Here is a 144179-nt window from a genome sequence, read left to right on the forward strand (position 1 = left end):
TACACTTAGTTACTCATTGTAAAGAATGATAGTTTGTATTTGTCAAAACAAATAAGATTTTCTAAGATTTACTTCATGGGGATCAAGTCCAAACTTAAGTGGAGGGGGTCTGTAGAGAAATGTAAAGGGATCTGGGCTGATACACAAACCTTTTTAGAAGTACTTAATATGTACAACAATAAAAACATAGATACTGTAACTTCATTCATCTGAGATGGACACAAACTCGCCTCCAGAACTATTAGGAAGTTTGCTTAGCATTCTTAGTCTTCTCTAGATTTTTCCTTAAACTAAACCTAAAGCAAAACAGTAAAGGTCTCTAATGTATTAAAAATTAACCTACTTAACATTTGAACAATCAAACGACTCCGTTATCAGGTGAACATAACTCAAAAAGAGAATTTGTAAGTGAACAACCTTTCTCTGTACAAAAAACAAAACAATCCTTGATGTAACATTTAACAAGGCTGGGAAAAATTAGCAATTACAGAATATCTTATTAATTATTTTATTAATTCATCCTTGACCCACCTCACCAACATTCATAGCAATTTTCCTACAGCACATGATATCACAATAAATGAGGAAATATTTAAAATCACAAAGGATATAACTCAATTTAGAAGTGCTAACATTAGATGCATAACGAAAAAAGCAAAATAAACGGTGGCTTATCATCACCTAGATTGTTGCTATCGACTGCCAGAGCGCTTGATGAATGCTAGAAGTGGAGGCATTTTGAAAGGAAAGAAAAAAGGATATCTTTATTTTGTGGGAGGCATCGAAATCTAAACAGCTTCATCAGAGAAGCAATACAGTATGAACATCTGGGGAGTTTTGTAGAAATAAAATGCTGTGCATTGTATACGTAGCTTACATCACTGGCAATAATCTAGAACATACCTACACACCACAAAATTGCAGCAAGGATAATTTTAGTGACGCATTGTAACTTAACTTAATCTAATATGTCAGCCCGTTTGCTGACCTAGCAGGCATGAAATCACAAGAGAATATATCGATGCACTTCAACCCAACCTAGTAAATCAGATCATATGACCATGGGTCTTTGCTCCAACAGGACTTCCCCCAAGTAACCTAACCAAGGATGCTATACCATACACTAAAGATAAATTCCCTCGTAAACTCACCTTGCCTATTATGCTTTACCTGGAATAAGGGACAGTCCCTCTTTCCCCTTTACCATTGCAAATTAATATATTCCTTAGAGTACACTTGAGAAATACTGATCGAAGGTACAGATGAGTTTGTTGACAAGGATATCTGCATATTTATTATTCAACAAATGTATTGTTTGGGCAGAGGAACCACCTGCCAATGGAATGAATATCTTCTTAGTGGTCACTGAATACCTTGTCAATTTATTTCAATCACGAAGCTATTGCAATGATTGTAGCTACCATAGGCACCTTTACCCTCATGACAGCCAATGAGTAACTAAAGACAGTGCTGTAAAATAATTGCTGTGCAGTAGTATGAAAACATCTGGGAACTTTTGACATGAAAATTTAGGAAGCTTTAATAATAGTTTCTGAACTAAAAGGCATCGATTACTATACATAATGTAAAGGAAAACCATAAAAAAAAGCTCCCACAAGAGCTTGAGAATACCTCATGAGCAACAAACTACCATCACCTTTCCAGACGTCAAAAATGAGCTTGGAATAGGAGTAGGCCTACTCATCTCGTCTTTATTTGTAGACTAATATGTGCAACTCATCCAAAATGACGGCTAAATATTTTGATAGATATGCACACGCAGAGATTCAACCCTTCCTAGGCCCAATCCTATTCCTAATTACAACCCCTCTCCCCAGGGTATGACTACTTTCCATCCCCTACAAGAGGGACAGGGAGAGACTAAGTAGTTATACGTCTGACAATACCGCTGAGAACTATATATCCACAAACTTGCTCTTTCTTATATAGGGGAGATAACTCCAATTATTATTCAGTTCCCCATTATATTCACTCAGAAAAAAATGGCAACTTTCCAGGTGAGCTCCATGTGATGAATTTACAAAATAATGGAATAAAAATTAATTTTAAATTACTAAATAATGAAATAAGCATTGATATACAGAAAACAGTATGTAAACTCATACAACTAACCACCAAAATAAGGTTAAATAACATACCACTATGTTGTTCGACAATAGGGAACATCAATGGGAGACCAGAGTTTCAAGGTACAGCACCAGTTAGAAATGACCAATTTCCATAAATTATACCATCACTATTAGATTAATTACATCATTCATGTTTGTCATTGGTAAAACTCTAGTACAAATAAGTATGAAACAGGAAAATATGGCAAGCACAGTTAAAATAATACATCTTAACTTGACCTTGCCTAACCTAGAACATTTAGTCATTACCTAGCCAGAATGGCTTTGGCACTCTTGGACCAAACTAACTAACCTAACACTGTCAATTAAATCAAATTACAGGGTTTAAGGTGTATGTAGTTGGTTGGAACAGGCGCAAACTTTCTTATTAATTGTTAAACAGATTTTCTTTAAAGGGGAAAATGTTGTTGATCTTTGTCTAGAAATACGATATTATAAAGCTAGTTTTATGACTTATGAAATATTAAGATTTACTGTGACCTTGCCAGAGTAAAGCCGGTTGGGAAGCCAACACAGAGTTAAGTTTTAATCTTAGGGTACGCTAAGGATACAGCGGTCTAAGGGACTAATACGCTCCCCTGGTAGCTAACAATAACCTCCCACTAGATATTCTAAAGACTTTAGATATTAAGGCTTTCAAGAGGAAACTTAAGACTTTCTTGCTCTCTAAGTGCTTCGATAGTGTGGATTTGACAATAAACGAGCAATATGTAGAGTGAAAGGCTGAATGCTTTTGAACGAACATGTTAAAATGACAATAGATATCCTGTAGAGAGTGGGGTTCCCCTGCTATATAGGACCAGAAAAGCCCTTAAAATGATATGAAATATGTAGGAAAGGATATGGCTCCTAGGTTAGGTTAGGTGGGAAACCTTGGGTTAGGTGGTGGTTTTATGTTTGTTTCCCTTTTCAAATGTGGTTGCTCTATTTTAACATTTGAAATTTTACACCTGGTCTGTAGGCCTACCAACCAGTTTCAAAGGCTCCCACGGTTCTCCCTAGCAGTACCTGACGACGCAGAAGCTTTGCCCAACCTGAGCCATGACACATAACCTGACCTACAATGTACACATTATTTATTGATATTGCTGGTTAACTACGGGGTGATATTGAAATTTATTTACTGGATGAAATGGATGATATTCCCTCCGTATGAATAATAAGAACTATTCAAAATCAAGGTGTAAACCTATCCAAAGGCAGAACTCAGTAATATTTACCAGTACCAAACAATAGGCCTACACTACCTTACCTTCAAGTGTTTAGACTTAAATAATCATAAATATGTAACTTATTACCTAAACTATTACGGAGACGCTCCAACGCGCGACAGAAGATGCAATTAATGCAAAATTGCCAAAAACAATACACTAATACAAATTACAATGCACTAATCGCAAGATAACACTCGGTGCAAGACCCACAACTAGACCTATTGACAATTTGCCGTTTGCCCTTTGTGGCAAGAATTTTAGGAACGTTCTACACACCAAACAATCGTCAAAATGTAATCTTAAGTCTCTAGAATTATAGATTTACTTAAAAGAACCATGAAAAAAATAATTCATAAGTGAACTGCGTGTGTTGAAAACTTAGGTATTTTATTAGAATATAATTTTGAAATAATTGTGCAACTCATTCAATTACCATAACAGCAACCTGAACGAACGAACGAACGAATAATCAACATATATCACACAGTGATTAATACAAAACCCCTTGAGAAAAAACTATTACTGTCTTTCTGAGAAAACAGAGAGCTAAAATAATAAAGAAATTTGCCAGTAACCTCCTTTTGGATATGTAAGGTCATTATTAGAGTGATACCAAATAGCGGCCTATTAAAAGAATTGGTTCCTAAATTATATCGTCCCCAACCCAGAAGCCTAAACAAGTCACCAGTTATAGACTAATTGTGGAAAACACACAAAATTCAATCGAATGAAGTTGCTTATTATGCAATGCTGTGTTTTCAAAGGAAAGCATCATTCTTGCAAAGGAAGACTACATTAATGCATTACAACAAGAATCTGGTAGTCAAAACGTTGAAAACCCAAGGGAGAGGGGATCAATATTCTGTAAATAAACTTGTGATTAATTTAGCTATAACCAGGATCGGGTACTGTAACTATATCTGTTACAATCTACCCAAAGTGCAACCAAAGAAATTACAAAAAAAAAAAAAAAAAAAAAAAAAAAACTGAGGAGCAAGATTGGTAGGCCTATAAGGTGTCCCACCCCAAGAAATGATTACTCTTATGCTAAATGGATTATACTAGGTGTATCAATTTACTAATTTATCTCTCAGTACTCAAATAAATACTGTAGTAAGAATCACTGGATGTCACATTAGAAACATTACTTTTGTAAAGAAGTAACTGGATGAATATACTGTAAAGAAACTTATGATTAGCCGTGTTAATTCCAAGATTGACTAATGTACTCCATCGGTTACAATCTACACAAAATACAATTTAAGAAATTACAAAACATTATACACAGTGGAGCAAGACATAAAAGGTGTCCCGGCACGAGAAAGTTTTACCCCTATTAACTGAATTATACTGGACATCAATTTTAGTTATAATAGAGTATAAGATGTGTGCAATACCTCATCAAGTTATCAGAACCTGATGTCCAAAATGTTTAAGAGGATTGCAACGCATCGTGACTTGAAATGATAATACCAATCCCCTAATATCGCAAGAGGGTCTGCCCCTCTCTTTAATTCTTCTCCTGTACTTCTCTTTCTCCCTATTTCCTTAATCTTTCCCATCCCGAGTACCAGCCTTTGACCTATAAACTGGATTGTATCCAGGGGTACTCTTCCTTTCCCCATATTCCCCACTTCCCTATTCTTATTATTATAATTAATAACGCATCGTGCAGCCATCAAATCGTGTCGACACGAGAATAGCCCAGATGGTTTCAAATTATGAGAGACAACGTGTAAGCCTATGTCTACTGTAGGCTATAAAACTTTCAAATATGCAACCCCAAGGCTATATATCAAGCACCGACTAGACATCCAAAAGGCTAAAGATATTATTGTTTTTAAGATGAAACTGGAGTATTTCATGTTTTCTAAGTGCTTTGATAATGTGGATTTGACAATTACCGTAGAATATGCTGCGGGATACTTTAAATATGGAAGAATGGATACGACAAATTACATATCTTGTAGGATTTGTAGTCCATAGAGTTTCCCTGTGTGATATGATCTGGGAAAACAGGACCTAAAGCAAGGGCATTTTTTTCTGGCCCTGTCACACAGGGAACGTAGTTAGGAATTTAGTAAGGCACATGAAATGTATAATCTAACATGCCCAATCACCAATATTAAGTGTTTCATCTGATGGAATGAAGAACTTAAATAATAATAATAATAATAATAATAATAATAATAATAATAATAATAATAATAATAATAATAATAATAATAATAACCTTGCATTTCGTCTCCTAACACTGGTGATAATCCAGAACTATTTATAACTGAGTAGTTAATAACATGAAGTTCGTTTTAATTAATTCTTTTAATTTCTTTAATGACACTAATGGCTTCATTTAGAATCTGTTTTGGTTTATCTGTGAAGAAAATTAATCCTGATTAATTTCTTTTGTTATTATTATTATTATTATTATTATTATTATTATTATTATTATTATTATCTGCAAGCGTTAGCTATAACCTTAATTGGAAAAGCAAGGTGCTGTAAGCCCAAGATGCTGTAAGCCCAAGGGCTTCAACAGGAAAAAATAGCCCAGCGAGGAAAGAAAAGAAGGAAATGAATAACTAAAAGTAAAGTAAACAATCAAAACGAAATGTTTTTTTTTTTTAGAAGGAAATGAATAACCACAAGTAAAGTAAACAATCAAAACGAAATGTTTAAAAGAAAAGAAGGAAATGAATAACTACAAGCAAAGTAATAAACAATCAAAATAGAATGTTTTAATAACATTAACAACATTAAACATTAAATATCTCGTATATAAACAATTAAAACTTAAAAAAAAACCCTCACACACAAGAGGAAGAAAAATACGATGGAGCAACGTGTCCGAGTGTAGGCTACTCTCAAGCGAGGGAACTCTACCCCAAGACAGTGGAAGGACATGGTACTGTACAGAGGCTATGACACTACCCAAGACTAGAGAATAATGGTATGATTTGGAGTGTACATCTCCTAGAAGAGGTGCTTACCATGGTTAAAGAGTCTCTTCTACCACTCCGTACTTAGAGTATCAAATGAAGTAATTAACGTTGATTGTTAAAGCGACATTATCGAAGCACTTACAAAAACAGGAAATTCTTCAACTTCTTGAAGACCTTAATATCTTCAGTCCTTCAGACAACTAGTGGGAGCTTTTATTATACTGTATAGTCTTGGGACCGCATATTTGAAAGCTCTAGATCCTACGGTAGAAGTAAATCTTGGCTGCACTTGAATAGTTGTCCAACATAACTTTAAAATTGCAATATCAAGAATAACAAATGCTTGTGTACTCTTTGGCTTTGACTTATAAAACCCAGATGGAAAACATGAATTAAATCATAATTTGGTTATTGTAATTTCATTCCAGAGAGATGGGGAGAAATTGACAGATTTCTTATTACTTATATTTCATTTACTTATAGATGATATTGATAATAGGTCGGACTTTATGAAACATTAATGAAAACAATCATAACAGAAGTGATGAGTGAGCGGATTTAAAGAAAATTCCAAGTACTACTACTATTACTAAATTCTGGAAACTAAGCAGATGGTGATTTCGGTAATGTTTATTAATTATTTTTCTGTTTTATCTGAAAGATGTTTGCATCAATAAAGAGAGTTTAGTTTGATATTTTGCCAGGATGATGCAGAACAAGTATTTTAAGTAGCTGTGGTAAAGATAGTAAGATCATTCGAGAATTCTAAGCTATGGCAGGCTAGACTTGTCTTAACCCGTTTGGTATTATTGTACTTTATTACAGGGTAATGTAACCTAGGGAAAAAACTACTTTTCTTCGAAAATGACACTCGTTCTTGTTGGAAATGAAGAGTTTCAGAATTATATATATATCTATCTATATCCACTGAAAATGGGGGACCCCCAGTGGGAATTTGGGGTATTGGGTGGGGAAAACATACTGGGGAAACAGTTTAAAATGGTAAAACAACCCTTTTCTTCTCTATACATTCTTGGATGTATAATAAACCGATGAAAAAATACACTACTTATCTATATCCTATACTAACTATATTTTTCATTTATTTGTTGACATTCTACGGGTCGGTTGTTGTCGCTCTCGTTAAACTTTACCGATTTGTCTTAACTCGTCTTGTACTTAAGGTTAGACTGGTCAATCTTATGCTCTAGGGGCATTACAATACATATTGATAATTTTACAAATAAACTGTTCAATTTTTGCTGTTTTTGCTATGGAAGATCTGTATTTAGTCATTCTTGTTTCCTTTATCCTGTCCATATTTCAGCATTGACGTATTTTTCTGATTTCATGATCAATAACTGTCTGCATTCTGAAGCTATTGATTTTAAATGGTGAATTTTAGCAGTTTTTGGGGTGTATGTATGTTAGCGGCCACCTGTATGTATTAGTATGTCTAACTTAGAATACGGCATTGTAAGGGGGGTCGCAGGGGGCGTTAGTCCCCCCCCTTCCCGTTAGTTAAGTAGGTAAGGACACGGCTTGTAGGTTGGGTTAGGGGGGAAAGGTTAAGTTTGTTGATGTCCATTTTTAAAGAACACGCGAGGAACTGGCCGCTGATATACAAAGGCTCCCGGTTTAACAGAATAACAGTTTTATCATTATGGAAACATTTGTTTTGTTATGTTTAATGGTTCAATTATAAAATGATGCAATATTAGTTAGAGCATTGAAACTTGCATAATTGAATATATCTTTACAAATACACTATTTTGAATCGCATATACTACTGGCGCAAACATTTATTAAGGAAGTTACAGATTTTATAAAAAAAATACCCGTTTTGCTGTCATAGCACTTACCATAGGAGCCTCCTTCCACCCGGTAGTTCAGAAAAACACTGCTAGGTGGTGCTTCTGTCGTAAGTTACTGTTCGAACAGAGTAAAGGGTCCAACGTTTTATTTTCTATACCTCTTAGTTATTTGTTTTCAACATTGGAATATACATTATAATCATAGCTCTTTTTTTCTATTGATTATTTTGATAACAAAAGGTTAGGGTAGAAATGTGTGTTTGATGTATTTACTCTGATCATTGGAAATGAAAGCCAGTTCCATGTTTGAACAGAAGCTGGAGGGTGAAGCTACAACTCACACCTTTGTTAAGTGTGCATTAGCCTGTTTGAATTTTTATAATTAATGCTGAAATAATATCCCATGGGGTTAACGAGCCTAGCGAAACATGTTCCGCTTGCCAGAAAATAGGAGCAGTGATATGATGTTTAATCGCGAGCTTAACGAGCATATGGCAGAGCAAAATCTTATAAGTGATGAGCTCAATGAAGTAAGGAAGTATTTATAATACGATAAACACTGCTACGAAGGACTCTATAGAAAATGGGATGGAAACCTCATTTTTTATGCGTCCAGAAATTCTGGAAAACAAAAGCTCCATTGTTTTGACAGTATTTCATTACTGTTACTTGGTTTTTATTATGGTAACTGTTTATTTTTATTACGATAACTGGTTTTTTATGACTGACTATTGGAAACAAAGTTTGAAAAAGGTAATTTGAATAACTATTCTAAGGTGTTTCAAAATTAATTGATGATGATACCTAGCGCAAAGTCATTGCTTTTCAGTTACGGTAGTCGATCTAATAAATAAAAAACTACGGATTTTTTATAGGGATCATGATAAAAAATTTTCAAAACACTAAAAACAAGTGTTATTTTCTACACACTGTTTATTGTACCATTCTGTAATTTTACCTGTTTAATTTGGCGACCAAAATATTGAATTTAAAGAATTGAAGCAGAAAAGCAAATAGCTTGGCTTGATAAGTGAGAGTTGTACAGAGAATACACTCAAGTCTGAGTTACAAATTGATCTGCCGTCAACAATTTCTAACCATTTGTGTGTTTGGTTCGTCCCCATCATAGTAAACTAACAGTGAGTATTTATAGGAGGATTTGTCAAAACTTAAAGATGTAATGGGTAAATGTAGGATAAATTAATTTGTAGTCATTTACATAAACCATATATTTTTCATACTCGTTATTATGTGTTTTATCCATTTCTGACCTTGAATTTTTCAATATTAATCTTACCCGATAATCATGTAGCTGTCAACTCTGTTGCCGACAGAAATCTACGGTCGGGATACGCCAGCGATCGCTATACAGGTGGGGGTGAACACCACAGCGCCATCTGTGGTCAGGTACTCTTAGTACTTCTTGTCAACACCACCTCAATTTTTCCTCTGTCGTGCCTCCGGCTAGACCTACATGGATACGCTGTTGATTCTGGAGTTATTGCTCACGATTTGGTGATGTATTTGCTCTAGAGTTTAGCCTTCGCTATTCAGGAAGCTATTTCATTAGCTTAGCAAGTTTTTGGAATTAATTTGATTTAATTGTTGATTTAATTTTGGTTCGAAGAGAGTATGAACTCTCTTTCACTTTTAAATGGCCGACCCTTCCCTTAGACGGAAGTGTTGGTGTCGAAGAGAGTATAGACTCTCTTAATTTTGCTTAACAAAGTTATAGAATTATTTTATATCTCTCCGCCTTTTATAGGCCTCTTTGATTAACTTCCTTTTATTATAAACTTATTTAAATTAATTTTTATATTTGTTTATATTCGACCTTTCCTAATAGTAGGCGGTCTTTTCTTGGAACCAAAGTTAATTAACTTTGAGCCCGTCATTTCGTTTTTACCTGTTAACATATTATGCTATTATAATGTTTTTGAAAGAATTTCTTTGATAGTCTCGTACTGTTTTCAAAGTTGAACTAACGTTTTGTTTTGTCTCTGCAGTTGTTGACGTTCAGAACGTTCAACTTGCGCTCTATCGTTACAATAGAGAGAGAGTCTATCACGGTGTCACGTTGCAGTAAGAGTAAACCGATTCTAGCGTTTTGTTCATTCTTTCTTAGCTTAAATGGTTCTATTCTAATAAAGGAACTTTTTATTTGGGAAACCTTTCAGTTTTTTTCCTTTAACAATAATATGTTTTAACGATATATATAATTGGGCTCTTCTCTCAGGTGCTAAGTCGAGAGAGAGAGAGAGAGAGTTAGAGACGGAGGGAGAGAGAGGAGGATAAACGTTTCGTTCAAGCGGGTAACGTTGTTATCGTTTTTGTTCTTCTCCCTAGTCTCTTTAGGAGAAGAAGGTAAACGTTTCTAGAGTTTTATTCTTGTTCTCAGACTTTATGCGGTGAGAGATTTTAAACGTAGTTTATTTGATCTAGTGTTTAATCTCTTTTCCAGCCACTGAATTATTTATCTTTCATTATGTTTTTCTGTTACATTGTAATACTGTTTTCGCAATTACTAACTTTTAATGAAGGATAGAATTGCGTGTTTCAGGTACAAACCACTTAAAGTTTCGAGTTCAGTGAAATAAGTGCAAACAGAAAATCAAAAGTGATAAAGTGATAAGCGCAAAGTGTTACAGTGTTGCGTTCGAGGGTTCGTCTGTTCGTGCCAGTTGTTCGCCTAGTCTGGGACCTCTTACAAGCTCCCAAGCCCAGGGGAGAAGTAATGTCGAAGGACTTATGGGTTCAGCAGGCCTTGATCGACGAACAGACGTTTCCCTCCGTGGTTTCGGGTGTATCCTACTCACGTAGCCGACGTGATCACCCCACCCACACTAAGACGAGAGAGCCCATTTATTCCTCGTCTGCGGAAGAGGTTTCTCGCAGAAACCATGGACCAAATCTTGCAGCTTTTAAGTGCAAGTCGGTCCCTTCCGCGCAAGTCCAACTCCTAGGTGGTGCCATTAGCACTGGGTCAGTTCGGACTTGCTGCAGTACGACAACTGCACACCTCCCAGAGAGGCAAGGTGGTATCGCAACAGACAGTAACTCCGTCTGTTGCCGCACCAGCTGTTTTAGACCCTCAGTCTCAACGGACAGTAGCTCCGTTTGTTGTTGTCTTTCTTAAACTCTAGTGGTCTTTGCTGCTGACATGCAGTCTCAGCTTGCGGTGTTGATGCAGGAGTTTCAGGCAGAGAAGGTTAACACACCTCCTCCTGCGAGCGCTCCTCCTCCTCTACGCAGTCCAGTCTGCCAGACGTACGAAGTTGAGGTTCCTCAAGCTACCTCCATGCGTGAGCTACCGCGTTGGGAGTTGCCAGATACCAGCGTTGTGCAGCAACCTCCACCTTCCTTGAGGCAGGAACCTCTTACCTCGCGGCAACCTCCTCAACAATGGGGACAGGAGTCTTTTGCCTTACAACCTCCTCTACCTTTGAGGCAAGAGTTTCTTGCAGTAAGACCATCCTCGAGGCAGCAACCTCTTGAGGTACGACAACCTCTGCCATCCTTGAGGCAGCCACCTCAGCTCTCGCAGCTGATACCTCCACTTTCCTCGAGGCGAGAACCTCAACTCTCGAGGCAAGCACCTCAAGAACCTCAACTCGTGAGACAGGAGCCTCTTTCTGCGCAGCCGCCACCTCAACTCTTGAGGCAGGAGCCTTATGCTTTGCAGCAACCTCCTCTACCCTTGAGGTAGGAGCCTAATGCATTGCGACTACCTCCTCCATCCTCGAGGCAGCTACCTCTTGCGGTGCGACAACCTCCACCATCCTCGAGGCAGCAACCTCAACTCCACCTCTGCGCAGTCCACCCTGCCAGACGTATGAAGTTGAGGTTCCTCAACCTACCTCCACGCGTGAGCTGCCGCATTGGGAGTTGCCAGATACCAGCGCTATGCAGCAACCTCTCGCGTTGCGGCAACCTCCACCATCCTTGAGGCAGCAACCTCAACTCTTGCGGCAGCCACCTCCACTCTTGAGGCAAGAACCTCAACTCTTGAATGGGCTCTCGTGGCATGGTTGGTTTCGACCTGGCCTTTCATTAGAAGGGGCTAGCGTTCGATCCCAAGTATGAGGTAGAAATTTATTTCTATTTTTGAACACGATGTTGTGTTGATATTTATCCATATTGACTCATTAGGGGTAATTTGAATGAATTACTACCAATTGTGTCACGTGGTGGCCCGGGGAAATCTGGTAAAACTCGCTGGTAAAGAGACTGATGTATCACCAGGTAAATCCTCGGACAGCTAGATTAGTGTCAGGTTCAGATTTCTTTAAAAAATCCTCATCCCATGCAGCATAAGCCGCACGCCATGCAACATGCTCTGCTTACCTTACAGCATGCTCTACATACAGCATGCTCTGCATACCTTACCGCATGCTTCTCAGTCACACATCTTTGGTTGTTGCCAACTCACTAGACTGTCAAGCAGTTTCATACGTTGCCTTCTAGTCTGGTGCTTTTGCACCAGTGAAACCCTCACTGAGAGAACTTAGCTTTTCTCGGATATGGTTCCTGTAGATGAGAAAGTGCTATTCTCCCTCCTTCTGATTTTCCCTTGAGGACTCTGTCATTTGGAGAGGAGCCTTTAGCTGCTTAGCCTCCTATGGACTTTTATTTAAGCATAGCATGCTTCCAGGGAGGGTAATGGTTCCACTTCAGTTGCTAACCCCGTCTGTTACCACACCTGCTCCCATAGACCTTGAGCTGTGTTGCAAGACATGCAGTCCAAGCTTAGTCCTTGTTAGAGGATTTTTTGTTTACGGAGTCAGTGTGTCACTGGGAAGACGTTCAACAACCAGCAGAAGTGTCTTGTTGTGACGCAGTGCGGCAACCTCAGCAACCCGATAAGGAGTTGTCTGTACGACCCAGACAGTCTAGACAGCTTCGGGTTGTCACTGTACTTCCTCGCTTGCCCATGGTTGACAGTTCACAGACTGTGCAGCAGTACCATGATCTTGTGTCCGGCTCCGTCAGACGACTAGCTTTTAAGAGCTCCCACAAGTCGTCGCTGTCTGGAGATTCTCAGATGGACTATGGATCTGACCAAGGAACTGGGCCTCCTGGTCAATTTTGAGGAGTCCCAGCTCGTCCCATCCCAGACCATTGTCTACCTGGGTATGGATCTTCAGAGTCGAGCTTTTCGGGCTTTTCCGTTGGCCCCAAAGATATACTAAGCCCTAGATTGCATCCAGAGCATGCTGAGAAGGAACCGATGCTCAGTCAGGTAGTGGATGAGTCTAACAGGGACACTTTCATCGCTGGCACTGTTCATCGAGTTAGGGAGACCCCACCTCCCCCCCTTCAGTATCATCTAGCGGCTCACTGGATAAAGGACATGACGCTAGAGACGATCTCAGTTCCTGTTTCCGAAGAGAGGAGGTCTACTCTCACGTGGTGAAAGAACAGCTTTCTTCTCAAGGAAGTCTACCTTTGGCTGTTCAGAAACCCGACCGCCGTCTCTTCTCTGACGCATCAGACACGGGCTGGGGTGCGACTTTGGACGGACAGGAATGCTCGGGAACATGGAATCAGGAGCTAAGGACACTTCACATCTATTGCAAGGAGCTGTTGGCGGTTCATCTGACCTTGATAAACTTCAAGTCCCTCCAGCTTAACAAGGTGGTGGAGGTGGACTCTGACAACACCACAGCCTTGGCTTACATCTCCAAGCAGGGAGGGACTCATTCGTGGAAGTTGTTCTAGATCGCAAGGGACCTCCTCATCTGGTTAAAAGATCGAAAGCTCACGCTGGTAACGAGGTTCATTCAGGGCGATATGAATGTCATGGCAGATCGCCTCAGCCGGAAGGGTCAGGTCATCCCCACAGAGTGGACCCTTCACAAGAATGTTTGCAGCAGACTTTGGGCCCTGTGGGGTCAGCCAACCATAGATCTGTTCGCTACCTCGATAACCTAGAGGCTCCCGTTGTATTGTTCTCCGATTCCAGACCCAGCAGCAGTTCACGTGGATGCTTTTCTGCTGGATTGGTCCCTTCTCGACCTGTATGCATTCCCGCCGTTCAAGATTGTCAACAGGGTACTTCAGAAGTTCGCCTCTCGCAAAGGGACACGGCTGACGTTGGTTGGCTCCGCTCTGGCCCGCGAGAGAATGGTTCATAGAGGTACTGCAATGGCTGGTCGACATTCCCAGGACTCTTCCTCTAGGAGTGGACCTTCTACGTCTACCTCACGTAAAGAAGGTACATCCAAACCTCCACGCTCTTCGTCTGACTGCCTTCAGACTTTCGAAAGACTCTCAAGAGCTAGGGGCTTTTCGAAGGAGGCAGCCAGAGCGATTGCCAGAGCAAGGAGGACATCCACTCTCAGAGTCTATCAGTCTAAAGGGGAAGTCTTCTGAAGCTGGTACAAGGCCAATGCAGTTTCCTCATCCAGTACCACTGTAACCCAGATTGCTGACTTCCTGTTACATCTAAGGAACGTAAGATCCCTTTCAGCTCCTACGATTAAGGGTTACAGAAGTATGTTGGCAGCGGTTTTCCGCCACAGAGGCTTGGATCTTTCCACCAACAAAGATCTACAGGACCTCCTTAGGTCTTTTAAGACCTCAAAGGAACGTCGGTTGTCCACTCCAGGCTGGAATCTAGACGTGGTCCTAAGGTTCCTTATGTCATCAAGATTTGAACCTCTCCAATCAGCCTCTTTTAAGGACCTCACATTAAAAACTCTTTTCCTCGTGTGCTTGACAACAGCTAAAAGAGTAAGTGAGATCCACGCCTTCAGCAGGAACATAGTTTTCACATCTGAAACGGCTACATGTTCCTTGCAGCTCGGTTTTTTGCTAAAACGAGCTTCCTTCACGTCCTTGGCCTAAGTCGTTCGAGATCCCAAGCCTGTCCAACTTGGTGGGGGACGAACTGGAGAGAGTACTTTGCCCAGTTAGAGCTCTTAGGTACTATCTAAAAAGGTCATAACCTTTACGAGGACAATCAGAAGCCTTATGGTGGGCTATCAAGAAGCCTTCTCTTCCAAGGTCTAAGAACTCAGTTTCTTACCTATTCAGGCTCCTGATTAGGGAAGCACATTCTCATCTGAAGGAAGAAGACCTTGCTTTGCTGAAGGTAAGGACACATGAAGTGAGAGCTGTGGCTACTTCAGTGGCCCTCAAACAAAACCGTTCTCTGCAGAGTGTTATGGATGCAACCTATTGGAGAAGCAAGTCAGTGTTCGCATCATTCTATCTCAAAGATGTCCAGTCTCTTTACGAGAACTGCTACACCCTGGGACCATTCGTAGCAACGAATGCAGTAGTAAGCGGGGGCTCAGCCACTACATTCCCATAATCCCATAACCTTTTTAACCTTTCTCTTGAATACTTTTTATGGATTGTACGGTCGGCTAAGAAGCCTTCCACATCCTTGTTGATTTGGCGGGTGGTCAATTCTTTCTTGAGAAGCGCCGAGGTTAAAGGTTGTGTTGAGGTCCTTTAGTATGGGTTGCAGCCCTTTATACTTCAGCACCTAAGAGTCGTTCAGCATCCTAAGAGGACCGCTACGCTCAGTAAGAAAGACGTACTTAATAAAGGCAGAGTAATGGTTCAAGTCGTCTTCCTTACCAGGTACTTATTTATTTTATGTTATTTTTGAATAACTAATAAAATAAAATACGGGATACTTAGCTTCTGTGTTAACATGTATGCTGGTCTCCACCCACCACCCTGGGTGTGAATCAGCTACATGATTATCGGGTAAGATTAATATTGAAAAATGTTATTTTCATTAGTAAAATAAATTTTTGAATATACTTACCCGATAATCATGATTTAATTGACCCACCCTTCCTCCCCATAGAGAACCAGTGGACCGAGGAAAAAATTGAGGTGGTGTTGACAAGAAGTACTAGAGTACCTGACCACAGATGGCGCTGTGGTGTTCACCCCCACCTGTATAGCGATCGCTGGCGTATCCCGACCGTAGATTTCTGTCGGCAACAGAGTTGACAGCTACATGATTATCGGGTAAGTATATTCAAAAATTTATTTTACTAATGAAAATAACATAATTGGACAAACCACCCCTTCATGAGTTTTCACCCCCCCCCCCCCCCCCCCCCCCGATATAATAATGATTATGATCGGACCTCAATGGGAAACTGGGATTTTTGGTGGGGAAACACCATAACCAAGTGATTTGCACCTATATTAATGGTCAGAAATGTATAATAAACACAAGATAACCTATTGGAAAAGTAGGTTATATGGTTTGTGCAAGTGGGAAGAAATCAAAATTATCTATGATTTACATAACGTCTCTCAGATGGTTTTTGCTTCACCTTGACTTGCTTCATTCACAAATAAACATCTCGCTGCTCCTCTGCTCGGGTGAGATGTATCGTACATGGATGAGCTGCACACGCCAATAGTGTTGGACATTGTTTCCGAGACATTTTTTACATTTGCACTCGCAACAATTGCTATATAGTGAACAAAGTGTGTTTTAAACATAATCAGTGACTGAAATAAAAGAAATTAGTCTAAATTTCAAAACACTGAATTCCCTTGTGGAAAGCATCTTTCGACAGTAATCACGGCGAAACTGAAGCGAATGGGAAAAAATGGCTCTTTTAAAACAACGTCTAGGAATTTTTGGATAAATATTTAGAAGTGCTTCATTGGTTGAAACAGCAGCTAATGATTACATCATACAAAAGACAAAAAGCTGCCAAAAGATAATGCGAGCAATGCATGCGCAGTAACCCACAATTATTCTCCCAAAAGTAAATAAAGGACAGAAAATGAAATGATGTTCATATTTTAGTCTATCAATACATAAATTATTATTCCCCAGCTGCTATTAGTCATACAGAGAAAAAAATCCCAAAATAGCCAGCAGTCGTACATTTTTTGTAGGAAATTCCAGTTTCACTAAAAATTAAGTATCATACTTTCTTTGCATAGAGGAAGGAAATCAGTGCTAGCTGACATACAGCTATAAAACTTTTAACACGATGTCAGCAACTGTCCCGGTTGTTACCAGTGGTAGTGGGGAGAAGCACCATCCTCCTGCTCACTCATACCTTCTTCACTTTGATTTCAACCGTGGTTGAAGACATGACGTCTCCTTCCATGTTCACCGGCTGCGTCAAATGAAACTTTTATTCAAGGTATGATGTATTAGCATCTCGGGGATATTGCCCTTGAGTTGGAGACTTGATTAATATCATGACTCCTTTAACTCTTTAGGTTGGCTAAAGGTGAACACTTACCTTTACCTCCTTGGAGGTAGATTTCCTTGAAGTCTTAGGATCAGAGAATCTATAAGCAAAAGTCTGCTCCGTTTGTGTACCCTGATTCGTCGTTGGACACACATGAGCAACAAATGTCCTAGGGAGTGCTGTTGATTCGGTTTTCAGCCTCACTTATTGGAAGTGGTTGCTTTGTGTTTCAATCGCCAGACTTGGTTAGCGATTTGGAAGGTTTGCTGTACAAGCTACCTCTTGGTGCCCTCAGTGCACTCAAGTAGAAGCTAGCCTTTCACTTGAGAGATTTGCTTTGCCATTTTCTCCTTCTGAGCTTGCTAACTCTTCAGGGTTTTCTGGCAGACACAGTTGGTATTGTGAGCTGCTGTCCTAACCTGGCAGTTTATTTTCCAGATGGGTCAGAAGCGTTATTGCGTTCCGAAACGAGACTGCTGTAGCTCTCTAAAGCACTGAGGAGATGTTAGTAAGCTGTTTCAGTGGATGATTGTAACAAAGGTGAAGGCTTTCCTTTCACCTGAGAGCTTCGCTTGTACATTTACAAGCGATTTCTCAACTCCTTGCAACCCAAGCTCACAGAAAGCCTGGATTGCACGGCACCAAAGGTGTAAACTATCCTTTTACCAGAGAGTTATGCTTGAAACAATTGATATCTTAACATCTTGGCCCCTGAGCTCACAGTGAGCTTAGATTGGGGTGCTAAGGTGAAAGCTATCCTTTCACCTGAGAGTTTTGTTGGGAATAAGCAATCTCTCAGTGCCAGGTGATCCAGACTTGCGATGCAATTCAGGATTTCAACACGATCCAGGCTCACAGCAAGCCTGGATCACACAGCTGTGTCTTTTCATGCTCTTCAGCCTATTCTACCTGTTGAGGTAGAGTGCATAACTCAGGCTTGCACACCTGTGGTAGATTGTGGTCCTATGTGGACTCGCGATTGTTTCATTTCACACTCTCAGCATTCACTTAGGTGATCGTAGCGCTTCATTTAACACTCAAGGTGGTTGCTTGGCTCTCCCGAGCGCTAGCTCTCTCTTGAATGCTCTTTGAGTTAGTGACCGTCTTACTAGGTCCCTAACATGCATTAGGCAGTTAGGAATCTAGAGAACTGTCAGCGGTTTATTTATCGGTTCGGCTCTGACATCACTCTAGCCTTAGAGCTCAAGTGTATACTGTATTTTCTTATTGAGCAACCTGTGTACCAGCGATAGCTAATTGTATGCATTGGTACTTGCGCTATGCAGTGTTCACATTTTAAGAGAGTGTTTATGGAAACAAATGCCTTTGAGAGCCTGAATTTCTATCGCAAGGCAGGAGGTAAAGTTTTCAGAGGATTTGACATTTTCATACTAAATTTTTTCTCTTTCTCACTTAAGATTACACTAAAAATCCCATGTTGGCCAATAAAGGTTCCCAAAATTTTTCAGAAGGCTTGACTCATGGATTCAGAGTTCAGTTTTTTCTTTTTGGTGGAAAATACAAATTGCTCTAGATTTGTAACATTTCTCTTTTCTGTGAATGCACAATTACGATCATGTATTCAATTCTCCTAGAGAAAGCAACAAGAATTCAGATGTGCTTGTGTGAAGTGCTAGCTTTCCCAGGTTAAAGAATCTCTAGTACAGTGGTATCGTGGTTGCCTAGCATTAGGCATGGATGAAGATCGATCCCACATGGGGATCGTGTTTCTTTTTTATTTTTTTCTTCTCTTGCATTCAGTTTTCTTGGAAAGCTTCAAGCAAAGAGGCTTTTGTGTGAGTTTTTGTTCCTGCATTAATATTATCTGCTTAAGGGAGGTAGTTAGTCAGCTGAAGATCAAACAAAAGAAAATGGGACTGTTTTCTTTTGTTCAAACGAAGTCTTTAAGACCGTTTGGTAGGAGTTTTAATGGATACTTTTGTTTTCCATTGGAAGAAATGGGATTAGCCAACCCTCCATCGAAAATGAAGAAGCTGCAATAACTAAGCACTGTTGTGTTTTCTCCTTCAACAATCCATGACTGCAATCATTTGGGTTTCTACTCTTACTTTTGGTTGGCAAATGTTGGAACAACACCTCGTTACAAGCAACTTTGGAATGTTTCCACACAACTGATGTTGAAACATTTACAGAAAGTTTCCTCCAGTGCTTGTCATTGCTGATTTATTTAGCGATATTTCGCTGGTCAGTAGCTCCTGTCCTCTAGTTTGCTTCCCCAGAGAGCTATCCTAGATGGACTTGTAGGGATTCACACCTTAAGAGAATAGCATGACATAGCAAACGTTTGCAAGTCGTAGCTCTTTGCGTGAGTGGTTGTCTGTGACCGATCACTCTTCTGATCGCTATCGGTCATATTCCTGTCAACTACTTTTGATTGGTCATATTCCCTTGCCTGTTTGCCCAAGGAGCAACACTTCTAAGCCCTTTTTTCTTCCGGCAAGTACAGGCCTAAGTAAAAAACTGTTTAGTTACTGAGTAAAAAGTGGATGAATTCTACACAATACAGACTTGAGCAGGGGCTCAGGTTTGTACTGCATAATCATAAGGAATGCATTTATCTCCCAAGGTCTCCAATAGGCAAGGCACCAATGTAGTAGTTGCACTTGGACATACTCTGAACAGTCACTTTGGGTGCCCTCCTAGCCTTTGGCATGTCGGTCTTTGCTGGTTGACCTGGAGGCCCCAACCTTGTTGCCTTCCCTTATCTGCTCAGTTTAAGGACAGGGGCTAACTCTGAACCAAAGGGAGTTGGACTAATGCTCTTGTCAGCAGCAGATCCTCTTCCATCCAAGGATCCGCAAGGATCTCTTTGATTGTGATTCCCCAGCACTCTCTTCTCTCAGAGCCAATGTGCTTGCTGTGTGGCTTTAACATGAGGATAGACAGCCTTATCCTCACCCCATTGAGCTTGCCATTCCTCAGGGTACCTTTGAGTATGTTCAGTTTTGTCCCTGAGTTTGTTGCTGAGACTCAAAATCAGGCACTTTCCAATCCTAGGCTCAGTTCCCTCCAGATTTTGAGTCTTCAGGAGGTAACTAATGATCCTGAGCAACTGCTTTTATGTCTTGTAAGGGTGTTACGGCGCTATGTCAAAGAACTCTAAGAGATCGCCCGCAGATCAGGCATCTGTTTGTCAGCTCAGGCAGGGCCAAGAGAAGAGTTACAAGGAACTCCATCTAATTGTGGATCAGGCAGGTCATTGACCGAGCCATCGATCATTCCCCTCAGCGTCAGCAAAGCTTACGACCCAGAGCTCATGGTGTCAGGGGTGTAAGTTCGTCCCTGGCATTGAAGAAGATCCTCTTTGTGTTGCAGGTACTTCATTCATGGGTGTGGAGGAGTCAGTCCACCTTCGCCAGCCACTACCTGTAAAATGTAACCCACAGGTCCTTAGATACTTTTTCAATAGGACTTGTGGCGGCTGCCCTAGCTCCTCACAATACTATAGCAGTCATTCGAGGTCGGTAGTTACGGTGTTAGCCTAGGAGGAATGAATAAGGAATGACTGGCCTTCTCTTTTCTTCATCATTCCCTCTCTTGGGGCATAGTATCCGGAGAGACTGTCAGCTAGAACTCCTATGACTGCTGGTAGCCCCATTTTAGCTCGTAGCTAGAATATATTTCGAGCATATTCAAGTCATGTTCCCAATCTCCTTAGCAAGGGGAGTTAGGACGTCAGCTCTCAATGTGAATAATCATAAACCAGTGGTTATACATAGCCTTGACAATCACAATTGTGTTTAAATGCTCATATTCACTTTTGCTTGGGCTACCAACCTGCTGGTATTGACAAGCCACTGGTTTACGAGGTGTAAGGATCCACATCATCCGCAGTATTATACTAGGATGCTGCAGTCAAGAAGTTATAAGTGAGGGGAGGCCATGGTGCTCATCCCCATACCACTGATAACAGCCGGGATGGCTGTTAATACCTCGTTAAAAGTATGCCAGCTATCGCTAATATCTACTCCCTATGTAGAGTACTTCAGGGCTATATTGCTAGGAAAAAAATAAATTACTTCCAAAATTGTAATTTTCAATATTAACCTTACCCGATAATTTTGTAGCTGTCAACTCCGTTGCCCGACAGAATTCTACGGAAGGGATACGCCAGCGATCACTATACAAGAAGGGGGTGTACTCACCAGCGCCACCTGTGGCCAGGTACTATAGTACTTCTTGTTGACACCACTTCAATTTTTCCTCTGTCGTGCTTCCGGCAAGACATTCATGGATACGCTCTTAATTTTGGAGTTCTTTTCACGGTTTTTGGTGAAGTATTTTCTCTAAGATTTCAGCTTTCGCTATACAGGATACTTTTCTTTTAGCTTAGATAGCTTTTAGATTAGTTTTGATTAATGGTTTAACGATTTTTTGCCTTATTTTGGAATCCCCCCCTGACTGTTCTTTGATTCAAGATGTCCGACCTTGCTCAAGCTCCTTCCCATAGGCGATGTAGGACTTGTATTAGGCGTATTCCGAAGGCCTCGGTTGATCCTCACTCCGTTTGTTCCGACTGTCGGGGAAAATCCTGTCAGTTGGAAGATCGATGTGAGGAATGCGCCGGACTTTCGGAACTTGAATTTGTTCGATTCCTCAAGTACACTACTAAGTTAGAGAGAGAGAGAGTTAGGAGGAGTTCGGCTCGCTCTTCACTTTATTCCTCACCCCATGATCCTCAACCTTTTCCTCCCCCTGTAGTGGCTACCCCCGATCCTGCTATTTGTGCTCAGCCTGATATGTCTGATGTTTTGCGTGCAATTCAGGCTTTAGGTGACAAAGTGGAATCGGTAGTGAGTGACCACAAGTTCCTTTTGGCCGATGTCAAGGAACTTAAGGTGAAAAGTGCGGTGGGAAGTGGTAGTGCCAGTGCTGTGCCGAGTGCTAGTATCAGTGTCAGTGTTGTGCGTGAGGGTACTTCTGTGCGTGCCAGTCGTCCTCCCAGTCCGGGACCTCTTGCAAGCTCCCAAGCCCAGGGGAGAAGCAATGTCGAAGGGCAAAAGGGTTCGGCAGGCCTTGATCGGCGCACAGCAGTATCCTCGGTGGTTGCGGGCGTATCTTATAGAGATCGTCACTTCCACCCTCAGACGATTGAGCCCTTATTTTCCTCGTCTGCAGAAGAACTTTCGGGGAGAAAACGCTGGTCTCAGGTCTCTAGACCTCTTAAGCGCAAAGTCCAGACCGCGCAACCCGGATGTAGTCATTGGGCTAGCTCTGACTCGCCGCAGTCATCAGGCGACTGCACGCCTCCTAAGAGAAGTAAGGCGAGACCTCAACAGACCTCAACTTCTGTTAAGGCTCTGCCTCAGCAGACCTCAACGTCTGTTGATCCCAAGATGGCTGTGCTACAGTCTATGCAGTCGCAGCTTGCGGTATTGATGCGTGAGTTTCAGGCAGAGAAGGTTACACCTCCTCCTACGAGCGCTCCTCCTCCTCTACGCAGTCCAGTCTGCCAGACGTACGAAGTTGAGGTTCCTCAAGCTACCTCCATGCATGAGCTACCGCGTTGGGAGTTGCCAGCTACCAGTGTTGTACTGCAACCTCCTCCTCCCTTAAGGCAACCTCAACAATGGGGACAGGAGTCTTATGCCTTACAATCTCCTCTTCCTGTGAGGCAAGAGTTTCTTACAGTTAGACCTTCCTCTCGGCAGCAACCTCTTGAGGTACGACAACCTCTACCATCCTTGAGGCAGTCTCCTCAGCTCTCGCAGCTGATACCTCCACCTTCCTCAAGGCGAGAGCCTCAACTCTTGAGGCAAGCACCTCAAGAACCTCAACTCGTGAGACAGGAGCCGCTTTCTGCGCAGCCGCCACCTCAACTCTCGCTACACCCACCTCAAGAACCTCAACTCGGGACTCAGGAACTGCTTACTGCGCAGCCACCTCTACCCTTGAAGCAAGCGCAACTCTTGAGACAGGAACCTCATGCATTGAGTCAGCCACCTCAACGCATGCATCTACCGCTTTCTCCTCAGCTTGAGCAGTCTTTGCAGCCTGATCCTCAGGTTTTACTACAGTCGCCTCTCGCCACACTTGCTCCCCAGACTCCCGCAGAGCCTCCTTCTTCCCATCCTCATGACTTTGTCATTACTAGCCCTCATCCTCTTCAACAGAGACTTGAGGATGAATCCGCAAGTGTTTATGCACCCGCTTGTCAGGATTCTGCCGTTCAGCATACCGCTGTAACTTTACCTCTCGCTTCTCAACACTCAGGTGATGAGGTTTCTGAAGAGGAAGCTGCGCACCTGGATGATCCCTCTTCTGATGTGGTGGAACCCAAGTCATTGCCACCCTCCATTGACTTTCGCAAGGTCCTGGCTCTTTTTAGAGAAGTCTACCCGGATCACTTTGTTTCTGCTACCCCTCGCTCTCCTCCTTCAGAGTTTTCTCTAGGCATGCAAACTGTTAAGTCTGCCTACACTAAGCTCGTCTTCGCTAGATCTTCTAAGAGAGCTTTGAGAATATTAGGGGAGTGGTTACATTCCAAGCAACAACTAGGGAAGACGTCATTCATGTTTCCTCCTACTAAGCTGACATCTAAGGCGGGCGTATGGTATGCCACAGGAGAGGAACCAGGTTTGGGAATCCCTGCCTCTGCCCAGGCTGACTTCTCAAGTTTGGTTGACTCTCCACGTAGGTCGGCTATGAGGCGCTCTAAGGTCTGCTGGACCTTTTCTGACTTGGACCACTTCTTAAAAGGAGTCTTTCGCGCCTTTGAGATTTTTAATTTTCTCGACTGGTGCCTGGGGGCCTTGAGCAAGAAGACTGCCCCATCCGACAAGGACTCGGCCATGCTTATAATGTCCTGTATGGATAAGGCAATTCGCGATGGTTCCGGCGAGCTTGCCTCCATGTTTGTTTCGGGAGTACTCAAGAAAAGGGAACAACTCTGCACCTTTCTTTCCACGGGTATTACCTCTTGCCAAAGGTCTCAGTTACTTTTTGCTCCGCTTTCTAAGTTCCTGTTTCCTGAGGACCTTATCAAGGAATTGTCTGCGGCCCTTATTCAGAAGGACACTCATGACCTTGTGGCCTCTTCAGCTCGTAAGGCTAAGGTTGCTCCTTCGGTTCCTAGAACTTACCGCACCCCAGTGATCGATACTCCTTCTTCAAGATTTATTCCGCCCTTTCGTGGCAGAGCCCCCAGCCGAGGAAGTACCCGTTCAGACGGTTTCAGGGGCAGGTCCAGAAAAGGTCCCAAGCCCTCGAAAGGCAAACATTGACTCTCCTCCTCTCCAGACAGCAGTAGGAGCCAGACTCAAGATCTTCTGGCAAGCTTGGGAAAGAAGAGGTGCAGACGCCCAGTCTGTCAAGTGGCTAAGGGAGGGTTACAGGATACCATTCTGCCGCAATCCCCCTCTGACCACTTCTCCCATCAACCTCTCTCCCAACTACAAGGAAAAGGAAAAGAGGCTAGCGTTGCACCAGGAGGTGTCGCTCCTGTTACAGAAGGAGGCAGTGGTGATAGTCCGGGACCATCAATCCCCGGGCTTCTACAACCGTCTCTTTCTGGTGGCCAAGAAGACAGGAGGTTGGAGACCGGTGCTGGACATCAGCGCGCTCAATGCTTATGTCACCAAGCAGACATTCACTATGGAGACGACGAAGTCGGTCCTAGCAGCGGTCAGGCAGGAGGACTGGATGGTCTCATTGGACCTGAAAGACGCCTACTTTCACGTGCCTATTCATCCAGACTCTCAACCTTTCCTGAGATTCGTTTTTGGAAAGGTTGTGTACCAATTCAGAGCCCTGTGTTTTGGCCTAAGCACGGCTCCTATGGTGTTTACGCGTCTGATGAGGAATGTGGCGAAATTCCTCCATTTGGCAGACATCAGAGCCTCCCTTTATTTAGACGACTGGCTGTTAAGAGCCCCCACAGGTCGTCGCTGTCTGGAGAGTCTCAACTGGACTTTGGACTTGATCAAGGAGCTGGGTCTTTTAGTCAACTTAGAAAAGTCCCAACTTATTCCTTCCCAAACTATCGTTTACCTGGGAATGGAGATTCGGAGTCAAGCTTTTCGGGCTTTTCCGTCGGCCCCAAGAATCAGCCAAGCCCTAGAGTGCATTCTGAGCATGCTGAAGAGGAACAGATGCTCGGTGAGACAGTGGATGAGTCTAACAGGGACCCTGTCATCGTTAGCCCTGTTCATCGAGTTAGGAAGACTCAACCTCCGCCCCCTTCAATTCCATCTAGCAGCTCACTGGGACAAGAGTATGACGCTCGAAGCGGTCTCTATTCCTGTTACCAAAGAGATGAAGGCTACTCTCATGTGGTGGAAGAGCAACATCCTTCTCAAGGAGGGTCTATCGTTAGCGGTACAGACCCCCAACCTTCATCTCTATTCGGACGCATCAGACTCAGGCTGGGGCGCGACCTTGGACGGACAGGAATGCTCGGGAACATGGAACAAGGAACAGGTAACGCTTCACATCAACTGCAAGGAGTTGCTGGCAGTTCATCTAGCCCTAATGAACTTCAAGTCCCTCCTGCTAAACAAGGTGGTGGAGGTGAACTCCGACAACACCACAGCCTTGGCTTACATCTCCAAGCAGGGAGGGACCCATTCGAGGAAGCTGTACGAGATAGCAAGGGACCTCCTCATTTGGTCAAGAAGTCTAAACCTCTCTCTGCTAACGAGGTTCATTCAGGGCAACATGAACGTCTCGGCAGATCTCCTCAGCAGGAAAGATCAAGTCATCCCCACGGAATGGACCCTTCACAAGAGCGTGTGCAACAGACTTTGGACCTTGTGGGGTCAGCCAACGATAGATCTGTTCGCCACCTCCATGACCAAGAGGCTCCCCTTATACTGTTCCCCAGTTCCAGACCCAGCAGCAGTTCACGTGGATGCTTTTCTGCTGGATTGGTCCCATCTCGAGCTATATGCATTCCCGCCGTTCAAGATCATCAACAGAGTCATTCAGAAGTTCGTCTCTCACGAAGGGACACGGCTGACGCTGGTTGCTCCCCTTTGGCCCGCAAGAGAATGGTTCACAGAGGTACTTCAATGGCTGGTCGACGTTCCCAGGACTCTCCCTCTAAGAGTGGACCTTCTACGTCAACCTCACGTAAGGAAGGTACACCCAAACCTCCACGCTCTTCGTCTGACTGCCTTCAGACTGTCGAAAGACTCGCTAGAGCTAGAGGCTTTTCGAAGGAGGCAGCCAGAGCGATTGCCAGAGCAAGGAGGATATCCACTCGTAGAGTCTATCAATCCAAGTGGGAAGTCTTCCGAAGCTGGTGCAGAGCCAATGCAGTTTCCTCTACCAATACCTCTGTAACCCAAGTTGCTGACTTCCTGTTACATCTTAGGAATGTGAGATCTCTTTCGGCTCCTACGATCAAAGGGTACAGAAGTATGTTGGCTTCAGTTCTCCGCCACAGAGGTTTAGATCTTTCCTCCAACAAGGATCTACAGGACATCCTTAAATCTTTCGAGACTACTAAAGAACGTCGATTGTCCACTCCAGGCTGGAATCTAGACGTAGTCTTAAGGTTCCTTATGTCTCCTAGGTTTGAACCTCTCCAGTCAGCTTCGTTCAAAGACCTTACCCTCAAGACTCTTTTCCTCGTCTGCCTTGCAACAGCCAAAAGAGTTAGTGAGGTTCACGCCTTCAGCAGGAACATAGGATTCACATCCGAATCAGCAACATGTTCCTTACAGCTCGGATTTTTAGCCAAAAATGAACTTCCTTCACGTCCTTGGCCTAGATCGTTCGATATTCCTAGCCTTTCCAACATGGTGGGTAACGAACTAGAGAGAGTTCTTTGCCCTGTCAGAGCTCTTAAATACTACCTTAAAAGGTCTAAACCTTTAAGAGAACAATCAGAGGCCTTATGGTGTGCCATCAAGAAACCTTCGATGCCTATGTCCAAAAACGCAGTTTCGTATTATATAAGGCTACTGATTAGAGAAGCTCATTCTCACATGAAGGATGAAGACCTTGCTTTGCTGAAGGTAAGGACCCACGAAGTGAGAGCTGTGGCTACTTCGATGGCCTTTAAACAGAACCGTTCTCTGCAAAGTATTATGGATGCAACCTTTTGGAGGAGCAAGTCAGTGTTTGCATCATTTTATCTCAAAGATGTCCAGTCTCTTTATGAGAACTGCTACACCCTGGGACCATTCGTAGCAGCGAGTGCAGTAGTAGGTGAGGGCTCAGCCACTACATTCCCTTAATCCCATAACCTTTTTTAACCTTTCTCTTGAATGCTTTTATTGTTGTTTTTTGGGTTGTTACGGTGGGCTAGAAGCCTTCCGCATCCTAGTTGATTTGGCGGGTGGTCAATTCGTTCTTGAGAAGCGCCTAGGTTAGAGGTTGTGTAGAGGTCCTTTAGTATGGGTTGCAGCCCTTTATACTTCAGCACCTTAGGGTTGTTCAGCCTCCTAAGAGGAACGCTGCGCTCAGTAAGGAAGACGAACTTATTAAAGGCAGAGTAATGGTTCAAGTCGACTTCCTTACCAGGTACTTATAATTTCATTGTTATTTTGAATAACTGATAATATGAAATACGGGATACTTAGCTTCATGATATACTTGCTCACTGGTTTCACCCACCTCCCTGGGTGTGAATCAGCTACATGATTATCGGGTAAGGTTAATATTGAAAAATGTTATTTTCATTAGTAAAATAAATTTTTGAATATACTTACCCGATAATCATGATCTAATTGACCCACCCTTCCTCCCCATAGAGAACCAGTGGATCAAGGAAAAATTGAAGTGGTGTCAACAAGAAGTACTATAGTACCTGGCCACAGGTGGCGCTGGTGAGTACACCCCCTTCTTGTATAGTGATCGCTGGCGTATCCCTTCCGTAGAATTCTGTCGGGCAACGGAGTTGACAGCTACATGATTATCGGGTAAGTATATTCAAAAATTTATTTTACTAATGAAAATAACATTTTTTCAACTTTGACAAACCTTCCCTTACCAACTCAATTTCGTTTTGAGGTCTGCTATGGGTAAGTGGTGTGACTACACAAACGGCGATGACTTGGTAAGGGTAACAAGTCATCTTGTAATCAAAATTTAATTGCAGTAAGAGTGACGAGTCATCGTGTTATCAAAACTTAATTGTAATCAAAACTTAAGCGCAACCTTCTCACAACTACTGCTTATCAAGCCAAGTGTTTTGGTGTTGTGGCAAATCATTCATTCATCCTTGAACTTTTGGATTCAACAATTTGTTAACCAATTTAAACACAATAATACAAGCATTTTTCATAACGATTAACTTGTAGCATTCTTTTTTTTGAAGTTTGTGGCCTCAAGATTTATTTTATTAGTGTCATGATAGTGAGGATCAAATAATTAGGTAGGTTATATACATGGTACAGTATATAATTTCCCGAGTATCTCTTCCTACGCATAAGCATATACTGTACTGTACTGCACTGTAATGTACTGTATGTAGATTTGATTGGTAATTGCATTGGTCCTGCAGAGAACCTTCAGTGGAGTTAGACCAGATAAAGAATCTTTCAGGTAGTGGGTAACATGAAATGTAAGGTTTGTGAAACATGTCAACACTAAAGTTGACTCTGCAGTATCCATGACTCATGTTCTGAAATTGGGGGTCAAATGGAAATGGTAGACACTTGCAAATTTTTTCAGCAAAAATTTGATGTGGTGTGTTTGAAGTGCTTTATTATCAAGAAAACAACCTTTTATTTGGCCCCTAGCATATTGTATCTATATTGATTGGGATTAAAAAATTGTCATAATAACAAGAGAAGCATTTCCAAAAATCAGATCATACCATTTTTAAAATCTTAATTATGTATTTGATATTTATTCTATAGTAATTTTCTGTAGTTTATAAATCTTATAAACCTATATTGAACTTTTTTAGGCAAGATGATGTGGACAGTGGCACTGGAGGGGGGTCCACAGCGTGTTAATCATGCAGCAGTTGCAGTTGGTGATAAAATTTATTCGTTTGGCGGCTATTGCACTGGAGAAAACTACAGTACTCTAAGAGACATGGACGTCCATGTTTTAGAAACAGGTAATATTTGTTCCTATTCATAATACAAACCTTCGACCTCTAAATAGGTATATGACTTCAGTGAAGCTTGAATGGCTGTTCGGCTTTTAACGAGGTTAAAGCAGTTGGCCGCCAATCAGCACAGACATACTTCTTGGTGCCCTATTTTAAAGATTTTATTGCAGTGTCTTACCGAACAATTATACAGCTTTAGGTTCCCTACGAATAGCAGACAACACACTCTGCCCCTACACGACGAACACAGGGAGTGGGGATCGACTTCGGGCTTAGAAAGAAAAGCACCACAAGATTTACCGGCCATAGGCCCAGGCCAACGGCGGGGATGCTCCATCGCGCAACACTAAGACACCAAGAGACACAGGAACACAGAGGGAAGGATAGGGAATGAACACGTGTGGGTATCGCGTGGGGACCGCGTGGTAGACACAAAGGGACGGGGACACAAAGGGTCGCACTGGGTGAAGAGAGCGCGGCGAGATGATAATCACGTCGCGACCAGAAACTTACTGAGGAGTGCGACCTGAGCCAGCATGCTCTCCGACCCCGGGTCGCCTCAGGGCGAGTATCACTCCGCCTGAGATTAGCCCTCATAGAAAACGGGAATAGGGTAAACTACTCAAAATTCTGGTCGGTTGGGAAGAGTTCCCAGATACCCCTAAGAAAGTAGTTCGAGGTAAGTACTGTTAGGAAAAATACAAATTACTTAAAATTTGTGATTTTTCCTAAAAATCAGGGCACCAGGCACCCATTGAGATACTACCACTAGTGTGTTATTGGGTCCTTTGACTGGCCAGACAGTACTACATTGGATCCCTCTCTCTGGTTACGGCTTATTTTTTCTTTGCCTAAGTATAAGCCGAATATTGTGGGGTATTCTTTCCACATTTTACTCTGTCCTTTTACTCCTAACAACACTGCAATTACTAAGCAATTCTTCTTTGCTCAAGGGGTTAACTACTGCACTGTAGTTGGTTCAGTGGCTATTTTCCTCTTGGTAAGGGTAGATGAGGTTCTTTAGTTATGTAAGCAACTCTTCTAGAAAAAGGAAACAAAAAATAAAACCATTGTTCTGTAGTCTTGGCTAGTGCCATATCCTCTGTACCATGGTCTTCCACTGTCTTAGGGTAGAGCTCTCTTTAAAGTTGCTACTGTTCTTAAGATATTTTATTTTAATTGTTCATTGCTTCTCTTGGTGTTTATTGATTTTCTTATTTCCTCACCTCACTAGGCTATTTTTCCTGAACAAGCCCTTGGGCTTATAACATCGAGCTTTTCCAACTAGAGTTGTAGCTTAGCAAGTAATAGTAATAATAATAATAATACAAGCCCGAGACCTTTAAGTTGTACTATGTGTCTCAAGTCCTAAGTCAAAGGTCAAATTGAAGGTGAGCGCTACCTGTTGGGTGGGCGGGGCTTCCTCGCCACTCGGCAACCAATTATGTTTACCTCATTAAAAGCTAAATTGCTGTTTAAGGTACGCTGAAGTCATACTCCTATTTAAAGGTCTAGTTTTTATGGTTAGAAAAAATACAAATTGATTAAAAAACTTGTAATTTTGTTATGCTTATCCTTTTGGTTTTAATTTTGCCATATACTATACAGTCATACAGAGGACATTGTTTCAAAATTTAATTAATTTTTCTCATAAGAAATCATGTAAATAGGATTATTGCACTGTACTTTAGTGTGGTCCAGACACGAGATTTCAGAAATTCTAAAATAAAAAAGAATATAGGGAAAATATATTTGTTCTAATACAAATACAAACCTTTTTCCTTTACTTAGGAGGGATAAGAGTGAAGTTTGAGTACATGGCCATTAAGATTTATAACAAGGTGTAGACAACTGACTGGTAGTTACCAGTTGATAGTGGGGAAAGCAACCCCCCCTGCTGGCTCACTGACAAATCACTTTGATTTCAGCCGTTGGTGTGAATGGATGTACTCACCTTTGAAGTACAATACTGGCTTACTTAATTTTCTTTCTCTTTTAGGAGGGTTTGGGTTTAATTGCCTTCTGGTGAGGATGCCCAAAAGTCAGACTTGCTCTGGGTTATCAGGCTGTAAGTACAGCACCTTCATGTCAAAAAGGGAGACAGATCCTCACCTTTTATGCCCGGCTTGCAGAGGACGCTCATGCAGCTTGGCCTCACCCTGCAACAAGTGCTGGGAGTGGCTATCCTCCCAGTGGGAGGTGTACAGCAGGAAGAAGTCGAAAAGGGATTCTTTGCCCTCGGGGTCTTTTTCGATATGGAAGAAATCATGACTTCTCTCCCAGCACCCCAGTATGCTCTCTTCTTACTTTTACCCATCGGTCTCCTCTGAAGGCTGCTCGGGCAAGAGTGATGATCCTTTAACTTTAGGGTAAACCTCAAAGCAGGTAGACCCTCCCGTCTCCCCTAGAGAAATGCAAGGGCCTGGCTTTCGAGGAGACCCTACATATCAGGTTAGTGATGCCTTATGACTGTTGTGACCTTCCTAGTGTCTTAAGGGTTCTCCCTCCAAGGACAGGTTGATGGAGGCGCTGGCTCATGGGCAAGGCAGGAGTGACTTTCTGCTCCTACCAGAGATGCCATCGGCTCATCTTCCTCCAGAGCTGAGAAGAGAATCCCTCTTACCGTCAGAGCCCACTGCCTCCTCTTCCTCAGGTGCTCTTTCAGTTGAGCCCCCTGCTGGAGACTCTCTTAGCTAAGAGTGCTCCTCCTGTACACTCCTCCTCTGGGAGACGCGTGTGTGTTGACAAGCAATGCATCTCTCAACAGGCAAGCCGATCCCCTAAGCTCGTTGGCCCGTCAGACAAAGATTGTTGGTGCTATATCAATGTGTTAGAGTTCAAGGCAGCACTTTCATCCTCTTATGACAGGCCACCCGGTGGTGTTGATAAGCGACAACACCACTGTGGTGGCTTACATAAACAGACCAGGAGGTACTGTTTCACTGGAGCTATTCCTACTGGCAGTGGAAAACATGGAATGGGCGGAGGCCAGCACGATCACCTTGTCGACCCGCTTCATTCCAGGCAAAAAGAACATTCTGGCAAAAAAGTTGAGCAAGAGGATGCAAATAGTTGGATGTGAGTGGTCTTTCCATCCTCAGATAGCAAACAAGATCATGACTTTTTGGGGTTTGTTAACACTAGACCTGTTTGCGACCTCACTCAACTGGAAACTTCTGGTATACTACTCCCAGATGCGGAAGCAGCATTTGAGGTGACCTTTCAACATCCTTGGGATGGCCTCAAGGAGTACACTTTTCCATCATTTTGCCTAATGAGAAACATACTCAAAAGGATACAAATACAGTACATTAACTCTCAACCTCAACGTGACGCTCATTGCTTCAAAGTGGCGGCAAGTAGAATGGTATCTGGACCTTCTACTGCTGCAGACTGACACACTGAGAGAATTGCCTCCCCTTCCCGACCTCCTATGCCAAGCACATTATTTCAAAACTCCGGGGAATCTCTACAGCTTCACACCCGGAGATTATCTAGCATGTCTTCTCAGTGCGATGATTTTGTAGAAGGTTGCAAAGCAGATGTCTGGATACCTCAGGAAGTCATCTCCCTCAGCATACCAAGCTAAGTGGGTCATCTTCTGTGATTGGTGTTGTGGAAGGGGTATCTCTTCTCGGAGCCTCTATACCTTTGATAGCTGAACCGTTTTTTTTTTTTACCTCCAGAAAGAAAAACTGCTCAATATCAGTGGTAAAATGCTATTGCTCAGCCTTGAGTCAGGTCTTAAGGCAGAAAGGAATTGATATTTCCTCCTTGGTGGAATTTTCCATACATATTCGAAACTTCAAACAGTCCTGCCTTCCGTTGGAAGGGAGACCACCACCTGAGAACATGACCGAGGTTCTTCGTTCCTTAAAAGAGGCCCAGAAGCCTCGCTCTCAAAACTGTTATGCTGATTGCCCTTGCCTAAGCCAAGAGGGTAGGCAAGCTACAAGGTCTCTCCTTGGTATCCAATTCTTTTCAGAAATAATTTAAAGAAGTAACATGATCCTAATGAGTTGCTTTTGTTCCCCTTGAGAGTGCTAAGGGGCTATCTCAAGCGAACATGCACAGCTCATCCGTAGATACAGCATCTCTTCGTAAGTACTGGGAGAGTGGAGAAGGAGGTGACCAGGAATACAATTTCTAATTGGGTCAGAGATGTTATTACCTTAGTTAGACCTCGTCACTTTGCTCTTCAAGTGGGACACAAGTTAAAGTGTGTGACATTAGGAGAATCAGTACGACCCTTGCATTCAGAAAAAATATCTGTTGCACAGGTTCTTTTAGTGGAAGTTTGTAGACGTCAAATGACTTTTAACAGCCTGCAAGACTTGACGCACAGGTCCCTAGATACATTGTTTCTAGGACCTGTTGTAGCTGCATAGCAAGTGGTATACCTACCTTAGCTCCTCTCACAGGACCGTTAGCTGCAGATTGAGGACAAAGTTGACGTGTTAGTCTGATGAAAGACACTTCCAGCTGGAACCATTATGTTATAGAAGTGTCATCCCCACAATCCTTATAAAGAGATATGTGATGTAACTAGGCAAACCCATCAATATATGAGTGCCAAAAGTATGTCAAACCCATTACATAATGATGCCGGAACTTACAATGCAGTGTAATTCTGCTCATTACCCTTTGTTGTAAGGGGGATGGACCCACTAGTATTGCTAGACCACTAGTACACGAGATGTGAGGATCCTTCACTCTGTAAGCTATGTAGCACACCAGTATGGGCATCCTGAGATAAGTTTCCAGCCAGTTGAATGGGGACTTATTTTTGCCTTATGATAAGTTTCCTATGTAAAGGACAAAGGTTATATATATATTGGAGCAAATGACAAATTTTAAAGTAATTTGTATTTTTCCTAACTACACAAGCACAAACCTGAGTCCTTTACTTGCCCGCCATTACCATGCTCCTAGAAAGTCCCAGCTGCAGTCAGAGTGGTTTGTCAGTGAGCCAGCAGGGATGGGGTTGCTTCCCCCACTGCTGACCAATAACTGCTGGTTGGTTGTTTACACCTCATTATAAATTTTAACAGCCATATATATCTTTACTGTTATCTAGCCTTTGTAAAAGACTCGGGTTTTTATAGTTAGGAAAAATACAACTTAGTCTGAGAGGGATGCCCTTTTAAGACATGAGAGAATCTACAGAAGATGTTTGATTTAAATGCAGTACATTTATGAACATTTTGACAGAAGTATATAAGACTTTTGAATCATACACCGGAAAACTAGCACAATTACTCTCAATAATCACTAACATCCTCTGGGAACCCCTGAATCATCTTTAAAGCAAACTAATAACAAAGTTTTCAATATTAAACTTACCCGATAATCATGTAGCTGTCAACTCCGTTGCCCGACAGAATTCTATGGAGGGATACGCCAGCTATCACAATACTAGAAGGGGGTGTATTTACCAGCGCCACCTGTGGCCAGGTACTCAAGTACTTCTTGTTGACACCTCCTCAATTATTCCTCTGTCGTGCTTCCGGCAAGACGTTCTGGGATACGCTTATGTTCTTGGAGTATTTTCACGACTTTGGTGAAGTATTTCTCTTTGATTTCGGCTGTCGCTTTACTGGAAACTTCTATATTAGCTTAGTTAGCTTTTGGAATTAATTTGATTAATTATGGTGACGAGAGAGTATGAACTCTCGTTCACCTTTCAATGGCCGACCCTTCCCTTAGACGGAAGTGTTGGTGTCTAAGAGAGTATAGACTCTCTTTCTTAATTTTGCTTAACAAAAGTTATAGATTTATTTTATATCTCTCCGCCTCTTATAGGCCTCTTCGATTAACTTCCTTTTATTATAAACTCATTAAAATTAATTTTTATATTTGTTTATATTCGACCTTCCTAATAGTAGGCGGTCTTTTACCGAAGTTAATAAACTTTGAGCCCGTCATTTCGGTTTTACCTGTTAACATATTATGCTATTTCCGCCACAGAGTTTGAAAGATTTTCTTTGACAGTCTCGTACTGTTTTCAAAGTTGAACTAACGTTTTGTTTTGTCTCTGCAGTTGTTGACGTTCAGAACGTTCAACTTGCACTCTATCGTTACGATAGAGAAAGAATGTTCACGGTTTCACGTTGCAGTAAGAGTAACCGTGTCTAGCGTTTTGTTCATTCTTTCTTAACTTAATGGTTTTGATCCTAATAAAGGAACTTTTCAGTTTTTTTCCTTTAACAATAATATGTTTTAACGATATATATGATTGGGCTCTTCTCTCAGGTTCTAAGTCAAGAGAGAGAGAGAGAGAGAGAGAGATAGAGACGGAGGGAGAAAGAGGATAAACGTTTCATTCAAGCCTGCCAGGCGTACGAGTAACGTCGTTATCGTTTTTTGCTCTTCTCCCTAGTCTCTTTAGGGGAAGAAACTAAACGTTCTAGAGTGATCTAGTGTTTAGTCTCTTTCCAACCACTGAATTATCTTTCATTAGATTTTTCTGTTACATTGTAATTCTGTTTTCGCAATTACTAACTTTGAGAAAGGATAGAATTGCGTATTTCAGGTACAAACCACTTAAAGTTTCGAGTTCAGTGAAATAAGTGCAAACAGAAATCAAAGTGATAAGTGATTAGTGCGTGAGGGTACTTTTGTGCGCGCCAGTCGTCCTCCCAGTCCGGGACCTCTTGCAAGCTCCCAAGCCCAGGGGAGAAGCAATGTCGAAGGGCATAAGGGTTCAGCAGGCCTTGATCGGCGCACAGAAGTATTCTCGGTGGTTGTGGGCGTGTCTTACCGAGACCGTCACTCCCACCCGCAGACGATTGAGCCCTTATTTTGCTCGTCTGCAGAAGAGATTAGGGGAGAAAATAAAGGCAGAGTAACGCTGGTCTCAGGTCTCAAGACTTCTTAAACGTTAAGTCCAGACCTATGCCAGACGTACGAAGTTAAAGTTCACAACCCGAATGCAGTCATTGGGTTAGCTCTGACTCTCCTCAGTCATCAGTTGATTACACTCCGCCTAAGAGGAGTAAGGTTCTGCCACAACAGATCTCTGCTGTTAAGGCTTTACCTCAGCAGAACTTAGTGTCTGCCGACCCCAAGTTAACTCTACTGCAGTCCATACAGTCACAACTTTCGGTCTTGATGCGTGAGTGTCGGGCTGAGAGTGTTGCGCCTCCGCCTCCGCCTACACTCCCCCCCCGCCTATGATCGCTCCGCCTGATCACAGTACCTCCTGCCAGGCGTACGATGTTGTGAACTCTACTACAGTCCATGCAAGCACAGCTTTCGGACTTGATGAGTGAGTGTCGGGCTGAGAGTGTTGCTCCTCCGCCTCCGCCTACACTCCCTCCTCCTACACTCGCTCCGCCTGATCACAGTACCATCTGCCAGGCGTACGATGTTGTGGACTCTACTACAGTCCATGCAAGCACAGCTTTCGGACTTGATGAGTGAGTGTCGGGCTGAGAGTGTTGCTCCTCCGCCTCCGCCTACACTCCCTCCTCCTACACTCGCTCCGCCTGATCACAGTACCATCTGCCAGGCGTACGATGTTGTGGACTCTACTACAGTCCATGCAAGCACAGCTTTCGGACTTGATGCGTGAGTGTCGGGCTGAGAGTGTTGCTCCTCCGCCTCCGCCTACACTCCCTCCACCTACACTCGCTCCGCCTGATCGCAGTACCACCTGCCAGCAGTTCCACCTGCCAGGCGTACGATGTTGAGACACGTGCTGAGTTTGCTGTTCCCTGTGGTGTTCAGCCTCCGCCTTTCTTAAGGCAACCTTTACATTGGGATCAGGAGGATTATACCTCTCTTCCTCCGCCTCCACTTGCTGCTCCACCAGTGATGCAACACTCGGTTGAGGTACAACAACCTCTCCCGTCCTTGAGTCAGTTTCCTCAGCTCTTGCTGCAGCGAGCTCAACCCTCCATAAGGCAAGCACCACAACACCTTAGCCTTGCGCCTCAGGAGCCTCAGCTTGCGAGACATTTACCTTGTTCTGCGCAGCCTCTTCCTCATCGCGCTCCGCTCACACCACAGGAACTGGAACTTGCTACTCCGCTTCCGCCAACCGCTCAGCAAGCGCAACCCTTGGGTTCAACCACTCATGCTAGGAGTCAGCCTCCTCCACCCATGCGCCTTCCTTCTGCTTGTCTTTTATTCAGCCTTTGCAGACTGAGCCTCAGGTGTTCCCTCATCGGAGTCTTGAAGAGGAAACCACACTATTGTTGTTCCAGCTCGTTCTGACTCTGCTGTTCAGCATACCATGGTTTAAACCCCATGCAAGCATGCATAAAGCACTCTAGCACTGGTCATGGAATTTCTGAGAAATGTTAAACGCCATGCACACGCTCTGCTTTCCTTTCAGCAGGCTCTGCTTACAGCAGGCTCTGCTTACTACATGCTCAGCATTCAGCATGCTCTGCATTCAGCATGCTCTGCATACAACATGCTCTGCATACAGCATGCTCTGCATTCAGCATGCTCTGCATACAACATGCTCTACATACAGCATGCTCTGCATACAGCATACTCTGCATACATCATGCTCTGCATACCTTACCGCATGCTTCTCAACACATCTTGGGTTGTTGCCAACTCACTAGACTGTCAAGCAGTTTCATAACGTTGCCTTCTAGTCTGCTGCTTTGCACCAGTGAACCCTCACTCAGAGAACTTAGCTTTTCTAGGATAAGGTCCCTGTAGATGAGAAAGTTCTTTTCTCCCTCCTTCTGATATTCCCTTGAGGACTCTGTCATTTGGAGGGAGCCTTTAGCTGCATAACCTCTTATGGACTTTTATTTAAGCATAACATGCTTACAGGGAAGGTAATGGTTACACTTCAGCCGCTAATCCCGTCTGTTACCACACCTTCTCCCATAGACCTTGAGCTGTGTTGCATGACATGCAGTCCAAGCTTAGTCCTTGTTAGAGGATTTTTTGTTTACGGAGTCAATGTGTCACGGGGAAGACGTTCAACAACCAACAGAAGGGACTTGTTGTGACGCAGTGCGGCAACCTCAGCAACCCGTTAAGGAGTTGTCTGTACGACCCAGACAGTCTAGACAGATTCGGGTTGTCACTGTACTTCCTCGCTTGCCCATGATTGACAGTTTACAGACTGTGCAGCAGTATCATGATCTTGTGTCCGGCTCCGTCAGACGACTGGCTTTTAAGAGCTCCCTCAAGTCGTCGCTGTCTGGAGATTTTCAAATGGACTATGGATCTGACCAAGGAACTGGGCCTCCTGGTCAATTTTGAGGAGTCTCAGCTCGTTCCATCCCAGACCATTGTCTCCTTGGGTATGGATCTTCAGAGTCGAGCTTTTCGGACTTGTCCGTCGGCCCCAAGGATCTTCCAAGCCCTAGAATGCATCCAGAGCATGCTGAGAAGGAACCGATGCTTAGTCAGGCAGTGGATGAGTCTAACAGGGACACTTTCATCGCTGGCCCTGTTCATCGAGTTAGGGAGACTCCACCTCCGCCCCCTTCAGTATCATCTAGCTGCTCACTGGATAAAGGACATGACGCTAGAGACGGGCTCAGTTCCTGTTTCCGAAGAGATGAGGTCTACTCTAACGTGGTGGAAGAACAGCATTCTTCTCAAGGAAGGTCTACCATTGGCTGTTCAGACCTCCGACCACCGTCTCTTCTCGGACGCATCGGACACGGGCTGGGGTGCGACACTGGACGGACAGGAATGCTCGGGAACATGGAATCAGGAGCAAAGGACACTTCACATCTATAGCAAGGAGTTGTTGGCAGTTCAATTGGCCTTGATAAACTTCAAGTCCCTCCAGCTTAACAAGGTGGTGGAGGTGAACTCCGACTACACCACAGCCTTGGCTTACATCTCCAAGCAGGGAGGGACTCATTCGAGGAAGTTGTTCGAGATCGCAAGGGACCTCCTCATTTGGTCAAAAGATCGAAAGCTCACGCTGGTAACGAGGCTCATTCAGGGCGATATGAATGTCATGGCAGATCGCCTCAGCCGGAAGGGTCAGGTCTTCCCCACAGAGTGGACCCTTCACAAGAATGTTTGCAGCAGACTTTGGGCCCTGTGGGGTCAGCCAACCATAGATCTATTCGCTACCTCGATGACCAAGAGGCTCCTCTTGTATTGTTCTCCGATTCCAGACCCAGCAGCAGTTCGCGTGGATGCCTTTCTGCTGGATTGGTCCCATCTCAACCTGTATGCATTCCCGCCGTTCAAGATTGTCAACAGGGTACTTCAGAAGTTCGCCTCTCACAAAGGGACACGGCTGACGTTGGTTGCTCCCCTCTGGCCCGCGAGAGAATGGTTCACTGAGGTACTGCAATGGCTGGTCGACGTTCCCAGGACTCTTCCTCCTAGAGTGGACCTTCTGCGTCAACCTCACGTAAAGAAGGTACACCCAACCTCCACGCTCTTCGTCTGACTGCCTTCAGACTATCGAAAGACTCTCAAGAGCTAGAGGCTTTTCGAAGGAGGCAGCCAGAGCGATTGCCAGAGCAAGGACGACATCCACTCTCAGAGTCTATCAGTCTTAATGGGAAGTCTTCCGAAGCTGGTGCAAGGCCAATGCAGTTTTCCTCAACCAGTACCAATGTAACCCAGATTGCTGACTTCCTGTTACATCTAAGGAACGTAAGATCCCTATCAGCTCCTACGATCAAGGGTTACAGAAGTTTGTTGGCAGCGGTTTTCCGCCACAGAGGCTTGGATCTTTCCTCCAACAAAGATCTACAGGACCTCCTTAGGTCTTTTGAGACCTCAAAGGAACGTCGGTTGTCCACTCCAGGCTGGAATCTAGACGTGGTCCTAAGGTTCCTAATGTCATCAGGATTTGAACCGCTCCAATCAGCCTCTTTTAAGGACCTCACATTAAAAACTCTTTTCCTCGTGTGCTTAGCAACAGGTAAAAGAGTAAGTGAGATCCACGCCTTCAGCAGGAACATAGGTTTCACATCTGAAACGGCTACATGTTCCTTGCAGCTCGGTTTTTTGGCTAAAAACGAGCTTCCTTCCCGTCCTTGGCCTAAGTCGTTCGAGATCCCAAGCCTGTCCAACATGGTGGGGAACGAACTGGAGAGAGTACTTTGCCCAGTTAGAGCTCTTAAGTACTATCTAAGAAGGTCAAAACCATTACGAGGACAATCAGAAGCCTTATGGTGTGCTATCAAGAAGCCTTCTCTACCAATGTCTAAGAACTCAGTTTCTTACTACATCAGGCTTCTGATTAGAGAAGCAAATTCTCATCTGAAGGAAGAAGACCTTGCTTTGCTGAAGGTAAGGACACATGAAGTGAGAGCTGTGGCTACTTCAGTGGCCTTCAAACAGAACCGTTCTCTGCAGAGTGTTATGGATGCAACCTATTGGAGAAACAAGTCAGTGTTCGCATCATTCTATCTCAAAGATGTCCAGTCTCTTTACGAGTACTGCTACACCCTGGGTCCATTCGTAGCAACGAATGCAGTAGTAGGCGAGGGCTCAGCCACTACATTCCCATAATCCCATAACTTTTTAACCTTTCTCTTGAATACTTTTTATGGGTTGTACGGTCGGCTAAGAAGCCTTCCACATCCTTGTTGATTTGGCGGGTGGTCAATTCTTTCTTGAGAAGCGCCAAGGTTAAAGGTTGTGATGAGGTCCTTTAGTATGGGTTGCAGCCCTGTATACTTTAGCACCTTTGAGTTGATTCAGCCTCCCAAGAGGAACGCTGCGCTCAGTAAGGAAGACGATCTTATTAAAGGCAGAGTAACGGTTCAAGTCGACTTCCTTACCAGGTACTTATTATTTCATTGTTATTGTGGATAACTGATTATATGAAATATGGGATACTTAGCTATCCTTTAATCTTGTACACTGGTTTTCACCCACCCCCCTGGGTGTGAATCAGCTACATGATTATCGGGTAAGTTTAATATTGAAAAATGTTATTTTTATTAATAAAATAAATTTTTGAATATACTTACCCGATAATCATGATTTAATCGACCCTTCCTTCCTCCCCATAGAGAACCAGTGGACCGAGGAATAATTGAGGAGGTGTCAACAAGAAGTACTTGAGTACCTGGCCACAGGTGGCGCTGGTAAATACACCCCCTTCTAGTATTGTGATAGCTGGCGTATCCCTCCATAGAATTCTGTCGGGCAACGGAGTTGACAGCTACATGATTATCGGGTAAGTATATTCAAAAATTTATTTTATTAATAAAAATAACATTTTTCTAATAATTCTGTAGATTGCCAGGCACTAAATAAATTATTTTAAGTGATGTTTGCATCTTCTTAATACATGCTATACTGTAGTAAATTTTCTCATCTTAAGCTACTTGTAGTTCTGTGGTACAGTGCATTAATAGAGATCCTGCTACTTGTAGTTCCGTGGTACTGTACATTAATAGAGATATCCTTGCAATATATTCTAACTTCAACTTTAACATCAGGGGAACATGACCAAAAGCCTGCATAGCCGTTTTCAGGGTCAGAGCCGTATTTACACTCTACTGGATGTTGGGCATTGTACAAGACTGAAATAAAAAAGTATTGATAAGACAATTAATTGGTTGATGAGTTAAACAAATATAAGTAATTAAAGTAAAAAAAGGTATTAGAAATAGAATGAATTTTTAAGGTAATGTGTTTATTCCTAGTCGTAAACCTTATAGTTATTTTACAGCGTGGATTGTTTGGTTACAGTTAGAACGTTTTTCAAAAGTAATGCAAGATACTGTATCTTTTAATTCCTTGGCAGTGACATATCGATGGAAACCTTTGAACATCAGACAGAATATGTCATATGTACCCTTCCAAAGGTATGGACATACTGCAGTAGCATTTGGCACCAAAGTCTATATTTGGGGTGGACGTAATGACGATACTGCTTGCAACACACTATACTGCTTTGACACAGGTAAGATGTTTTTGTACCATGTCTTGTAAATCCAAACCCCCCTTAAAAGGATAGTGCCATCAGCACACCTCTTGTGGTGCGTTGTAGGCATTATTCAACGGTGTTTGCAGAGGTCCTTTGATTATACTGTACTGTAAATCTGTTCTTACCTTAATGTAAAATCTTAATGTAAAGTATGTAAATCACTTTATTTTCAGTGGAGCACTTATGGTCTGTTCCTGAAGTTTATGGCCCAACTCCTGAAGCCAGAGATGGGCACTCTGCCTGTATAATTAATGATCACATGTACATCTTCTCTGGTTACCTTGAATTGATGGAGTCCTACACACAAGATGTCCATGCTCTTAATCTAAGAACAATGACATGGTCCTTTATCAGTACTGCGGTGAGATGTTTGCTTTTTGTTATTTGAGGTTTTGTATATAGTCATTCATACCTAACAACCCCTTCAATTGAAGTCGTCAAATCTCTTGATCTTACTGCAGTTGCACTGAGCCTTGCATAATGTACTGTAGACTTCATACTAGTAGGGATTTTTCCTGCAAGTTAGAATTTTCTTTTAAGATCAATCTCTTATTACCCCATTCTTACTTTGGTTACTTTACTTCTTGATGGGTTGCTGTTATTTTATGCAATGTGTACAACTTTACACATTTATTTTTTATACATTTGTAAATTTAATAAGATATTCAAATCTTCTTTTTAGGGTCACCCACCAATATACAGAGATTTTCACACAGCAACTGGCATAGATGGAATCATGTATGTCTGGGGTGGGAGAGAAGTACCAAGTGGTCTATATGATTCTCCTGAAAATGAGACCTATGGAGCAGAATTGTATGCATTAGACACTGCAACAAATTGTTGGAATATCGTCCCGTGTTCAGGCTGTATTCCAATTGGCAGGAGATCACATTCAGCATGTAAGTAGCATGTGTTTTTTTTTAAATTCTACACAGATAAGATAATATTGCTGCTGAAGAAGCACTCCATTATAATATTGTATTAGTGACTTTAGTTGAGTCATTGCATTATTTCAATTAGTATACATTAATATAAACTTTTGGATGTTTGTCAAGTATCTACAGTATATTGAAATAATAGGTAAATTTTAACATTAACCAAATTGTCCATTATCAGTTTTCTATTTTATATCAAATTCTGTAGTGTAGATATAAAATGTATTTATTCTGTTTAGGTACATAGATAATACATGTAAAGGAAAGGCTGGAAAGTACCCCTACAAGACCTGTGTGCCCTAGATGCCTGTTCACTGCCACCTATTCCCAATGCCCCTAACTGGTTTATCAATGAAAAGCACCATGCTGGATTCACCTCAGCATTTTGGAGGGTCGGATGTTATTGGTCTTATATTTTTATGAACCTCCCCTGATGTTCATATTGCTTTGTCCCTTTGTCCCCGAAGGTGACTTGATATCAGTGTTACTCCAAAAAACTTTAAATTTTCATCTGATGATTAAAGCCAACCAAATTCAGTTTTCTGCATCACTTGCTGCACAAGGGATAGGTTTTTATTTTCTTACCCCAAATGGAACTCCTACTAGGAGTATCCTAGAAATATTTTGGAAACCATAAATGTTTTGTTATACAAGTGTTCACCTAAGTAACATACCCCTCTCCTTGTCTGGCTTCTTTAATACTGTATAGGTAGCCAAGAAATGAATCACAAAGTTCAACTATGTGTTTCCAAGGCCCTCCTTATCAACCATTTGATAGTGGTTTTCTTCCGACAAAACATACATACCTGTGTCCTTTAATTAGGGAGATTGAATCAGTAGAACTTCAAAAGTTCAAAGTTGGAGCAAATGTTTTTATGTTGCCCAGGCTGACATGAGTCTTTTTATAGTTTATATGACATATCTGGTTTTGACGTTGTTAATAGTTTATATAGGACATATCTGTTTTGACGCTGTTACTGTTTTTATAATGATATATTGTTAATTTTTTTTTATTTCCTTATTTCCTTTCCTCACTGGACTATTTTTCCCTGTTGGAGCCCTTGGGCTTATAGCATCTTGCTCTTCCAACTAGGGTTGTAGCTTGGCTAGTAATAATAATAATAATAATAATAATAATAATAATTGATTCAATGTGTGCTGGAGACAGTCATTAAAATTTGGTTAACGAGGGGTTAACCAGCTGATGAAGGGTGGGACCGAGACATAAGTAGATGACAAGATAAGGTGAAGGATGATATGGAGAGAGGAGGTTTTGGTGGGAGAGGATGCATGTAATAGATGGCATTGGAGAGGGCACATCAGGCAACCAACCCCTTAACGTAGGAATAATGGTGGAAAAAAAAGAATTACTGTAGACAGAGTCTTAAAATAATCTATTCATAGACCACATACAGTAATCTGTTTTCTCTGAAGTTCCTGAAATTTATAATTGTTTGCAACTGTCTCTTCTTTTTTAAGAGAGTTTTTTGTTTCAATCTTTCCAGTTGTTTATAGAGGTAGAATTTACTGCTTTGGAGGTTTCAACAGTAGAGAAAGACAACACTTCAATGATCTCCATTGTTATGATCCAGGTAAGCAACTATTATTAGAGATTAAATGCCTAATTAGATGTCCACATGATGATTGTTGCTGAAAGTGTCTTAATTTGTAAGATTTTCTAATAAGTGAATTATACTTGTAAAGATTCTTTATTTTGCTGCCAAGGTAAATAGTCTTGATTTAGTGATAAATGGGATTCACCTCTCAAATTATAGATTTATGTTATGGTTCAAAAAAGTAATTCCAGGTATTAGTCTGTCCTTATAGACAGAAATTAAAAAGTCTTGAAACTAGAGTTACATATTAATTCAGAAATTCATTTCTTATGATGTACAAAAGTAGCTGTAGTTTGCTCTTACATGAATATAAATCCTCATCCTGTAATAGGAGTATTATTTTAGCATAGCTAGAACTCGGCCGTAAAATTTTATAATGAGGTGTCGGTAATTACTGGCTGGTGGCAGGGAAATCACGCCCCTCATCAATAAAACGAGTATCCACTTTGACTCCAGCCACCAAGTCATACAGACATACACTCGGTGTAACCTTGTTTTTCTCTTTTCTCTTTTTCTCATTGCAGGCTGCATGTGTTTATTTCAAAAGGAGAAGCTTTGAGCAGTCATAGTCATGTTGTCTTGCCTAAGTGTCCCAGGAAGTAAGTGCGGAAACTATGAATAGGAGCCCCGTGGATCCTCATTTTTTTGTGCACCTCTTTCAAGGGGCACAAATGTTTGTAGTCATTCACTTGTAATATGTATAAGGAATGATCATCTGCACAGTGGGTGGAGTACGTCAAGAGGAAGAAAGAAATAAAAGGATGAAACGGGATCATTCGTTATGGGGGTCGTCCTCGAAGCCAAAGAAGTCTAAGGTTGCTCTTTATCTCTTACCCTGGTACTCGAGCCATAGCCACTTTCCCAAGAAGGGCATCTATTCCGTCCTTTGCTTCATAAATGAGCTTCAAAGTAATGTTTATGGCAAGGCTAAGAACATGACCATAATGGCTCTCTGGTTTTCCATAGGTTTGGAGGGCATACCATCCACTTTGGAAGGGTAACAGATCAGATTTGACCTGGAACAACTATACTCAGCTTCGAGCTTTTGCTCAGAGAGTTTATGCCTCAACTGAAAAGGAGTACAATTTAACCATAAAAGAAACACTTTCTGGTACAACTCAGGAACATAAATGGTGGTCTACCCTTAAATCTGCACTCTTTGGTGTAGATGCAACAGTTCCTCCTTTACTTAAACCAGATGGCTCAGTCACTCACTGTCCAAAGGAAAAGGCAACCCTTTTGGCTGATGTTTTTGACAGTAAACAGAGTAATGAAAAACTTGAACTTCCTCATTCCTGTTTTCCTGAGGCTAAACTAACTAGTTTAGCTTTTCGATCTCGTGAGATTAAAGCTCTGTTGATGGACCTTGATGCTTATGGAGGTGTAGACCCAAATGGTATTTTTCCTTTGTTTTTTATAAAGACAGCAGATTTCTTAGCTCCAAAGTTATCTGTTATTTTGCGCAAGTTAGCAAGAAGAGGAGCTTTTAGCACTAGTTGGAGAATTGGTAATGTTACTCCTCTATGTAAATGTGTTTGTGGTAGCTCAAGTCCCACTGATTACCGCCCAATTTCCATAACTCCCATATTATCTAAAGTTTTTGAACGTCTTCTGGCAAAACGTCTTAATAGGTTTGCTGAAGGTAATCATCTACTCCCTAGTTTGCAATTTGGTTTTCGTAAAGGCCTTGGAGCATGTGATGCCCTTCTTACAATCTCCAATGCTGTACAGAAATCCCTTGATTGTGGTCGGGAAGTTCGTATGATTGGCCTTGATTTTAGTGCTGCCTTTGACCGTGTTAATCATGAGGCCCTTGTTTTCAAACTTAAACAGTTGGGAGTGGGTGGGTCGTTTCTTAGCATTATTACTGATTTTTTAAGTAATAGATCTCAAAGAGTTGTTGTTGATGGGCACCATAGTGATTATAGGAATGTGATATCCGGTGTTCCACAGGGTAGTGTTCTTGGCCCATTACTTTTCATACTATATACACATGACATGTGGTTTGGCCTAGAAAACAAGCTTGTTGCATATGCAGATGATGCTACTCTCTTTGCATCAATTCCATCCCCTGAATGTAGATCTAGGGTTGGTGAATCCCTTAATAGAGATTTAGCTAGAATTAGTGCATGGTGCAAATTATGGGGTATGAAGTTGAATCCTAACAAAACTCAAAGTATGATTGTAAGCAGGTCAAGGACGGTGGTTCCTCAACATCCGGATCTCAGTATTGATAATGTTTCTTTAGATATGTATGACTCTTTCAAAATTTTAGGTGTGATTCTCGACAGTAAATTTACTTTTGAGAAACATATAAGGTCTGTGTCTTCTTCAATTTCACAAAAAATAGGCTTATTGAGAAAGTCTTTCAAGATTTTCAGTGATCAATCTATTCTGAAGAAGTGTTTTAATTCTTTCATTCTACCTTGTTTTGAGTATTGTTCTCCTGTCTGGTCTTCAGCTGCTGATTCTCATCTTAATTTGTTGTACAGAAACTTACGGTCTATTAAATTTCTTATTCCTGATCTAGATATTAATCTCTGGCACCGTCGTTCAATTAGTTCATTATGTATGTTGCATAAGATTTTTCACAACTCTGACCATCCTTTAAATTCAGATCTCCCTGGACAATTCTATCCTGTTCGTAATACTAGGCAGGCAGTTAATTCTAATAGCCAGGCCTTCTCCATCACGAGGCTCAATACTACGCAGTACTCTAGAAGTTTTATTCCAGCTGTGACCAAGTTGTGGAATGATCTTCCTAATCGGGTGGTTGAATCAGTAGAACTTCAAAAGTTCAAAGTTGGAGCAAATGCTTTTTTGTTGACCAGGCGGACATAGTCTTTTTATAGTTTATTTGACATATTTGTATTTGATGTTTTTGATAGTTTATTATATGACATGTCTGTTTTGACGTTGTTTCTTATTTTAGAATGATTTATTGTTAATTTGTTCTCTTCATTTATTTATTTCCTTATTTCCTTTCCTCACTGGGCTATTTTTCCCTGTTGGAGCCCCTGGGCTTATAGCATCTTGCTTTTCCAACTAGGGTTGTAGCTTGGATAGTAATAATAATAATAATAATAAGAGATTTCTGCAAGCCTTAGCCACATAAAGGATAACTTACTTGCAGAGGAAGGGAGAAATACAGACCCCTCCAAACAGACTTCGATTACAAACTATGCAGTCAATCTCTGATCCTAATTGTCTGTAGCTCAGGAGTCCCACATACAGTAATGGAAAACCCGACAACGAATTGAAGCAAGGAGAGGAAATGCCCTCATTCTCCCTTTTCTACCAGCCTGATATATTCAACTTTGCCCTCTGATGTAGAATCTCCAAATAGCTGCTTGACCTGCAGAACTGAAAAGTTGACAGCACCTAGTAAGGGTACCTACTTTTTCTGAGAAAAGGCATACCCTTGTTTCATGTGATTCATAGTCTTTTGGGACTTCCTGATGAAGAGTACAAGATAGATCTTCAGAGGCCTCTTTGCTCACCTTTTCCAGTTAGCACAAACTCTTTGGATAGAACGTGCTCATCTGTTTGCGTACACCCATCACTTCACCTATTAATCCCCATTCATTACTTATCCAACACACTCCTGATCGTGATCACTATGTTTGCACACCCTCCTCGCGCTCACCCCTTCACGTGCTTTCACCAGTTGGGACAAGCTCGCCTGTTCTTACGCTTACATCCCGCTCACCACTTTGCACCTTTACTAATCAGTGCAGGCTTTCTTGCTAGAGTGCACTCATCTCACTCACCACTTTGTGTGCAGTCTCCAATTACTGTGTTATCTCTTGCTAGAGCGCGCACCTTCTCCAGTTATTGTGCGTTTATTGCGCTCATCTGTTCAGGCGCACTCATTGCTCTCACTGTTCGCTCATATTCATCAAGCTCACCTGTAAGTGCACCCTCACTTATCTACTACTGTAGTAAGCACTCTTTACTTACGTCCCCTCCCCATTTCATGCATGACCTCCTGTACGCATTTGCTGTCCTGTGGGGATGGACTCTTCAGTTTGTGAACACTTCCCCTGTTTGCGCATGCTCTAATGTACGTGCACCATCATCAACAGATAGGACCCCACCGATTCAGGCGCTTGCTCTTCTGCTGATACACGCTTTATGGATTGTAAGCTGTGAGCGCTTGAATGCTCATGAACCATCTTCAACTGAGAATCACTCACATGTTCAAACACACTCCTCTAGTCACCGGAATGCATTGTGGTCACCTGTTTGCAAGTACTCGGCTTCCCCTGCGCCTTCATTAATAGGTGAACTCAAGCTCTTCTTCTCGCACTCATTCACCAGTTAACGATTGCTCATCTGGCACTGGTTGTGCTACAAGATGTGAGAGTCCAGCTCCTGTTAGAGCCCATTCTCTATTTCGCCCTTGCTCATCTAGTTACATTAACTCATGACTAAGCTAGATCAACTGTTTGGAATCAATCTGTGTATGATACCCCACCTGATTGCTGCTTGCTTGCCGGGTTGCAAGAGCTCACGATTTTCAGAGGCAGAGAATTTGCACAAGAAGTCATTTCAAGTTAAATTGTTGTTGCAAGTACATGAAGAACGTTATTTGTATTATGAATCTCCTCGCATCACCTCCTCGCACTCGTATTCTTTGTATCCCAGGGAAATGTTGGTCCAAGGATTATCTTGATGTGAAGGTGCACATCCTTCAGTGGTACAAAGTCCCACCAGACGATTGGGCTGGATACAGGGAATCTGGAGCTCAGAGATCTAACCCCTCCAGAACAACCTGAAACCCTTTCCCCTCAATGGGAAGAAGAGTCAAGAGATATAGTACTATCAATCCTGCTCCTACAGAAGCATAAAACCCAGAGATAGAATCCACATCTGTCAAGGTCTTGGTTCTAATCAGGTAGTTTAGCGACTTGGACAAAGTGTCCAAGGATCTTATAAATGGCAGCATGACACTGATAGACCGGTGCTTTGCTGCCCCGAAAGACAGTAGGCAAATTTCACTGAATTTCATATTTATTAAGCCATTCTGAGGGATGGAGAGTGCTCTATTTCTCCTTTAAGGATGTGACTGACAATCCAGATGATTTGCTGCTTTGTTCTGTGCCTAGAACATATTCATAGTCTCTTTGTAAGTGCTGATAGGATTAAAAAGATGGTCTCCAGGAACACTATCAGATTTGGGCTTCAGGAAACCATCAAGTGAGCATATCCCTAAGCAGCAGAAAACCCCAAGGGAGTAGTACCAGTAAGAGATCACGAAGTCTGGGAATAAGTTCAACGTTAGCCTTTAGGAAGAACCTGTCAATAGTGCAAGTGCTAAAGGCCGGAGTTAGGGAGTGCCTGACAACCTCTACAGCCCCTCAATAACCCACTATCTGCGGGAGGATATCCCCAAGTCATTAAATACATTTTCATTGGGACCTGTGGCAGCTGCTCAGGAGGTTGTGTAGCGTACCTAGTTCCTTACAAGACAAAAAGTATATCTTCTAAAAGTAGCAGACACAATGTTAGTCCATGTTGAAAGGTAGTGTATGGCACTTTTTCTCTTTTCTTTCCCATCCCTTGGGAGAACAGTGGCGTGCCGTTATTTGATGCGGGTAAGCTTCCATACCTAACAACTATTCTACTGTATATGAGTAAGATATAGAAGTATCTCCTCCCATAATTGTACGATAGGGGTTATGTAGAATCAATTACTATACTTTCAATTGGCTATAGAGTGTGACATTATACCCTTCTGAAGATAGATGTTCTTCCTCAAACATGTTTCCATGGACAGAAACCCAGCTTAACCAAAGAGAATTTATTCTCCGGTGTTGGGAGGTGGCAGGGGTCAACACCTAGCACCTCTAATAGGTCTGCTTGTCTTGACATCCCAGGATTTTAAACCAGCCTGTATGGTTACAGAAGCTTCCTCTCACCTTAGGAGAAGTCTCCTATTAAAGGACAAAGGATTTTATTCGTGTAGAAACAAATCACAAATAGTTTAATCAATTTGTATTTTTCCTAACTATATACAGTAGATCTGAGTCCTTTAAGTTACGCTAACTGTCACACCACCCTGCAACCACTAGGTGAAGGTCAAAATGGCTATGCAGTGTGCTGTCGAGATGTGGGTTTCCCTGGTCCCTACAAGTAACTACTGACACCTCATTATAAATTTTAACAGCAGACTTCCAGCTATGTTAAAACCATACTCCTATTAAGGGACTCGTTAGTAAAAATACAAATTACTTTTTTAAAAATTATTTTTTAATGAAGAATTATCATCCCTTAAGATTTATGGGAAAATTTACTAAATTAATGGAAATGTTTTTAAAGGGTGTTTATAAATACTGTGAGGTGTTTACTTGTTTGTGATTATGCAAAGTAGATAAGCGAAAACAGATAAGCCGGGAAATACAGATATTCTTATGAGATTATTGTTAAGGAATATTAGGTTGTGCTATTTTTATACCATTTTTTGTATTATGTTATAGTGGTCACTGTCTCCCATCTTGAATGAAGTCAGCATTCAGTCTCCCATCTTCACTAAAGTCGGTATTCACAGCAATGAAAGTATTGATTATATGTATGCCTAAAACACCAAAGATATTGGCATTTTCCTTTTGATATTGGGAAGAATCATAGTTCTCATACATACCAGTTGGAAATATTTTTATGGTTTTGACTTTATATGTAGCATTTAGATAAACTTTGAATAAATTCAAGCAGATTTTTATGACATTTTCTATCTGAAAATTACTCTTTATTGACAGAGTCACGCCAATGGAGTGAAGTTAAACCCCTCGGTGAAGGTCCATGCCCAAGGAGAAGACAATCCTGTTGTGTTGTTGGCAGCAAAATGTTCTTGTTTGGAGGAACTAGGTAAGTGTTGTAGTAGTAATAGTTTTGGAAATGTTTCACCTATTTCTATAGATAGACAAAATCTGTTCCTAGTGTTTAATATTTTAATGTTTGATTATTTTCTCTGTAAAAGTCCTGAGAGTAGTGTTTACTCTGAAATGCTGTATGAAGAATAATGTACGTGATGTAGAGTAATTCCTATCATATAATATTGAATGTCTTGAAATTTTAAATTTTATTTATTTTGAAATATACATAACTTTTTATATTGAATAGCAATAAATTTTAAGTAATATAATTATTTTGATTACTATATATATATATATGTATATATATATATATATATATATATATATATATATATATATATATATATATATATATATATATACTGTATATATATATTTATATATATATATATATATATATATATATAGATAGATAGATAGATAGATATACATACATACATACATACATACATACATATATATATATATATATATATATATATATATATATATATATATATATATATATATATATATATATATATATATATAATATTGTGTATTTACATTCAAGATATATCATTGAAACTTTAGAATAAGAAATTTATTAGCTGAACTTTTATGTTCTTAGTATTTTATTTCATCATTGAGTAAAACTCTAGTTTCTGTTTCCAGTCCAAATGAAAATTATAATGAAGCAGAAGATCCAACTCTTGGCTTGGGAGACCACTCGGATAGAAGCCTAAAGGACCACAATGATTTACATGTCTTAGATTTTGGTAAGACTTTCCAATCCTTTTAATTGATTTTTCATAATTCTGATCATCCTTACATTCAGATCTTCCTGGACAGTTCCATCCTGTTCGTAATATCAGGCATGCAGTTAATTCTAATAGTCAGACCTTCACCATGAGGCTCAATACTGCACAGTATTCTAGAAGTTTTATTCCAGCTGTGACCAATATGTGGAATGATCTTCCTAATCGGGTAGCTGAATTGGTAGAACTTCAAAAGTTCAAGTTGCAGCAAAGGTTTTCATGTTGAAGAGGCTGACATAAGTCTTTTTATTGTTTATATATGACATATCTGTTTTGATGTTGTTACTGTTTTTGAAATTGTTCATTGTTAATTTTTTCTCATATTTATTTATTTCCTTATTTCCTTTCCTCACTGGGGTATATTTCCCTATTGGAGCCCTTGGGCTTATAGCATCTTGCTTTTCCAACCAGGGTTGTAGCTTAGCTAATAATAATAATAATAATAATAATAATAATAATGAAACATAGATTCTATATCAATTCTGTACCTAATCTACCATTTGTAATAGAGACTGAAAGATCAAAATGATTCAAATGGTTAACGTTTGGTACTTTTTTATGTATTAGATTTAGTTGCTGGATTGTTCTTTTTCTACCTTGAGCCCATCTCTCATTTATAGCCAACATTTATATTCTTCAAGTATCCCAGATACCATAGTCTTTTTTCCAATAGACCGAAAAAAAGTTGCACTGAATAGTAAATTACTCTAATGGCCAGATGTTTTTAGGCACAGTACTGCGTAAATACAGCTAATTTAAAATCTTGAGTGTCATTCTTAATTAAAAATTTACTTTTGAGAAATTGAAAAAAAAATTATACATTTAGAAGATATTTATAGATTTTTGGGGCTTATCCGTCTCGAGGAAAGACTGATAATTTTATTCTTCAATGAATTTGAACATAATAGTGTGTATTCTTCAGCAGCTGAGTCTTTATTTTGAATTGTTTAGAAAAATTTAAGGCTTATTAAAATCCTTATCCCAGATGTGAGTGCTAGTCTCTGGCTCATTGTGCATGCTGTTCATGATTTTTCATAATACTCTACTGACCGTCCTTTACATTCAGTTCTTTATATATGTAACTTTTAAAAATCTTTTATTTTCTTAGTAAACCTCAACTTGCACTGTACTCACGAAGTTTTGTTCTGGTGGTAACCAAATACAGTATCTTCCAAATCATCTTTCATCTTGCTGTCCATCTTCTAACCTTTACTTCATAGTGTAAACTGCAGAGTTTTACCACAGTTGTATTTAGGTGCTGAATAACCTCCCAGTCCCCTGTACTGGGCTTTATAGCCCAAATTCCTAATTATTCCTACACGAATACAAACCTTTATCCTTTAAGGTTAGGTTAGGTGGGTTTGTTAGGTTCTGTACCATTTTAAAAACCTCAAAAGTGTTGAATAATCAAGTTTTATAACCTGGGAAGGGGGATTAGGCGATTGATTTAAGCACAGCTGGAACTTGGCAGTGTCAGTACACTGAATAATCAATTTGACTCCCGCCACTGGCTTCTCTTCATATTTGAGGTTAGGACAATACTAAGGAAGCTACCCATCACATTCATGATAAGGGAGTGAGCAGAGTCTACACACTTTGCAGTAGTACAGAGCTGTGTTGCCAGATTAGCTGGCTGGTCACTGTTTCAAGCTGTGATACTGTGGCATCACTTTTTGGAATTGGGAATGGCCTAGCACTGAAAAGTTCTGAGGTCTGCAACATACAGACTAGACTTATTGGGCAACACTGGTGACCAAGTACAGCTGTCAAACAGTTTAAGAAAAGCAACACAATTTATGCTAACTTTCTATGGACAGTTCAGCTGTAAATCAATGACAGAGGCATGGGAAATAAAGTGGTCATTCAAAGTTGGCAGAAGCAATGCCAGTGCACTGAAACTCTGTTCCCTACCTCCTACTACTGAGGCCTTCTCAGAAAATATTGCTTGAACTCCGCTTCTGTTGGCAGTCTAGAAGATTGCTTTAGAACCCACACCACCAGCACTGGACCCAACAGCACATGGTTGGTCTTTGAAAGAAGGATCTACTACTCGGCCCAACCCCATTGGCTCCTCTTGATCTTCTTTAACTCATATGATGTTATTGTTAAAGCTAAGCCCCATGCAAAACTCAAAGATGCATCTGTAGCAGTGCCATCACTTCATGTACATTATTCTGTGTATGTCAGGCAAACACGAGTGCCAGAATGAACAAAATAAAGACATTGAGAATGCAGAAGACGATAATTGAATTATAAACAAAAATGACTTTCATAAATATACTGTAGTATTGATGAACTTTGAGTTATCATGAATGTCACTTCAACTGTCAAAATACATTTGTTCCGTAACCGAAATACAAACCACGCTATTTACAATGGGTTTACCTTTTAGCGCAGCTGAAATGGCGAGCCATTAGAATTTAACGAGGGTGTATTACCCCCGCGCTAGTTAGCGGGGGGGTAGGGGAATGGTAGCTAGCTACCCCTCCCCCCGCTCAGACACACAGATGAATGCTCACTTTCACTTTTGGCTCGGACTGTGACAGACGTCTCTGTCTTGGTCCTCTCTTGGCAGCCATTGTTTGTTTTGTCTTTACTTAATCGCTTACTTTTCATTTACTCAATATATATGTAAACATGTTTTCATGTTTGCATATATATTTGAGTATAGAAATCAGTAAGTTTCCTTTTCAGAGTTGTGTGTGTAGTGTACGATATCTACGTGGAGTCCTCGGCAGTTAGGCCACCACGGCGTAATTTTATGGGTGGCGATCGAGTTTGACTTATGTCTTTCTCTCTCTCTCTCTCATTGAGGTCGTTCACCCTTTTACTACATGTTACTACGCCCTTGTAGCTTCCTTTCCGTGTGGGGGGGTTGCTACGCCGTACGTTTGTCTCAATTAGATTATGAATCTAATTGTAGTTTTTTTTTTTTTTTTTTTTTTTTTTTTTTTTTTTTTTTTCACCGATCTAGTTCGTTTCAGTAATATGGCAACGGTGTGAGCTGTCTTGTTGAGGCCTGGGGATTCGGCTGTTGCTGCCTCCCCCCTTGTAGTTTCGTCAGGGGCGTGTCTCCTTCTACTGGAAGTACTCCCGTGACGACGGACAGCTCTCCAGTTCATTTTAGAACTCTCAGGAGGCTTGCCTCCTTGGGCGGGTAACTTTCCTTCCGAGGGAAGTTTTTTCCTGTCCAGGCTTGAGTTTTTCCCCTTTTGGGGGTTCTTCTCTTGCCTTTTTTTCGTGCGACTATGCTCTTGGTGCTGAGCGATCACACCTGCAGTTTCGCTCAAGGGGCTGGGCAACTGCAGGAGCTCCTCTTCGGAGGATTGCTCCTTTTAGGTCACTGGCTGACCAGTCTCTTCTACGAAGTGTTTCTCTTTCGTTCGCGAGAGAGTACACTCATAGAGACTCCTCTTCGGAGGATTCTTCTGTTGCTGTTGCTGTTGGCCTCCCTCGCCTTAAGGCCCACCGTCCGCCTCGTCGTAAGGGCCTCTCATCTCCCTATAAGGGTGCTAAGAGGCGCCTTTTTGAATCTCCGTTTGCAGCCTACAACTCCTTTTTCTTGATCTTCCGCCTTGGTGCAGATGGACAGCAGTCTGATCTCGTCTTCCGACGGGCAACGGTCTTCCCGACGGACAACGGTCTTCCGACGGACGTCAGTCTCCCGGCGGACAGACAACGGTCTTCCGACGGACATCAGTCTCCCGACGGACAACGATCCCTTTGGGGCAAAGGGTTGCCTCCCACGGGGGTTCTTCCCTTGCGTGTCAGGTTTCCCCTGCGCACCCTTCTGCTGTGTTCTCTCCTGCTCCTGCTCAGTGTTAGCGCACAGGCGCTCTCCTGCTCATCAGCGCTCTCCTGTTCGTCAGCGCTCTCATGATGATCATCCCTGCTGTTCCTGTTGGTTCCTGTTACGCGCCCTGTGCGCCCACGTTCGCCCTCGCGATCTAGAACTTCGGTTCAGGTCGGGGTCAAGGACTCTTCTTCTATGCGCAGGCTTCCACGCGTTGCCTTCTGCTCGTCAGCGATCATCAGCTCGCCAGCGATCACCTGTCTCTCGGCGATCTCCGGATCGCCCGCGTGTGTTACAGCCGGCACGCCAACGTTCTCCAACACTTCTGAAGGAACATGGTTCGCCAGCTACTAGCTCACCTGCGGATGCTGTTCGCCATCGCGCGATCGCCTACCTGCGGATGCTGCTCGCGATCGCCCGATCGCCCACCTGCGGATGCTGCTCGCCATCGCGCGACCGCCCACCTGCGGATGCTGCTCGCCATCGCGCGACCGCCCACCTGCGGATGCTGCTCGCCATCGCGCGACCGCCCACCTGCGGATGCTGCTCGCCATCGCGCGACCGCCCACCTGCGGATGCTGCTCGCCATCGCGCGACCGCCCACCTGCGGATGCTGCTCGCCATCGCGCGACCGCCCACCTGCCCACCTGCGGATGCTGCTCGCCATCGCGCGACCGCCCACCTGCCCACCTGCCCACCTGCGGATGCTGATCGCCATCGCGCGACCGCCCACCTGCGCATGCTGATCACCATCGCGCGATCGCCCCCCTGCGCATGCTGCTCGCGATCGCTCACCTTCGCATGCGGCTCGCCATCGCGCGATCGCTCACCTGCGCATGCTGCTCGCCATCGCGTCGGCATGCCACAACGCGCCATCGCCAACCTGCGCGTTAGCGCTCACCAGCTCACCACCGATCGCCTGTTGATCCATATCGCCTGCGGTCTTCCTCGCCCACGCGGCAGGGCGTTTCCTCGCCATCGCGCTAACGCTTGCGTTCGCCGCCTCGGACTCGCGCTCATTCACCTGCCCACCCTCGCGACCGCTCACCCTCGCGACCGCTCGCCCGCGCGACCGTTCGCCTGCGCGCCCGCGCGACCGTTCGCCTGCGCGCCCGCGCGACCGTTCGCCTGCGCGCCCGCGCGACCGTTCGCCTGCGCGCCCGCGCGACCGTTCGCCTGCGCGCCCGCGCGACCGTTCGCCTGCGCGCCCGCGCGACCGTTCGCCTGCGCGCCCGCGCGACCGTTCGCCTGCGCGCCCGCGCGCCTGCGCGACCGCTCACCTCCGCGCCCGCGTGACCGCTCGCCTGCGCGCCCGCGCAATCATTCGCCTGCGCGCCCACACGCCCACGTGCCTGCACGTCTACGCTCATTCGCGTCCGCGCCCATGCTCTCCAATGTTCGCCCGCGCGCGAACCAACAGTTTTCCATCGCGCGGACGGACGGTGTTCCGTCGCGCGAACCGACGGTGTTCCGTCGCACGCCGTCGCGTGAACCGACGGTGTTCCGTCGCACGCCGTCGCGTGAACCGACGGTGTTCCGTCGCACGCCGTCGCGTGAACCGACGGTGTTCCGTCGCTCGAACCTACAGTGTTTCTTCGCATAAACGTCGGCTTATTTCTTGCAGTATCCATTGCTCGTCTATGGGTTATCGCTCGCCGACCACCAGCTCTCGCCCTTCCTACCACGCTCGCCCTCCTTCTGCGCTCCTTCGCTCACCTTCGTTTGCGTTCCTGCGTTACCGCGCATGGGCGCTTTCACGTTCGCCCACGCGCAAATCTTTGAATTACCATCGCGCGAGCTCCAGGGCGATTGCGACCACGATTCCCATTGGGGTTTTCGCAGCGTGGCCAGCCTGGCGAGTTCTTCTGGAGCGTATTTCCAGAACACGGCCTCACCCCGTAAACGCAGAGCATGGCACTTGCAAGAATAGGAGAAACTTCAGGGAGATCTGAGCAACACTCCTCTTTCCAGAACCTGGGTTAGCCCTTCCCCGTCATTCCCTGGAAGGATTTTTGGCGGGGGGGCTTTCCGTTCGAGATTTCTCCATCGGACAAGGGGTGACTGCTTACCCCTTCCTCTGGGGGCTTACCAGGTCCTTTCCCTCCTCGGTTACGGCCCGAGGTTTGGTTCAAGGAAGCTACAGGAAGATCATGGGTACTTTCCTCCTCTCGAGCTCAGGCACCTTGGCCTTTTGTCGTTAAGTATCTAACTTGCGGACAAGCTCGATGTTGTACCATCTGGACGCGCTGACTGAGGGCTTCCTTCAGGTGTCTCATCTGTGGAGGTCGACGACCTCAGACACCCTTCCATCCTTGAGAAGAGTTTGTTTGTGCCCAAGGACAGAGACTTAGACAGCTGCTGTGCGGAGGAAATCGACTTCCGTTTTCACTCCTCCAAGGCGCTTTCTTCCAGACTCTGCAGGGCTCCAGCGCCCTTTTCTTTCAACCACGTCGGCCTAAGTTATCGGCTACGACAACTGGGACAAGGTGTCCAATTGCAGTTTCCTCCTGTCAGGAACAGATGGCACGGGAGGCTTCCCGGGGGGGCATAGTCCTAAAAGGAGCGGCAGAGTTCACGAACTCTAGGATTGCAGGTTTTTCGCTGGGAGGATGCTTAAGGTTACTCATCCGAATGACAGCTTCCTGATGCCCATTCCCGCACAATCTCTGTGATCAGCCAAGGATATCGCGCTTGCCGTCTCTGTCAGCGAATTCAGTGTCTCTGAACCTCTATGCCATAGCGTCAGCAAGAGTTGCCCGGTTGGGCAGAATGATCCATACCTTAGGTGAAGGTCTTCCATAGGATTATCGACGGCTTCACCCCCGGCCTCTTCAGTCGATCCTTTCTTGTAAGGAAGGATCTGAGAGGGGAGTTCCGTAGTCGACCTCTCAGCCCTGATCAAGTTTGTCGAACAAACTTCGGCCAGCGTAGAACAGCAGAATCGATCAGACTGGTAACGAGGCGACAGGACTCCTTAAACCCTGGGTCGGAAGGACGGGTACTTTCAGTTTCCATTCCATCCATCTTCCAGGGAGCTCGTCGAATTCAGCCTAGACTGCAAGTATTCCTGCTTATGATGCAGTGTGGCTATCCCGCCGTGGCATAGCAGGTTTTTTTCCCCAGAGAACTCTCCCTGCCTTCCTCATGGCCGCTCAGGCTTCTCGTCCGTCCAGCGAGGTTAAGCAACGTCGGTTCTGGTCGGTACTTGGATGGGTGACCACCTGGGGACGCCAGATTCTGTTACCACATCCTCCGAGCCTTCCTTTCAGTTGACTGTGGCAAGACTGAGGAGAGTCGCAGTACCTATTCTCAGTCAAGCAGAGCTTTCAGCCCTACCTTGGAACGTCTCCTAGTTCTCCTTTCCTCATTGACCCGTCTATAGTCCGAACGGTCGCCTCAGGATAAGTTCCATGTGGGGCGGTCCAAGTTCCGGTGGCTTCAGGCAACGTTTAACCGGACTTCCTGGCCCCTATGGGACCAGCGGAACTATTAGACCTGCAATGGGTGTTGACCTATGGAGCCTCTTGATGGTAGTGGATATTCTCGTCCTTTCCCCACATTCTTGATGCTGTTCTCGGACTCGTCAAAGGAAAGGGGGGGGGGGGGGGGCATGTTCCGGTCCAGGCCTATGGTCAAGACCTGAAGGATACCTCTCCATCATTCAGGCAGGCTTAGGGGCCTTAGTCTGGCCCCTCTACAGATCCTACAGCTCCTGCCGAGTCGCCCCGTGCGCGTCGACTTCATGATTCTGTCGTATTCTAACCAGCAGGGGACGCATTTTCACACCTTCACATCTTGCAGTAGAGATACCGGGATGATTGAGATTCTCTCAATACCACCATCGGCTCTCTCATTCCAGCCAGGGGAATGTTCTCTCCAACTATCCGAGCAGAGCCTCGTAGAGAGAGTGTACCTGGGGGTCTTTGACCTTGGGTAACCAGCAAGTCCTGGTCTGGGGGACCTGATCGCGACAGCTTGGAACCTCAAGCTTCCGCTGTTCTTCCCCCCAGTCTCAGACCCCGAGACTCTGGCAAGATGCATTCCGGTGATGGTGGGACAACTTCGACGCCTGCGTCTTCCCTCCTTTTTGTCTGTGGACAATGGGTCTCAACAAGACCAGGTTGTCTGTCGACCTTTCAATGGGAGAGCTCCACTGGGACTATGCGCAGAACGGTTTCTGGACCCTCTGCTTCCCCTGACGGAACTCCCGGGAGAGCATCTCCCACGGCGCAGATTACTCAAACAACCACACTGCGACATCTCTCCGGAACCGGGGCGTCGCTTCGGCTTCATGCCTGGAGACACTACGCCTCCTCCTCAAGAAGAGACAACCAGCTACAATCGCGGTACGGAGGTCGCGTCATCTGCGATAGTCATCCGCAGGGGTCTTCCAGGCAAAGCGAAGAGTCTAAGGTGGTTGGTGCCGTGGGAGATATACCTCTTCCCTTGAGGCCTCTTCTCCAGCAATAACGGTCTTATTGCCTTTCGGCGGGAGGAAATTCCTTTCCGCTCTCGGCAATGAAGCCTGTCGCTCAGCCTTTCCCTGACATTCAGGCTTAAAGGAATAACTTTTTCCTGCCCGCTGGATCTTTCCTCCCTCATGCGAAGCTACGATCGTCCCTGCCCTAGTCGGAGGAAGACCTCCAACTTGGAGCATGGCTCGGACTTTTAGTCCTTTAAGAGATCTTCTCAAGACCCTTTACGACAGGCCTCGGATTGTATTCCGCCTTGGGTCTCCTGCTCACTCTGGCCACGGCCAGTGTGTAAGCAATCTTCTTGGTCTCGTACGACTCCCCCTTTCTAAGGAAGAGGGGAAGGCAACATTCAGGTTCGCTCCTGAGTTGTTGGCTAGACTCAGAATCTGGCGGTCCCGGCCCTTCGGTCCAATTCCTTCAAGATTTCGAGTCTCCATTCTGTATCTGATGTCCCAAGACCTTCTCTTTCTTGCCAGTAAAGAAATCGAGAGGTTAGCTTTGGGAACAGCTGCAGTTTGTCCTCAGTTGCAGCCGATTTGGGAGCACAAGGAGGACACGGGGGAGAGTCACCAGTATACCTCTTCAGCCCGGACTCGAGGACATTCATCTCGACCTGTCTCCAAACCCTCCCCCGTCACGTCGCCCTACAGCACGATGTTGGATACATCGCAACGTCCCTCGCCTTCGAGTAATACTACTCTGTGACGCAGGTGCTACAAGCTGGAGTCTGGAAGCGTCTAATGACCTTCGCAGCCCGCTTCCTGCAGGGCGTGACCCACAGGAGTCTCGATACGTTTTCTATCGCTCTGTGGTGGCTACACAACAGCTGGTCTAACCTCAGGCTCCTTTTTGGACAGGTAGCAGAAGGTTGAGGGCATTGTTATCAGGTTTTAGTCTGTATGAACGAAAGAAGTATGTCTGGCCCTTATTTTTTTCTTCATCATCCCCTCTACGGGGAGGCAGCATCCTGGTCTCTGCATAGCTGACCTCGAACCTCTGCAGGTAAACCATGCTTCCTTGTGTTCCGAGTATTGATTCAATACTGTCGCGTCCCCCATACCCTGACGAGGTGGTATTGGGAACGTCCTAACCCAGAGTTCCTTCTGGAACTCCAGGTCAACTGCCTAGGACAGGTCACACTTCTTCCTTCACACACAAGCTTATGTAGGCCACACGGTTCCTTGCGGAGCAAGGAGCTTGTGAGGTGCAGGGACTCCTTTTCTCGAGTGCGACTCACTCGGATTCTGAGTCCCCGGGTAAAGCCAAAGCCAGTATGGCTGGGGACTTTCCACCCTACCTAATGGGTTAGTCACCCATTGTAAATAGCGTGGTTTGTATTTCGGTTACGGAACAAATGACAAATTGGAAGATAATTTGTATTTTTCCTAACCATACAAACCTTAGCTATTTACACATATTTGCCCGCCAGCCCTGTCCCCCAAGACAAGTCCTACCTCTAAGTGAAAGTGAGCATTCATCTGTGTGTGAGGGGGGGGGGATGGGTAGCTAGCTACCACTCCCTTACCCCCCCGCTGACTAGCGCGGGGGTAATACACCCTCGTTAAATTCTAATGGCTTGCCATTTCAGCTGCGCTAAAAGGTAAACCCATTGTAAATAGCTAAGGTTTGTATGGTTAGGAAAAATACAAATTATCTTCGAATTTGTCATTTTAACTATACAAATGATGTTAAAAAATTGCACATAGATACAGCATAAGTAAACTTGCACTCTTTTGAACCTGAAAATAGACATGAGTAATACTATATATGCAGTTATACAGATATGTCTCTTCTAATACCTGGTTAATTGACTACTCTGGTCCAGGTAACATCTAGTAGTGGTCAAACTAGTCGTATTTGACTTTGTCATGGTTTCTATACATAGAAAATATTGTATACCCCTTTAGGGTAATAATTTCAATAATAATCACCTCACACTTTTTAAGCATTAGAATAAAAATATAAATATTTTGCCGCCATCTTGAACTTTTAGGGCATAGTCCTAGTTATATCAACAAAATAAACCTTTGTATAGCACTCCTTGCACCTGAAAGCACACAAAAAGACATTATTTAGCATTCTATCATAATTACTTACGAAGATAGAGCATTTCACAGATTTTTCAGATTTCACACCAGCCATTTTGGATTTTCTCATTATTCTCAATTTCCCCAAGGGTGACATTTTTACACCCACTCAGATATTGTTATATATAGTACATGCTCTAGATGAATAATCAGCATTGAAAAAACTTTTATCAAACAAAAAGGGGTCATATGCCTCTGCTGCTGGACTACAATTGCACGCCGCAACACGAACTATTCCGTATTGGCCATGCACTATCAAACTTGATCACTATTGATCACATACCATCTCACCTCGCAATTGGGCACTCACCATCTCACCCGCTTGCAATCGGTCACACACCATATCACCTGCTTGCAATTGGTCGCACACCATTTTGCCTGCTTACTAGAGCGTGCTCCAATGGGAGAAGCTCTCTGTTAGCTCTCTCATCTTTATTTTTGGTCTTAAAGCAGGAGATGTGCCTATCTGTATACACTCCTTCATCTAACTTAGAGCAGTAATATACTTGTGCACTCCTATCTGTTAGCACACAAGCTCGGTTACCATTTGGCATGAGAGCTTCTGATTGCAAGTACAGTGGAACCTCTACATACGATCTTAATTCATTCCGGGACCTAGATCGTATGTTAAAAGATCGTATGTTGGAATGAATATTCCCATAAGAATACACTGTAATTTGTATAATTTGTTCTACAGCACAAAAACCTATGATAACTCCTTAATAAATTACTACACATAATTACACATAGCAATAATACAATTGCATTATATAATAGAGATGTAAAAAAGAATATTTATAAAGAAATAATAAATAAAAAAGGGGTTTCTACTGTCACTTTACCTTAGAGACAGGCCAACGAAGGTGTAGGCTTTGCTACGCAGGAGGAAACGGACGGTCGGTGAAGTGGTAGAGATGGTGACTGCAATAACGTACCATAACTTACTCAATCTTACACTACGTGAACTTTAACCTAACTTAGCTTATTCATTTTTATTAAATTTTTATATTTTATATTTTTTTTACATTTTCTTTTTTTCTTTTTGATTTTTAATTTTCATCACTTTCACTCCCTTCAATCTTAGTTTTCTTTACTTCACTTTCTTTCTCTTGATCATGATCACTAGACCACTTCGTAGATTTTTTAAAGAAACTATCGAGAGAAAGTTGCTTGGTACGGCTTTTCAGAATTTTTCTGAAATGGGTTGAGCAGATCACTCACACGCACACCGCACTCATGTTTTTCTACAATTTCTTACTTCAATTCTAATGAAAGCATTGCCTTCTTCCTTTTCTCACCACTACTAATACCTATACCGAAACTAAGCTTCTTAGGACCCATGATTATATGGAAAATAAAAAACGAAACTTGAAAAAAGGAAGATAAGCACTGTTAATAACGGACTGAACAGGGTACAACCAAACGATGCACACGAGAACAGAGAACTGATTCATGCGACGCTCACTGGCGTCCCTCCGACGTGCTGCCGTCTACCGGCGTAAACAAGAAACTACGACCAACATTTCGAGAAAATTCTACGAGGATGGTCTACGTGGGATGTTGAAGTATGATGTCGGGTGTCGAGACGAGAATTGGATCGAATTTTGTTTACGTCGGATGTTGGAACAATTGTATGCAAAGGCAATAGTAAGCAGAGGTTCCACTCTACTTCCCCAGTTGGCCCACGCTCATCAGTTTTTTATGTCACACTTCCTTGCTCTTAAGTGCTCAATACTAAGGCACCTAATCTCTTGATCGGGCACCCTCTACTGTTCCCATTCTCCCTAGAGTTCACTTATGCCTTCTAGTAAGGCAAAAAACTTAGTAATTCCTGGTTTTCCAGTGAATTTCATGAGGCAAGAGAATACTTATCGAGACGATTCTTCCTTCCTCGGAAGATATGTACAAGTGCTACCACACAGGTTGCCTGTCCCCTCTCACGGACATTAACATTTCATGCAGTTTCCTCTAGGTTTTGGGCGAGTGAGGGAAGAGACGCGCAGCAAAGTTGTTCCTTTGGGAACAGACATAGGTACACATTGTTTGTCAACTGTCTTCGATCTTGTACCAAAGGAGCTGCCCTCAACCGTATCATAATTCCACCAGCATTTTTGAGGCAGAAGCATTACATCACAATATTACATAATGCAGGACTCAAATCCAGCTTCCCTGCCTCTGGACCAAGCTGTTGCTACCCTGACCCTGTCTATGTCACCTGAAAGGCTTACAGTCCAACACACTACAGTACATTTATGGCTTCGTAAACCATAGCGATGTCGACCCTTCAAGCTGCATCATGTTCAGACCACTGGTCAGGAACAGTTGACTATTTAACCTCGAGGGAAGACCTTTTGGCTACAGAAAAAAAGAGGTAGTTCAAGGGCCTTGCTTTGTCAGGAGCAAAATCAGCAGAGCTTTTGGTCCACCACAATTTGATCCAGAAGAAGCAAGATGCAGTGGCCTCCAAGTTCATGGGGCAAGTAGAACAGATAGAGGAACCAAATTTGTGAAATTCGTCACTCAAAGGACTGTCTGATTTCCCTTGGAGCAGGTAGAGCTTGTGGCTGAGAAGTGGAAGAAGTTGAAGCAAGAGTTAACCGAATGACTATTTTACCTCTGACGAAGAAGGGCTCTTCTTGGGATCAGCAATGAGAATTCATCACTCAACTTTAAAGTCAGGTTTTAGGCTGAAAAAAGTTGATTTTACTTCCTCGGCAGAACTTTATATACTCGCTCATAGTGTTAAATGGACTTGTCCTCAGAGAGAGGTGATACTCTATCCTTGGACATTAATAAAGTCTGGTGGTCCCTGTAAAAGGACACCTATGTATGGTTGAGGCTACCTCACACAGTAACCTTCTCTCAAAAAGGTTTTCTTGTTTGATGTAGCCTCTGACAAGTAAGATTGTGAGTAGAGTGGGTTCTCCTTTAGCATCGATCATAATGGACACTGAGGACATGTCCTGTCCCTTCCCCCTTTGTTCCTTAGCATCCAGTTAAAAACCCTGATTCTGTCAGTTCTTGATGCCAGAATTTTTTGTTTTGGTTCACGAGCCAAAGAGATGTAACGGACAAGTGGTGTAAGGTACTCTGGGGGTTTTTTGTCAGGCCGTTTGACTGCTATTCAAACGTCACATACAACGACCTCACCTACAGCTCCTCTTCCTCATCACAAAGAGAGTGAAGAAGGAGGCAACTTAATACGATCTTTCCCTGGTTGACAGAAGTTTTTGTCCGTAACCATAACCCATTCTCACCTCTTACTCTTGGAGAAGCTCGTAGGTAAACTCAGGATCCCAGGAGAGTAGCTACTACCCTGTCATTCTGTAAGAATCTCTCTGTGGCACAGGTACTCCTGGCAGGCATATGAAAACATCAGACAATGTTTACAGCCCATTACCTATGGGAATTATCCCACAGGTCCCAAGACATTTTTTGTTAGGGCCTGTAGTAGCTACAAAGTAGTTGGTATAGCTGCCTAGGCTCTTTTACTTAAAACCTTGGCAGTGGATTAAGGATAGAGGTTACACGTTAGAATACTGTACAATGAACACAAAGATTGACTGGCCCTTTCCTTTCTATTTCATTTTTCCATTTACTGGGGCACAGCATTGGAAACCTTATCAGCTGAAACCAATTCGCCTTACTTCTATCTTTTCTTTGACATGGTGGAGCGTGTAGTAACTGTGCAAACATAATACATATGCTACATGGTGTGAACGAAAAAACCCATTAGAAAATGTGAACCAAACAAACCCATTAGATACTAATGGTAGTAGTAGGTTGGCCAAGGTTCCAGCCACCCATTGAGATACTACCGCTAGAGAGTTACAAGGTCCTTTGACTGGTCAGGCAGTACAATCAGCTCTCAAAATTCTCATGAAAAAGTTTGCATGGCTGAATAGCGTATTTTCTTTCTTACTCTAAACCATTGAATTGTTGGCCTGCACATGGTGAACCATCTAAAATCTCCGTTCTTTGACTTGTCTTCATCATCAATATCTCCTTGTTGTCTAACAATCTGATGCCTCTCAGAGCTTAGCTGAGAGATAAAGTCAGTTGACTGAGAAACCAACGAGGGAGCATCAGTCCTAGAATGGACTCGCCCTTATTTGTAATTGTTAATTCTAAAACTTTGTCTTTCCAAATGGGGTAAAGGAGGCTACCTGCTCCCGAATGATTTCCAGTAGATACTAGGGACTTATTTGAATAAGTCTTTGTGTGTGAAATACTGTTAACATATTATTTAGGGGGGACAAATGTCTGGAGTGTAATTTTAATTTTACACCAAACAAAAGATCTAGGTGTAAGGGATAATTTTATGGCAAAACAAACATTATAACTATTGTAATTAACAGATTTTGAGCAAAGTGAAAAATCTATTTTCGGGCGAGATAGCCATGTCGTCCTGATGTAAGGTTCCTCTAGGTAGCTTTCTAAGGGATATTTGCTACAGTGATACTCCCAGAGAATTAACCATAGGTCTCCAGAATTCTAACTCCTGGCGCGAGTATCCTTAATATATCTTTAAGGATATCGCATAATATCAGGGGATGTATTTTTTGATACGACACATAGCAATCTTCACCCCGAATAGATTTAAATCTTTGAAGGGGAAGAGTGGCGAACAAGAGGGTAGCAGTTATCAAGGTACCCGGTGGACTCCTTCCCTGTACTACTACGGCCCATGATTCCTTGTTGCATTTAAGCAGGAATAGCCATAGATAGAGTAGTTTCGGGTGGGATCATTTTAAGAAACAAGGGTGGGTCCATTAGGACGAGATGGCTATCTCACCCAAAAATAGATTTTTCACTTTGCTCAAAATCCGTCGTCCTGATGGAAGCTTACCAGAGAATTTACTTGAAAGTACTATATCTGTGGGTTTGTATAAGTGCCTTTACTTTGAACGAGTTCCTTATATGGTCTCCTAGACCTTTATATGTGACATTACCATTATTTGTCATTTCCACTAAGTTTGGAACTAACTTAGGGCTTCCTGCCCCCTGCAGGAAAATTGTCGACTTCGACTTTAAGGATTCAAAGTTTTTTTGTAGGAACACGAGGGAAACTTCTTTTGAGATTACCTGGTTGTTCTTTGGAAATCATTACTAATAAGGCATCTATTTAAGGAAAAATAGAAAAACTCTGGAATCTTTTATTTTATTTCTGAGGATAAAAGAAGACGCAGATACATTTTTTGTTTTTTATTTTCATAAGCAAAATAAAATGATGATAATGTATCCTGAGAAGGAATCTAGCCTGCATATATGGATATCATGGTTATATGTATATTTTTAACCTGTAAGGGAAGAATATACACATTAATTCATTTGTTAAAATGCCACTCAATAATGTGAAGTTAATTTGTTTAGTTTCACTTAGATGTTGGATATGCTTCAACACTGTGTACAAATGTTCACATGGCACTGGTGTTATTGGTTAGATTCTGCACCTATATAGAACACTCCATAAATCACCATAGTGATTTTCACTAGAAGGTATTACACTCTAAGGTGCTAACACCTATTCACCCGATACACTGTTGAGTCCCAAAACAGTCCACTGTTCATTGCAGCACTAGACGACAGGTTTTATGACACTACCTGCCGCCACCACAAAGTGTTTTATCTCGTGCACTTGCTTTGCATAATGTTTATAGAAGACTTTGGATGATTTCCACCCCATATGTGAGCGGAGCCTATCAAAGTCCATATGTTGAAAGAAGTTCAACGAAGAAGCAACTTTTCTTGGCTCGTGACCTGCGGCTGTACTGTCAGGATCCGCACTGTGAATAAAATAGGTAAGTTTCGCCCTCAGTTGTTTTATGGATAAATTTGATCCTGAGGTTTCGCCTCAGAAGAGCTGTCCCTCCTTGAAGTCTGAAGTTCTTCAAAGATAGACCTTAAGACACTCTACTGGACATAGAGAGACGTCTTCCTTCAGAGGGCAGATTCTCCAAGGACTCCACCTTTTGGTGGGCAGCTCATTTTTGGCGAGAAAGGTAGGATCATGGAAAAGGTTTAGTTCTCCCATTTCTGTGAACTGAACATGGCCTTCATTCCTGGATAAGGCCACTATTTCACTAACTCTAGCCCCTGAGGCTATAGCAAACAGAAATATCACTTTCTGTGTTAGATCCTTTAGGGTGCAATCCTCATTGTTCATATTTGAAGCGTAGTGCAAGACTTTGTCCAATGACCATGATATGGGCTTTGGAGGGGTTGCTGGTTTGAGTGTAGCACATGCTTTCGGTATCTTATTGAAGATTTCACTTGAAAGGTCCACCTGAAAGGCGTAAAGAAGAGGTCTAGTCAAAGCCGACTTACACGCAGTTATTGTGGTGGAAGCCAGGCCGTGTTCGTGTAGGTGGATGAAGAAGGAGAGACAGAAATCTATTGATATTTCTGTCGATTTCCTTGCTTTCACAAAGGAAACCCACTTCTTCCAAGACGATTCATATTGTCTCCTAGTTGAACTTGACTTGTACATACAGTATTGTCTCCTAGTTGAACTTAACTTGTATTCTTCTATTAAGTCGATCTTGTCTTTTGAGATCCCAAACCTTGGCTGCTGGGGCGAGAAAATCATGAGATGTAGGTTGATGGTTCTCAAGGATGAAGCGTAGACAGTCGACTTCTGAACCAGTTGGGATAATACTGGGTTCGGCAGAGGAAAGAGCTTCAGTTTCAATTCTAGAACTAGAGGGAACTAATTGCTTCTGGGCCATTTGGGGGCCACTACTGCTGCTGTTCCTCTGAAGGATCTTAGCTTGTTGAGGACCTTCAGCAGGAGATTGGTTGGTGGGAACAGATAGATTCGATTCCATCTGTTCCAGTCGAGAGACATGGCGTCTGTCGCTTCTGCTTGAGGGTCCTCGTAAGGGGCTACATATCCAGGTAGTTTCTTGTCGCTCGTTGCGAAGAGGTCGATCTCCAGTTCTGGGACTTTTCCAAGATGAAAGAGAATGACTCTGCGTCTAGGGACCATTCTGTCTCTATCGGCTTTCGCCTTGATAGAGCATCCACCATCACATTGCGGAACCCTTGCAGGTGAACTGCTGATAAGTGCCATCTTCTCTTCCTTGCCAGGTAGAAGATGGCTAACATCACGTAATTGATGTGAGGTGATCTCGAGCCTTGTTGGTTTAGACATCTTACTATCACTTCGTTGTCTAAGACCAGTCTGATGTGGACTGATCTGCGAGGGGATAGTTTCTTCAACGTTAGGAAGACTGCCATAGCCTCCAAGATGTAGATGTGAAAGGTTTTGAACTGGTGCGACCAATTCCCCTACACTTTTCTTTGTTGAGAATAGCCTCCCCATCCTTCCAGGGAGGCATCTGTGTGTATTACCACTGATGGTTGAGGTGGTTGTAAGGGAATTGTTCGTGCTAGGCTCTTGGCTGTTGAGTACGGCCTTAGTAGCGTGCGCAATCAGGTCGGTGTCAACCTTTGTTGATCTCTTCGAGCGTTTGATGCGTATCTTCTCCAGACTCCTGACGCATCCTTTAACTGTGCTTTTAGCACTGAGTCTGTCACTGCTGCGAACTGGAGAGAATCCAATACTCTTTCCTGTTGGCGTCTTGAAATCCTCTTGAGTTTCAATAGTCTCTTGACAGATCCCGCTATCTCTCTCCTCTTCTTCGGTGGAATGGAGAGATGGTGTGACTGTAAGTTCCAGTGGATTCCTAACCATTGAAACTTCTGAGCTGGAGAAAGGCGAGACTTCTTGCGGTTGATCTTGATGCCTAGGTGCTCCAGGAACTGGATCACCTTTCCGGCTGCTTGTAGACAAGTCGTCTTGGATGCTGCCTACACCAGCCAATCGTCCAGGTATGCTACTACCTAAATTCCTTCTAAGCGTAGTTGTTGGACGATTGTATCCACAAGTTTTGTGAACATCCTTGGGGCTATGTTTAGCCCAAAGGGCATGGCTGTGAAGACATACTTCGTCTTCTGTAGCCTGAATCCTAGGTAGGAGGAGAGGGGGCGGCTGACTGGTAGGTGCCAGTAAGCATCTGCCAGGTCTATTGAGACTGTGTACGCCCGTTTTGGTAGAAGGGTCCTTATGTGTTGTAAGGTAAGCATCCGGAACTTGTTGTTCTCAATGAACTTGTTGAGTGGAGACAAGTCTAGAATGACTGAGTTTGTCCGAGTCCTTCTTGGGAACACAAAACAGCCTTCCCTGGAATTTGATGGACCTCGCTTTTCTTATTACCTCTTTGTTCAAAAGTTCTGAGGTATATTCTTCCAATAAGGGGGTGGAGTGTTGGAAGAATTGTGGAAAAGGGAGTGGAATTTTGTTCCATTTCCAACCGAGTCCATTCTTGATTAGGCTTTGGGCCCAGGGATCGAAGGTCCAACGATCCCGAAAGTGGAAGAGTCTCCCTCCTACCTGGAGCCTCTCATTACTGAGAGGTTCCTTAGGATTTATCTCCGTGACCGCGTCCTCCTCTACCCCTTCAGGGGTTTCTTGAGGAACCTCTTTGTGAGCCTCTCCCTTTGTGGGGTCGAAAGGTAGTTGTGTGCCTCTCAAAGCCTGGGTTAAACACAGGTGATTGAGCTACTAGCTGCTGAGGGACCATCTAGAAGGTGGTTTGTGGCTGAGCTACCATTTGAGGCACTGTGGCCATGGTCACGGTCTGAAGTTGTGCAGGTCTACGTGCTTTCTTTGTCTTCCTGTTCTTAGGTTGGGGACCACTGTCTGAGGATGATTTCCTCTTGGAAGACATGCCCCACTTTTGGAGAAGGTTCCTATTCTCCGTGGCGGCTTTAGCGATAACCTCCTGACCCACCTCTTGTGGGAAGAGATCCTTGCCCTAAATGCATGAAGTGATCAGCTTCCTGGGTTCGTGTTTGACCGTTGCTGCGGCAAACACATGCTCTCTACAGGCCCATCTGGACCTGACGAAGGCATATAAGTCCTTCATAAGGGTACCCATATGTGACTTGGCTAAGACCATGTACATGTCTGGGGCATTGGTAAGGCCTGCACACATTTCCAGGGAGTTCTGATGAGACAAAGAAGCAGCTAGTCTCTCTTTTGTCTCATGTTCCCTTCTCAAAAGATGCTCTGGCAGCTTTGGAAGGTTCTCATAGAACTGCTGACCTGCTATCTCCGGATCCAGCTTAGAGACAGAGAAGGTTAGATGAACTTCGTTCCACTTCTCCTCGCAGGTTGGCATGGCTAGAGATAATGGTTTATATTCCTCTAGCACTGGGCATGGTTTGTCTTCATCGACTGCTCTCATGACACAGTCAAGGGCTTTCACCGAAAAGGGGAAAGCTCTGGAGGAAGGAGCAATGAAGGTAGGATGCCTCTTGCTCAATGCTGAGACTTTGGAGTTCGTATATCCGCCTCCTTTTAGGATCTTGGATAGGATAGCCTGTGCCTTGTCATGCTCAAAGACAATGACTTCCTTCGGTTCCGTCTCCTCACGGGATGCTGGTTCATCCCGCAGTCTCATGTAACAATTTGGGTATGCCAAAAGGCTAGGCCAGAATTGGAGATCTTCAAGGTGTTTGGCCCCCAACTTCTCAGAGATATAGAGCTTCCCATTCATTATGGGCATGTGCTCCGTGTACCTCCAGGGGTTGGTTTCGGAGCAGTGAGGTAAGTCAGAAACTCTAAGAGGCTTAGCAAAGCCTCTGGAAGCGCCAGAGCGTTTCCCTTCCCTTACCTCTTTCTTCGTCTCTTTGAGATCTTGCTTAATCCCCTGCTGTTCCTTCCGGAACACTGCCAACATCTGCTGGATCGACTCTAGGAGCGCTTCGTTCCTACCGATCTGCACATCCGGTTGGGGAGTTGGGGCTGAAGAGGTTGACGGCACAGGTTGATATGCCGTCACGGAAAACTGAGGGTCCTCAGTTACCGTCGACGCGGATCCATCTTTCTCCGTAGGTGGTTGAACCACATCTTCCTCAAGGTCTTCTTGTAGAAGGTCCTTTTCTCCAACATCCATTCTTGGTGGATTTCCATGCCTTCCAGTGCCTTGTTAATGTCTGCGTCCACTGTCAGTTGGATGAAGGGAGGCTTCACCTGTACCTGGAGCACAACCACACTGGATTGGGCCTTAGGGAACAGAAGGCACCTAAAAGATTCATTAGGTAGGTAAGGTCCTGGAGAGTTCTTCTGGAACCCTCTTACCCACCTCCGAAGAGTATCTCTTGCTGTATTCTTGACTCTGTAGTGTCAGGGATATCTTCTCCAAATCTTTCGGTCATCAGGGCCAAGCAGATGGAGCAACCTTCGGGTCCCACAACCTCAGGGATCCAGATACGATGCAGCAGGGGGCATGAGACCTGCACATCGTATGCCCACAAAAGTCCTTGCTCTTGTGGTTGCAGAACACGACTGCACACTTCACCGTTGGCTCCTCCTGTAAGGAAAGAAAAGGTGAAATAAGTTTTGAGTTATTTATATCATTGATATAAATGCATATTTAAAAATAGTAATACTTACTATTATATTTAATATTATAGGATAGTAAGCTAGAAAGGAAACAGGAAAGACACATATCTGTGTTACCTCTCCCAGGCAATTGCTGTGCCCTCCGTCAATATTAATATTTTAATTTCCCTATAAGGGAAAATACAGAGTGGAATAACTCCCGTACGTAGAGCCGGAGTCAGTGAATATTTACACTAACTCCTCCACTTGTAGAATATTAGTACTGAACGGTGATTTATAAGTGTCCCAATAATCAAAGGATTCATCAGGGTGTTGAAGGAATACTTCACCTCAACATTTTATATGGTCCCAACAATAGACTGTGAAAGGATACACAGAATATATTAGAAATACTTGTACTACTGTATTATTGTATACTGTAGTTTTATAACTGCTGTATTGTTATATACTGCAGATATACTGGCTACTGTATTGTCGTATACTGTAGTTTTACCAGTATACTACCGGGGTTAGGCTAGTGCCTGGCGGCACTAACTGATAGAGAGAGAGAAAGAATGGAAAGGAGGATTTCATATTATGGTTTAGCACAATAATTAGAAGTGTAGGAGGGCTACTGCCGCCTACTGCCTCCTTCCCAGAATGAGAGTTCTAATGGAAGGGGAGGAGTGCATCTGATTCTAGCTTCCATCCAGTCACAACTTTTGCCGCCGGCTGTACTGCCGGTTGCATGGTTTGTGGATGGCAGTCCAAGAGATGACTGAAGAATTCTCAACAGTATAATGGGTTTCCCACCAACAGCCGTCAGGGCCGGCTCAGCCTTTCCCCCGGGGCATTTGCTTCCAGTGAAGGAATGACATAAGGGGGAGTTGGCTGAGGCGGTAACCCAACTGCCGTTGCTAGGATCCCAGCCGGCAGCTCAGTCAACCCGGCAAGCCGGGATGATTGTAGAATACCGGTCAAAAGAATATTGTGACGGCTAGGCCGACACTAAAAGAAAGAGGGGAAGGGAAAAGGGTCTTATAGTTTGCAGGGGAGAAAGACGGCGGCAAGTATGCCGCCTACTTTCGGCTGTAAACCAAGGAAGCATGGCTTCCTGTGCCGACGCCGTCGTGGGTGGCAGAGGAATAAGAATTCCCCTGTCAGTAACATTGTCGGTTATAAGACATGTCTTATAGTCTACAAGGGAGAAAGGCGGCAGCAGGTATGCCGCCTACTTTCGGTTGTAAACTAAGGAAGCATAGCTTCCCATGCCGACAATGTCGTGGGCGGCAGAGGAATCACGATTCCCCTCTCGGCGACATTGCCGGCTGCAAGACAACACACCCTGAGTTACTGTCATATTTTGAAGCCGGGATACTCGGTGGCAAAGAAGATCAACTGTAAAAAACTATCCAAGTCAAGCCGTAGTTAACTACTCGGTGGCGATGACGAAAGATAGGGTTGCCGCTTGGGATGGTGGCACTCAGGGGGGAGGAAGGGTTTATCCTCTTTTCTCTAAAAGAGAAACGTATCGAATTATACCAATAAATTCTAGGGGATATATATCACCAAGAGAATTAATAGGAACGATACAAGAGGTTAAACAATGGGATTTACATTACTAACGTATACAAAACGGGTTAGGCTAGCCTAACTCGAGTGGGGACCGCGGCTACGAGTGATACCTCCGGGTTCCTATCGTATACGAAAGTAACGTTATATATTGGAAGAGGAAATATTATATATATGCAATCTTCACTAGTATAACTTTGCCTAACTAGCTAAAAAGTTTCTTTATAGCTAAGTACCGGGAGCGTCGCACTACTAACTAAATAATTGCATTTGTGACATGCGACAGCGGTCTCAAAATGGCCGCCTCCTGGGTTGGCTGTGCTCCACTTATCACACTTAAATTATGCCAATTCAACTGTTAGGAGGGAGCTATAAATTATACACAGGAAAGATTAAATACCCAACTTTCCAGAGGATGAAGATGCTGGAGATTGCATGATAATATTCCAATAAACAGTAACAACATGGAAAGAAACGTGAGAGCGCACTTAGCTTAAATGCCACAGTTCAAAGGAATGATGGGCCATAGTAGTACAGGGAGGGGGTCCACCGGGTACCTTGATAATGGCTACCCTCTCATTCGCCACTCTTCCCCCTCAAAGAGTTAAATCTATTCGGGGTGAAGATTGCGATGTGTCGTATCAAAAAATACATCCCCTGATATTATGCGATATCCTTAAAGATATATTAAGGATACTCGCGCCAGGAGTTAGAATTCTGGAGACCTACGGTTAATTCTCTGGGAGTATCACTGTAGCAAATTGACACGGCTGAGCCCAAATAGGATGATGCTGTACTGTATTACCAAAAGAGTTTATGTTTGCCCTGAAATTGTAATGAAGCATGTCTTGTGCTCATTACTGTTTATGTACTATTCCTGGTAATTATATTCAAAGTAAATATATTACTGTAAAATTATTTGTGATCAATTGTGGAATGTAGAAGTCTTGAGCCTTTTGTTGTACTGCTAATTTCCTTGTTTTAAACTGCATTTATTTTTCTCTCCTCCAGAGGCAAGTTTAAAAACCCTTAGCTTAGTACGAGTCCAGGCTCTTAAGGATAAGTTGGACCTTTCACAGTTACCAAGAGAACTCCAGTTAATGTTGGAGATGATGAGCAAGCCCAACAATATTACCCGACCGCTCAACCACACTGGATAAGCTTTAGTATTCATTAGTTTGGATTTTGTATTTTCTTGCTCAGTGAGTATGAAGTAGCATGCAGCACGGTTCTGTACACCATAAATTGAATTGTTCCACATTGACTAATCTCACATATCTAAGAATTTTCTTTATCTTTTATTGTTATGAAGATAGATTTCATGACAAAAGAGAGTCATTCTACTCCTCATGTTATACCAACATTGTAAGCTATTTATGTTTTGTGCAGAGTACTGAACTGACGTCCTAAATTAGTAATGATATTCTTTTAGGCAGCCTTAGGAGGAGCATATTCTGGTGATTCCTATTTCAGAAACTTAATTGTTTTGCTATTGCCTTGTAAGTTATTTTGTAAATGATGGCAGTAATATTTATAAAAGTCATGATATTCTTTTAGGCAGCCTTAGGAAGAGTATATATTGGTGATTCCTATTTCAGAAATTCATTTTTTTTGTTATTGTAAGTTATTTAGTAAATGATTGCAGAAATATTTATAAAAATCATGATATTCTTTTAGGCAGCCTTAGGAAGAGTATATTTTGGTGATTCCTATTTCAGAAATTTAATTGTTTTGCTATTACATTGTAAGTTTTTCAGTAAATGATGGCAGTAATATTTATAAAAGTCATTGGTATTACCATTATTAATATTTTTAATAAGACCCTTACTAACAAGTCTTGCTTATTATAACAATTGCGTCACCACCAGTAATTTTTTAGAAAAATATTTCATATTTGACAAATGATACTTTTTTCTTCAGGAGGAATAAGGTGAAGAAAATTTTCTAAAGAACTTGTATGGAATTTTATAATTATTATTATTGGAGACAGATTAAAAGCAAGATCCACTGCTGAGACTGCTGCCTATAAATGTATGATGTGAAAACGTGTTTGGCAACGTTCTTTAGAAGATTATATACCGATAGCATTGATAAATATTGGTGGGAGTATTTTCAATAAAGGTCAGTTTATTTAGGGAAATATGAGTTCTTCATAAATGAATGAAAGAAAAGAATGTCGAGTAATTTTGATAAATATTTGATTTTTTTTTTTTTTTTTTTTTTTTGGGGGGGGGGGTTTAAAGTCAATATCTGGATACTGCTATTAATCTACCACGTCCAATGTCTTGAAAAAATTATATGATAACTGGAAGCTGTGTATTTTTTGAATGTGGAACAGTACAATTAAATATATTATAAGTAAGCCTGTGAAGTGTGTGAATGTTTTGGCGTGTTGTTTGTATACTCAGTGAGCTTGTCAGCAGATTTTGAAAGTTTATGTTGTACAGTATATGTATTGAATTAAACCAAAAAGGAAAAGTTGTTTCTCTACTGTAGCAACTGGTTGGGTTCTTTCTCTTTTGTAATATCTGGCTTTATTGTTTATGTTCTAGGGTTATAAATCTATAACAGTCTCTCTCTCATTATCTCTCAGGTTCTCTCAAGTCCAGTGAGAATTTTCATAAATATAAAAGTGTTCTGTTTTCTTTAACAAATGCTAACAACTTGCATATTGTTATATACAGTATTCACATTTATGTTAAAATTTGATGTCTAGGTGTCTTACTTGTTTGCCTTATTGAATGTTGCGCGTAGTGTTCTTATCATTATTGGTAGCTCCAGGGACTTTTACTTGATTTAAGATTGGAATTGAGGTGATTGGATCATCTCAGTTTCCAATGCTTGTTTGAATAACAATGTTTCTTTCATATTTTGTTCTGTACAATATTATGAATTTGATTATTTTATGTTATGCTCGCTAGCAATTTGAAGGCTTATTTTTTTTATCATTTCAAGATAATTAATGGAAGACAAAAATAAAAATAGCAGTGTTAATTATGTTGATAGTACCTGTACTGTAATCATATTGCAAAATTATGGGTTATTGATTGTATGAATATGCTAGAACATTTGGTAATCTTACTTTTATTCTTTCTGTAATTTTAGAAATAGAATGTTTTGTTTGTCGCTCTTCAACAATTATGGACAATTAAGATAGAAGATAGTAGTCAACTTGGACACTATTTATGGAAAGCTTTTATTTGAGGTTAATTATTTTTACTGTTACTTCTGGAGCCTTTTCAACAAATTAAATGGTTTAACCAGCTTCAGTTGCATCAACAGTTTCATTATAATTATCATGTAGCATAATCAGACAAGTGTCAAAACTCCTAATTCATAGGGTGGGCCAAATCTAATAGTTTATTCACTCATTTTCATGTGATGCACAAGTAATAGGAGAAATATTGAATATGATCAAGTTAGCACAAAGATCTCAAGATATTAAGCTCATGCAATTTGTGTGTTCCACTTGGCAAAATTTACTGTGAAAGTTACTTTTTACATTAGCACTACTGTCTGAGGTTCCATTTTCTAAATATATGGTGGCTGTTATTGTTAATTATTCTTAAATAGTTTAGCAGGATGTCTGAGCCAGTACAGTATAAGTAAATAAAAGCAATGGTGACTAGATACTGAGAATACTATTGCAAATGCATGTCAGTTAATAATGCAAATTTTAGGACACAAGTTTTTTATAAAAAATATTGTGAGTTGCTTAACCCTTTAAATCTCATAAGAGTTATTCTACATCCTGGGAATCTTACTTATATGAGGTAAATGTGACGTATAATATTTTATGCCCAGCAATTTCAAGAAATTTTATCTTTATTAATTATTTTCGTATAGTACTTGTTGTTAAAATGAAAAGAATATATTGGCAGTTGTTGCAAAGTAAATTAGAGTTCAACTTGTAAAAATACCTGCAGTAGGCTCTTGAATATAAGAAGAAAAATCTTGATAATCTTATCAATATGTTAAGTCCTTGGGTTTCAACGGTTTCAACTTGAAACATTTTTGAGGCACAACCCAGCTCCTATAAAGAAATTGCATAATTATTTCTTTACTTTTTAATTTTATCATTTTATGTTAGTGTCTTCCATGTTCTTTTTTCTAGTCCTAGTTATTTTTCCATTTCATAGGACGGTTTTATGTCTCAGATTGTGACTACTGCAGTGTTATCATAGGTGAATGACTTTGGCACTTGTGTACAGTACAGTACTGTATTTAGGTGGGTTCCGACTCGCATCAAAACTCAAATTGCAACACATCTAAGAAATGAATCAATGTTGTAACCAGATGGCTTACTAAATGTCTCTCTTTTGCTTGGTTTCTTATGTTTATATTTTATAAATGCATTATCTACAATGCAATTGCTGCTTTTATCCTGTATGCTCATCATAATGACACTTAACAGTCTATGAAACTCTTTAAGTGAAAATAGTTGATAGTTCTAAAAAACTGTAGATAAAACTATATTTACTGTATAAGAAAAGAACCAGGACTTTAAATATTACATCAAAACTTGAAATATTAATAAGCCAAGGAAATTTCACATGAATATACCCACACAAAAGGAAACTCCAGCCAACCTGTATTTAGAGGCTATGCCACAGCCCAAGAGTAGAAAACACTATTTAAACTTTTGATATCAATTGCCCTGTGAAGTGATTAACAAGGTAAAGTCATTTACTACGGGATATCAGTAAATGCTCTTTAGTGTTACTAAAGGGTCTTTGCAGACTCCCTTTGGTCCCTAGCTACACCCACATTGTAGTCTTTACTTTACCTCCATTCCCACTTCCTGTCCATCCTCTTTCAACTTCTACAGTACTTCACACCTTAGCACGGAATGTCCTCCCATTCCTAGTGCAGAGAAATGTAGCCCAAATTCTATAAATCAAAAACACTAAGTGGTTACTTTTCAAAGAGGCTGGTGATTGTATTTCTTTAATCAGACTTCAATATATTTTTGCTTATTACGGCTGTTAATGGAGGAGGTACGTACTGTAAATGTTTTTTAACACTTTTATAGTGCGTTTAACTTTCTAAGATTACTCTGGTGGGCCAGGTAGGAAAAGTAGATTTGTCAGATCTATGGGTATGTAAGGCCCTTTGAATGCTTCCTTGCAGAGATAATCCTTCTTATGAAGATTCCATTTACTCCTTCCCAAATATATGGATTTTATCATCAAACTTTGTACAATATTAATGAATAAAGCAAATACTGCTGTTTAAAAATCTGGTAGAATTGTGCAGCATTTTTAAATTCCCTTCTATGACCAGCTCTGTAAGAGTTAATCTTGACTTATTTGGCTGATAAATCTTCTCCTTTTGATGATGATAAACTCACTTCATATCTTTTTAAGGAAAACAAATAGTTGCTATCACTTTTGTTTATTTATTAATTTTTTATCAATATATGAATCATTAACCTTCTTTTAGAGCTTATGCACACACAAAACATTGTTGATTTATAAAAAAATATATATATATTTTTCTTTCATTGCTTCCAGGAAATTGTCAAAAGTAGGAATTTCCTTCCGAACTTAGGAGTCGAGAATGAATTTTTTGCAATGCATTTTCATCAAAATCATCGATGTCAATAGCTTTCTGTCTTTAGCCTTATTAAAACAGTGGAGATTCCAAAAAAAGTATTGTCGCTTGCTTGCTTGTTAAGTCTGTGAATAGACATTTCTGACATTTGTTGCTTCATACATTCTTTTGATAGCCTTTGGGCCATCAGCTACTTAATTTTGTAAAATTAAGTATTTCAGGACATGTAGACAATATGTATTTCCTTGGCCTCGGGTGGTAGCTGGTGTCTGCAGGAGTCATTAGAACAGTCTATATTTATCACACTGGCTGCCTAAGATCAAGTATCCTGTAATGATAGTGACCATAACCTTTTAAATCCTGTTATAAAGCATATACTATAATGTCCAATTCAGTTCTGGCAGTGCCAGGCAAGAAATATGCAACATGATAATTTATATTAATGAATTTTAGGTTTTAACCAAGAATAAATGAAATAACTAACCTTTATTAGAAACAAAGCACTGCATTTCAAGAAAGGAAAACTATTTTAATAGACTGCATGAAGCTAATATAATTACCGTAACATGAAAATTTGCAATATGTTATATCGGTATCGGTCACACCATAGGGTTCTATATCATCACCGATAAGTCATATCCAGAAAAAAAGAATAGGGTTTTGAAAATATTAATAAACAACAATACAGTAGAAATTTATTTCTAACATTAATGTTTGTTTTTATATCTTTTACTTTTTTATGAAATTGCATTAGAAATTACATAGAAAAGGATATCTTAACGAGTTCCCTAATGGAAAATGCACTAACAAATTAGTACATTGACATTTAGATCAAATTCAATCAGTTCACATTATTTTCCTACCACCAAATGATGTTACATGTCTTTTAATCCTTGACATTTATTCATTCATTTCTCTTTATTTTGTATTTGGGTTTTTACAAAATACCTGTATCTTTATTGTAGTTTAATTTAATTCTCAGTAGTATTAGTGTGTTGATCAGGCAAGTGAGCTCTCAGTTTTAGAGTAGACCCTTACACTCCTCTTGGCAGTATATCCATTCATTCTTTGGTATGTTAAGAAAGTACAGTACAGCCAACCATGTCTTGCAACATGACCATTTGTAAATTTTATCCTAAGTCACTCACTGGAATATCTGTGAACTGCTGTTTTGACAACTTTTGCTTTATATTTCAGGCTTAAAACTTATCTTTGGTGTGTTTGTAGTTATAATGTTCACAGTATTTTATTTTTTCTTACAGAAATAAGAATTACTTGGTCAATATTTTAATTTGATCATAATCCAATCAATTGTGAGTCTCAATTATATTACAAGATAAAAATTTTTTTTAGTTTGTCATGCTAAGGAGTTTGTTCTTTCCCACTATCTCTAACATCCTTTCATAATCCGATGCTCGGATACAGAAGGTAGATACTGTACATGAATTCATATCCCTACTAATATTGATTCATATTCTTTTTTCATATCCTCTCAAATATTCATCCTCAAACTTTTTGTCATGTCCCATTAATTTTGATCCTCAGACAATACTTTTTGTATTGTCTACAGATTTAAATCTTGAAGTCAGTAGCATTGGGTTCTCTTACTTGGCAAGGCAAGACACACTGAGAGAGAGAGAGAGAGAGTGTGTGTGTGTGTGTGTGTGTGTGTCCTAGTTTGAAAAGATGATGGAAGGCTAAGTTCAAGTGAAATTAACAGTTTCCTTTGGTAGTAGATAAGATTTTACTGGATATTCTTGATATTCCTTTACTCTCAAGAATGATTATTGTTTATACCTCACAGAATTCAGTATCATATGTAATGAATATTGTGTTCAATTTCAATATGGTATCCATCTTTTAGCATGTTTAAGCAATTGTTTTCAAATCCTTTATTACATAGATAGAAAAATTTTCCCCAATTTTTTTGTTCTTGACTGACTGTAGTTGGCTTCCTCATTGGTCTACCATTGTAGATCATCATTTGGACCACTGCTTCAGTGATTTTGGTAGTACTACATCGCCCGAGGAGGACGATGTAAATCGTCTCTGTGGAGACCTAAAACCCGCAACTTTAACTTTTTATAAATCTAACTTTCATGCTTACTTTACTTATTTGGAAGTCCTGAAACTTTCCAAAAGAAAGCATCCCCTTCATATATTACAGTACTTTGAAGTTTTAATACAAAGCACCCGGGACACCAGAAAGTAGAAGAAAGAAAAATAACATTGGCCTGCTTATTTGTAGCTCAATTTCATGAAATTGCAGTGCTAAAAATCATTCCCCAGGCTTTATAAAATTTGGTATACTCATCAGGTTTTTTCAAGGTCATTTTTCCAGACAGATCTTTCTTTTCCCCAAGATTATCTGTCAAACTGAATTTTGCCTAGGGGTTGTTTAATATAAGAGGAGTTGGTCCCTACTGTCGGCTTGTAGTTATGCATGATGATCTTCATTTTCTTATGGGAATAAATCATGCAAGTGGTTCCAAAAGGGGATAATTGCTTAGATCTAGCCCAATAAGAGCGTTATTAGGCTCTGAGGTCTGGTTGAACTAATATCTTTAACTAACTGAGGTGGGTATGCTGACAATTGATACTGAAAGTTTGTTTTACCAAACTCACAAGACAGGAGGCAGTTGATTGAAAATGCACACTACACTTTGAATTTCAGAGCACTTGACATGTGTGAGCTTAAATAGTACCTTGCATCACCCTAAAAGCTTATAAATACTGTAGTGAAAGAGATGGTAATTATCGAGTGGCAGAGTTGCCCCTCCAGGAGAAGAAACCCCACATTTATCAGCTGTCAGTTTGAGAATTTTAACTTTGCCAGATTTGTTCTGGCTTTTGTAACTTGAAATCATGAAAAATATCTGCAAAGTTTAGCCTTCTTTTCATGTAAATGTAATGTAATATGAACAAAAACCTCTTTCTGATATTGAGCTTTCCATGATTTTTTTATTGAAAGTTTATGATTGTGAAATGGAACATTTATTGCAGAATTGCTGCACTTATCTGTATTTCTTTAGTTGAAATAAATTTTAATGGAATTCCAGGAGTAATAAAAAGTGAAACCAACTAAAGTTGATTCCACACTTCTATATATTGTAATGTACAGTATATATATAGTTTTTGATAAGTGAAAGAACTGTGATTCCAAAAAGTGGTGAATGTATTAGACAACAGTTTCAAGTGATGAATACAGTATTGTTGACTGTTAACTGAATCTTTTCATTTTCTCATTTTCTTAACAAAATACCATCAGATTCTTTTTAAGTATGGCCAAATTTATATAGAGCTGGAATGTTTCTCTATCAATTTTCTCAACAGTAAAAAAAATTATATATATATCTGCACTAGCAATCACTCCTGTTGTATATTTGCAATTTATATGTGGTTCCCTCCATATTTATAACCACAGTTGTACAGCATACTGAAAAGTTGTTTATGTAGCCGAGATGTTTATGTGTGTAGTGGCAAACTTTGTTTATGCTGTATTAACAATACCATTTTATATCCAATCGAAAATTTTGTACAAAAGACAGCTTGTTGGTCAGTACTTGAATATAATTAGTGTATTTTGTAGGTTTGGTTACATAACTTATATGTTCATCATTTGTTAAAGAGAAATCTTGCACAATATATATAGAAATAAACCCATAATTTTGGTAACTTTTGTCTATCATTAAATTTCTCTTGTTGCTTACCTGAGAAAGAGTTGGAGATATATTAATTATGCATTCCTTGTAATAATGGTGCCACAATAACTAGAAATTTACAATTAAATTTATGAAATATATTCATGAACTATTAAGACAACATTCTGTAATCAGAATATTTTTTTTATTTCAGTCTTATATTTACTCTATGATCATACTAGCAAGTACATAAATTAGTATACTACCAATTAATTGTCAAGGTAAAGGGATTAGGTTTGTTTAGCCTAATATATTTATGTATTTTTATGTCCTTCAGTAGTTTCTTTTAGTTACAATATTTATAGACATTTAGTTACTTCCTTCATAGGATATAGCAAGAGATTCATTGTTTTGTCATTGATCATTTGGAAGGTTTTAATAAAATACTTTGACTTGGGGTAGTATATGGATGTACAGTATACATTATAAGGAATTTCTGAATATTTTTTTTTATAGGTTATATTCCTCATTAGCGCCATAACTTTTTTATTTTTTGTGTTTTTATTTCTTATAGAAATGTAAAAGTTTCATATTTTTCTCTCTTGTCTTAATAGCGTGGAAATTTTTTATGCAGGTTTTCTATTATTTTGTTATGAACTGCTCTCTATCTATAGTATTTGATTCTTTTGTACTGATTTTATTTCTATGAGTATTCATTTTGCAACTAAAGGATGACTTAGTCCACTTTCCCTTTTTGCAAAATTTCAGCTTAAGGTACCACAGTACTGTATTTTCTTTAGTCTCTTAGAAGTATTATTTCATACTTGAAACAATTAGTAAGCATTCACAAAATTCATTATTCTAGTTATGATTCTAACTTTCCTTATTATTTACCTTAAGAATTAATTTCATCAGACTTAACAAGACTGACCTTCATGCTCATTTTGTATGCAGTAATAAGCAGACTACAGTTGTTGCATACCTGTTAGCTATAAAAACAAGATCTTGCTATTTTGTTGAGATAGGCTGTTATGAAATACAATCTTAATGGATGACCAAAAATGTTACCTTATTCAACAGCTATGCTAAAGCAATGCTGTGGATGAATGAATCTCGGATATTTTACCCGAAATTTATGTCGATGGTGTATAGCTGAGTAAAGTTGCCAACTTTACTGTTGACGTTACTGGAAGGTGTACTGGATTTACCTTGTAGGTAAAAGTGATCTGGCATCATACTAAGATACTTTATGTACATACCTTCAAAGAATAAAGTGTATAATTTTTTCACTTGTGTTGTCTTTTATCCTCATAATGTATGTATATGAAAAAATAAGAAATATTTGCCTGTTTATATTTTGTTCAGTTAATTCTTTGCATGTAGCATAAGTTTTTCAAAACTGACCATCCATTGCATTCTTATCTTCTCAGACAGTACCACTATGCACATAGTACTAGGTATACTGTTAATTTTGATATTCATGTCTTCTAGGGTGACCAAATTTTTAATATTAAAATAAGGGTCACCTAAATTTGAGAGGTAGTTAAACAATATAGACACAGAACTTACGTGAAGTTAGTCACGCCCTGACATAGCACAAAGTTCCCGTCTGGGTCCAGATTGCCCAGGACCTACTTCATTGAGTTCTTTGTTTAAAAGTGCATTGATTGTAGATTTTATAACAAGTGGCTGTTCATTATGTGTCAAATAATTACAATATTGCAATCAAGCATCTTTTACAGCTTTGAGGGATATTATAACTAAAATTTCACTATTGTATTTTTCTTTCAACTATTAAAAATATTGGACAAAAACCATTCCAGGGAGGATTGATACTGGAGAATGGGACAAATGTCATAAGTATGGAACAATCTCACCAAATACGGGACGACTGCATGGTCACCCTGGCTCTGAACGGCCGCATAGAACCCAACACTAGGCTATGAATCTCAAATTAATCAATTTGTGAAAATAAATTTTTTTGAGAATGTTAGGTAACAGCCTATCAGGACAATACAGTACTGTATAATCTGATTAGCTGTTCTTAGGAATTTCTGTACACTGATCACCAAGTAGGCCTAAACCTGTAACTTCAGCTCTACATCAGGAAATGAATTTATTGCCTGTTTGTTGAGATGTGCACTTTACTAGGTTAGGTTAGGTTAAGAAAGTGAGTGTTACAGAGTGAAAATTTTACATGTAAGCCTATTCAACAACCAGTTTTGCTGATGCTGTTTTAATTTATTAACAGTTCAATGATTCTAGTTTATAAAGGAAATTGAGAAGTAAACAACGGATTTTGAGCGAAGCGAAAAATCTATTTTTGGGTGAGATAGCCATGGCGTCCTGATGGAAGGTTCCTTTTTGGTAGCTTCCTTGGGTAAATAACTACTAAGATATTCCCAGAGAATTTAACCACAGGTTATCACAGAATTCTAACTTCTGGAGCGAGTATCCTAAAGGTTTCCCTTTAAGACATCGTATATCAACAGGGGACGCATGTATTAAAGCGCCACATAGCTATCTACACCCCGAACAGAGTTAATGCTTCGGTGTGTAAGGGCTGAGAATAGCTGGGAGCCGTTCCATAGCTAATCTCATTCGTGGCTACTTCTGGTACTCGAGACGTAAACAAACGGGCGCCATTGCTTAAATGACGTCACGTCCGTCTTCATCCTGAAGCCAGTTGCTTGCCGATCACCATGATACAGCAGAGCAGGGTGGGACCTAAAAACTGGACGAAGTAGCAGGGAGGGTCCATCAGGACGCCATGGCTACCTCACCCAAAAATAGATTTTTCGCTTCGCTCAAAATCCGTTTTTTGGGCTCAAGCCATGGCGTCCTGATGGAAGAATATCAGAGAATCAATGTATCGTGGTAGATTTTCCCCTATTAGTAAGTGCCAAGGCATTGACAAAATAGCATAGTAATCTTGGTAAAAGAACCGTAGGGAAGAATCATCCTGCCCCCCTTGGCAGTGAAGTTCCCACGGGCCATGCCGACGTCAAAGTGGTATTGAAGGGCTATTCACCCTGATAGAAGAACTTGAAGAACTTGGAGACGAAGCTGAATGTTTGGCATTCGTATAGGAACATTCTGAAAAGCAGACCAGTGGTGGTTGGGCACTGTGTGCTGAGAAGGGTGATTCATCTCCAGGGTATGAAGAGTAAGTATTCGTATTGGAACAGTACATAATCAGAGTGAATATAAATTAAGAGTTAGTATCTTAATTTCTCCATAACCATAAGGAAAAGGGGATAATAAAACTATGACAGGCATGTATTTCATAGTAAGTAGGAGCTGATTGAGACGCACAGGTAATAAAATAGAAATTTTATTTCACAAATGCAGAAATTAAATGAATTGCAGCAATAAGTAAAGTTCATTTACAGTAATTATAATGTACATAGTAATAAAGACTTGCTCTTGAATCTGAAAAGGAATTTCAAGTTTATTAGTAGGCACTCGTTCTCGAAGAACGTAAGTCTTTGATTAAAAACACATCATGCTCAGGGCATGTGGCACTTGTGTGACAACTATGACATTTCACCTGGGATAAGAACAGTTATAAAAGCACTAAGTGTTTTCGACATCACTATGTATCGCTCGAGGGTCAACATAGGCACCCGAAGAGTTAGAGTCCCAAGTAACTCACTGTTCTATGCAGAGTTAGGTGCAGGTTTCATAACACTACCTGCGGCTACCACAAAATGTTTGACTTCGTGCACTTGTTTCGCATAATGTTTAAAGAAAACGCGCGAGGACTTCCAGCCTGTGAAGTTTTTAAGGCTTTCAAAGTCCATACTCTGAAAGAAATTCAGAGATGATGCAACTTTCCTAGGATCATGACCGGCGGGTGTACTGTCAGGATCCGCTCTGCGAATGAAGTAGGCGATTTTCGCTCTTAATTGTTTCAGTGACAGGTCGCTGCCCGATGTTTCTCCTTTGAAGAGTTGGCCTCCACCAAAGTTCGAAGTTCTGCGAAGATAGACCTTGAGGCTCTCTACTGGGCATAAAGAGACATCTTCCTTCAGGGGGCATATTCTCCAGGGGCCCCATCTTTTGGTGGGTAATTCATTTTTGGCGAGAAACGTCGGATCAGGGGAGAGGGTAACGTCTCCTGTATCGGTAAACAGGATGTGCCCTTCCTCTCTTGATAATGCCACTATTTCGCTGACTCGGGCTCCCGAAGCAAGAGCAAAGAGAAATATAACTTTCCGAGTCAGATCCTTGAGAGGGCATGAATCATTATCCAAGTTGGAGGCGAAATGGAGCACCTTGTCTAATGACCAGGAGATCGGTTTCGGTGGGGGTGCTGGACGTAGGCGAGCACATGCTTTCGGTAGTTTATTGAAGATGTCGCTGGACAGATCAATTTGGAAGGCATACAGAATTGGTCTGGTCAAGGCCGATTTGCAGGTTGAAATCGTATTGGCTGCTAATCCCTGTCCATGAAGGTGAATAAAAAAGGACATGCAGAAATCAATTGTGATTTCCTTAGGATTTTTTGTCTTGACGAAGGAGACCCATTTCCTCCAGGATGATTCGTATTGCCGTCTTGTGGATTCGGTCTTGTATTCCTCTAGGAAGTCCAGACTTTTCTTCGAGATCCCAAACCTCTTCTTTGCGGCTAGGGAGAGAAAATCATGAGATGAAGGTCCTTGATTTTCGATGATGAAGCGAAGACAGTCGACTTCTGTACTTGTTGGGAGAGAACTGGGCCCGGGAGAGGGATCAGCTTGGGCTGCAGCTCCAGGACCAGGGGGGTACCAGTTGCTCCGGGGCCACTTGGGAGCCACTAGGGCCGCTGTCCCTTTGAAGGTTCTCAGTTTGGAGAGGACTTTCAGCAGAAGGTTGGTGGGAGGGAACAGGTAGATCTTGGACCATCTGTTCCAGTCCAGTGACATGGCATCCACTGCTTCTGCCTTGGGGTCCTCGTACGGGGCCACATACCGAGGAAGTTGATTGTTGTCGCTCGTTGCGAAGAGATCTATCTGAAGTTCTGGGACTTGGTGAGAGATGAAGGAGAATGATCTTGCGTCTAGAGACCATTCCGACTCTATCGGGTTTGTTCGAGATAGAGCATCCGCTGTCACGTTGCGGAATCCTTGTAGGTGAACTGCAGACAGGTGCCACTTCTTCTTCTCTGCCAGACGGAAGATTGGGAGAAGCACCTGATTTATCTGGGGCGATCTTGAGCCTTGGCGATTGAGACAACAAACTACCACCGAGTTGTCTAGGGTTAGACGAATGTGGATCGAGGGAGGCGGGGATAATTTCTTCAGAGTTAGAAGGACCGCCATGGCCTCCAAGATGTTTATGTGGAACGTCTTGAACAGGGGAGACCAGGTGCCTTGAGCCTGTTTTTGGTGGGAGTGACCTCCCCAACCCTCCAGCAAAGCGTCCGTGTGGATGTTGAGTGATGGAGGAGGGTGTTGAAGAGGAATGGACCTTTTCAGGGCCTTTGCTTCCGACCACGGCTTGAGGAGAAGTCGAAGTCTGTTTGGGAGCCGTCTCTTGAGGTCTCTTCGAGCGATGGATGCAGAACGTCTCCAGACTCCCGCGGCATCCTTTAGCTGTGCACGAAGCACTGGGTTTGTTACTGAGGCGAACTGTAGAGAGCCTAGAACTCGTTCCTGCTGGCGTCTTGAAATTCGTTTGGATTTCAGTAGTCGCTTGACAGACCCTGCTATTTCCTTCCTTTTCTTCTGGGGGATGGAAAGGCGGTGTGACTGAAGGTTCCATTGGATTCCTAACCACTGGAACTTCTGAGCTGGAGAGAGGCGAGATTTCTTCTCGTTGATCTTGAATCCCAGGTGTTCTAGGTACTGGGTGACTTTGTTGCAAGATTTTACACAATCTTCGGGCGATGGAGCCCAGACTAGCCAGTCGTCGAGGTAGGCCATCACCTGGACGTTTCGGAGGCGGAGCTGTTGTACTATGGCGTCCGCCAGCTTTGTGAAGATCCGAGGGGCCACATTGAGGCCGAAGGGCATGGCCCGGAAGGCGTAGCTTTTCCTTTGGAGTCGAAATCCTAGGTAGGAGGAAGCGTGATGGTTCATTGGAACGTGCCAGTAGGCATCCGCCAGGTCTATGGAGACCGTGTAGGAACCTCGAGGCAGAAGGGTCCTTATTTGTTGAAGAGTCAGCATCTTGAACTTGTCGTTCGCTATGAACTTGTTGAGGGGGGATAAGTCCAGAATGACTCTGAGTTTGTCGGAGTCTTTCTTGGGGACACAAAACAGTCTTCCTTGGAACCTGGTGGACTTTACCTTCCTTATCACCTTCTTGTTCAAGAGATCTAGGACATATTCTTCCAGAAGGGGGGTTGATTGTTGGAAGAACTGCTGGAATGTTGGGGGTGGTTGAGTCCAACTCCAGCCTAGACCCTTCTTGACGATGCTGTGTGCCCAGGGATCGAAGGTCCAACGATCCTGGAATTGGCGGAGTCTTCCTCCCACCGGAAGCACTTCATTGCTTCTGGTGTCCCGAGGGCTTGCTGCCTCGGCCGCTAGCTCCCTTTCCTCCTCTGCCTCTGGAGGGACGGCGAGACGCGTCTCTGCTTGCACCTCTGTTTGAGCCTCTACCTTTGGGACGAAAGGTAGTCGTCTGTTGCTCGAAAGCAGGGGTGAAGACCGGTGACTGTGACAACACCGGTTGGGTGACCAATTGAAAGGTCTGTTGTGGCTGAGCTGCCACTTGGGAGGTAGCGGGTCCCGGAAACTGACGTCTTGGTTGACGTTGCTGGGGTTTCTGTTTTGAGGATTTCCTCTTAGGTTGAGGTCCGTCGTCCTGAGAGGGTTTCCTCTTTCTTGACATGCCCCACTTGTGGAGAAGGTTCCTATTCTCCGTGGTGGCTTTGTCGGTGATTTCCTTCACAAGGTCAGAAGGAAAGAGGTGTTTGCCCCAGATGTTGGAGGAAATCAGCCTCCGGGGTTTGTGTTTCACAGTGGCACCTGCGAACACGAATTCACGACAGGCTCTCCGAGCCTTCATGAAGTGGTATAAGTCCTTCATCAGGGTTGCCATGTGGGATTTGGCAAGTACCATGTAGTGGTCTGGTACTCTGGTGTCACAGGCCATAATTTCAAGTTGGACTTGGTGGGACATGGATGCTGCGAGCCTCTCCTTCGTATCTTGTTCCCGACGAAGGAGGTGATCGTTGAGCTTCGGGAGGTCTTCGTTAAACTGACGTCCGGCGACGTCAGGATCTAGCTTTCCCACGACGAACGTATGCTGGATGTCCTTCCAGTGTCGAGCGTCAGGGGGAGTAACTATGGAGAAGGGTCTGCACTCCTCCAGTGCAGGGCAGGCTTTCCCCTCTTCCACAGCTTTAAGGCACGCAGCGAAGGCCTTTTCCAAGAATGGAAGTACCGCATTTTCAGGTGCGACATAAGTAGGGTGCTTCTTGCTCAGGGCCGGAAGCTTAGAGCAGGTAAAACCCCTACTCTTGAACGTGTTGGCTAGCATAGCCTGGGCCTTCGCGAGATCGAACACTATCTCTTCCTTCGGTTCGGTCTCTTCTTTAGAGGCAGGTTCAGAGCGAAGTCGGACGTAACAGTCCGGGTAGGCCTCGAAGTTTGGGAAGAACTCCACGTCTTCCAAAGGGACCGTGCCGATCTTGTCGCTGACGAAGATCCTGCCAGTCGCGATAACCATATGCTCAGCATACCTCCATGGGTTGGCATGTGAGCAAGCGGGGAGATCCTTAACCGAAATCCGCTTCGGTTCTCTGGATCCCATCATGGACCTGATGAACTCCTGATTCTCCTTTAACCTGTCGTCCATGACGGCTCTAATCAACCGGATCATTTCTTGAGTGGATGAAGAGGGATCCGGGGTCGTGGAGGTAGACGGGATAGACACTTCCGTCGGTGTAGGAGTAGGGGCGGAGATGGAAGGAGGAGCGACCTCTTGCTCCGACTCGGCGTATTCCACCTGGTCTTCGTCATCTTCAGCTCCTTGAGCCATAAGGGTCTTCTCCGTGTCTTCCGAGACATCCGACATATGTTCGTCATCTTCGGAATCCAAGCGGCACTCGTGCATGGACTGGGCCATGACAACATCAGGTTCCACTGTAATTTGGACAGTGGGAATCAAATCCTTGGGTACCACTGAATCAGGGGAGGCCTTAGGGAACAGGAGTGACCTCATTTCTTCAGTGGCCAGGTACGGTCCGGTGGCATTCTTCTGGAAGCCACGCACCCACTTGCGTAGCTTCTCCCGAGAAGTGTCCCTGACCTCCGCTGAGGGAGGGTTATGGAAGGCATCAACTAGGTGAGCCTGGCAGACCGTACAATTCAGTGGGTCCCAGAATTTCAGATCTCCTTTCTTGTTAGCACAAGGGGCGTGAGTCCTGCAAGCCGTATGCCCGTAGAAGTGCGGGCGTTTCACAGCGCAGAAGTCGAAGTCACACTTCATCTGCTCCTCCTGTGGAAGAAAGAGAAAATGAGTATGGGGGGAGTCATAAGAGTGGTTCTTAAGCTAAGTTAAGATTAATCATTAATTTTAACTTAATGAAGGGTGTGATGCATAGAGATTGAAGTAGTAAAGAAAACATACTCCATGCATCCCGCCCGGCTGGCTACCGCAAGCTTTATCTTTGAATAATCCGAGATGGCCGAAGGCACAGGATAGTATTCCTTAAAATTCCACAGGGCAATGGAATTCCATGGAAAAAACCAAGGATAAGTTTGGGACCGAGATCACTCAGTCCCAAATGAGGGAGCTAACAGGTCCCTTAGGGTAACTGCTTCTGGCAACCAGCCGCGCTAAGATGCACGCAGCATGCTGGAATTTTGAAGAATGCAAAGAGACAGCATGATTACTAATAGAACAGTACCAAGGCACTGATCTTAAGAGTGTAAACAGGCCATCTGTTTGCAGTGTAGGGCTATCAGTATTCATATGATAGCTAGTAGAAGGGGGTGCAAGTAGTCTTGACGCCTCCGGGGGGTTCCGGCAGACCTCCGGCACGCCGGAGGCCGCTCCAGCAGTTTCTGGCATTAGAACAGACAATATGTAAGTCAAGAGTAATACCAGGGTGGCGGCCGCCGGCACAATGGCAGCACGCCGGCAGAGGAGCGGCGGCTCTGGCAGTCGGAGGATGCCGGATTGGTGACTGGGACAAGGATGGTTATAGCTGAACCAGGTTGCCGGCAGTGGATGCCGGAACTCCTGTGGCCGACCGGCAGGCGGACGGCGAAGCTAGGAGGAAGGAGGAGAGCCATCGGCGGGAGCCGGCGGCGGTCGACAGTCCCCCGCCACGCGGGGGGCCGGCGGCATGGGGGAGGGGAGAGTCACCAAGGTAGGAGGCGGGTATCGCCGACAGTGGAGGCGGCAAGGGCCGGCACCCGGATAGTGAGAGAGACAGGGGGAGGGATGTAAGAAGTCCAGTCATGGACTCCCAGACATCCCCCCCTGAGAGGGTGTACCCAGGAGCAGGGGTCTCAGAGGACCGGGAGCTAGGGTAGCCCAAGGGAGGGCTAGGGGACACCCAAAGAGGGGGGAGACCTCCACATGCAGAACACATCCAGTGGCTAACCCCATAGGACACTATGAAGGGTATATGTACCAGAGCGGACTGCACATGGAAGCTCAGGGTAGCCCTATCACTCCACCCTAAGGAGGAGTTGTAGGACAGGGGACAGATGGGTATAGACTAACCTAAGTGTAGGCTAGGCTATACAAGAGATAGGTGGGGAGGGGAGAAGAGAAGAGTCTTCCAAGGAAGGGGTTCTGTACCAGAGCGGCCACTAGGGAAAGGGAGGACACTCCCTAACCTAAGATAAGGCAGCCAAGCTGAAACGGTGCATGGGTACAGTTTCAGCAGGGGACAGAGTAACCTTCCAAAACCTAACCTAGAGCAGGGCTAAGAGCCCTGAACTAGGAAAGATAGAAGACATATCGCTATCGCAGGACAGTCATAGACTATTCCTAGCCATAGAGGAAGGGCTAGCCTTTCCTCACTCTCGGACGCAACCCTAAGGGGGGTTCATTCCCTTAGGGAGGACTGAGAGGCGATAAATACTCCATTAGACACTTGATCCCTCTACTTAGAAAGGGAATCAAGGCTAAACAGAGGGAATGCCAAGGCAGGGGATGAAGGAAGCATATAGGGGTCCTACAAGTAGGTTAGGTTAGGAAGGGACACTAACTAACCTATCCCCTATATGGTCCCTGAAGGCGAAAAACACTTGCATCACAGTCGAAAGTATTGTAAAATAATGCCACTATCTTCATAACTTAGCCTAGGATCACTAATAAAATCATGCATGAACACTGATATATAGGCGCTCTGGCCTGGGGGCTATAGTAGCCTACTGGTATGAGGTCAATCGATGACCGATAAAAAGTGTCAAAACACGATATAAAAGTTCCTAGCTATGAAGACTAAATAAACTAATGTAATCGATTAGTAAATAAGGCCGGAAGCGTTGTTGTGGCTAACTAAATAAGGCATGCATAACAACAATGACGCCATAAAATGGCGGGTCCGGTAGAGGCACAGCTCTGCCACAAAACAGCAATTATCTCGGAAAGTAAAATTTACTTTACGGTCAGAGCTTAACTAAACAATACTGGAACCTTGTACTCAACTTTCCAGAAGAAGGCGAGGCTGAAGGTAGCGACATAACGTAGATGCAAAGCGATAAGTAAAGCACAGGGAAAATCCGTCTAAGTAGGGCGAGCTACTGAACAAAGGATGAAGACGGACGTGACGTCATTTAAGCAATGGCGCCCGTTTGTTTATGTCTCGAGTACCAGAAGTAGCCACGAATGAGATTAGCTATGGAACGGCTCCCAGCTATTCTCAGCCCTTACACACCGAAGCATTAACTCTGTTCGGGGTGTAGATAGCTATGTGGCGCTTTAATACATGCGTCCCCTGTTGATATACGATGTCTTAAAGGGAAACCTTTAGGATACTCGCTCCAGAAGTTAGAATTCTGTGATAACCTGTGGTTAAATTCTCTGGGAATATCTTAGTAGTTATTTACCCAAGGAAGCTACCAAAAAGGAACCTTCCATCAGGACGCCATGGCTTGAGCCCAAAAAAGAAACCTATTCTCAATTGCTTTCTGTCATGGCAAATTAAAGTTCTGAATGTGAATTTTTCCTCTGATAAGACCAATTAATCTGTATTTAAACCATTGTTTTAATAATTTTCATAATAAATCAAACATATAAAAATGAAATTCGTGTCTTTACAAAGTACAAACCTTAAACCTTGTTATTTAGACTACCGTTTATTCTGTTGGGGCTTCGGACTTGTAGTGTTTTATTATAAAATCAATCAATAATCAACTGAAAATTCTCAATTTTATTCCTCAAAATATTTAAAATGATAATGGCAGTTACTATGATAGAAATGATCATAATAAAACTTACACAAAAATCATATTATAGCCTATATTTCTTTCTCACCCCTAAAAGAAAAGAAAAGGGTGATCTCTAAAGGGAAAGTCTGTAAATGATCAACATTTGAATGGTATCTCAAAAGTATAAGAAATAAGAAAATATTCTTTTCATGTTATATATATATATATATATATATATATATATATATATATATATATATATATATATATATATATATATATATATATATATATATATATATATATAATCATCGTTTTATGTATAAAAATTAGTTAGGATTTAAAAAAACCTTTATATTTGAATGAATGAATGAGCCTTGACTACTTTGAAACGGTAGTTCATAAAACCAGAGGAACCCACAAAGTCTCTTTAGCTAGAGCGTTTGAACAAAATGACTCGCGTAAATTTAACTGGTTCGCTAACAGCAGCCCATAAATCAGAGCAACCCTCTCGCCTTGTACGTTTTAAGCGGGATATATCTGGTGTCTTATTGGCCGATTCTTTCTCAGCTCTGATTGGTGGTTGTATGTGACGTCATATAATTATTTTTATCAATGAATTTAACCGGGTAGGGCATAAAACCTATACCTATTGCAGATATATTATGATTGAAAATTCAAATTTTCATCGAAATATACTTAAAAATGGTTACTAATATTATAATAAATAGATAATAGATGTTGTTGGAAGGTATAAGTTAAATAAATAAGTCATATTTGAAGGAATACTTTCCTGTATTTTTGGCTACGATGTGTGTGTGTGCGTGTGTATGTGTAAAGCTGTAGTAACTGAAGGGAACCACCAATCACAGCTTGGGAAGACTTGACCAATTAGAGGACAGAAATTTGAGGCCAAGAGAGAGTTCCGATGTCTTATGTGTTACTGTCTGAGAAACCTGTCCGATTTTCCATGAAATCGCTCTAGCACATATAGGACGGGGCTGAAATGTTTTTTTTTATAAGATTTGTAGATAAAATTTTCTAAATTAGAGAGATGGACATTATTACTAAATCATTATTTTTGTTCTGAAAATACGTCATTGTGACGTCATCAAAAGTAAGATGAATTTTACAATTTGTCCCCTGCTTCTGTTTGTTGGTTTGAGTCAGATATCAAGCTTAAACCGTGAAGTAAACTTTAATTTGCATTTTGTTACATTAATCATGTGTTTATGGAGAAATATGTAATCATAAAAGATAGGGGTAAAATACCAGCAGTAGGCCTATACATATTACAGATAAATTATGACTTAAACACTGCAAATTTTACGGAAACAAACTCAAAACAAAATCATTCAGTAATTAAATACATATTAAGTACCATAGTATGAAAAAGCCCCCCCCCCCCACTCCCTGGCAGTATTCGAATGAAATATCTCTGATTTGTTTCGTTTGTCAACAGCAGTCCATACGAGAGGACCCCTCTCACCTTCAAGCGTTTCCTTAGCTGGAAATATCTGACGTCTCATTGGCTGATTCGTCCTCTGCCTGTGATTGGTGGTTGTATTTGACGTCATACAATCTCGTATATATTAATGCGTTGAACTGGGTAGAGGTAAAATATCTATACTCATTTTTAGATAAATTACGAATTAGAAATCACAATAATTACAAAAACAAACACACAATATCATTAGGTTTCTAATGAAATAGAAAATGGATCTTGTTTAAATATGTAAGCTTAATAAATAATGGCAACGATGTTAGATGTGTATGTGTGAATTTGTAAACAAAGGCAATAACCAATCACAGCTGAGAAAATACAACCAACCAGAGGACTGGAATATTTCACTTGGACAGAGAGTTCCAGGGCCTTATGAGTTGCTGTTCGAAGAACCTCCCCGAATTTTCAAAAAATTGCTTTCAAATGCTCTTGTTATGAGGGACCTGAATATTTTCTTTTTCTAAAAGTGGGATTAGATATATAAATCTTCAATATATATAGAGTTATAGTCCATTATAAGATGTTTAATAACATGTTATCAGAAGGATAAATTCTAATTACCAAATAATTATTTACATTAAGGTAAATACGTTTTTGTGACATCATAAAGCTTGTCTAAATGACTGATCAATTCTATTTGCTGGTTTGAGTGAGGTATTAACACGTGTCTAATATTCTATATTCAAATAAATAAAAAAAAAGAAAAAAAATTATTATATTGAGCTTAGATAGTGAAGAAATTGAAATGAATGTAATTCGTGTTTTGTTGCATTTCAATTATAATGTCATTCATTATTCGAAAGAATAAGAATGTTTTGGCCACGTGACCAAATTTTGAAAATTGAAATAAGGAACATCAAATTTGGAGAGGTAGTTGAACAATATAGATGCACCTCTTCCGAGTTACATTAAGCATGCAGCGACACAACCACGAAGTCCTTCTCATCTGGGTCCAGTTGTCCAAGGCCTACTTCATTGATTTCTTTTATTTTAAAGTGAGTTAATTGTGGATTTTGTTATAAACACCTGTTCATTACATGTGTCAAAACATTACAATATTGCAATCAAGCATGTTTTGTAGCTATAAATGATATCAGAGCTAATGTGACTCGCCATACTATATTGAATATATTGTAGACAATAAAATACACATGATAAAAACCTTCCCACAATCATTTTGAAATGATTTCCCTCGTTGTAAGAATGTTAATTTTCATTTGTCATATTTTGCCATGGATCCAACTGCCTGCTTTCAAGAGATGGTGTTTAGTTTGTGCATATGTGATAAACTCAGAACAGGACTAGTGTGGATATATATAAATATATATATATATATATATATATATATATATATATATATATATATATATATGTGTGTGTGTGTGTGTGTATATATATATATATATATATATATATATATATATATATATATATATATATATATATATATATATATATATATATAAAAAGAGAGAGAGAGAGAGAGAGAGAGAGAGAGAGAGAGAGAGAGAGAGAGAGAGAGAGAGAGAGAGAGAGAGAGAGAGAGAGAGAGAGTTTTTATTTTCAAATATTGAAAAATACGGGACAAAAAGGCGTCCCGGGGATAGTTGATAAGGGACACGGGACAAATATCATAAATATGGCCTTCTCTATCATAAGGCTCAATACTACAGAGTATTCTAGTTTTTTTCCAGCTGTGACGAAATTGTGGAATAATCTTCCTAATTCAGTTGAGTCGGTAGAACTTCATAAGTTCAAACTTTCACCGAATATTTTTGTTGAAATAGGCTGATATATCTCTTGTTAATGTAATTTATGTAATCCATTTTAATGTTGTTACTGTTCTTAGAGTATTTTACGTTAATAATTCATTACTTCTCTTAATTGATATATTTAGTTCCTTTCCTCAATGGGCTGTTTTTTCCTGTTGGAGTCTTTGGGCTGATAGCATTCTCTTTTCTTACTAGTTTTGTAGCTAATAATAATAATAATAATAATAATAATAATAATGAAAATACGACAAACATGTCTTGTATGTCCATAGATATAGCCTATCTACTGTATGTTGTCTGTCCTGCAGGACATATGGCTTTTCCCTGGGAATACAGCTCTAACAATACAGGAAAGTAAAACAAAGTACCTGTATTTCTTCTTGTTCCCAGCATAACTCGCATTTCATTTTTTTACTCAATTCGCAATTTGGGTCTCACGTAATTAATGCAGCCTTTCATGTAATCACTTTTATTGGATTGCTAAATATTCAATTATATGTTAACCATATAGGCCTACATTTCAAATTCGCCCTCTAATTTCTATCTCCTGTGATCTTTCAATTTATTTGGCTATCATATCGTTGACTTACATGTTCAGTTTTTGTTTTGAATAACATCTTAATCCTTTTACGTTAATTTTATGATCTTTATACTCGTATATCTCCATAGTAATGCATTATGATGAATGCTCAGACGACTCCTACAGGGGTTAACCACTAACATGGAATATAATTACACTAAGACGGAATCTTATAAATGAAAAATTATTATGTAGTATTGTAAATATCTTCCTATAAAATTTTTGTTCGTTTAAAATCAAGAAAGTCACGCACCCTACGACCCGATGAAATAGTTTTATTCATTTAGCAAATCTTCGATAAGGTAAACAAACCCAAAGAAATTCAAGTATTAAGGTCTTTCAAAGTTTATATGTGATTATACACAACTCTTAACATATTCACGTTTTTTAAAACTGAAGAAAACACCATGTTCCAGTATTAGTTTAATTTTCCTCCTCTTGAAAATACAGTATAATCTATGTAAACGTCCCTAAATATAGATGACATAACTGAACTGTATACATTTGGAGAAGTATAGATTAGTAGTGTGTCTCGTAGAATTACTGTGAAAAGGATTAGAAGCCCGCCTAACAAAACGTGATTGATAGAATAAATAATATTGGCATTACCACCTACAATAGGTTTCTGTAAGAGTACCTTTTATTCTACATCCCCACTATAAACAACATGGAGTAATCACCAATATAGTATTCACCATCAACGGCAAGTTTAATTTTTTTTTTTTTAAATTTCAGTATCACATTTAATTTGTCAAAACATCGTTGACGGTTCATTCAATTAGCTTGATACCATCATATTAGTCTACTAATGTCATTTTAAAAGGACGGATTTCTTATAAATCCTCTTATCACAATATATCTCTTTTCAGATTTGCACGTTCATTTTTTTTTCTTGCCATAATGCAGTTTCAGTGACAATTGTATTAAATGATGATTTTTTTTTCCCGCGCAGAACAAAATTAATTCATCTGGAAAAAAAAATAGTTTAAATCCACCTTAATTGTCAAAACACCCAACAAGACTGTCTCTACTCAAAGTAATTTGATGTCATGTAGCTTAATCGAGGACTTTCCTGTGTGATTCATTTTAAAATGAATGGAAATAAATTGTTTGTTAACTTAGGGACACTAATCCAAGCCAATGACCAAATTGAATTTGTCTATAATTGTGCCTTTGTAATCGCTACTTACTTTGGAAATTTTGATACACAGAGTGACCTTTAAAACCTTTCAAATATTTAATTTTCTTTATTCAATATCTAGCTGCCCAAGCAGGTTACTATCTTTATAATACCCATGCGTGCCTTTAAGAGGAAATATAATTTGGTTTCATTTCAAATCGTCCAAGAAACTCATAGGCTTAACTTATAAAAAAAATGCGATTGAAAGATATTCTCTTGCTCACCCAAAGCCATTATAGTATGTGCACACTACAGTATTCTCTCATTTTTCTTCTTATATATTGAAAATTTTATAGTTTTTATATGAATGATTTATTTTAATGTTGTTACTGTTCTTAAAATATTTTATTCCAATTGTTCATTACTTGTCTTGTATTTATTAATTTCCTTTATTTACTTTCCTCACTGTGGTATTTTCTCTACTGGAGCCCCTGTCCTTATAGCATCCTGCTTTTTTAACTAGGTTTGTAGCTTAGAAAGTAATAATGATAATAATATTTTACAGACAAGGTAGGTATACAGTACATTCCATTTATAGGTAGTAGATTGGCTAGGGTACCAGCCACCCGTTGAGATACAACCACTAGAGAGTTATGGTGTCTTTTGACTGGCCAGACAGTACTATATTGGATAATTTTCTCTGGTTACGGTTATTTTCCATTTGCCTACACATACGCTGAATAACCTGGCATATTCTTTACATATTCTCCTCTGTCCTCGTACCCTTGACAACACTGAGATTAATAAACAATTCTTCTTCACCCAAGGGGTTAACTACTGCACTGTAATTGTTCAGTGGCCACTTTCCCCTTTCTAAGGGTAGAAGAGACTTTTTAGCTATGGTAAGCAGCTCTTCTAGGAGAAGGATACTCCAAAATCAAACCATTGTTCTCTAGTCTTGGGTAGTGCCATAGCCTCTGTATTATGGTCTTCCACTGTCTTGGGTTAGAGTTCTCTCGCTTGAGGGTACACTCGGGCATATTATTCTAACTTATTTCTCTTCTTCTCGTTTTGTTAAAGTTTATATAGTTTATTTAGGAGATGTTTATTTCAATGTTGTAACTTTTCTTGAAATATTTTAATTTTCCTTGTTTCCTTTCCTCGCAGCTATTTTCCCTGTTAGAGCCCCTGGGCTTGTAGCCTCTTGCTTTTCCAACTAGGGTTGTAGCTTTGTAAATAATAATAATAATAATAATAATAATAATAATAATAATAATAATAATAATAATAATACATAGGCATTCGTATATTTCCATTTCCGAGAGTTTGAGAGATATTACTTAAAACACTTTGGAACTCTTCTTGAGGTTAGAGTTACTGCGTCTATACATGTGTTTGGTGTGCGCACCGGATCGTAAAACGCGTCGCCAACTAAACTAACAGAATAAAGATAACAACTCCAATGAAAAGTCTTTGAAAATTGGAAATGTGGTCAAATCAAGGTTGGTCCACGAGTGCTGTGCCTCCTGGAACAACAAATTCTCAGGTTTGTGTTGTTATTGTTCTGCAAAGTTAGGGAACTCCATGGCCAGGACTATTGTTTTGTTCAAGCTCGTCAAGGTCCCGTTGATTTTTCTTCATAAATATCATGTGTGGTGACCTTCCTGGAACTGTTAATTCAGAGGATAAATGACCTTGACTGCTTGCAATCTCCATAGACTTTTTAAAAGGCAGGCATAGAAGATAATATGAAATTGTTAACTGGTAACCCTGCTACCTTCAACACTGGAGATTCTAGTTTGGAGTGGTTCCAGTCATTTTGTCCCGGGTTATTCTATGGTGGACAAAAACCTTACTGTAGGCCAGATATGGGTCTTTTTTCGAAGAAAACTGGCTGTTTTCTATAGAATGAGGATGTTTTTAAGTAGGGAAATTTTCCCCCTCCGTAGCTATAATGGAATCCAGCTATATCCAGTCTTACTGTTATCGTAAAGTGAGGATTGTCCCTAAGTTGATTCCAGGGCTATAAATCTCAGTGTTTGATACTCTTAACATCTCGCCGGAACTCGAGTTGATCAAATAAATAGTCTAATATTAGAGATATTGGTGTTTTTCCTGTTGGGATTATATGACCACGGTTTTGTATCACTGAAAACAAAATCAGATTTGTTAAATTATTTTATTATAATAAGAACAATCATGATATTTTCATATATCTTAAAATGGTAAATATATGATACTATAATTTCCAACCATTTACATGACTATATTTTTCTTACTCCCTACATTGTGTTTTCATTTCTGACTGTTAGTATTTAGGAAAGCCAATCGATCATGGGTTGCCCTGCCTTCATTAAAAAACAACTAGAGGGATACCAGTTGGAAACAACAGTACCCAAAGTGCTACTCTCCTTAGCGGGTTGTGTCCCCAGTGGGCACCTACCCACTGAGGCTAAACATGTTATATAGGAAATATGCAGGGGTGACCAACACAATAGCTAGGTTAGGTTGGTTTGTTAGGTTCTGTACCCTTTTTTACCTTTTTATATATTGTGTAAAGTGTGTATGGAACAATTCATTAAAATATACATGATATTACCGTAGCATTGCTACCATTAGTAATGCCTTTGTAACGTTGTTAACACTGTGTATCATTGGTAACGTTGCTTATTTTAACATTCCCAGTACATATGTGAGTTTTGTGACCTGGGAACTCCTAGGTTAGGTTAGGTGGGTTTGTTAGGTTCTGTACCCTTTTTGTACTTTTTATATATTGTGTAAAACTTATATTGAAAAATTATTTAAAATATGTATGGAAATATCTAGCATTACTATCGCTAGTAATGTCACCGTACCGTTGGTAACGCTGTGTATCATTCGTATCGAGGCTAATTTTACTGTTCTCAGTAAATACCTGAGGTTTGTGACCTGTCAACTACTAGGTTGGGTTAGGTGGGTTTGTTAGGTTCTGTACCTTTTTTGTACTATTTATATATTGTGTAACCGGTAATATTACCTCAACAATCCGAGTCAATGTTGGTAACACTGTATCATTGGTAAGGTTGCTAATGTTATCATTCGGCATACATTCGTGAGTGAAGTTGTTATCAAGTTATTACCAATTATCAGGTCTGACAAATGGCTCCATTGCCTGGAAGGGACATGGCAGGGGAGACCCTATTCACTAACTCAACATAGCCTGGTGGGGGCCTTTTCCCTATTTAACATGTTTAGCCTCAGCGGGTAGGACCCACTGAGGACATGATGCCGGCTGAGGACAGTAGCACTTCGGACCCTTATCGTTGGAAATATTGGTTTTGGGTAGGAAACACTATAAAGAGTGATTTTCAGCCATAATAATGGTCAGAAATGCATAATAAACTCGAGATAACCATTTAGAAAAATATATTGGAAGTGTAAGTGACAGGAACTTAAGTATCAAATTTACCTATAATTCATATATATGACATCCTTCAAATAGTTTTCTCTGCTGTTGCTCACTAAAATAAACAACCTCACTGTTGCTCTGTACTGGTAGACGTTATAGGTGTGGGCTGCATATTCTATCCCGTGGGTCATTATTTCAGTGATATTCCTATTACTTTCTCATGAGCAGCAATAGCGTCATTTTTAATATCATTTACTGAAATACAGTATATGAAATTACATGAAATTCAAAATATACTCTACTTCATTCTTGGAGACTTCTTGTGGTGGTAGTCCTGTTGGAACTGAAGGGGAGGGTTGGAATTTTCAATATTAAACTTACCCGATAATCATGTAGCTGTCAACTCCGTTGCCCGACAGAATTCTATGGAGGGATACGCCAGCTATCACAATACTAGAAGGGGGTGTATTTACCAGCGCCACCTGTGGCCAGGTACTCAAGTACTTCTTGTTGACACCTCCTCAATTATTCCTCTGTCGTGCTTCCGGCAAGACGTTCTGGGATACGCTTATGTTCTTGGAGTATTTTCACGACTTTGGTGAAGTATTTCTCTTTGATTTCGGCTGTCGCTTTACTGGAAAACTTCTATATTAGCTTAGTTAGCTTTTGGAATTAATTTGATTAATTTTGGTGACGAGAGAGTATGAACTCTCGTTCACCTTTCAATGGCCGACCCTTCCCTTAGACGGAAGTGTTGGTGTCTAAGAGAGTATAGACTCTCTTTCTTAATTTTGCTTAACAAAGTTATAGATTTATTTTATATCTCTCCGCCTCTTATAGGCCTCTTCGATTAACTTCCTTTTATTATAAACTCATTAAAATTAATTTTTATATTTGTTTATATTAGACCTTCCTAATAGTAGGCGGTCTTTTACCGAAGTTAATAAACTTTGAGCCCGTCATTTCGGTTTTACCTGTTAACATATTATGCTAGTTCCGCTACAGAGTTTGAAAGATTTTCTTTGACAGTCTCGTACTGTTTTCAAAGCTGAACTAACGTTTTGTTTTGTCTCTGCAGTTGTTGACGTTCAGAACGTTCAACTTGCACTCTATCGTTACGATAGAGAAAGAATGTTCACGGTTTCACGTTGCAGTAAGAGTAACCGTGTCTAGCGTTTTGTTCATTCTTTCTTAACTTAATGGTTTTGATCCTAATAAAGGAACTTTTCAGTTTTTTCCTTTAACAATAATATGTTTTAACGATATATATGATTGGGCTCTTCTCTCAGGTTCTAAGTCAAGAGAGAGAGAGAGAGAGATAGAGACGGAGGGAGAAAGAGGATAAACGTTTCATTCAAGCCTGCCAGGCGTACGAGTAACGTCGTTATCGTTTTTGCTCTTCTCCCTAGTCTCTTTAGGGGAAGAAACTAAACGTTTCTAGAGTGATCTAGTGTTTAGTCTCTTTCCAGCCACTGAATTATTTATCTTTCATTAGATTTTTCTGTTACATTGTAATTCTGTTTTCGCAATTACTAACTTTTGAGAAAGGATAGAATTGCGTGTTTCAGGTACAAACCACTTAAAGTTTCGAGTTCAGTGAAATAAGTGCAAACAGAAAATCAAAGTGATAAGTGATTAGCGCAAAGTGTGTCAGTGTTGTGCGTGAGGGTACTTCTGTGCGCGCCAGTCGTTCTCCCAGTCCGGGACCTCTTGCAAGCTCCCAAGCCCAGGGGAGAAGCAATGTCGAAGGACAAAAGGGTTCAGCAGGCCTTGATCGGCGCACAGAAGTATCCTCGGTGGTTGTGGGCGTGTCTTACCGAGACCGTCACTCCCACCCGCAGACGATTGAGCCCTTTTTTTTTTTGCTCGTCTGCAGAAGAGATTAGGGGAGAAAATAAAGGCAGAGTAACGCTGGTCTCAGGTCTCAAGACTTCTTAAACGTTAAGTCCAGACCTATGCCAGACGTACGAAGTTAAAGTTCACAACCCGAATGCAGTCGTTGGGTTAGCTCTGACTCTCCTAAGTCATCAGTTGATTACACTCCGACTTAGAGGAGTAAGGTTCTGCCACAACAGATCTCTGCTGTTAAGGCTTTACCTCAGCAGAATTTAGTGTCTGCCGACCCCAAGTTAACTCTACTGCAGTCCATACAGTCACAACTTTCGGTCTTGATGCGTGAGTGTCGGGCTGAGAGTGTTGCACCGCCTGCACTCCCTCCACCTGTTCTCGCTGCACCTGTGCTCGCCCAGCCTGCACCTGCTCCGCCTGGTCGCAGCACCATCTGCCAGGCGTACGATGTTGTGAACTCTACTACAGTCCATGCAAACACAGTTTTCGGACTTGATGAGTGAGTGTCGGGCTGAGAGTGTTGCTCCACCGCCTCCGCCTACACTCCCTCCTCCTACACTCGCTCCGCCTGATCACAGTACCATCTGCCAGGCGTATGATGTTGTGGACTCTACTACAGTCCATGCAAGCACCGCTTTCGGACTTGATGCGTGAGTGTCGTGCTGAGAGTGTTGCACCTCCTGCACCTGTGGTGCACCAACCTCCTGCACCCGTTCAGCCTGTGCTGCACCCGCCTGCACCGGTGGTGCACCAACCTCCTGCACCCGTTCAGCCTGTGCTGCACCCGCCTGCACCGGTGGTGCACCAACCTCCTGCACCCGTTCAGCCTATGCTGTACCCGCCTGCACCGGTGGTGCACCAACCTCCTGCACCCGTTCAGCCTGTGCTGCACCCGCCTGCACTCGCTGCACCCAGTCGCAGCTCCATCTGCCAGGCGTACGATGTTGAACCACTTTCGGAGTTTGCTGTTCACAGTGTTGTTCAGCTTCAGCCTTCTTTAAGGCAACCCTTGCTTTGGGATCAGGAGAGTTACACTCTTCCTCCTCCTCCCCTTGCTGCTCCTCCAGTGGTGCAACTCTCGGTTGGGGTACAACAACCTCTCCCCTCCGTGAGTCTGTCTGCTCAACCAGCGCTGCACCGAGTTCAACCCTCATCTAGGCAAGCTCATCTACACCATGCACTTGCGCCTCAGGAGCCTCAGCTTGCTAGAACTTTACCTTGTTCTGCGCAGCCTCAACCTTCTCATGCTCCACTCATCTCTCAGGAACAGGAACGGACTACTCCGCCTCCGTCCTCCGCTCAGCTGGTACAATCCTTGGGTGCAACTCTTGCTAGGAGTCAACCTCCTTCACCCTTGCACCTGCCTTCTGCTCCGTCTGTTGTTCAGCCTATGCAGTCTGAACCTCAGGTTTTCCCTCAAGTTGAGGAAACCTCTGTTGTTGTTCCAACTCGTTCTGACTCTGCTGTTCAGCATACCATGGTTTAAACCCCATGCAAGCATGCATTAAGCACTCTAGCACTGGTCATGGAATTTCTGAGAAATGTTAAACGCCATGCACACGCTCTGCTTTCCTTTCAGCAGGCTCTGCTTACAGCAGGCTCTACTTCCTACATGCTCAGCATTCAGCATGCTCTGCATTCAGCATGCTCTGCATACAACATGCTCTGCATACAGCATGCTCTGCATTCAGCATGCTCTGCATACAGCATACTCTGCATACATCATGCTCTGCATACCTTACCGCATGCTTCTCAACACATCTTGGGTTGTTGCCAACTCACTAGACTGTCAAGCAGTTTCATAACGTTGCCTTCTAGTCTGCTGCTTTGCACCAGTGAACCCTCACTCAGAGAACTTAGCTTTTCTAGGATAAGGTCCCTGTAGATGAGAAAGTTCTTTTCTCCCTCCTTCTGATATTCCCTTGAGGACTCTGTCATTTGGAGGGAGCCTTTAGCTGCATAACCTCTTATGGACTTTTATTTAAGCATAACATGCTTACAGGGAAGGTAATGGTTACACTTCAGCCGCTAATCCCGTCTGTTACCACACCTGCTCCCATAGACCTTGAGCTGTGTTGCATGACATGCAGTCCAAGCTTAGTCCTTGTTAGAGGATTTTTTGTTTACGGAGTCAATGTGTCACGGGGAAGACGTTCAACAACCAACAGAAGGGACTTGTTGTGACGCAGTGGGCAACCTCAGCAACCCGTTAAGGAGTTGTCTGTACGACCCAGACAGTCTAGACAGATTCGGGGTGTCACTGTACTTCCTCGCTTGCCCATGATTGACAGTTTACAGACTGTGCAGCAGTATCATGATCTTGTGTCCGGCTCCGTCAGACGACTGGCTTTTAAGAGCTCCCTCAAGTCGTCGCTGTCTGGAGATTTTCAAATGGACTATGGATCTGACCAAGGAACTGGGCCTCCTGGTCAATTTTGAGGAGTCTCAGCTCGTTCCATCCCAGACCATTGTCTCCTTGGGTAAGGATCTTCAGAGTCGAGCTTTTCGGACTTGTCCGTCGGCCCCAAGGATCTTCCAAGCCCTAGAATGCATCCAGAGCATGCTGAGAAGGAACCGATGCTTAGTCAGGCAGTGGATGAGTCTAACAGGGACACTTTCATCGCTGGCCCTGTTCATCGAGTTAGGGAGACTCCACCTCCGCCCCCTTCAGTATCATCTAGCTGCTCACTGGATAAAGGACATGACGCTAGAGACGGGCTCAGTTCCTGTTTCCGAAGAGATGAGGTCTACTCTAACGTGGTGGAAGAACAGCATTCTTCTCAAGGAAGGTCTACCATTGGCTGTTCAGTCCTCCGACCACCGTCTCTTCTCGGACGCATCGGACACGGGCTGGGGTGCGACACTGGACGGACAGGAATGCTCGGGAACATGGAATCAGGAGCAAAGGACACTTCACATCTATTGCAAGGAGTTGTTGGCAGTTCATTTGGCCTTGATAAACTTCAAGTCCCTCCAGCTTAACAAGGTGGTGGAGGTGAACTCCGACTACACCACAGCCTTGGCTTACATCTCCAAGCAGGGAGGGACTCATTCGAGGAAGTTGTTCGAGATCGCAAGGGACCTCCTCATTTGGTCAAAAGATCGAAAGCTCACGCTGGTAACGAGGCTCATTCAGGGCGATATGAATGTCATGGCAGATCGCCTCAGCCGGAAGGGTCAGGTCTTCCCCACAGAGTGGACCCTTCACAAGAATGTTTGCAGCAGACTTTGGGCCCTGTGGGATCAGCCAACCATAGATCTATTCGCTACCTCGATGACCAAGAGGCTCCGCTTGTATTGTTCTCCGATTCCAGACCCAGCAGCAGTTCGCGTGGATGCCTTTCTGCTGGATTGGTCCCATCTCAACCTGTATGCATTCCCGCCGTTCAAGATTGTCAACAGGGTACTTCAGAAGTTCGCCTCTCACAAAGGGACACGGCTGACGTTGGTTGCTCCCCTCTGGCCCGCGAGAGAATGTTTCACTGAGGTACTGCAATGGCTGGTCGACGTTCCCAGGACTCTTCCTCCTACAGTGGACCTTCTGCGTCAACCTCACGTAAAGAAGGTACTTCCAACCTCCACGCTCTTCGTCTGACTGCCTTCAGACTATCGAAAGACTCTCAAGAGCTAGAGGCTTTTCGAAGGAGGCAGCCAGAGCGATTGCCAGAGCAAGGACGACATCCACTCTCAGAGTCTATCAGTCTTTATGGGAAGTCTTCCGAAGCTGGTGCAAGGCCAATGCAGTTTTCCTCAGCCAGTACCAATGTAACCCAGATTGCTGACTTCCTGTTACATCTAAGGAACGTAAGCTCCCTATCAGCTCCTACGTTCAAGGGTTACAGAAGTTTGTTGGCAGCGGTTTTCTGCCCAGAGGCTTGGATCTTTCCTCCAACAAAGATCTACAGGATCTCCTTAGGTCTTTTGAGACCTCAAAGGAACGTCGGTTGTCCACTCCAGGCTGGAATCTAGACGTGGTCCTAAGGTTCCTAATGTCATCAGGATTTGAACCGCTCCAATCAGCCTCTTTTAAGGACCTCACATTAAAAAACTCTTTTCCTCGTGTGCTTAGCAACAGGTAAAAGAGTAAGTGAGATCCACGCCTTCAGCAAGAACATAGGTTTCACATCTGAAACGGCTACATGTTCCTTACAGCTCGGTTTTTTGGCTAAAAACGAGCTTCCTTCCCGTCCTTGGCCTAAGTCGTTCGAGATCCCAAGCCTGTCCAACATGGTGGGGAACGAACTGGAGAGAGTACTTTGCCCAGTTAGAGCTCTTAAGTACTATCTAAAGGTCAAAACCATTACGAGGACAATCAGAAGCCTTATGGTGTGCTATCAAGAAGCCTTCTCTACCAATGTCTAAGAACTCAGTTTCTTACTACATCAGGCTTCTGATTAGAGAAGCAAATTCTCATCTGAAGGAAGAAGACCTTGCTTTGCTGAAGGTAAGGACACATGAAGTGAGAGCTGTGGCTACTTCAGTGGCCTTCAAACAGAACCGTTCTCTGCAGAGTGTTATGGATGTAACCTATTGGAGAAACAAGTCAGTGTTCGCATCATTCTCTCTCAAAGATGTCCAGTCTCTTTACGAGTACTGCTACACCCTGGGTCTATTCGTAGCAACGAATGCAGTAGTAGGCGAGGGCTCAGCCACTACATTCCCATAATCCCATAACTTTTTAACCTTTCTCTTGAATACTTTTTATGGGTTGTACGGTCGGCTAAGAAGCCTTCCACATCCTTGTTGATTTGGCGGGTGGTCAATTCTTTCTTGAGAAGCGCCAAGGTTAAAGGTTGTGATGAGGTCCTTTAGTATGGGTTGCAGCCCTGTATACTTTAGCACCTTTGAGTTGATTCAGCCTCCCAAGAGGAACGCTGCGCTCAGTAAGGAAGACGATCTTATTAAAGGCAGAGTAACGGTTCAAGTCGACTTCCTTACCAGGTACTTATTATTTCATTGTTATTGTGGATAACTGATTATATGAAATATGGGATACTTAGCTATCCTTTAATCTTGTACACTGGTTTTCACCCACCCCCCTGGGTGTGAATCAGCTACATGATTATCGGGTAAGTTTAATATTGAAAAATGTTATTTTTATTAATAAAATAAATTTTTGAATATACTTACCCGATAATCATGATTTAATCGACCCTCCCTTCCTCCCCATAGAGAACCAGTGGACCGAGGAATAATTGAGGAGGTGTCAACAAGAAGTACTTGAGTACCTGGCCACAGGTGGCGCTGGTAAATACACCCCCTTCTAGTATTGTGATAGCTGGCGTATCCCTCCATAGAATTCTGTCGGGCAACGGAGTTGACAGCTACATGATTATCGGGTAAGTATATTCAAAAATTTATTTTATTAATAAAAATAACATAATAATGGCTTTCTGTACAACAATATCCGGAAACGTGGGCTAAATATTTTGAAGCTCTTAATTGGTTAAAAACCCAGGTAATGATTACATCATACAAAAAAACACAACAGTTGGCAAAAGTGAATGCAAACAACACATGCGCAAGAACAATTAATCAGTCTCCCAAAAGTAATTAATGAACTTAGGCTTTGAGATAGACTTTACATTTTAATCAATTGATGTGTAAGCTAATTATGCGTCAGGCCCTATTAATCATACAGAAAAATGTCCTACTTACAAGCATGTGCTCATTTCTTATTATGAATTCCAGTTTTACTAGAAATGAAAGTATCTTATATCAACTCTTAAAATATTGGAAATTATTTACAATAGCACAATATTGCTTTTGAATGTTTTAAGAAGGGTACATGGTGTCTTACGTGTTTTTGAACGATTTTAATGACGATAAGTGGCGGTAAAATTGGTTTTGAGGTTTGGTAGTCACCGTGCCAACTGCTCAAGAAAGTCTAAGGGTTGTTTGTTTACAAGACCATGCACTCCATATGTTGCCAAATTATTCAAAACTATTGTTTTCCTCTTGTTTCTTTTTCATAATTTAAAACAATTCAACATTGGAATACTTATTGTATAGAGAATGGTTAAACTTTGAAAATTCGCGCTCAAGAAAACTATGGCCGTTAATGCCAGGTCTTTAATATTGTTCGAATTGTTAATTCGTCTGTGACTTTAGTATTGTAAATGTGATAACATTTCATTCCGTAACTAATCTAGGATTGTAAGTAGAAATATAAGCTTATAAATGATTAATCCCAACTTTCAACAAACTTCACCCATAGGTATGATTGTATATAGCTGGGACGCATTCTACAACTTGTGTGAATTCAAACAATTGACAAAGTCAACTTCACGTGGCCAGCCTAGGACACGATTTTAACTGGCACATCAATTACTTTTTAAAACTGAGTAATTATGATCCTAAGATTTTTTTAAATGACAAAATAAGTGGTATTACACGTACAGTATAACTACTTATGAGAAAAAACAAAATTGACTAGTTTGCGCATGTTAGTTGTCCTTGGCTTAAAGTCCGTAAACATCTTGACTAGTTGGTCCTGAACCTGACCTTTGATCGTAAATACTTGACTGGATGTAAAAAAATTTTGTTCTCATACGAACATAATTGTCCTTTAATATGAGTGTGATTTCAGCACAACAGGAAAGTTGCCTGTTAAAATTTATAGCGTTGTGTTGGTAGTTACTGGAGGGTAGGGGAAAGCCCCGACCATCTTCCATCTCACTGAGAAGCCTCTTAGACTTCATCTTCTGAGAAGTAGACATACTTTCAGTCGACAAACTTGGCTGATGGATGCCTGACAAGCCTATGGTTGAGGTGGCAGTGCCATGGCACAGAGGAATGAATAGTAGAGGTCCTTCGCCATGGGAGTTGCATCCTGTTCACTGACTCCCCTCTGTCCCTCGTTCTAGTTCCAAAATGGGTCATCGTTGTCAGATGAATTCACAAGAGGACCAAACTCTTACATTAGAAGTTTAGAAGATATGGACAAGGGCACCGTACAAGCAGTCAACAGGATTCTTCAGTTTATTTATTTTTTGGTGGAAAAGTCATTGGGGAGAGATTGGTGTTGGAGACTGGTGATCAATCTTTTTATTCTGAACGGGTTTTCTAACAAATGCTATTCAAGACAGGGATGGAGCACTGTAAGACAGGCCATCAAGAGGAACAACTTCATGTTCTTGATACATCTAAAAGATGCGCATTTTCTGACCATCAATCATCGTGAAAGTTCCTTTGTTTTTTCCTTCAGCAGTTAGGTCTACTAATTCAATGTGCTGTGCTTTGGAGCTTTGAACTGGCAACCTCACCCAAGGTATTCACAATAGTTTTTGTGCTTGTCTCGTCAGGGACACATGCCAACAGGATCAGGTTACTGAGGTACCTGATGATTGGCTGGTCCTTTTGAACTTGGAGGTAACTCCTTCATGGTAAATTGGGAGAAGTCCAGCCTCACACCTAAAAAGACGATAATATACCTAGTAATGCGCATAGATATGGTGACCTTCAGATGACCATGTTGCCAGACTCGGATGATAGCTAACATGTACCTCCATCACTAACATCTTCCAACCCATAATGGCAACAACTGTTGGGTCCTTTGTCGTATCTGAAAAAGCTGTTTTCTCTCGGTCAGCTACCATCATGCTCTCTCTAGTGGTGCCTCAAGGGACACTGGAACCTTAGTACAGGGCTGCCGGATTCTCCACACTAGGCAACTCCACGCTCAGCGGTGTCGCTGATTAGTCCCAGTTTTACCTCTCTAAGTCTCACTTGAATTGATAACGTTTGTCAGTTACACTATATTGAACTGCAGATGGCTTTTCAATTTTTCTACTTCATTGTATCATCTAGCCATCTATAAACAGTTGTTTCATTGATAAGACGATTGGTTATATCTATTTTTATAGAGAATCTGGTGAAATAAGCTCTACTAGAGTTACAGTTATCCAATAGCTGTTGGGTAGCTCTAGTCATATTTGACAGATGACTTCATTGTGAGAGTGCCACTGTGAGACTGCCAGTTGCAAAAAGATACTCACATGAAAAAGAATAAACTTTTAGATTTTTCTTGAGCTGACGAATCAATTCGTCACAAGGCAACTGTTGTGCGGTAATTGCAATTAATTCCCTCAACACTGATTCAAGAATCAGTCTTTCAGTGAGTCGGCAACATCAAGCGCTGAACTCCACTGAGCCTCCTAGTCCCATAGCATCCACACTTTCATAGACTACATTTATTGTAATTTTTATATAGATATCGCGGAGAAAATAAATAATAAAACACATTAATTATTTATTACTTTTTATTACATTTTAATCGACATACATCATCTCTTTACAAAGTGTGGAATTTATTAACACTCGGATTCCACATTCCACACTTGATCAAGATGTGGAGCAGATTAGCCGTATCGATGACGTAAATTCCACGTTTTGGCAGCCCTGCCTTAGTACCAAATCTCCATACTACGGAAGGTCCTCAACTAACAAACATTCAGATATAAAATCACAAACCCAACAAATCATAAATCTTAAATATTGTATCAAAAGTTTGTATACTGTAATAAAACAATATATCATTTAATACAGTAAGCAAAACTACATTTGTAATAACCAGATATTTATTTCATATGAAACAGGACTATTTGGTGACATATGACTGGGAATCGTAGGCATGGGAGTCAGGTTAGGCCTACCCTAGGACAATATTTAACAAAATCCTACTTATAGGTAGTCCTCGACTTACGACTTCGCTTTTACAGCCACTTTTTTTTCAATGTGATGATGTCACAATTCTGTCTGACAAATATTTCCTTAGAAATGTGTGTTCTTTTATTAAAATGAACTAATTTCTCCTGAGTTAGTATTTTCTTTTATTGATGACACAGTACAGTATACAGTATCCATTTTAAATAGAAAATACTGTACATTTAAAGACTTTTTAATATCTCTTCGTGGGTCTGTATTGGTTATGAGTACTACTTACTGTAAATTTGACAACTAGGTCATAATCCCATATTTTATGCTAGTTTATTTTCATTTGCTTTATCTCTGATACAACAGAGCAAGATTGCTATTATTTTTCAGGCAACTGGAAACGATCTGTTCCTATGAAAGGATGCAGCTGGCCAAATAGAACCTTTGGTTAAATAGCTAGAAAAAACTGTTGAAACAGCAATACAGTAGTTATACTATAAGGTATTCTCCCAAGACTCAGTATCAGCTACTTAACCCCCAGTAAGGCCATAGGGATAAATGAAAGGCTTAAGTCCATATGGCAGAAAAAGAAAGTTAAATTTATAGATCCTGGGGACACTTTCTGCTGTAAGAGAATATTATGCAAAAGAGATGGAATACACTTTTGTGATGAAGGCAAGATTATACGGAAACCAACGTAATCCCAACCTGTAAAATTACTTGAGGAACACAGTAGACAAAGGACAAACTTGACCTTTAGAAAATCCTGCAACAAAAATAGAGGAAATTTAAAAAAAAAATTTAGATAATGCAGATAGAAGTAAAATTAAAATGGAAACTAGCAAAGCCACAGAGAAAGAGAGACGATAGAAAATTTCTTCAGAGTGGCACTGTTCAATGCTGTCAGTTAGAAACAAGATGGAAAACTTCAGGGCAATGATAGCTACTGAGGAAGTAGATGTCATAGGTATTACTGAGACCTGCATTCAAGAAAAAACAAAGGATTTTATAGGAGAATACTAAGTCCAAGGATTCAAGCTTTTCAAGAAGGATTTCCTTGTCCAAACCCAGTAGAAATTAAATTAGAAACTGAATATGAAGTGACAGGAGCAAATATCACCCTTCCTAAGTGGATGGTGAATTCCTTCTCCTCCGTCACCCCGTGATGCTTTGGTAGAGTGGATTGATAGTGCAGCATTACTCAAAGCTGTCATTGGGTGCAATGGAAGGTCAAGATTTTGGGCTGAATGGACCTTTTCCACGTGCTATGGGTCCATGACCGTCCCTCTATCTTGATCTGCAGAGGCAATATTATGTTGTTTTGGGTTCTGGCAAAAAGTGCTAAAACTAATTATTATTGGCAGAAATTCATGCTCCTCATATCTGCCAGCAGCCACAGTTCAAACACCTTCTCTAATAAGTCTTTTCCTGACACCCTCCCCAACTTTACTTTGAGTTCCAAATCCCCTTCTTTTGGTCTCGGAAGCACTTGGTGTTCAACTTAGTGTGATAAAGTTGTTGGCTGGTATAAGAAATAAAGAACGCTGAAGCGGCTAATCATTCAGGCATAGACTGATGTAAATAGACTTGCAATTTTTTTTTTTGTCAATATTATTATTATTATTATTAAATGCTAAGCTAACAACCTTAGTTAGAAAAGCAGGGTCCTATAAGCCCAGGGGCCCCAAAAGGGAAAATAAAACTAAAAACGTTAACAAAACAAGAGGAAGAGAAACTAGATAGAAGTGTGCCCGAGTGTACCCTCAAGCAAGAGAACTCTAATCCAAGACAGTGGAAGACATGATACAGAGGCTATGGCACTACCCAAGTCTAGAGAAAAATGGTTTGATTTTGGAGTGTCCTTCTAGAAGAGCTACTTACCATAGCTGAAGAGTCTCTTCTACCCTTACCAAGAGGAAAGTAGCTACTGAACCATTACAGTACAGTAGTTAACCCCTTGGATGAAGAAGAATTGTTCAGTAATCTCAGTGTTGTCAGGTGTATAAGGACAGAGGAGAATCAGTAAAGAATATGCCAAACTATTCGGGGTCTGTGTAGGCAAAGGGAAAGAACCGTAACCAGAGAGAAGGGTGCTATGTAGTAGTGTCTGGCCAGCCAAAGGACCCCATAACTCTAGTGGAAGTATCTCAACAGGCAGTTGGTGCCCAGGCCAACCTACTACCGACACTTTCATGATCATAGATGTCATGGTTTGAGGTTTGCACCAAGCAATGAAATTAAGTAACCCAATTGTCTCAAATGATAATGCTCCCTTGTTAAATAAGGCAGTAGGATGGCACCCTTACATCTACAAGGCAGTTGTTCCACAAAAGCCAAATTACAATAAGTTTTTAAACTATCTCAGTATTGTTGAACAACCATATATCACTGACAGTCATATCCCTGTTGTATTTTTTTTTCATCAGAATGAGATATTTCAATTGCCATATCAATGCCCAGTTCACTAATGGGGTCTGGATTTTTGAAGATTTTTTGTGAACTCCTACAAAACCTCATCCAATCACCAAATGTAGATGATGATATATCCAGGCACATGATAATGCTTTAATGATAGAAACATTTAAGTAAACAATGAACAGAACTACACAAACTACTTAACCAGATTAACCAGACCTATTTTGGGGAAAAGCCTACATAACCAATTTATAAACTACACAATCAAACAGCCTATAATTCACACATTAGATTTATAGTACAGTAGCATGCAAAAATCTATCAATCCATGCTGTACACAATACAGTACTATAGAAGAATCTACCTATATATACAGGACATAATACTATACAAAAATCTATCAGTATATACTATACAGTACATATGCACTTGATGGTATGAAAGATGCAAAAATGTATTAAAGATGAAAATAAACACCAAAGTACAAAGCGTGGCTATGTGTATGAAGTTTCAAATTGAAATTAGCCAATATTACCTATAATAAAACCTTGAAAGTGGTGTACTGAATGTGATTTTTTTCATTAAATGTTTTTGATAAATTATGTTATTTGCAATACCATTTTTGACCTTTTTCTTATACACAAAACACAAATGTATGTGCGTAATCTTGATAGTGGTTAAGAATGGTGTCCACTAACTCCAAAAACCAGAAAAAAGGATCCTTCAGTTGGTTGCTAAGATGCACCTGTACTCAATGAAGAAATAAAGTACAAAACTAATGATGAACAATTAACATTGAAAAAGTATATGTGATACTGTACTACTAAATTATGTATGTGCATAATCTTGATAGCGGTTAAGAATGGTGTCAGCTAACTGTAAAAAACAGAAAAAAGGATTTTTCAGTTTGTTGCTAAGAAGCACCTGTACTCAATAAAGAAAAAAAGGTACAAAAGTAATAATGAACTATTAACATTGAAAAAGTATACTGTATGTGATACTGTACTGCTAAATTATGAACTGCTTTTAATTTTTGATAAGTTACTGTACTTTCAAGTAGCAGTTATGATTCTGTGTTTTAATTTTCATTGCCTTTTTGCCTGAAGTTTCAAAATAAACTACCATTATATATGTACTATATATTTATTTTTAGCCAACACAAGATTAACAAAGACTGGGAGTAACCATCCTTCCAAGCAAACATTGTTACAAAGGACGGGAAATTAATACGAATACTGCCTATCTTGTGGTTACCGATTCTAAGGTAAATATTACTGTCTAAATATTTTTAGTAGATAAATTTTATATTGCCGAACTTTAGTGTGCTTAGTCTAGCAAAAATGGAGCTTATAAAATGCATTAGGTATACTGTACTGTACAGTATGCAGAAGTCCAGTATTGGTAACGTTATGGTTGAAGGGTGACATGATATATCAGGTCTGTGATATGTCAGTAAATAAAGTAATGCACATGATGGGCACCATAGTTGTGGCTCACTCAGACAAGACTGAAGCAAGTCATCGTCGCACTGTCGATTTGTAGGAAATAATAGGATCATTTACTATTCACATCTTGTCTGACTAAGGAAGTTTTTCGAATAGTTGGAATCTGACTTGGCGAGTACTTAGTGTAGTTTTCATGGTTGATGTCCTTTGTTAAGGCTATTTCCTATGTAATCGGATACAGTACTGTAAACTAAAATTACACCTTTTTAATTCTTACTTGTAAATTAATAAGGGTTGGTTAAAATTCCACAATTGCTGGTCTTCATGCAATGCGAATTACACTATGGACTGTCAAGCTGAATGTTTTAGCACACAGCCTATCAAATGTATTTAAAAACTGCAATAGATACCTTCATCTGAAAGGTAAGCTTCTTTTTTTTTGTTTTTTATCGCACAAGCTTTCCAAATACTGTACAGTACAGCAATAATAAAAAAATTCACCTTGCTTGTACAGAACTATAATGTGGGCAGAAAATTCAGTTGACTGCTGTTAGGTTGCTTTTTTTTATGTGGATATTATTTTCCATGTGTATTTGCTCCTATCTGTATACTAACCTTTCATACTTTGAAATAGGGAATGGCTGTTCAAATTGCTAACAATGTAGTTATTGGCAGGTGGTGAGTGTGGGCGAGTAGCCATGCTCACTCTCATCAAAGGCTTTATTTCTTTTTTTCTGCAATAAATACGGACCTACTGTTTTGTCCTTTTCATCTTTTTCTCAAACTTTTTAGTTTGAATGGTTTATGTTGACCTAGTGTTGGTTATGAAATAAAGCAGTCATTTGCATGGCGTTAAAGGGTGGATACTGCTGTCAATACTGTAGCTTCACACTGTGCACTATTTGTAGGGTTATGATTGTTAACAATTATGCCCATGTCCTGAGTGTAAGTTAGGGCTTGCTGTTAAAGAGCAGGCCTACTCCTTAAGGAGGAAGGAAGGCCAAGTCATTTCCGACATTCTTCTTGAGAATGCTCAAGACAGTGCTGAAAAGTGTGTGTAGCACTTTGCTCTCCTCATCAAGTTTGGTGATTGAAGAAGCTTTTTGCCATATGACCCTGGCTTGGTCCCATGAAGTATGCATAAGACATCAGTTTTTTTCAGGGTTGGTGAAGTGTCAAGTGATTGCCGCACTCCAAGCATGTGCTGGAAGGTCTTCTTAAGCAGATCACTGTTGGTATGGTTTGTCATTTCTGAGGGAACAGGTAGCTAAAGCTGGGGGGTGACCCAAGTTAAGCCAAGGCTTCTGCTCTGGTGAAAGTGCCTTTGCTGAAGTCAGTGAAGGGCAGGAAAAATTTTTGGAGACAGTGAAAACTGTGTTGCCCTTTGCTTGTTATCCCAGGTCCTATGTTTACCAGTAGTCCTGTGTTTGAGAGACCAGGACCAGTGGTAGTGCTTATTACTTCCCCTCTTACTGTGATCTCTTTTGTATGGTGCCTGTCAGAGCATCTTGTGGTTTCTTCTGTTGTGGGATGGTTGTCGTTGATAGTCACTCAGACCTATGACTGCATGTAGAGGCTAATGGGAAAGTTGGGAAGAGGAAGAGGCAAGTTTGCTCTTCTAACTCTTCTGATTCTCACCCGCCTTCTAACAAGTCGAAGTCAATTAAGTCAAGTTATGAGAAGTTTTGTAGGAGCCTCGATGACTCCTCCTCTTTCGGGAGGTTGGTGGCTTGCAGGTAGTCACCGGCCTTATAGCATGACCCATGGATGGCCTGATTACCCTGATAGCAAGGCTGGCCATAGATGCACGTCCCTATTTTGGGTCATTCACTTTTTACAGCTAGGGTGGCCCTTGGCAGGAACGAGGCCCGGTGGCTTGCATAATTACCCTGGTGGAGGGGCTTGCTGAAGATACATAATCCCATGCTGTTCTGTGCACCCTTTCCATCAGCCAGACTGGGAGATTATGGACCTATGGATCCTAGGCTCTTTTAGGCTGACTTAAACAGGAAGCTTATTGGGTTCTGTTGTCCATTCCAGATTCATAGGCAGTGTTAGACACTTTCCAACACCCATATTATCACTTGGCTGCCTATGCCTTTCCACATGCAATTTAATTCGCCGGCTGGTCGGCCTAGTGTTGATTATGTCAGGGTGTGTGAACCTAGTTGCTCCTAAATGGACACAACATCTCGAGTGAGGATCGCAGACTTTCTTGTCAAGAAACCTTCTGCATATGACCCAGGTTCAAGGCTTGCATCCCCTTACTTCATGAAGCCACAGGTGGTAATCAAGAGGAGATGCTTTTAGTGTTCCATGTGGGCTTCGCTGTACTATTATAAGAGGATACGACATTTCTGGCTTGAGTGTCATTGGCTCTAACTTGGCACGGGCAGAATGATGAAATGGTTATTGAAGAACACAAACTCGTTTTGACTTAAGGGGACCGTCCACTGATTTTTTTTTTTTTTCTAATTATTCAAAATACATAATTAACTTATGTTTTAGATATATATAATACCTTCATCATACAAAAATTCCAAGTCATTTGAGCAAAAACTTTTAGATTTATAAGTAAACATCATTATTTTTTTAAGGTTAGGTAGCGATTTCTCCACTAATTTAACACCAGTTGTATTGATAATCATGCCATAAAAACTACTATATAAACCAAATAATTTTGTGACCGGATTTTTTATTTTCCTTATTCTTTTTTTTTTTATGAATTTTTGTTTATTTTTTCTTGTCTAGACGCTAAAAAATTCTGAAAAAAAAAGAAAATATAAATTCTGTCACACAGAATTATGAGATTTTTATTCCTCTTTCTAATGATATCTTTCTCTCTAAAATTGAACAATAAATAACCAAATAATGGCTACCAACATGCAAATAAGTATGATTTTGAGTTATGAGCTCCCAAAGATTTTCCATGTAAATTTTTGTTTTTTTCTTAGAAAAAATCAAAATAACATCATTATGATAACCTTACGTTGTACTTTTATTGTTCACTCCTACACCAAGGCTCCCTAAAGGAGATATTTAATCTCTAAGTATACTAATAAACTTAGTGTAGGGGTGTCCTGAGTTGCCAGCTTCCCCTCATTGTTGCCAGAGTTTTACTTAAAATGTTCGAGCTTTGTACTCTTCTTAATATTTCCCTCTCTTCTTGGTTCTTTTTTTATTGCTTTCTGCATACTTCTTTTTCTTTCTTTGACCTTAGGTAACTTCGGCATTGCTATAAAGTTTACAAGGACGTTGTAAAAACACAATATACTCACGAATCGCAAGTACAGTAAACCAAACACGTGCGTCATACCTCTCTGACGTCGTTGGAGTCTGTGGCTCCATCGTTGGTCTTCTCGTAGTTCCTACCTCTCCTCTCCCAATACCTTCCATCTTTGCAAGACGTATAAGGTTTTGAAACGTATGTAAGAAAAAAAAAACGCTGAATAAATGCAAAAATAAACACGCAAAGATGATCCTGTCAAACTCAGTCATGCAAACAAAGCAGTTAGGATGACATCATCATTTAAAGACTGCTTTATCTTTACTATTTGTAAAAATAATTGGCTTAAACTTCGGGAGAGCATGTACGACATGTTTTTGCTTAAATAGAAACAATAACTATTTTTTTCTTTTCAAGATGTTATGTTATCCACCATAGCGGACTGTCTCCTTAATGACACATTTAGAGCATATGCTTTAACTATTTAGGGGTTTGAGGTACCAGCTTAAACTAGAGTGCATGAATTTCAGCATTGGTTCCATTTTAGCCTTCCAAAGAATCTTGCAGTTTGACAGGTGAGGAAGGAATTTGGAAGTGCCAAACAACCTTATCGGCCTTCTATTCAAGGTATACCTACAAGTCTATGGACAATTATTCTTGGACCTGTGGTGGCTCCTCAAGTAGTTGTGTTGCAAGCCCAGCACCCACAGGGGACAAAGTTTCTTGTTCGTGGTAATGTGTTCGATATGAGCCTAGTTGAAAGTTAGAATGAAAAGTTCCTCTGCTTGTTTCCTTCGCCTCACTAGGGGATGAAGCAGTCGTAATGTTGCACACTTAGTCTGATGTTGATGCTAAGCTACATTTCTGAACTCTATACTTATTAGACTAGATCTGTAAATAGTACAGTAATGTAGCACTCCTCCATCCTCCTTTAACAGGGGATGGAGTAAGATTCCTCTATTGGCCAAGTACCAGTTACAGCCATGAATATAAGTGAATAAACAGGTGGTTGGGGAAGCCACAGCCAATACTAGGCAGAGAGTTTGAACAAGTGGACTGTCCTTACATCTCTGAACAATTCTGAGAATGAGTTAGTAGTTTTTTTAAATATAAAACTTACCCGCTGGTTATATAAGAATGGCTAAAGTCCCTAGATGCCCGGCAGAAAATTCAAAATCTCGCGGCTGTCGCAGATATGCCAGGTGTACACAAGCGCCCTCACGGTAGTCAGGTAGAACTATACCAACCCTTCGGATCTTCTCTGCCGCCATTGCTGGCTGGAACTATTGGAAATTCTCTCGAAACTTACTCTGTTTTGGACGGTTATTTGGTGATGTACTCCGTTTTTTGAGTTTTGGACTTTTGCATAATTGATTTCCATTTCATTTATTCTTGAAATTTTTTTGTTTGGGGGTTAATTCATGTAATTTAACCTTTGTTTATGTTTTTGGGTCTCTTACCAATTCAATATGGCCGACCCCTCCCCTGTAATTCTGAAGTGTGTTAAAGGTTGTCGTACTCGACTTCCTAAGGCTTCTGTGGACCCTCATAGTATTTGTATTAAATGTAGGGGAAAGTCTTGTGCTTTTGGGGATCGGTGTGATGAATGCATTTCGTTAACCGATAGCGAGTGGGTAACTTATGAATGAACGTTACATTAAAAGATTAGAGAGGGACAGGGTTAGGCGCAGTACATCTCGTTCTGTTGATTTGTCCTTACCTAATGTCATTGATCCTATTCCTTCCCCCGTAGTGGTAGATCAACAACCGAAGGAACCTTCTATGAAGGATATGTTAACTGCGATTCAGGCTCTCGGTGAAAGAGTCGAATCTTTAGCTGCGGACAAAAATCAGATCCTGTCCGAGATCAATGTGCTGAAAAGTTGTCGCACGGGCGACCAAACTAATGTGAAAAGTGTTTCAAATGTGTTTAGTGTTGTGGAGGGTGTGTCTGCACGATCCTGTCGTTCACCCAGCCTATGACCTCTTTCAAGCTCCCGAACCCATGGGAGAAGTAATGTCGGATGGCAAAAGGGAATAAGAGACTTCATCAATCGTGCAGACGTTCCCTCGAGCGTTCCTCCTGTTGTAACACAGGTCACTCACCCTCATCATAGGAAAGATGATGTTTGTGCGTTATCACCTTCCTCGGATGAAAGTTCGTTTAGCGAGACCTGGCGTCACGCTTCCAGGCCGCTTAAAAGGAAGTCTCACGCGGTCGTTCAGCATCACGAATCGCCTCTGCGTCAACTGGGGTGTAGTACCTGGGATACACCTGATTTTTTTCCTTCTCCGGACGGTTGCACGCCTGTGAAACGCTCTGACAGAGGTCCTGTTGTAGATATCGATGTGATACAGTCTGATTCAGAACTGATGTGACGGTTCATGCACCGCCGCTTCCATCCGACTAGCTTTCGTCGCCCGAAAGTGGGAAGCGATTTGAAAGCGAGGTAGAAGGCGATTTCCCATTAGAAAATGATTCTAATGTATCGCATAGCAGCGATCCGAAATGGTCGATGCTTTTGGGTATGAAACGGCAGCTCTCGTCGTTGATGCGGCCTTATCAACCTGCGGTTAGCAGTGCAGTTGGGCGTCAGTCTTCGGACCTGTTGTCGCACAGGCGGCCTGTTGTCTCTGGCGCTGACGTGTTATCGCACAGGCGATATCCCAATCGCAGTGTTCAAAGGCAGGATGAGTTGGATGGGTCACGTCAGGGAGCTGTTGCTAAACAAAAACCAACCTCCGAACGTATTTCTTCCAAAAGCGTTGACGTTCACCTAGCGATAGAACGAGCCGCTGAGTGGAAGGATGGTTACGAACGCGATGCGGAACGGCAGCGGCGGCAAGTGGACGCAACGCGTCACCGTGACAGCTCTCTGCAGTCTATTCATGATGCGACGGAGTGTCAGCGTCAACAGCAAGCGGACGCTAGGCTTCCACGCGACGGCTCACGTCAGTTGACTCATGACGGCATAGAGCGTCAGTGTTAACCTGACGCTTCGCGTCATCACGACGGCTCACGTCAGTTGACCCTTGACGCCGAGCGTCAGTCCATTCGTGGCGTTACACTTCAGTCAACCTCGACCGCCCCACTTCAGTTGGGTGCTGTTTCCCAAACTGAATGCGATTTTAAACGGAAAACTATTGATTGCCCGATAGAAGGAGATGTTGAACATCGCAAACGTTCCCATTTCGGCACTGACTCTTTGGTTCAGGCTGCTGCAACAGCTGAATTGTCAGAAGAGGAACCAGAGGAGGTATCTGACCTGGATGAACCGTTGGAAGCTATTTCTGAGAGGGAAGAAGAGAAACTTCCTTAACATTCAGTGGATCTCAAGAAATTAATGTTGATTTTCACGGGACTCTTTCCAGACAACTTTACTCCTGTGGCTCCACGTTCTCCCCCATCGGAATTTACCTTGGGGATGGCTACTAAAGTGCCTTTGTTTACTAAGATGGTGCTCTCACGCTCTTCTAAAATCCAGCATTTAGTATGAGACGGGAAGTTCTGGGTTTGGGAGTTCCTGCCTCTGCCCAGGGAGATCTCTCGAGCCTTGTGGACTCCTCTCGTCGACTGGCCTTGAGAAAAACGAAAGTGTGGTGGTCTATGACAGAGTTTGATCATCTACTTAAAGGCGTGTTCGGGGCCTTTGAAGTTCTTAACTATTTAGATTGGTCTTTGGGAGCCCTAGGGAAAAAGGTCTCTGAAATGAAAGGTGCGGACACTAGCAGTCTCATTCATTTGATGTCCTGTAAGGACAAGGGAGTTAGGGATGGCTCTAATGTGTTGGCTGCTCTTTTCACGACTGGAGTGATTAAGAAGAGGGCCACTATGTGTTCCTTTCTCTCAGCGGGAGTTCCTCCTTACCGGAGATCGGAATTGCTATTCTCTCCACTGTCCTCTACTCTATTCCCACAAGAGTTGGTAGGGGAAGCTGCTACTGCTTTAACCCAAAAGGCTACGTATGATCTAGTGGCTAATACAGCCAGGAAAGTTCTGCCTTCTTCTTTTTCGTCCCGTAAACCAAAAGAAGGTACTTCTGGGGTACGACCCTCTCAGCCCTCTCATGGTAAGCCTACCGGAAGGGGTTCCTTCAGGTCCGATGGGAGGAAACCTAAGAAGAGAGGAACTAAGACTGGCCGAGGTAGAGTCTGACTGCCCTATCCTTCAGACAGCAGTAGGGGCCAGGCTGAATTATTTCTGGAAGGCCTGGGAGAAGAATGGGGCTGACCCTTGGTCCGTCCCAGTGTTGAAGGAGGGGTACAAGATTCCATTTTTATCAAATCCCCCTCTAGTCACAGATCCGGTGGATCTTTCGCCCAGATACAGGGAGGGGCCAAAGAGGCAGGCCATGCGGCTTCAGATGTCTCTGTTACTGGAGAAGCGAGCGATAGAGAGGGTACAGGATTTAACATCACCAGGGTTTTACAACTGGCTATTCTTAGTACCCAAGAGTTCAGGAGAAAAGAGACCATTTCTGGACGTAAGTGTTCTCAATGGCTACGTCCAGAACACGAAGTTTACCATGGAACACAGAAGACGGTTCTGGCAGCGTTAAGGAAGGGCGATTGGATGGTCTCATTAGATCTCCAAGACGCCTACTTCCATATTCCAATTCACCCCAGCTGCATGCGTTATCTGAGGTTTATGTACGGAAACAAGGTCTTCCAGTTCAGAGCCTTATGTTTCGGTCTCAGCACAGCTCCTCTATCGTTCACCAAAATCATGCTGAATGTGGCAAGCATGCTGCATTCAAGAAGAATCAGGCCCTCCCTGTACCTGGACGATTGGCTTATAACAGCCACCTCAGCCGATTGCTGTTTGAAGGACCTGAAAATGACATTGGAATTGACCAAGGAATTGGGACTCCCAGTGATTTCAAAGAAATCACAGCTGACTCCATCCCAGAAGATTCATTATTTGGGGATGGAGATTCAGAGTTTGAGTTTTCAGGCTTTTCTGTCGCCTGTAAGGATCCAAACAGCGCTCCTAAAACTTCGAGCTTTTATAAAGAAGGACGTCAGTTCAGTGAGGGAATGGATGAGCCTTCTGGGGACTCTCTCATCATTGGAGAAGTTCGTGTCTCTGGGGAGGTTACATTTACGCCTCCTGCAGTTTCACCTCAATTGGCATTGGAAGAAAGGGGACAGTCTCGACAGGGAAAGCATTCCCATCACGACTTCCATAAAAACACATCTTCAGTGGTGGAACAACGAGCACAGACTGCAGGAAGGCCTGTCGTTGAATCAGAAGAGCCCAGAGCTCGTGTTGTTTTCCAACGCCTCAAACTCGGGGTGGGGAGCGACATTAGGGAAGAGGGAGCTCTCGGGTCTATGGACAGTAGAGCAAAAACCTCTCCACTTAAACCAAAAGGAGCTTTTGTCAGTTCATCTGGCCCTCAAAGGCTGGGCAAAGTGGTCCAAATCAATGCGGACAGCACCACAGCTCTAGCCTATATAGCGAAGCAAGGCGGGACCCACTCATGTTCTCTGTACGAGATAGCGAGACCTCTTCTCGTATGGGCAGAGGAAAGGAAAGTGACATTATTGACTTGTTTTATTCAGGGAGTCAAGAATGTAAGTGCTGACAGACTCAGCAGGAGAGATCAGGTTCTCCCCACGGAATGGATGTTACACCCAGAGATCTGCAAGAGTGTGTGGCAGTTATGGGGTCGTCCTCTCGTAGATCTTTTTGCAACCGAAAAGACGAAGAGACTGGAGTGATACTGTTCACCGGTACCGGATCCCTAAGCCATGCACATAGACGCTTTCCTAACGAATTGGTCACACATGGAGGTGTATGCATTTCCACCGTTCAAGATTCTATACAAGGTGATGCAGAAGTTCGTGTCGCACAAAGGAACCAGGATGATTCTAATACCTCCGATCTGGCCGTCAAGAAGCTGGTTTCCAGAGGTACTGGAATGGATGGTAGATGTACCGAGAAGCCTTCCCTTAAGACCAGATCTTCTCAGACAACCTCACTTGGCAAGAAACCACCCAAACCTCCGAGCTCTACGTCTGACTGCCTTCAGACTATCGAAAAACTCCCTAGATCTAGAGGCTTTTGAAGGAGGCAGCCAAGGCTATTGCGAGAGCAAGGAGGCCTTCTACCATCAAGGTGTATCAGTCCAAGTGGGAGTTGTTCAGAGAATAGTGTAGAGTTAATTCGGTTTCTTCATCCAGTACCTCTATAACTCAGATGGCAGATTTCTTCCTAGACCTCAGAAATAAGCGTAACTTCCTGTTCTCTACAGTCAAAGGTTACAGAAGTATGTTGGCGACGGTTTTTAGACACAGAAACTTGAACCTTTACAACAATAAGGACTTGCAGGATCTGTTTAAGTCTTTTGATACCTCAAAGAAAAGACAACTAGAATCGCTTGCATGGAACCTGGATGTGGTTCTTAGATATCTCATGAGTGACAGATTTGAACCTTTACACTCTGCCGCTTTTAAGGATTTAACCTTGAAAACTCTGTTTCTGGTTAGTTTAGCCACTGCTAAAAGCGTTAGTGAAGTTCACGCCTTGAGCAGGAACATTGGTTTCCGAGATGGGAAAGCCATATGCTCCTTACAGTTGGGGTTTTTGGCCAAGAATGAAAAGCTTTCCCGTCCATGGCCGAAGTCTTTTGAGATCCCTAACCTCTATGAGGTGGTGGGAGAAGAGTTGGAGAAAGTGCTCTGCCCTGTAAGAGCATTCGCTTATTTGTTTGTTTGATCTGTGATCACGTGTTTATAACTTGAAAAGGTAAGATTAGAAGGTTTTTCTACCTATTTTAAACCTCACGAAAGCATAATGGCGGGATGTAAACATCTCGTCCATTGATGACGTCACAGCCTTATGACGTAGGCTAAAAGTCTGACTTGCCTTTCTACAAAGATTGATAAGTGAATACAGTACTTTCTTTTGAAGTATTAAGTTATAAATAAAGTTAAAGGATTTTAAGAAAATTTTGTCGTTTTAATAGGATTTCTTTAGATAATCTTCGATCTGTTTTCAAAGATTAACTAGCGTTCAGTTTATTTATGTTACGCAGTTGTCAGTATCGTTACGATATTACGATTTCTCTTTGTAGCGATTTTTATGAATAGTACATTCTTCTTACAAACTCAAGTTTTTTAAGTTGTACTATATAAAAGGAACATTTTATTTTGCAATTAATTGGTCCTTTCAGTATTTTTCTTTAGTAAAAGATTAAAGTAAGTTACAGTTCAGTTAATGTATATACGATGCAGTATTCTTTACAATCGATGTAGCGCACGATTCTGTGTATCGTTGTTTACTTGGTGGTTTTTGGAATACTATAATTGTTCGTATATTAATTCTAGATGTTCCAATGGGTACGGGTGATAATTCGTCTTTTATTGGAACCCCTTAATATAAGGGTTTGTTTTAATTTATAGAGATATTCTTTTCTTATACAGTATATATTAAGGTAATATTTTATATTTAATATTTTGTTGCATTTAGATTGGATTCAGTGACTGCATTCCCATTCAAACCATTGACAGAATTTTAAGTCTCTCTCTACGGGGGTCTTTTTGTTTGAGAGCGCGTATACTTTGGTTTTCAATAATTGTGAAAATATCATTTTTAAATATTTAACTTAGCCGGTGAATATATAATAGCTGCAACTCTGTTGCTCGACAGACAAAAAAAACAGTAAAAACTCGCCAGCGATCGCTATACAGGTTGCGGGTGTGCCCACCAGCGCCAACTGTCGGCCAGATACCATACTCGATGTAAACAAAGACTCAATTTCTTCTCTGTCGACGTGTCGACAAGACGTACTTTTACTCGCTGTAGAACCTGGAGTTTTCTCAACATATTTGGTGAAGTACTTCATTTTGGTTTGAGCTTTCGCAGTGCAGGTGTTTTATCTTCATCTTAAATCTTGAACTCGTTTTGGATAGATTTAATTTTTGGTGACAAAGAGAGTATGGACTTTCTTTGACTTTTAAATGGCCGACCCTTCCCTTAGACGGAAGTGTGTTTAGGCTTTTAGTAATTATCTTATCACGTTATAAATTAATTATAGATTTTCCTCTATATATTTTATATCTCACCGCCTTTATTAGGCCTCTTCGATTAACTTTCCATTTATAATAAACATAAAAAAAAAAAAAAAATTTTAATGTTTTGTTTATATGCGACCTTTCCTGAGAGTAGGCGGTCCTAACTTGGAAACCGAAGTTAAACAACGTTGAGCCCTTTCAATCGTAAATAGCTTTTAAAGAGCTAATGATTTAAAACTTTTTAAATGAATATTTTTAATAAATATTTTATGAAAGAATTTCTTTGAATAGTCTTCGTACTGTTTTCAAAGATGAACTAACGTTTAGTTTATTTATGCTACGCAGTTTGCGCTCTATCGTTACGATAGAGAGAGAGAGTATCACGGTTTCACTTTGCAGAAAGAGTAAATCGATTCTGACGTTTTGTTCATTCTTCTTTCAAAGCTTAAATGTTTTAAATTCTATTTCAAAGGAACTCTTTAATTGAAAAATCTTTCAGTTTTTTCCTTTGGTCAAATAACATGTTTTTTTGACGAAATGTAATTGGGCTCTTCTCTTAGGTGCGAAATCAAGAGAGAAAGAGAGAGAGAGAGATAGAGACGGAGGGAGAGAGAGGAGAGAAAACGTTCCGTTCAAGCGGGTAACGTTGTTCTCGAGTTACTCTCGTCCCTAGTCTCTGTACGGGGAGAAAGGATAAAACGTTTTTAGTTTTATTCTCGTCTCCAGGCAATGTACGGTGAGAGATTGAAAACGTAGTTTTGAATGAACTAGTGTTTCTTCTCTTCACCAACCACTGAATTTTTTTTTTATCTTAAAAGATGTTTACTGTTTTTTTGCTGGTATTAATGTGCTTGCATTATACGACTGATTTCGCATTTACTACCTTTTGATGAGGGTAGAATTGCGTGCTTCAGGTAGAAATCAGTAAAAGTTTCGATTTCAGTGAAATAAGTGCAAAACAGAAAATCGTAGTGATAAAGTAATATTGCGCAAAGTGTTACAGTGTTGCGTCCGAGGGTTAGTCTGTTCGTGCCTGTCGTTCACCTAGTCCGGGACCTCTTGCAAGCTCCCAAGCCCAGGGGAGAAGTAATGTCGTACGACTTATGGGTTCGAGAGGCCTTGATCAGCGAACAGACGTTTCCCTCTATGGTATCGGGTGTATCTTACCAAGATCTCCCCTACCATAAGGCGAGAGAGACAATTTTCTCCTCGTCATCCGAAGGCTTTTCGCATAAGAAACCGTGGAACAAGGTTTCGAGGCCCTTAAGCGAAAGTCAGTCCTTTCAGGACAGGTCCAGCGTCCTGGTTGCAGCCATTAGGACAGCTCTGACCCTATGCAGTCATCGGAAAACTGCTCGCCGCCTAACAAAAGCGTAACACAGACTCCGAGAGTCTTTTTTTGTTGGCAAAGTGTTGCGGTCACAGACGTTACCCTCGTCTCTTACCGCAACCATTTCCGTTGATCCTAAATGGGTTGTACGGCAAGACATGCAGAATAAGCTTGCCTCCCTTATGGAAGACTATTCTGCCGATTAGTCCGTTGAGCCTAGCCGTTTATCTCATCGAGATCCTGGCTTTCAGCCAACCTAACGTTCCTTTGTGCGTCCTGTTGACGTTGGCGTAGCTAAGTCACGTCAGTCAGGTTGTTTAGAACCACACTCGATGCGGTCTCGTGTGGATTTTCAGCCACATTTGGACGTTAGGCCACTTGCTGATGCTCCTGTTGACGTTCAGGACGTTCGCTAACAATCGGAGTTGACTTGTTTTGACGCTGTGCGTCAACCTCCGCATTCTAGAGTTGTTTTGACTGCTCAGTCTAGGCAGTCAAAGCAGTCTCGAGTGGACGCTGTGCGTCCTCACGCACCTGTTGTTGTTGACAGTTCACAGACTGTCAAGCAGTTACATGACGTTGCGTCCTAGTCTCTCGCACCTGTTGTTGTTGACAGTTCACAGACTGTCAAGCAGTTACATGACGTTGCGTCCTGGTCCGCTACTAATGCACCAGTGCGTGTGGACTCTGCTTGTAAAGCATTGCCACCACGGTAGGTCTCTCCCTTGCTTGAGACTCAGCTATTATCGGACAAGGTTCCTTTAGATGAGGAAGTTGCTGTTCCCCCTCCTACTGATATTCCCTTGAGGACTCTGTCAGACGGAGAGGAGCCTAAAGCTGCTTAGCCCTCTATGGACTTTAATTAAATCATGCTGATTTTTAAGGATCTTTGTCCGGATCTTTTTGTAACTGCTGCTCCTCGTTCGCCTAAACGTCAGAGCTTACACTAGGCCTAGCTACTTCGAAGCCGTTGTTTATAAGCTAGTGCTCTCTCGCTCTCCTAGAGAGCTTTACGTTTGCTAGGCGACTGGTTTATCACCAGGAGGAGTTTGGGGGATACAGCCTTTGCTTTCCCTTCTTTTAAACTGGCTTATAGAGCGAGAGTCTGATATGACACGAGAGAAGTTCTCGGCTTGGGAGTTCCTGCCTCTGCCCAGATAGACTTCTCAAATCTCGTAGACTCTCCCTGGCGCCTGGCCATGAGACGCTCCAAGATTTTACAGGTCAACTTCACAGCTGTTTTCGAGCCTTTGAAGTTTTGCTGTACAATTATGTCATGCATAAACAAGGCTTTCAGGGATGGCTCCAATGATCTGACAGCCACGTTCTCTGCAGGGACAAGTCCCTCAGGGATGGCTCCATGATTTGGCAGCCATGTTCACTGCAGGAGTACGTAAGAGGCAAGTGCGCTCAATGTGTTCATTGTCAAGACAAACTTCACGATGAAGTCTACCAGGCTGTCTTGACAGCATTTATGGAAGGCGACTGGATGGTCTCTCTCGACCTTCAGGAGGCATACTTCCACATTCCTATACACCCGGATTCCCAACCGTTTCTGAGGTTTGTTCACAGGAATGTGGGGTACCAGTTTCGAGCTATCGGAGATCAGAGCCTCCCTGTACTTGGACGACTGGCTTCTCAGAGCCTCTTCCAGTCATCGCTGTCTGAAGGATCTCAATTGGACTCTAGATCTGGCCAAGGAATTGGGACTCCTAGTCAATTTGGAAAAGTCACAGCTGGTCCCATCCCAAACTATTCTGTATTTAGGGATGGAGATTCACAGTCAAGTTTTTCGGGCTTTTCCGTCGGCCCCCAGAATAGATCAAGCCCTGTTCTCCATCCAGAAGATGCTGAAGAAATAACGCTGCTCAGTCAGGCTGTGGATGAGTCTGGTAGGGACGCTATCATCCCTGGAGCAATTTGTCTCGCTAGGAAGGCTACACCTCCGTCCTCTTCAATTCCATCTGGCTTTTCACTGGAAAAAGGACAAGACGCTAGAGGCGGTCTCGATCCCGATTTCCGAAAAGATAAAGTCTTGTCTGACTTGGTGGAAGGACAATATCAGCCTACGAGAGGGTCTTCCCCTGGCAGTTCAGATACCCAACCACGTTCTCTTCTCGGACGCATCGGACTTGGGCTGGGGCGCGACGCTGGACGGTCGGGAATGCTCAGGTCTGTGGAACTCGAGTCAGAGGAGCATGCATATCAACAGCAAGGAGCTTTTGGCGGTTCATCTGGCCTTGATAAGCTTCGAGAATCTCCTTCGAGGCAAGGTGGTGGAGGTAAACTCGGACAACACCACGGCCTTGGCGTACATTTACAAACAGGGAGGTACCCACTCACTGACTTTGTACGAGGTCGCAAGGGACCTGCTCATCTTGTCAAAAGATCGAGGCATCTCCCTAGTAACGAGGTTCATCCAGGGCGACTTGAACGTCCTAGCAGATTGTCTCAGTCGGAAAGGTCAAGTAATTCCAATCGAATGGACCCTCCACAAGGATGTGTGCAAGAGACTTTGGTCGACTTGGGGTCAACCCACCATAGATCTCTTTGCAACCTCGCTGACCAAGAGGCTTCCAATCTATTGCTCTCCAGTCCCGGACCCAGCAGCAATACATATAGATGCCTTCCTCCTAGATTGGTCACATCTGGATCTTTACGCATTCCCACCATTCAAGATTGTCAACAAGGTACTGCAGAAGTTCGCCTCTCACGAAGGGACAAGGTTGACGTTAGTTGCTCCCCTCTGGCCCGCGAGAGAATGGTTCACCGAGGTACTTCGATGGTTAGTAGACGTTCCCAGAAGTCTTCCTCTAAGAGTAGACCTTCTACGTCAGCCACACGTAAAGAAGGTACACCAAAGCCTCCACGCTCTTCGTCTGACTACCTTCAGACTATCGAAAGACTCTCGAGAGCTAGAGGCTTTTCGAAGGAGGCAGCCAGTGCGATTGCTAGAGCAAGGAGAGCTTCTACCATTAGAGTCTACCAATCGAAGTGGGAAGTCTTCCGAGACTGGTGCAAGTCAGTTTCTGTATCCTCGACCAGTACCTCTGTAGCCCAAATAGCTGATTTTCTCTTATACCTGAGAAAAGGACGATCCCTTTCAGCTCCCACTATCAAGGGCTACAGAAGCATGTTGGCATCGGTCTTCCGGCATAGAGGCTTAGATCTTTCCAACAATAAAGATCTGCAAGACCTCCTTAAGTCTTTCGAGACCACTAAGGAGCGTCGTTTGGCTACTCCTGGGTGGAATTTAGATGTGGTCCTAAGATTCCTCATGTCAGACAGGTTTGAGCCTTTACAGTCAGCCTCCCTGAAAGATCTCACTCTTAAGACTCTTTTCCTGGTATGCTTAGCCTCAGCTAAAAGAGTCAGTGAGATTCATGCCTTCAGCAAGAACATCGGATTTTCGTCAGAAAAAGCCACTTGTTCTCTGCAACTTGGTTTTCTAGCCAAAAATGAGCTACCTTCTCGTCCTTGGCCTAAATCTTTCGATATTCCCAGCTTATCGGAGATCGTAGGCAATGAACTAGAAAGAGTCTTATGCCCTGTTAGAGCTCTTAAGTTCTACTTAGCTTGTACTAAACCTTTACGAGGCCAATCTGAAGCGTTATGGTGTTCGGTTAAGAAACCATCCTTGCCTATGTCAAAGAATGCTTTGTCATGTTTTATCAGATTGTTAATACGAGAAGCTCATTCACACTTGAGTGAGGAAGACCGATCTTTGCTTAAGGTTAAGACGCACGAGGTTAGAGCTGTAACAACTTCCGTGGCCTTTAAGCAAAATAGATCTCTGCAAAGTATCATGGACGCAACCTATTGGAGAAGCAAGTCAGTGTTCGCGTCATGTTACTTAAAAGGTGTCCAGTCTCTTTACGAGAACTGCTACACACTGGGACCATTCGTAGCAGCGAGTGCAGTAGTGGGTGAGGGCTCAACCACTACAATTCCCTAATTCCATATCCTTTTAATCTGTCTCTTGAAATGTTTTAATGTTTTTATGGGTTGTCCGGAAGGCTAAGAAGCCTTTCGCATCCTGGTTGATTTGGCGGGTGGTCAAAGTCATTTCTTGAGAGCGCCCAGATTAGGGGTTTGATGAGGTCCTGTTGTATGGGTTGCAGCCCTTGATACTTCAGCTCCTGGGGGTCTGTCAGCATCCTAAGAGGATCGCGGGGCTCCGTAAGGAAGACGTACTTACAAGGCAGAGTAATCGTCTAAGTCGACTTCCTTACCAGGTACCTATTTATTTTGGTTTTGTTATATTGATAACTGTCAAAATGAAATAAAAAAAACTCTTAGCTTATACGATGTAAACATATTTAACTGGTCTCTACCCACCACCCTGGGTGTGAATCAGCTATTATATATTCACCGGCTAAGTTAAATATTTAAAAATGATATTTTAATTATAAAATAAATTTTTGAATATACTTACCCGGTGAATATATAAATTAAACGACCCTCCCTTCCTCCCCAATAGAGACGCAGTGGGATGAGAAGAAATTGAGTCTTTGTTTACATCGAGAGAGTGGTATCTGGCCGACAGTTGGCACTGGTGGGCACACCCGCAACCTGTATAGTGATCGCTGGCGAGTTTTTACTGTTTTTTTTGTCTGTCGAGCAACAGAGTTGCAGCTATTATATATTCACTGGGTAAGTATATTCAAAAATTTATTTTATAATTAAAATATCATTTTTACCAAAGAGTAAAATGGTCAAACCGTAACCTTTCTGCCTAGTGTTTGGGATACAGAAGTGGATTTTAGCTGGGATAAAGATAAGAAGGCCATCATCAGCAGTTGTGTGTGGGTGGTTCATATGCTGCACAGCAATTCAGCTCCCTGCTATATAAACATACTGTAATTAAGCAGAGTATTATTTGTATTTTTAAATAGATGTTTTACTGATATGTTTTCAAAAAGCTGTAACAAATGTATACCCCCGTTGTTGTCAGATGTCACAACTGACTAAAACGTAAACATGTAATGTTTTCAGTTATTTAACTATTAGAGTGACATGAATTTACAAAATAAATATTGTTGAAAAGGTACATCTGATACTACCATGCAAACTACAAACACCACTCTAGTTTACACCTTTGTTATTGGTATTGAAAATGACTGTGATACAGGATTTGTAATGAGGTTATGAATGTTCGGTTAAGCATTCCATTATCATTCTGATTACTAGCTAACCTACAACCCCAGTTGGAAAAGCAGGATGCTATAATCCCAAGGGCTTTAACAGGGAAAAATAGGCCTGTGGGGAAAGGAAATAAACTTTGAGAATGATAAATAAAGAATATGAAAAATCTTAAGATCAGTAACAACGTTGAAATAAGCTATTTATAAGCTATGAAGAGAGACTTACGTCAGCTCGTGCTTTGACATTATTGTCCAACAAATGAGCACAGACCTTTTTTATACCTCTACCAGAGACTGCAACAATGCTGTATTGCAACTTCATCTTCACAATACAACATAAATGGTTTCCAGACCTAACTTATTGAAAATAACTACAAACAACTTCTTTGTATGCTCTGGAGAGTTGTCTATGGCTTCCCCACAACCTGTTGAAGGACTATCAGCCATAACTGTGCATATAGTCCCAGAGCTCGGGGGGTTTTATTTATGTTTTTGAGTGCAAAAGGTCTGTTAGTTGTTTCTATAGTAAAATTTTCTCAGGAATTCAAAAATCTATTTCTTACAAACACAGCGGTAGCCATTTTTTCAGAAATGCACATTGAATATGGGTACCCCTTGTGAAAATGAACTTTCTCTATGGCGCCTCCCAATGTCATACATTTCAATTTAAATTTTCATTTCCCAAATGTTAATGTATGAAGTGCCTCCAAATAATCATATTTTGGTAACGATACCTTTTTATGATTCATTTGATGTGACTAATGTAGGATTATTTTGTTGTTTTTTAAATTTCAGATTATCAAAGATGTCACGGAAAGTTATTGTGAATAAGTGTCATTTTGTAATTTTCTCTTTTTCGGATTTTCTACCAATGAAATGCCAATATATTGTTGTACATGCAATTGAAATAACTTATTCTTTCTAATGTCTCAAGGCATGTTTATTTTGAACATTAACATATCATAGCTTTCAATTGTTTGTAATGCAAATTAGATGTGTACACAAACAAATAATTGCGTTTTGAATTATACCAAGAAGTGGATGATAATTTAAACTACAACATAGCATTACTTTTGGTGTTGCAATGAAATAGTTAAATATGCAAAGGTCATGGCCCATTGGCATAGTAGTATCTAAATATTTTAATGCTATCATGCTGGCAGCAAACTGTTCTCTATGTATCCTAATTAAATCATTCATTTCATGATGACACAAAGTTTACTGTCCATCATCAAAGTCAGATTCATCACTAGAGTCAAACTGAGTTTGATTATCAGTCACATCTATGTTGATGTCATCTTCTGTATCATGACTAAGAAAACGCACCACACTCTGTGGAAGTTGGTTTCCATTAAACCAGTCAATAACAAATGAGTTGCCGACCAGTTTCCATCCGTGTTCCTCGGCTCGAGTTGTGCACGGTTGAGGACGTTTGCCATTTTTCCACATGGCAGCAACATAGTTGGTTCTGTAGATTTTATTGAGCAGGACTTTCTGACATGGTGGCATGCTGCTAGGATTAATTCCTTGAATTTTTTCTAAAGAATTTTCATTCCTCTTTGGTGCATACTTCTGTTAGAAAAGAGCAAATCTAGCATCATTGATGCTGTTGAGTTTGGGCAAACCATACAATGCACAAGTGAACTTTTCAATGGCAGCCAAACCTTCAGGAGTGACTACAGCATTAACCCCAAGGTTTGCAAAAGCTTCCTTAAAACTTTCATGCTTCATAATCAACTTCAAGGCTTTCAACTTTCCTTTGCTCATAAATGATGATGTGTAGTCTGAACCAGTGAAGGCATGCAATGCTGGTAAAGCATCAATCATGGCTCGATCCATATGATCCACCAGCTGTGAGATGTTAATGTGTCTCCTTGTGTTGTTACTGCTAAGGCCAGCGTCCATCCAAATAGTGAAACTGCTGGCATTCGTATGATTTGCAATGTGATACAGGAGCAAAATAAACACATCTGTGTCCGAACTTCTGATGACTACTGAAGAACATCTGTTCTTTTCGAGGATGTGATGTAGATGGTACATAATCCATGTATCAGCTTCTTCATGGAGACATCTGAGCTGTGGGATCTTTTCTCTGTGGACTTTTCCGTCCCTGGCATTGAAGGAGTAGCAGGTTTTATCAAGAGTGAGATAGACTGTGACCAGCCAAGATATCTATATCTGTGTGTTCAGTCCAATCTGACAGGAGGAACTGAAAAAATGCTGTCTTGAAAGCCGATGACCGCAATGCCTTCTGCCAGTCTTTTGGACACTTCTGCTTTGGCCCTGCTATGTTGCATCGTCATTTCCACGTTTTGAGTGTTCCACATCTTTAATAGAAGGAGTGATGTAGGTGTCACAAACCAAATCTATTCGATGAGACGGCATCTGGCACAACCGACAGATGAGTAGCTGAGCCAATTCCCCAAATGTTGGTGGTAAATTCTGAAGTGTGTGTAACAAGAACATGGCGTCGATGATGGTAATGTCCGTTTCACTAGGTGGGGGTGTGCTGTCTACCATGCCTTCAATCTTGTGAAGGAGCTTGGCCTTATCTGTTTTGTTGATGCTTCCGTCAACATGTGCCAATGATAGGGGTACGGGTGTGAGAGGGTAGGTAAAGACTAGCTCTAGGTCAACATTCTGTGTGGTACTAAGGTAGAGAAGACATCCAAACAAATCTCTGGTGCCCTTTAATTCAATAACCTTCATATCATTACTGATTTTACTCTTGAGAGCTATGGATGCAAAGTTTTTGATTTTGGGTCGTGGTGTTGGTTGTTCAAATCTTGTAGGATCCCCAAAGCAGCCATTTGCAAACTCGTCACACCAAGCTTGACCAGTCTTCGTGCAATTTACCAAGTCATTCTTGATGTCCTCAGGTACACTTTTCCCAGTTGTCAGGCAATATAGATTTGGGTCATTAGGAAGGTTGAATGGGTTAACACGGGCCTCTATGTTGTTCACAAGAGCCTGCAGATCATCATTGTCCCTTTTAACCCGATAAGACTTGAGTTCCTTTGCTGTGTCATCGGTGGACTTTAAACCTGCTTTCAAGAACAATGTTCCTACAATGGCACTCCTTGCTGCACGGGTGATCATCCATCGTTTTCTTGCTCCCTTTGCTGTGGTGAATGCAGTAATACCAGTCTGACGAGATGTTTTGTCAATGTATTGTTTTAGCTCAATGAAAGCAGTCTTATGGGCTTGTGATTTTTCGGATGCATGATTGAATGTCACCAGTTCTCTCTGGGCACGTTGCAGGTAAGATTTTCTGTAGGAGTGGTGATATTTGACCTCTTTAGAGATGAGGTCAATACCAGCAATTTTTGCTAAAAGCTGTCCATCACACAGTGTCTGTGCTGCATCTTGGATACTTTGGGCACTCACAATGGTTTCACAGTTGCCTAGTCTTTCTTTTGGCTTTTTTTTTCCTGCTGACTTTTCACTGCAGTTACAGAACAAGCATAGTTTTGGGAAAATTCCTTTGCTAGATGCTGGGTTATGTTCAATGCTGGATCGTAAGAATTTTCAGATGTATTTGCCTTTGCATGTAAATTGTCTGGTATGGCCTGACGAACAGCAGTGAAACTTTTATAACATTGAGAGTGATACCCATCTGTATCACCATAATAGTCAGGAAGCTTAACTGAAAGGTATTTTGAATCTTTGAATAATTTTCGCCGTGCACCATCAGCGTGTTTGACTTTCTCCCATGAATCTGGATCAAATGTCTTTACCTCATCCATGCATTTTCCAGTGGTATGGAGAATACAAGAGATCTTATTTGCCATTTTCTACGCTACACTAATAACCTGAAAGCACAAATAATATTTATGCGACATCACCATCACCATTACCACCACCTTAACTACCTACGATTGACTTACTTAACTACCATTAATAAAGCCATCCAACAGCTCCAGATTCAGGTAAACCTAGTAAAGCAGATTTGAAATATACATTACAAGAAAATAGGATGAATTTGCAGATAAACCCAGATAGAAATCAAGGATTAAGCAAAAGAAACTGTGGTTTATAAGAAATGTTTAAAGTTATCCAAATATCAACATAATTAACAATGCAATTGTATGCCCATTCATTAATGCATTGCTCATCTTAACTACATCATGATAGATTTCAAAATGTTTTTAAAAAACATGATGGATGAGAAATATAGGCCACAACAGTACCCAAAAGATAATGAGCATTTCTTTTGTATATAATATGAAAAAAGAGAGAAAATTACAGAATTCACTTGTTCGCGACAACTTTTGGCGACATCTAGGCTTATCTGAAAGAACAAAAATCAAAACAATCTAACATTATTCACCCCAAATGAAGCATAATAAGGTATTCTTAACATAAAATAATTATTTGGAGGCATTATATACATTTAAATTTGGGAAATGCGCATTTAAATTAATATGTATGGAATTGCTCTTTTTCACAAGGGGTACCCATCTTTAACATCAGTTTCTGAGGAAACGGCTACCACTGTGTTTGTAAGAAATAAATTTTTGAATTGCTGAGAAAATTCTACTATAGAAACAACTAACACCTTTTGCACTCAAAAACATAAATAAAACCCTCCGAGCTCTGGGACTAATAACTAAGCACTGGCCAGGCCCTGTCAGTTTAATACCATATGTTGGGCTGATATGAGGCAAGGACTATCAGCCATAACTGTGCATAACTAAGCACTGGCCAGGCCCTGTCAGCCTAAATAACCTATGTTGGGCTGATATTGCTGGAGTCATCTCCCTCTCTCCTGTACTGGAGTGACATATTCCAGGGAAGAAAAAGAACCAACTAGTTTGTGTCTAGGGGGAGTTCCTACCTATTAAAGATACATTGTATTTTAAAGGACAAAAGTTGTACATTATACACAGGAACAAATAAGAAATTGAATATTGCTTTTCTATTTTGTCTAGTTGTACAAACGTGAGTCCTTTAATGGTAAACCTCCCACCTCAACCACCTCTTTCAATCCAGAGCCGAAGGTCAAAATTTAAGACTCCATGAGGAGAGTGGGTGGGGCTAAATTGCCTGCGCTCACCACCACCGGTTAACTACCTCCTTAATGATTTTAGTAGCTGTTCCATCTCTCCTGAAGATATTCCCTATTTTAAAAGACTGGTTTGTATAGCTCGGAAAAATATAAAACTACTTTAAAAATTTTGCCCGTTAGTGGTAGTTGAATCATCGTGAGGGATAAGATAAATAGAATTGGCTTAAAATTTAGTTAGGATTTACAATATTTTTTAAACTAAGTTACAGCTGTAAGAAGTTCCTGTAAGGCTAGTGATTTGTTAAGTCAAGCCATACTCAATGCACTGAGAAATGGACGATAAGTGAGGGCACCATTTTTTAAAATTCAAGCTCCGTTTTCTGTATAAAGGTGTCCCTTATGAGGGGCAGCCCTCCAATCCTCATATGTCGGATGCTACTGCTACACACACTGTGACACGCACACTCTTGTGTTGGACTATTCTCCTGCTTCAAGCTTGCCAAATAGCCATCTTCATAGCCAGGCCAAGGCCGTTATCTACAACATGAACAGGTAGCTTCTTGGAAGAAAAGGGGAATAGAGAGAAATGATTTCAGAAATACAAATTTAAATAGAAGCAGAGGGAGACAAAAAGAGAGTAAATGGGGTGGTGTTGGAGAACGGTCCAGTAATCTGTGGAGACGTGGCACCAGCGGGGAAATGAATCTATTTAAAACCAGGACCACTCCCTTATTGTCCATTTCTCACTTTATTAAGTATACTGTAGTACAATAAATTAATATTTACAGTTTTGTTCTTATTAATTAGCTTATACAAGTAAAGCATGGTTTTTAAAAGACCCAAGGCATGATTGTGAAGAGCCCCATGTTGTTGATATTGAAATTGATTACAATTTCCCAAGTACTGCTTTCTGTGCCGGGAAAGAATTCAAATGTATGCAGCATATAGATATTTTTATGGTTTGCAACAAATGAATACATATAAAAAGTTGTGATTTTCCATTCAGGAGCACATGAGTAGCTTACAAGAGCAAGCCCAGCAGTATGCTGCATACTCACAACAGCAGGACCAGCATCAACAACAATGGCAGCAGCAAGCTGGTTCTGCAGCAAATCCTTGGATGTGGGGTCAGCCGGGGGTAAGTAAACTCGTATAAATTTCTTATATTTCTCACAAAATTAACTTTCTTTTATTTAAAAAAAAAACCAATGTATATTGTGTTATTTTGCATACATTAGTTTATGATATCTGTTGAAATAAGAATTATAATTTAAATAAAATGTTGCAATATTTTCAGATGTATGGAATGTATGGCATGTACGGTGACCCTTCAGCAGCAGCTGCTATGTCATGGATGTCCGTCCCTCCGCCAGCCGTAGCATCTGTACCAAACACAAGTGTTCCTCCTCCAAGTCATAATGCAAGTGGGACTGCAGCTTCTTCAGCCCCTGCAATGGATGCAAAACCTCCCGCGGGGCCCCCACCATCTGCCCCACCTCCACCAGAAGACCCACCGCCACCCCCTCCACCAGATGAACATAAGGAAAAGATTGGTGCTGGTGTCGCAGCCACTGGTAAGTGGTTTCGTATTAGCGTGTGTGTACTGCAATTTTACGATTGCTGTACTTTTCATAAAGATATCTTTAAGTTTTCTAACATAAGATTCATCTTTGAAGTGATTTCATTACTGCAGAAGTTTTGACAATCAAAATTTTTTTTTATAGTTTATTGATAATGAATATACTGTACTTCTCCTTATAATAAAAAAGTAATGTAAAATTATTTAGCCACAGGTGGTACTTCTCACTGTTAATAGTCATACTACATCATACCATCTGCCCCTCTCTTAAATGATCTTACATCATCCTCAACATGCTCCTTGCCACGTCAACAAAATACTTTCAAGTTACAATAATTGTATATCTATCAGGTGATAGGATTCATATCCCTTTTGATAGGATTCAAATTTTTTCTAAAGACTTTTTATGTCATTAGTTTTTCAAATCATTAATAGTACCATTTCCATAGGTTATTTGTTATGAATATTTCAATTACAGTATAAAGATAAAGTACATTATAGTATATAGTTATCTAAAAAAGTTTGGAAGGTATAAACTTTAATCTTAGTTCCTTCAAACCTGAATTATTTATACTTTATATCCTTGGTTTGGAATGTTCTAGTTGTTAGTACCAATTGTGTTTTTTTTTGCTCCTCCTTCAACGAGATTCCCTTTTGCTTTTCTTTGCCTTTCAACTGTAGACTCGAAGTATATATTTTTGCTCCTAAATTTTCCACATTGCAAAGGTCTGGTAGTACAGTTACCATATGTATACTGTGTTCTTCAGGTCCAATCCATAAGATAAAGTATCCAACAACTACTGTACATTTTCCTTGATCTAAAAGATATATAAAAGGAAACACAGAGGACATTCAAAATTAACTTTGCACATAAACCAGACCAATTCTGTGTAATGTTGTGGCAAGAATCTTCTCTCTTGTTATTCACCCTTCTATTCTTGTACCCCCTTTTCCTTATGGTTAATTTAGTATTTTTATGCATAATATATAAAGTTCTTGCTCTATTACCTAGCACAGGCCTAATTTTCATTTAGAGATTTGTACTGCCATAGTGTTATGTATATCCACCATTATTGGTTATAATGCTTTTAAATTTCAAATTGGGCATTATGAACAAAGAACATTTGTTCAAGCAATTGATTTTGTAATTGAGTAAGATAGGTCTTAAAGTTAAGGTGGAGGGGGGGGGGGGGCATGATATTTTCATTTGAGTATTGCCAACTTATGTATCTGACCTTTTAAAAGTTTTGCAAAATAGGAAAGGATCATGTTAGATAAGAATATTTGTTGATAAGACACTCTATTAGACTTTAACCCTTTAAGTGTTATTAGACATTAAGCTATGAAATAAAAATGTTGAAAACTCCTGTGCTAAGATGAATACGTAGTTTTGGTAAAGGGTAATTTTCTCTCGTCGTTTTTACTTGTTTAAAATTTATATTAGCAATTCTTTTCTTTTCATGTTTTGAAAAGCTTTCGTAGATATCTGGTTATTACTTCTTATTTTCCATTTATTTCCAATTTGTAGGAGTTACCAGCGGTGGATATTCAACGTTAAACAATGCCGTTGCAAGTAATAATGCTGCAAGTGGCGTTACAAAATTTGATGAATCGGTAAGAGTGAATTAGCTTTTATGTAGTCGCTTTCAAATACTTGAAGAAAAGCATATTGCTAATTGAAAGTGTGCCCTTTAATTCCAGAAATTAATGTATTATAATGAATTTCCTTACATTTTTCTCCTGTATTTTTACTAGATTATTAAGTGATTATGAATTGTTTTATAAATTTGTACATGGTAAAGAATACTGGTGTGGTTTCCTATCTGGTCTACATTTACACATCTACCCATTCTCCCTAATTCTCAAGAC

At 41.6% G+C, this 144179-nt stretch overlaps 2 protein-coding genes across 7 annotated transcripts in view; both read left to right on the top strand.

The window, feature by feature from the left end:
- The first annotated feature begins 6776 nt into the window (after positions 1–6776).
- On the top strand, positions 6777–76754 carry LOC137623471 (kelch domain-containing protein 3). Its single transcript, XM_068354307.1, has 9 exons — positions 6777–6929; positions 29184–29339; positions 42040–42198; positions 42396–42583; positions 42905–43121; positions 44663–44749; positions 51532–51640; positions 52303–52406; positions 75774–76754. The coding sequence occupies exons 2-9, from the start codon at positions 29189–29191 to the stop codon at positions 75920–75922; spliced, it is 1164 nt and encodes a 387-aa protein (XP_068210408.1). The 5' UTR covers positions 6777–6929; positions 29184–29188; the 3' UTR covers positions 75923–76754.
- Positions 76755–101632: 24878 nt separating this feature from the next.
- The window catches only part of LOC137623482 (YLP motif-containing protein 1-like), a 199628-nt gene continuing 157081 nt past the window's right edge, over positions 101633–144179 (top strand). For 5 of the 6 annotated variants that reach the window (XM_068354350.1, XM_068354315.1, XM_068354336.1 and 2 more), the window contains exons 1-4: positions 101633–101799; positions 141738–141869; positions 142029–142305; positions 143839–143924. In XM_068354350.1, coding sequence (XP_068210451.1) covers positions 101740–101799; positions 141738–141869; positions 142029–142305; positions 143839–143924 — 555 coding nt within the window. In that variant the 5' untranslated portion in view covers positions 101633–101739. Of the gene's footprint in view, positions 101800–117712; positions 117824–141737; positions 141870–142028; positions 142306–143838; positions 143925–144179 lie in introns of all 6 variants that reach the window. The other variant, XM_068354322.1, reaches the window with a different exon arrangement.

This window comes from Palaemon carinicauda, chromosome 2 (assembly GCF_036898095.1).
Source record: "Palaemon carinicauda isolate YSFRI2023 chromosome 2, ASM3689809v2, whole genome shotgun sequence".
NCBI classification, from domain to species: domain Eukaryota; kingdom Metazoa; phylum Arthropoda; class Malacostraca; order Decapoda; family Palaemonidae; genus Palaemon; species Palaemon carinicauda.

What these genes read in the sequence shown, in the direction of transcription:
- LOC137623471 (XM_068354307.1), top strand. Translation starts at nt 29,189, where the DNA reads ATGATGTGGACAGTGGCACTGGAGGGGGGTCCACAGCGTGTTAATCAT. An exon ending in TCTCCATTGTTATGATCCAG is followed by an intron (nt 44,750 to 51,531) that starts GTAAGCAACTAT and finishes CTTTATTGACAG; the next exon opens with AGTCACGCCAATGGAGTGAA. An exon ending in TTTACATGTCTTAGATTTTG is followed by an intron (nt 52,407 to 75,773) that starts GTAAGACTTTCC and finishes TCTCTCCTCCAG; the next exon opens with AGGCAAGTTTAAAAACCCTT.